This window comes from Saccopteryx bilineata, chromosome 9, assembly GCF_036850765.1.
Source record: "Saccopteryx bilineata isolate mSacBil1 chromosome 9, mSacBil1_pri_phased_curated, whole genome shotgun sequence".
Classification (NCBI taxonomy): Eukaryota; Metazoa; Chordata; class Mammalia; order Chiroptera; family Emballonuridae; genus Saccopteryx; species Saccopteryx bilineata.
The window spans coordinates 49,724,317-49,868,495 of record NC_089498.1 but is presented as its reverse complement, the minus strand read 5'-3'; the positions used below and the strand labels follow the sequence as shown (position 1 = coordinate 49,868,495).

General features: G+C 35.8%; 2 protein-coding genes and 1 pseudogene across 2 annotated transcripts; 1 reads left to right on the top strand and 2 right to left on the bottom strand.

Annotated features, from left to right (window-relative positions):
* Positions 1–3,774: 3,774 nt before the first annotated feature.
* Positions 3,775–4,436, bottom strand: LOC136313632 (glutathione S-transferase Mu 1 pseudogene; annotated as a pseudogene).
* Positions 4,437–36,176: 31,740 nt separating this feature from the next.
* KLLN (killin, p53 regulated DNA replication inhibitor) lies at positions 36,177–37,405 on the bottom strand. Its single transcript, XM_066244142.1, is given in 3 exon segments — positions 36,177–36,794; positions 36,797–36,893; positions 37,287–37,405. Coding segments are annotated over 3 exon segments (834 nt in total).
* A 750-nt stretch (positions 37,406–38,155) lies between these two features.
* Positions 38,156–126,681, top strand: PTEN (phosphatase and tensin homolog; the record flags this gene model as incomplete). Its single annotated transcript, XM_066244141.1, has 9 exons — positions 38,156–38,957; positions 66,226–66,310; positions 92,563–92,607; positions 97,899–97,942; positions 99,525–99,763; positions 112,117–112,258; positions 117,231–117,394; positions 119,871–120,095; positions 123,192–126,681. Coding segments are annotated over 9 exons (1,932 nt in total), but the record flags the coding sequence as incomplete, so codon positions are not given.
* Between the last annotated feature and the right edge of the window lie 17,498 nt (positions 126,682–144,179).

The following is a 144,179-nucleotide window of genomic DNA, read 5'->3' as shown; positions in this document are numbered from 1 at the left end:
CTCTCTCTTCCCCTCCCACAGCCGAGGCTCCATTGGAGCAAAGATGGCCCTGGCGCTGGGGATGGCTCCTTGGCCTCTGCCCCAGGCGCTAGAGTGGCTCTGGTCGGGGCAGAGCATAGCCCCCTGGTAGGCCGAGCATCGCCCCCTGGTGGGTGTGCTGGGTGGATCCCGGTTGGGCGCATGCGGGAGTCTGTCTGACTGTCTCTCCCCTTTTCTAGCTTCAGGAAAAAAAAAAAAAAATCTTTGGGCCTTTCTTGAAAATCAATTAGCCAGGCCATGGCCAGCTAGCTCTGTTGGTTAGACCATTGTCCTGATATGCGAAGATTGTGGGTTCAATCACTGGTCAGGGCACATACAGGAGCAGATCAATCTTTCTGTCTCTCTCTCACACCTTTCCTTTCTCTCTAAAAATCAATAATAAAATTTTTTTTAAGTTTTAAAAAAATCAATTGGCTATATTTGTATGAATCTTTCTGGGCTATCTGTTGTGTTCCACTGACCAAAGTGACTATGCCTTTACCAATACTACATGGTTTGGTTAATCTAGCTTTTATAGTACAACTTAAAAATCTGGTAGTATGATTCTTCCAATTTTATTCTTCTTTTTAAAACATTTTGGCTTTCCTAGTTCCTTTGAATTTCTATATTAATTTTAGAATCAGCTTGCCTATATCCACAAAAATTCTGCTGAAATAGTCAATGGATTGAGTTAAATCTATGTATCAGCTTAGCGAGTTGAGACTTTCCATTCCTAAACACAATATGTCTTTTCATTTATTTAGTTCTTCTTTGATTTCTTTCATTAGTATTTTGTGGTTTGCTGCATATATATATCTTATGCTTTGTTAAATTCATTCTTAAGTATTTTAATATTTTAGAGCTATTATAAATGATGTGTTTTTTATCAGTTTCTGTTGTTCATTGCTGGTGTACAGATATAAGATTATTTTTGTGTTTTTACCTTATGTCCTGTGACTTTACTTAATTCAGTTCTATGAGGAGTTTTTATTTTTCTCTCATTTCTTTTGGTTTCAATTAGGTCATCTGCAAATACAGACTGTTTTTCCTCCAAAATAATCTTTTTGCCCTGGCTGGTTGGCCCAGTGAACATAGTTTCAGCCAGCATATGGATGTCCCAAGTTCAATTCCCTATCAGGACACACAAGAGAAGTGACCATCTGCTTCTCTCCTCCTTCTCCCCCTTCTCTACCTCTTCCCTTCTTGCAATCAGAGACTTGATTGGTCAAAGCATTGGCCCTGGGCACTGAGGATATAGCTCAGTTGATTTAAGCATTGGCCCCAAATGGGGGTTACTGGGTGGATTCTGGTTTGGGCACATACAAGAGTCTGTCTCTGTATCTCCACTCTTCTCACTTAAAAAAAGAAGAAGAAAAGAAATAATCATTTTTTAAAATGTCTATTGTATTAATTTTAGAGATAGAGGAAGGGAAAGAAGGAAAGAGAGAGGGGAAACATCAACCTGCTCCTGAATGTGCCCTGACCGAAGATCTAACAGGCAACCTCTGTGCTTCAGGATGACGTTCTAACCAACTGAGCTATCCAGCTATGGCTGCTTTCTATTTCTTATTCTTGCTTTATTATACTGGCTAGGAATTCTAGTATAATGTCAAATAAGATTTAAAGAGGATACCCTTGCCTGTTCCTGATCTTAGGGGGAAAGCATTAAGTCATTCACTACTAAGTATGAATCTAGATGCTGGCATCTATGACCTTTATGAGATCTAGTTTCCTTCTATCTTAATTATCTGATAATTTTTTATTTTGAATAGGTGTTGAATTTTTTCAAATGCTGTTTCTCCATCAATTCATATAATTATGTAGTTTTTCTTCTTTTGTCTATCAATAGAGTAGATTACATTGATTGATTTTTCAAACACTGAAACAGTCTTGCTTTTTCAAGACAAGCGCCCCATTTGGTTATACTGTATAATGTTTTAAAAATATTTCCAGGTTTCCCTGGCCGGATAGCTCAGTTGGTTAGCGCATTGTCCCAATAAGCCAAGGTTATGGGTTCAGTCTCCGGTCAGGGCACATACAATAATCAACCAATGAATGCATAAATAAGTGAAACAACATATCAGTTTTTCTCTATCTCTCTCCCTTCCTCGCTCTCTCTGAAATCAATAAATAGCTCTGGCCAGGTAGCTCAGTTGGTTAGAGCATTGTTCCTAAGCACAGAAGTTGCTGGTTTGATTCCCAGTCAGGGAACATACAGGAACAGATCAATGTTCTCTTCTCTCTCTCTCTCTCTCTCTCTCTCTCTCTCTCCCCCCTCCCCTCCTCTCACTGAAATCAATAAATTTAAAACAATGTTTTAATTAAAAAATAATAAAATAAAATCAATAAATAAAAATATTGTAAACAGAAAGTAAAAGCAAAAAATATACAATATAAAAATAAAATAAAATACTTCTGGGTTCAATTTGTTAAGATTTTGTTTGATTTTTTACACCAATGTTTATGAGAGATATTAACCTATAGTTTTCTTATTCTGTCTTTTAATGACTTTGGTATCAGGGTTTTATAAAAATGAGTTGGTAAGCCTGACCTGTGGGGACACAGTGGATAAAGCATTAACCTGGAGTTCTGTGGTTGCCGGTTTGAGGCCTCAGGTTTGCCCGGTCAAAGCACATGGGAGAAGTAACTAAGAGTTGCTTCCCGTTCCATTCTCCTGATTTTCTCTCTCTCTCTCTCCTTTCTCAAAAAATCATTAAATAAAATCTCAAAAAAAAATTTTTGGTAAATGTTCCCTATTTTCTGGAAAAGTTTGTGTAGAATATTTAATTTCATCTTTAAGTTTTAATAGAATCATACAGTGTAACCATCTATGCCTGGGAAAAAATTTTTAAGTTTTTAACTATGAATTCAATTTTTTTTTACTGTTACAGGATTCTTCAGGTCATCTACTTTCTCCTTGATGAGTTCTGGTATTTTGTTCTCAAGGAATTAGTTGATTTCACCTAGGTTGTCATAGTTAAGCATATAGAGTTGTTTATAGTGTTCCCTTATTATCTTTATAATATCTAAGGAGTCTGTAGTGATATCCTCTCTTTCATTACTGATATTAACAATTTGCATCTTTTGTTAAGGTATGTGAAGTTCATTGAGGTTGAAGATTTTTTTTCAGGCATGATTAGACTTTACTGGGGATCAGGCAGGACTTGGCAAGGACCATGCTGGAGGAGCAGGGCTGAGCTCTCCAGGCCAGGGGTCCCGTCAGCACCTCGAGCAATCCCTGAAAGAAAGGTCTGTCTGGCTTTAGTTCAGTTCAGTAAGGACAATGTCAGGGGGAGACTTCACTGAGCAAGGGGGTGCTGGAGAGCTTTATATTCCAATCCACAACGAACTGGGACTGGGGAAGAGAAAGGCACCAAATATAACCTGAGTAGAGGAGAAGGAAAGAAAAGGAGAAAAGAACAAGACAGGCTTGACCTGTGGTGGCGCAGTGGATAAAGTGTCGACCTGGAAATGCTGAGGTCACCAGTTCGAAACCCTGGGCTTGCCTGGTCAAGGCACATATGGGAGTTGATGCTTCCTGCTCCTCCCCCCCCTCTCCTCTCTCTCTCTCTCTCTCTCTCTCTCTCTCTCTCTCTCTCTCCCTCTCCCTCTCTCTCTCCTCTCTAAAATGAATAAATAAAATTTTAAAAGATTTTAAAAAAAAGAAAAAAGAAAAGAACAAGACAGTTCTGTAGGCTCATTCAGGACCAGCTGATCTCCAGGCCCCTATGTGCTCCTTGCTTCCATCTCCGGACTTTACAAGTCCTGCTTGTTGCCCCACACAGCGATCTTCAAGTACACAGAAGTTTGGAGGAAGCGGCTAGACTTCATACAGGCGGAGATCTTGTTCAGGCCCTCAAAGCAGACCGAGAAATCTTTCAGGTTGGAGACGCATCCAGCCCTTGTGCTCGAACATACGCGGCACATCCAGGATGTCACAAAGCCAGGAAAGCCACACAGGTGAGCTTGTCCCCTGCAAACCGAGACCTCTTCCCCGGAAATGGTGAAAACAACTTCATCTTTTTAGGGAGCACCTTCAAAAACTCAGGCTTCAGTTTCCCAAAGTCAGGGCTGTAGCAAGTCTTGGTATTATGCATTCAGATGTCCATAACCTTGTTCTCCAAAATGTTCATGCACATCTTCTCTTCTCCTGTCTCCCAACAGAGGTTGTGCTTGTGAGCAATGTAGCGAAGGATGCTGTTGCTCTGGGTCCGCCTGTGAGCCTCATCAATTAAGGAGGGCAGATTGGGGAAGTCCAGGCCCAGCTTGAATTGTTCACTTAGCCACTGGCTTCTGTCATAGTCAGGAGCGTCCCCCATTGTGTACCTCTTCTCATAGTTTGAGTCTGTGTGCTGCAAGAGCAGGCAGATGGCGTGAGCCAGCCCACAGATGTCCCGGTAACATAAAGTCATGGTCATGGGGCTGGTTTTCCTGCTCTCAGTGATGTCTAGGTTTATGAATTTAACTGATCTCAAAGACCTAATATTTTATTTCATTGGTTTTTCTTTATTAATCTTATGTTTTCATTCATTTCTGCTCTTAACTTTTTAAAATTTATTCCTTCTGCTTGATTTGGGTTTATTTTGCTCTTTTTAAAAAGTTGTTTTAAAGATCAGTGATTTGAGACTTTTTCTTTTTTGATATAAACTTTTAATACTATGAATTTCCCTATAAGCACTACTTAAGCTGAATCTCACAAATTTTGATATGTTGTGTTTTCATTTTCATTCAGTTTAGAATATTTTTACATGTCCTTTTCAATGTATGTAATGTTGAACATGTCTCTTTCAATGTATGTAATATTGACTTCTTTTCTGACTCATGGTTATTTAGAAGTGTGTTGGTTACAAATCTTTGGAGATTTTATTTATTTTGTTATTTAATTTCATTATTTGATAATATACTTTGTATGGTTTTAATTCTTTCACACTTCTAAGATTGGTTTTATAATCCAGGATATTATCTATATTTGTGAATGTCCCATACATATTTTTTTTTAATAAATTTTTATTAATGGTAATGGGATGACATTAATAAATCAGGGTACATATATTCAAAGAAAACATGTCTAGGTTATTTTGTCATCAAATTATGTTGCAAACCCCTCGCCCAAAGTCAGATTGTCCTCCGTCACCCTCTATCTAGTTCTCTGTGCCCCTCCCCCTCCCCCTAACTCTCTCCCTCCCTCCCTCCCATGTCCTCCCTCCCCCCCACCCTTGGTAACCACCACACTCTTGTCCATGTCTCTTAGTCTCATTTTTATGTTCCACCAATGTATGGAATCATGTAGTTCTTGTTTTTTTCTGATTTGCTTATTTCACTCCTTATAATGTTATCAAGATCCCACCATTTTGCTGTAAATGATCTGATGTCATCATTTCTTATGGCTGAGTAGTATTCCATAGTGTATATGTGCCACATCTTCTTTATCCAGTCTTCTATTGAAGGGCTTTTTGGTTGTTTCCATGTCTTGGCCACTGTGAACAGTGCTGCAATGAACATGGGGCTACATGTGTCTTCACGTATCAATGTTTCTGAGGTTTTGGGGTATATACCCAGTAGAGGGATTGCTGGGTCATAAGGTAGTTCTATTTGCAGTTTTTTGAGGAACCACCATACTTTCCTCCATAATGGTTGTACTACTTTACAGTCCCACCAACAGTGAATGAGGGTTCCTTTTTCTCCACAGCCTCTCCAACATTTGCTATTACCCGTCTTGTTGATAATAGCTAATCTAACAGGAGTGAGGTGGTATCTCATTGTAGTTTTGATTTGCATTTCTCTAATAACTAATGAAGCTGAGCATCTTTTCATATATCTGTTGGCCATTTGTATCTCTTCCTGGGAGAAGTGTCTGTTCATGTCCTCTTCCCATTTTTTTATTGGATTGTTTGTTTGTTTGTTGTTGAGTTTTATGAGTTCTTTGTAAATTTTGGATATTAGGCCCTTATCTGAGCTGTCGTTTGAAAATATCAGTTCCCATATAGTTGGCTGTCTGTTTATTTTGATATCAGTTTCTCTTGCTGAGCAAAAACTTTTAATTCTGATGTAGTCCCATTCATTTATCTTTGCCTTCACTTCTCTTGCCATTGGAGTCAAGTTCATAAAATGTTCTTTAAAACCCAGGTCCATGATTTTAGTACCTATGTCTTCTTCTATGTACTTTATTGTTTCAGGTCTTATATTTAGGTCTTTGATCCATTTTGAATTAATTTTAGTACACGGGGACAGGCTGTAGTCGAGTTTCATTCTTTTGCATGTGGCTTTCCAGTTTTCCCAACACCATTTGTTGAAGAGGCTTTCTTTTCTCCATTGTGTGTTGTTGGCCCCTTTATCAAAGATTATTTGACCATATATATGTGGTTTTATTTCTGGGCTTTCTATTCTGTTCCATTGGTCTGAGTGTCTATTTTTTTGCCAATACCATGCTGTTTTGATTATCGTGGCCCTATAATATAGTTTAAAGTCAGGTATTGTAATGCCCCCAGCTTCATTCTTTTTCCTTAGGATTGTTTTGGCTATTCGGGGTTTTTTATAGTTCCATATAAATCTGATGATTTTTTGTTCCATTTCTTTAAAAAATCTCATAGGGATTTTGATGGGAATTGCATTAAATTTGTATATTGCTTTGGGTAATATGGCCATTTTGATTATATTTATTCTTCCTATTCAAGAACAAGGAATATTTTTCCATCTCATTGTATCTTTTTCGATTTCCCTTAACAATGCTTTGTAATTTTCATTATATAGGTCCTTTACGTTCTTTGTTATGTTTATTCCTAGGTATTTTATTTTTTTTTGTTGCAATCGTGAAGGGGATTATTTTTTTGAGTTCGTTTTCTAATATTTCATTGTTGGCATATAGAAAGGCTATGGACTTTTGTATGTTAATTTTGTATCCTGCGACCTTACTGTATTGGTTTATTGTTTCTAATAATCTTTTTGTGGAGTCCTTCGGGTTTTCAATGTATAGGATCATATCATCAGCAAAAAGTGATAGCTTTACTTCTTCTTTTCCGATATGGATGCCTTTTATTTCTTTGTCTTGTCTGATTGCTCTGGCCAGAACTTCTAGCACCACGTTGAATAAGAGTGGAGAGAGTGGACAACCCTGTCTTGTTCCTGATTTAAGGTAGAAAGTCCTCAGTTTTATGCCGTTTAATAGGATGTTGGCTGATGGTTTATCATATATGGCCTTTATCATGTTGAGATATTTTCCTTCTATACCCATTTTGTTGAGAGTCTTAAACATAAAATTGTGTTGTATTTTATCAAAAGCCTTTTCTGCATCTATTGATAAGATCATGTGGTTTTTGTTCTTTGTTTTGTTGATATGGTGTATTACGTTAACCGTTTTGCGTATGTTGAACCATCCTTGAGATTCTGGGATGAATCCCACTTGATCATGATGTATTATTTTTTTAATATGTTGTTGTATTCGGTTTGCCAGTATTTTGTTTAGTATTTTAGCATCTGTATTCATTAGAGATATTGGTCTGTAGTTTTCTTTCTTTGTGCCATCCTTGCCAGGTTTTGGTATGAGGGTTATGTTGGCCTCATAAAATGTGTTTGGAAGTATTGCTTCTTCTTCAATTTTTTGGAAGACTTTGAGTAGAATAGGAACCAAGTCTTCTTTGAATGTTTGATAGAATTCACTAGTATAACCGTCTGGGCCTGGACTTTTATTTTTGGGGAGATTTTTAATAGTTTTTTCTATTTCCTCCCTGCTGATTGGTCTGTTTAGGCTTTCTGCTTCTTCATGACTCAGTCTAGGAAGGTTGTATTGTTCTAGGAATTTATCCATTTCTTCTAGATTGTTGTATTTGGTGGCATATAATTTTTCATAGTATTCTACAATAATTCTTTGTATTTCTATGATGTCTGTGGTGATCTCTCCTCTTTCATTTTGGATTTTATTTATTTGAGTCCTGTGTCTTTTTTCCTTGGTGAGTCTTGCCAAGGGTTTGTCAATTTTGTTAACCTTTTCAAAGAACCAGCTCCTTGTTTTATTGATTTTTTCTATAGTTTTTCTGTTCTCTATTTCATTTATTTCTGCTCTGATTTTTATTATCTCCTTTCTTCGGCTGGTTTTGGGTTGTCTTTGTTCTTCTTTTTCTAGTTCCTTAAGGTATGAAGTTAAGTGGTTTACTTCGGCTCTCTCTTGTTTGTTCATATAGGCCTGAAGTGATATGAACTTTCCTCTTATTACTGCTTTTGCTGCATCCCAGAGATTCTGATATGTCGTATTTTCATTTTCATTAGTCTGTATATATCTTTTGATTTCTGCACTTATTTCTTCTTTGACCCATTCATTTTTTAGAAGTATGTTGTTTAGTTTCCACATTTTTGTGGGTTTTTCCCCCTCTTTTTTGCAGTTGAATTCTAGTTTCAAGGCTTTATGATCAGAAAATATGCTTGGTACAATTTCAATTTTTCTAAATTTGCTGATATTGTCTTTGTGGCCCAACATATGGTCAATTCTTGAGAATGTTCCATGTACACTAGAGAAAAATGTATACTCTGTCGCTTTGGGATGAAGTGTCCTGTAGATGTCTATCATATCCAGGTGTTCTAGTATTTCGTTTAAGGCCACTATATCTTTATTGATTCTCTGTTTGGATGACCGATCTAGAGCCGTCAGCGGTGTATTGAGGTCTCCAAGTATGATTGTATTTTTGTTAGTTTTTGTTTTAAGGTCAATAAGTAGCTGTCTTATATATTTTGGTGCTCCTTGGTTTGGTGCATATATATTAAGGATTGTTATGTCTTCTTGATTCAACTTCCCCTTAATCATTATGAAATGACCATTTTTGTCTCTGAGTACTTTTTCTGTCTTGTAGTCAGCATTATTAGATATAAGTATTGCTACACCTGCTTTTTTTTGGGTGTTGTTTGCTTGGAGTATTGTTTTCCAGCCTTTCACTTTGAATTTGTTTTTATCCTTGTTGCTTAGATGTGTTTCTTGTAGGCAGCATATAGTTGGATTTTCTTTTTTAATCCATTCTGCTACTCTGTGTCTTTTTATTGGTAAGTTTAATCCATTTACATTTAGTGTAATTATTGACACTTGTGGGTTCCCTACTGCCATTTTATAAATTGCTTTCTGTTAGTTTTGTATCTAGTTTGATTCTTCTCTTTTGTTTTTCTATCATTTGTTTTTGTTTGTTTGTGTTCCATACTTCTTTCCTCTGTTGCTACCTTTTTTAAGTCAAGTGTTTTTGTGGTGGTTTTTTTGGGAGTGGTTACCATTAAGTAATGAAAAGGGTACCTACCATATTCATTGTAGTACCCTATCTTATAAGTATTTCTGCACTTCATCATCCTTTGCTACTGTTAATCTCCATCCTCTCCCCCCTTTTTTTCCTTTGTTGTCACAGTTTAAGTTTGGTTTTATTGTGTTCTTGGTGGAGCTGTTACTTGTGGTGTTGTTTTCTTTTGTTCTTTGAATCTGGTTGGAAAACCCCCCTTAGTATTTCCTGGAGTGGGGGCTTTCTGTTGATAAATTCTCTCATCTTTTCTGTATTTGTGAATGTTTTTATATCTCCTTCATACTTGAAGGATAGCTTTGATGGGTATAGTATTCTTGGCTGAAAGTTCCTCTCTTTCAGGGCTTTAAATATTGGGGTCCACTCTCTTCTAGCTTGTAGAGTTTCTGCTGAGATATCTGATGATAATCTAATAGGCCTTCCTTTATATGTTGTACTCTTCTTTTCCCTGGCTGCCTTGAGAATTTTTTCTTTGTCATTGGTTTGTGTCATCTTTATTATGATGTGCCTTGGAGTGGGTTTGTTGGGGTTAAGAAAACTTGGTGTTCTGTTTGCTTCTTGAATTTGAGGCTTTAGTTCCTTCCACAGGCTTGGGAAGTTCTCGTCTATTATTTGTTTGAGTATATTCTCCATTCCATTTTCTTTCTCTTCTCCCTCTGATATACCTATTATTCTTATGTTATTCTTTCTGATGGAGTCAGACAATTCCTGTAGGGCTTTCTCATTTTTTATTATTTTTGAGTCTCTTTCTTCTTCTCTCTGTTGTGCCTCAAGTTGTTTGTCTTCTATTTCACTAATCCTATCTTCAATCTGGGCTGTTCTGTTAGCTAAGCTTGTTACCTCGTTTTTCAGCTCGTGAATTGAGTTTTTCATTTCTGTTTGATTTGTTTTTATAGTTTCAATTTCCTTGGTAATATATTCTTTGTGTTCATTGAGTTGTTTTCTGATCTCCCTATATTGCCTTTCTGTGTTTTCTTGTATATCTCTGAGTATTTTTAAGATTTCTATTTTAAATTCTCTGTCATTTAGCTCCAAGGCTTCCAATATGTTAAGTCTTTTCTCCATAGATTTTTCCACATCTATTTGTGTTACCTCTCTTTCTTTTGTATCCATAATATTCGATTTCCTCTTTCTTATCGGCATCTGAGGGTGGTCTTATTGATAGCACTAATTAGAATTAATAAAGAGTAAAAAGAAAAAAAAAAAAAAAAAGGGTAAAACACCCCACAAAAAAAAACAGTAATAATTTATTATTTCCCCCTTTTTTTCTCTCTTCTCTTTCCCTCCTCTCCCCTCCTCAGGGAAATATCGTGCCTATAATGGAGGGCCTGATTTGGGGTGAAGAGTTCAAGGGGCAAAAAAAGGGAGTAGGGACCTACTAAATGCAAAAAAAAAAAAAAAAAAAAAAAAAAGGAAGAAAATCTTAGACAAGCATAAGATGATTTGCTTGTATGTGATGGTCAACTAAGAGATATAATGAGAGGGATAAGAGGGAATCAGAAAAAAGGACCAAAAAAGAATAATAAAGAAGAAAAAATAAAAATAATAAGTAAAAATCTGTTGTATTAAATGGAGCGAAGACTAAATACAATGGAGACCTTGGGTTGGGAGGACCCAAAATGCCACAAAAATAAACAAACAAGAGAAAAAAAAATAAAAACAAAAGCAAAAAAGAGAAATAAAGCCAAAAAAAAGCCTTGAGTCCCAAATTAACTAATTTGTTCGTGATTGAGGATTATATGGGAGGAAAGTAAAATGAGAAAAGAAAAAACGAATAGAAAGGAAAAAATAAGAAAAAGAGAAAAACGAAGGAAGAAATAAAATAGGAGGAGAAAAAAACAAAATAAAGCAAGACAAAAAAAAACAAAAGAGGAGAGAGTGAGAGTTAAGTGTTTTGGAGTATAACCTTAAAGGAGGGTGAGGATGAAGAAGAAAAATAAAATGCAACACTCATGGGTAGTGTAGTTCAAGAAAGGGGAAGCATAAGATGGGCAGAGAATAGAAGGACCGAGGTGGAGGAAATAAAGGCAAAAAGATAGAAGAAACAAACAACAACAACAAAAAAAAATTAGTGGATCAAGTTGTAAAGTCTGTGGGTTTTTCTTGATTTTGAGAGGTTAACTTCTTCCTTTTTCTTTTCTCTCCCTCTTCCTAGTCGGTGACTCTGTACCCCAGGCTCTGCCCCTGTGTCACTCTTAGGTAGGGATTTGCAGTTGATGGGATTCTATGGCAATGTCATATAATTGGCTTTAGTCTTGCTGGAAGTAAAGGCTTGTTGGCGTTTGCAGGGTCCAACGATGAGAGAGTTTGCTTTCCTGGATTCTCTCTCCTAGTCCCCCCTTTCTGAATTAGCAGCCTGGTGATCCAGCTATAAGGCTGCAACTGCTTCTGCCTGGGGAGTAAGAGGCTCAAAGAGCTGGGAAATCCCCACTCTATCCCCACTCAGTGCAAGGCTTTGGGAAAGGCTCTGACAGTCAGGGCCTCCAGTGTAATCAGGCGGGGGTGGGAGTCAATTGTTGTCAAGGTGACTGTTCAGCGCCTATCATTTAGTTGGACCTCTCAACCCAGGCTTTCCACACTTTGTAGCCTGTTTTTGCAGGGAAGAAGAGGCACTAGTCTCTGCTTACGACTAGTGTAGTATAGACCTTATTATCTGCCAAGTCCTTCTTGTTAGCGTTTATCCCTGAATATGGAGGCTCTATCAATCAGAAGTTGCCCCCGCCCCTTTAGCGAGAGGCACTAAAAAATATCACGCCTCTTGTCTTGGATCGCTGAACTGAGAGAGATCTTATCAATTAGAACCGAGGGTGCGCAGATTTTATGGGTTAAGCTAATTTCAGTGATTGGGTCGCAGCTGTGTTTCTGAAGGAATTTTAGGCTGCCTGCGCGCGCCCCTCCCCCAACGCTTGATTGTTAGCTTGAATGGCTGGGTGAGGTGCCCCGCCCATGGAGAGAATCTCCCAAGCCTCTCCCGCTCGCCCCGCCGCTGGCGGCTGGACTGCACCAGGCGCAGGATAATGGAGCCCCCTGGGTGTGCGGGCCAGTAGGGTGCCCTGGGCGCGTGGAATGCCCAAGGCACGCGCGCGAATGGGGCGCTCCGGGCTCCAGTGGCCGGCGACCCCCACTCGCAGTGTGCGGGCCGCTGGGAACGTCAGCGGTGCTCAACTGGACCGGGCGCGCGCTCGGCGGCTCGTGGCGGCTCGCGGTGGCGGTTCGCGGTGGCGGTTCGCGGGGGTTCGCGGCAGCTCGCGGGGGGGGGCTCGCGGCGGCTTGCGGTTCCCAAGTATATGGGCTGACTCACCGCAGGCGCACTCCCTGGCGGCTTGAATGAGCGTCGCTGCGGTAGCTTCCTCCACACCCTCGTCTCTCAGATTCAAGTGATAACAGTCCTTTTGCTTTCAGTTTGTGTGGAACTCCGGAATGCTCCGAGGATAAATTTTTCTGTTTCTAGTTAATAAATTTGTTGTGATTTAGGGGAGAGCTGTCGGACTCGCTTCTCACGGCGCCATTTCCGTGACGTCACTCTTCACATATTTAAGATAATATATATTCTGCTATTGCTGGATGGATAAATTTAAATATATCTGTTTGGTCCAGTTTGGTTGATGTTATTATTTATTTCTTTTACATCTTGCTGATTTTCTGTTTACTAGTTATATCCATTACTGGCAGGAGGATTAATGTTTTTAAGTACAATTACAGATTTGTTGCTTTCTCTTTTCAGTTCTATCAGTTTTTGATTCATGTTGTTGTTTTTAGTGAGATGGGAGGTGGAGGGAGAGAGAGAGAGAGAGAGAGAGACAAGGAGACAGGACGGGAGAGAGGAGAAGCATCAACTCATAGTTGTGGCACTTGAGTTGTTCATTGATACTTCTCATATGTGCTTTGATGGGCAGGTGGGGGGTGGGCTCCAGCCGAGCCAGTGACCCCTTGCTCAAGCCAGCAACCATGGGATCAGTGGTGGGATTCAAGTAATTTACCAGTTGGTTCTCTACCCTAATAACTGTTTAAAGTATAAAAAAATGATATATGAAAAGGTAGTTTATTATTTAATACATTTAGTACTTAAATAAAAACAATAAGAGGTGCCCACCTTAAAGAGAATGCTGATTACAAATGCCATTTTAACAGCCAGTTTGATGAATTCAACAAAAATTAGGTATTGGTTCTACTGAACCAGTGTGAACCAGCTGAATCCCACCATTGTATGGAATCATGTTGATGATCCCACACTTAGGCTGGTGACCCCACGCTCAAGGCCAGTGACCTCTGGGTTTGTAACCTGGGACCTTAACATCCCAGGTCTATGATCTATCTACTGCACCACCACTGGTCAAGCGGTTTTTTATTCCTGTGTTTTGTAATGTCCTTCTTTATTTCTGGTGATTTTCTTTGCTCTGAAGTCTATTTTGTCTAATATAGCTACCCCAGCTTTGTTTTAATCAGTGTTCACATGATATATATTCTTTCATTTTTTTCAATTTTTAGCATACCTCTATCAATATGTTTGAACTGAGTTTTTTGTAGACAACACTAGCTGGTTCACATTCTTTGTATCCATTCTGCTAGTATGTGTATTCTAATTGGTATATTAAAGCCATTTCCAGGCCCTGGCCGGTTGGCTCAGTGGTAGAGCGTCGGCCTGGCGTGCAGAAGTCCCGGGTTTGATTCCCAGCCAGGGAACACAGGAGAGGCGCCCATCTGCTTCTCCACCCCTCCCCCTCTCCTTCCTCTCTGTCTCTCTCTTCCCCTCCCGCAGCCGAGGCTCCACTGGAGCAAGGATGGCCCGGGCGCTGGGGATGGCTCCTCGGCCTCTGCCCTAGGCGCTGGAGTGGCTCTGGTCGCAGCAGAGCGACGCCCCGGAGGGGCAGAGCATCACCCCCTGCTGGGCAGAGCGTCGCCCCCTGCTGGACGTGCTGGGGAGGATCTTGGTCAGGCGCATGCGGGGGTCTGTCTGACTGTCTCTCCCCGTTTCCGGCTTCAGAAAAATGCAGAAGAAAAAAAAAAAGAAAAGCCATTTCCATTCCATGTAATTATTAATGCAGTTGATTATAGGTCTACCATTTTATTTGTTTTCTGTTGGTTTCCTTTTAAATTCTTTTCTTTCATTTCTTTGTTTTCCCCTTTCTGACTTTATTTGGTTCATTTGAACATTTTATTAGAATTTCATTTTACCCATTGTATTTTTTACTATACATTTATGTAAAAGTGTTATAATTTTTGTTCTTGGAATTAAAATACATATACTTAACTTTTCATAATCTACTGAAAATAAATATATTTTACCACTTCAAGTCAAATATAGAAATATTCCCATTATTTAGATCCCTTTATCTCTCCTCTTTATGTTGTAGTTGTCTTATGACAACAATACATATATTGAAAACCCCAGACAATGTTATCATTTATGCTTTCAGACATGAAATATATTTTAAGGAACTCAAAAGAACAGTCTATTATATTTACCTAGTTATTTATAATCTCTGTTTTTCTTTCTTTATTCCTGATGTTCCAAGTTTCCTTATGGCATAAGTTCTTTTCTGTCTAAAGAACTTCCTTTAGTAATTTTTTAGAGTAGGTCTGTTGGTAATGAGTTTTCTTTGTTTTCCTTCCCTGAGAGCATGTTTATTTCAACTTCATCATGAAGGACATTTTTACTGAATTTAAAACTGTGGGCTGACAGAGTTGTTTTGTTTTTCTTTCTTTTTCTTTTTCTTTTCCAGCACTTTAAGTTGTCCTACTTCGTTCTACCTTCTACAACTTCTGATGAGAAATTTTAAATCATTTAAACTGTTGTTTTCTTGTAAGAAGTTTTATACTCAACTTTATCTCTTACTTTCCTGAGTTCCTCTCTCTCTCTCCATGATCTCTGATACTTTCTGCTTCCCTGGGCTTCCTCTTTTAGACTTATTAGCCAGAAAACTAGTGCTTTATTCATCTTCTTCTGCTCTGTGATTTCTGGAACTGTGCCAATTCCAGGGCCAACAAGTGGAAGGACAATGAGAAATAGTGCAACTGACATTCTGCCCACCCTCTTGGGACTCCAGCTTCTTCACCGGGGAAGGGTCCCCTGCAGCAGAGATTTTGGTGCCCAGTGGGTCCCCACTGCCATTGCTATCATTGCCACTGCTTGAGGGCCAAGATTTCTTAGGGCCTATGGCACTAGAAAACAAAGAAAAGAACAAAAACTGTTAAATTTTCTTGATACTCTCTGCTCTTTGAACCAGAACTGGAAGGCTTCTTTCGCTTGCAGCTTTCTCTGTCTGTGCCTTGGTGTTCATTCTGAGTTTCAGGGAAACCCGAGTTTCTGGGTATCCTGAGTCTAGACCAGGAGATTCTGGTAAAGAAAAAAAAAGCCCAGAAAAACTCACTGCTAATTCAGCAGTGTTTTGAATTCTGGTCTTCTTCCCTAGTTCACCTGCTACTATTAACCCTCCAGAGTCCTTGAATAGTTTATTCCATGTGTTTCATTCAAGTTTTATAGTTACATTCAGTGACAAAGACAAGATGGAGTGTACTTTTATCATCTTATTGGAACTGAAATAATATATCATATTCTTTTTGCTGTTATGGAAAAAAATCATATGTTGAAGCCCTTTTCATAGGATGGTATTTGGAGATGGAGCCTTTGGGGGGTAACTAGGGTTAAATGAGATCATGAAGATGGGCCCTTGGGGTGAAATTAATACCTCTCTCTCTCTTTATCTTCCTCTTTCTCTCTCCCTCCTGACCTCCCTCCTTGCCACAGGAGGACACAGTGAGAATGTGGCCCTCTGAAACCAGTAAGAGAAGAGAGCTGTTACAAGGAACTGAACAGGCCAGCACCTTGATCTTGGACTTCACACCCTCCAGAACTATGAGAAAGTAAATTACTGTTGTGTAAGCCACATAGTCTATGGTATGTTATGGAAGAAACTAAGACAATTGCTAAAACATTCATGAAAAAAGTTCATAGCTCTACATATTGTGTCACTCTTCCCAATTCAATCACCACTTTTCTCCATAGTTCTACCTGAGCATACTTTCCACAGGACTTATTAACAATTTATCCATGGCTGAATATCTAAACAGATTTTTAAAAATCCCCTAAAACTAGCCTGACCTGTGGTGGCGCAGTGGATAAAGCGTTGACCTGGAAATGCTGAGGTCACCGGTTCAAAACCCTGGGCTTGCCTGGTCAAGGCACATATGGGAGTTGATGCTTCCAGCTCCTCCCCCCTTCTCTCACTCCTCTCTCTCCCTCTCTGTCTCTCTCTCTCTCCCTCTCTCTGTCCTCTCTAAAAATGAATTAAAAAAAAAAATCCCCTAAAACTAGATTGGTATCTTTAGTGATCCAGATAATATTTTATTATTTAGTTATAACACCTCCAATTGATATATTGATATCTATGTTTTGAATTGATTTACTACTTGATTGATTGGTCCCTGGTCCTTTTGACTAAATTTAATGTTTTACTGTAAAAAATCTCAAGGCTAGTGACCTAAGTTCTATGTGGACCAATTCTTTTTATTTTATTTTTTTTATGTGTTTGAAAGGCTTACTTTGCAAAACATATGAAAAAAAGTTCACTATTCCTTTCACTAATAGCATGATAAATATAAGAAATCAGAGTAGTGCTGAATAAATATTATTGCCTAGAAGGAAAAAGAAAAGAGTTTGCTTATCCTGTACAGATAGTTTTAAATAAATTCATATATGCAAGTAAATATTAGTAATTCTTGACCATCAAAAATAAAGAACAAGTTCTCATAATTAGAGTAGAACTAGGTTAGAACCAGGCTACTGTCTCAAGTGAGACAAAGAATCTAGAATAGACCACTGAGTTTTCGTACCTAAGGCAATTTCATGTTACACTTACTCTATTGCTCCCCATCAAATGGACTTTTTCTCTTCCTACCCCAATAATCTTTTCCATCTCATTCATTTCATTTTCCTGTCTTCATTTTTTTTTTTTACATCTATAAACTTGGGTTAATCAGTACAGCATGATTTACAGAGGCCGCTGATCCTTGAGGGAAATGCCTTCCCGTTTTCCACCTCAGTCTCCCACTGTTTCCTAGTGTGATTGCTCCATTCTCTTTTCTACTCCATCTTCCCATGTCGTCCTCCTCAGAGCCATTCTTTAACTGTTGGCCAGAGGACATGGCTTAACGCCGCTTGGCTCAGTTAAGAATAAAAAGGTTATTAGTTATTCTAGAATAAGTAATTTCCCCTCCTGCACTGGAGTTTTATTAAAGCATCACCTTGTCCCAAAGTTAATAAGGATAATTTGTGAAATTAAAACTCAGTTGTGACTTGGCTACTTCCATCTTAGAATTAAAAGAGAAATGTTAGAAAATGATAATTTCATTAAAACCTGTTTGAAAGAGAAAAGTTCACCCCAACTAAATGTAGAAGTCCAATTTTGGTTGTTGGTGCTGCTACAGAGATAAAATACATTACTGTGCTTGCTTTGTTATTAAAAAGACCATGTAAACCTTCCTCCCTCCTCCGTCTCCTTCGGGGCACAAAATATTAACTAAGCCTGACATTTTCTCTGTTGATGTTTTCTTTGGGAAACAAAAGATGGAAATTGTGATTATTAAAGTCTTTCCAGAAAATACCATAACAAAGTATATGAAAAAAAGGATTATATAACATGATATGTTAATGTAATATAATATATGTATGATATTATCTAAGGATCATATTATATCCCACTGGTTAAGTTCTCCTTGTATATTTAAGAATGTATTTTAAAAAGTATGTAGTCTCTTAGTCATTGACTTTATAAATACTTAACTGAATGTCTATCTGATATGTCAAAATGTGCTTGGCATTGTTTGTTTGTTTGTTTTTAACCTCCAAGAAACTTCAGTGGGAAGTGAGAGTAGCTATACTGAAACAAAGACTGAGGTGTAGTTAGTTGTTCAGGGCTTAACCTAAAGAGTCTAGATGAAATTTTTATTCTAAATGTTACTGTACCTTCTGACAGCTATGAACGAGGCTGGTTCTTGGGAAAGCCACAGTGGTTTGCTCTTTGCACAGTTCAGCTGGAACTAGCATCCTTCTAGTTTGTGGTGGACAATATCCAGGAAGCTAACTAGTTGATGAAGGAGGTAATATTTCCTGAACCTGGCCTCCTCAGAGAACCTTGAAGAGGTGTAATAGGAAGATTGTGTGCCTTCTTGCCCATGTCACAATGTTGGACATGTGACTTAAGAAAGCAGTGGCATGACAACGTGATTGGACTTTTTCATTACCAAGTCTTGACTCTAGAGGGACTCAGAGGCTAATGCAGCTTACTTAAACTCAACAGAAACATTGGTATGACATAAGTTTATATCTGTAGAAGACATAAAATTACCGGTATTTAGAAAATACTGTTTATTGGGGAGACCTTGAAGGATGGGAGAATCTTTATTTTCCTATTAGCTCCTATCTTGCAGTTGTTGACAGTTCTTCAGCATTCTTTCAGCATTTACTAAAAGCTTACCATATGCCAAACAATAGGCAAGGTGTCAGAGATGGCAACAAGGAAGGTACAACTGAATAAGATTTAGTTACCTGCACTCAAAAACTACTAACAATAAGCACTTATATAGGTTTTACTGTATGCCAGGCTTGTTCTAAGTGATACAATCCTCACTTACTCCTCGTAACAACTCCATAGGAGGGCACTATTATTGTCCCCATTTTACAGATACAGAAAGATGAAATAACTTGCTAAAGATCTCATAAGTGGCAAGTGACAGAGCCAATTTTGGAAGCGAACAATCTGGCTTCAGAAATGGTGCTTTTAGCCTCCATGCTAAGTAGCTTTCCAGGAATTTATGATCTGAATATACATAGCTAAATACCTTTCTTTCAGGGTAAGGCAGTGGGGGAACGGTGTATAGAGAAGCCAAAAGTAACTCAGATTGTATCCTATAAACTAACTCCAAAAAGGCTGTACTCTATGCTCCAAGAGAAGAATGGAGTAACAGGAAAGTATTCAATGAAGCAAAAAGTTGGAAATATTTTTTAACAGATAGCAATCCAGTTTCATTTTATGTCCAGGGCCACCACCCTGCATCCTCCTTTGACATAAACATTATGAGGGTCAGTGAGTACAACCAGTTCAATACCATTTCCTTTTCCCCTTTGGTAGAGATACTTGTATGAAGGCTGCCTCACTAGGGAGGTTTGGACCTGTATGGGCATGTCCGGTGAACAGATGGGATGGGTCTGCTGGGAAAGTACTTGCAAAATACTGGGAACCTTATGAAGAAAACTTCTGAAGGTGGAAAATTGCAGAAATAATAATAATGCTTCAGCTGTTATAGGAAAGGGATGGTTTTAGTTCCTGTGGTAAGAAAGCAGTCTACGGTTAAATTGTAGGAAATACATGAGATGTATTTCTTAGGTCATTTTGTGGTAGTATGTAATCAATCAATAAATATTATTTTTGGGCCACAGTGATCACTCAGGTTGTCCTTATAGAAACATATTTGCACAGACCTAGGAGGAAAAATATAAATATGTCAAGGGCCTTCATAAGACCTTACATATGCCCTTTAATGATTATATTCATTTCTAAATGTTATCAGTAAATGTTAGTGATAATAAATGTCAGTAGTTTTCATTATTGCTCTTATTATCTCCCCATTTTATGTTATCACTAATTTTATATTGTAGTCAGTGCGAAAATAAGATTTGATATCTTTCTTCTTTTTTTAAGTGAGAGGAGGAGAGATAATGAGACAGACTATGTCATACACATCATGATCCACCCTGCAACCCTCATTTGGGGCTGATACTTGAATCAACCAAGGTATTTTTAGCACCTGAGGCTGATGCTTGGAACAACTGAGCTATCCTCAGTGCCTGAGGCTGACACTTGAACCAATCGAGCTACTGACTGTGAGAGAGGGAGGGAGAGAGGTGGAAAAGAGGGATGGGGAGAAAAGCAGATGGTCCTCTTGTGTGCCCTGACCGGGAATCAAACCCAGGATGTCCATACTCTGGGACAACATTCTATCCACTGGACCAGCCAGCCAGGTGCTGGATTTAGTTTTCAAAGTATTCAAATAGTTAAGTAGATTTCTCTAAACAGAGAAGAATGAAGTTTATATATATGGGCAAGAAACTTAATAGTCATTACTAGGCATTGTGGATTTTGCTTTCTTATAAAAATAAACTCCTGAACTCTGATTTTATTATCATAGGTTTAATTTCTTGCTGAGAGTCATTTTCTGCTTATCTCAGCATTGGTTATTTGCTAGATTACTATTTCCACTATCCATTATTCTTATAAAAGTAATTAAATACTTTCTTTCCTCTTTTTAGGCAAGTAGAAATTTCAAAAAGAGAATGAGGAAATTTTTTTCCTTCTTGTTGGTCCTTGGCCTTTTTAATCTCCCTTTCACTCCCAGCTGGGGTAGTCATTCAAATGTCTCTGCAACTTTGGAGTGTTCATGATCATTACCGTGATATGGTCATGTTACACACCCATTCAAAGTCCTCTGCTTCAGGGCCAAGGTTTGGTTGATGTCAGACAGCCTATGGACTTCCTGCTTCCTGGACTGGTTTTTTTGTTGAGAGAAGATAGACTACGAGAGAAAGATGAACCCACTGTAATTCTGAGGATCATTTTTAACTAGAGTCTGGTAAATCTTTATATGTTTTCATGTTGATAAATTGATTTAATTTATGCCCTTCAACCCGCTATATACTATTCCACCATATGAAAATATTACAATTTCTTTATTCATATGGGGGGACATTTAAATTCTTTCTAACAGCCTGACCTGTGGTGGCGCAGTGGATAAAGCGTCGACCTGGAAATGCTGAGGTCTCCGGTTCGAAACCCTGGGCTTGCCTGGTCAAGGCACATATGGGAGTTGATGCTTCCAGCTCCTCCTCACCTTCTCTCTCTCTGTCTCTACTCTCTCTCTCTCTCTCTCTCTCTCTCCTCTCTAAAAAAAAAAAAAGAATAAATAAATAAATTCTTTCTAACAATTTGCTGTTGCAAATAATGTTGCCTTAAACATTTATATACATGTTTTCTTATTATGCACATGCATGAAAATTCTGCTAGAGTAGGGTCTTTAAACTTTTTTGTTAGTGAACAATTTGGAAAAACTTTCCCTCACATATTTTAAAATAAGAATTAAACCTTTTCATCATAAATTTAAGTAGTTATCAAGGAAGTAATTTCCTTTCATGTAAATATTAACATTTAAAAGTAGAATTTTTGCCTGACCAGGTGGTGGCGCAGTGGATGGAGCATTAATCGGGCACACTGAGGACCTAGGTTTGAAATCCCGAGGCCCATCCAGCTTGAGCACAGGCTCACCAGCTTGAGAAGCAAGGTTGCCGGTTTGAGTGAAGGATCATAGACATAACCCCATGATCGCTGGCTTGAGTCTAAAGATTGCTGGGTTGAAGCCCACGATCACTAGCTTGAACTTAAGGTCACTGACTTAAGCAAGGGGTCATTGGCTTGGTTGGAGCCTCCCAGTCAAGGCACATCTGAGAAGCAATCCATGCTTCCCCCACCTGTCCGAATCTAATGGAACCTGCATTTGCCTGGACGTGATGGCCGCGACTACTGGCTTTACAGACATGCACAAGTTCTACTCTCAGTGCGAAATTCTACATCACTCTTCTTTTTTTTTTTGGATTTAAATTTTCTTCTCAGTACAGATGTGTGAATATATATATATATTTTTTTTAATTTTTTTAGCCTGCACATGAGAAAGAGGGACAGACAGGGACAGACATGAAGGGGGAGAGATGAGAAGCATCAACTCATAGTTGCAGCACTTTAGTCGTTCATTGATTGCTTTCTCACATGTGTCTTGACGGGGGTGGGAGGGTGGGGTTCTCCAGCTGAGCCAGTGACCCCTTGCTCAAGCCAGTGAGCCAGCAACCATAGGGTGATATCTCTGATGCCACACTTAAGCTGGTGACCTTGTACTCAAGCTGGCGACCTTGGGGTTTTGAACCTGGGTCCTCAATGTCCCAGGTCAACACTCTATCCACTGTGCCACAACCTGGACAAGTTAAAAAAAAATTTTTTTTTCTTCTTGTCCAAGTGAGAAGAGGGGAGATAGAGAGACAGACTCCCTCATGTGCCGGAACTGGGATCCACCTTACAACCCCTGTCTGGGGCCAATGCTTTGCCCATCTGAGGTCATGCTTGCAACTGAGCTATTTTTAGCACCTGAGGTAGAGGTTCCAGGAGGCCAACCTCAGTGCCTGGGATATGTTCTCGAACCAGTCGAGCCATGGCTGCAGTAGGGAAAGAGAGAGAGACAGAGAAAGAAGAGGAAGAGGGAGGGATGGAGAAGCAGATGGACACTTCTCCTGTGTGCCCTGACTGGGAATCGAACCCAGATCATTCACATGTAGGCTGATGTTCTACCAGTGAGCTGATCAGCCAAGGCCAAAATTTTTAATTTATTGATTTTTAGAAAGAAATAAAGGGAAAGATAGAGACAGAAACATCAATCCATTTCTGTATGTGCCCTAACCAGGGATTGAACCCACAACCGCTGCTATTGGGTTAGTGGTCTAAGCAACCAAGCAATCCAGTCAGGATGTATGAATGTTTTTTATCAATCACTCTGTCATATTTCTCTGCAACAAATTTTATATAGACATTTAAATCAAATTAAATTATGTAAAATTCCTTAAACCATACTACTTAAGTAATTTTTCTGAACTGAGATATCATTAATTACTCCTTGTTCATAACTGATCACTTAAATACTTTTTAGTATTGACAAGTATTTAATATAAAAAAGAAATCAATGGCATTTTTAAGAAATTGGTTTGTATATCATAAATGAACTTCTAGAAGATGGGCTCAGCATCAGTTTCTTTCTAGCTTTTGCATTATATGGAAAACACTGAGTCTGACCTGTGGGGGTATAGTGGCTAAAGTGTCCACCTGGAATGCTGAAGTTGCCAGTTTGAAACCCTGGCTTGCCTGGTCAAGGCACACATGGGAGTTGATGCTTCCTACTTCTCTCCTCTTCTCTCTCTCTCCCCACTCTCTAAAATAAATAAATAAATAAATAAACTTAAAAATGTTAAAGAAAACACTGAAAAATATTATCACATATGTAAGTTGATGACAATTGGAAGCAATTGTTTTAGTGATGTCACTCATATATTTGAAAGCTTTTCAAGTTATATGCTACACATCACTTATTGTATGTATAAGATTACATGTGGTCTTATTTTTAGTGATTTATCCATAGACTATTTGAAAAAATGTTTTTTAAAGGTGACTTTTTAAAAATTATTTATTGATTGATTGATTTTAGAAAGTGAGAAAAAAAAACCCATTAATTTGTTGTTCCACTTATTTATGCATTCATTGGTTGATTCTTGTATGTGCCCCAACCTAGGGATCAAACCCACACCTTAGACTTAGAGTATCAGGACGATGGTCTAACCAACTGAGCTTCCCAGCCAGGACCAATATTTCAATTTACTAGAAGACTAGTTAGAAATGTTAAACTTATTTTTAGTGACTTATCAGTGGGCCACTTGAATAGGTTTTCCTTCAATTTACTGGGAAACTAGTAATGTTAAACACTCTAACTTTCAAAAGGGTTTGTTACTCAGCTTTTCAACACCAACATCATTATTTGAGCTTGTTTCATTAAGTCCTTGCAGGTTTTTACACTTTGATAAGTACGTCATTTTAGCATTTAAATGTAGAGAGGTATGCCCTTATCTTTTAAAATGGGAGAAAGGGAAGGTGGGGACTAGGAACCATGAGAACCACCCAACTATGCTGGATCTCAGGTAAATCAAATTTAGGAGGAAGTATGTATACAAGTTAAAGACCTGGAATCGATCTCCATAACACTCTCTGAGTGCTTTTCTAGTTTGAAGACCACTACTCTGAGGTTTCTACTCAAGTAGAAGAATTGCTAGTGTTGAGTCTCTGTAAAGCCAGTAGCCACGGCCACCATCACAGCCACCTGGCTTTTGCAGGTTCGCATTTGATTCGGACAGATGGTGATGAAACAACAGGGCCAATAACTGGTGGGCAATTTTCCTTTATTCTAGACTCATACCGGACAATGAGTAAAAACAAACACACAGGCACCAAAACCAATTCTTTACAGTTTTTTCCTAGAATCAAAGGCTTCCACCTCTGTTTGCTTCCATTTTGGCTGCCTCCTTCCCTCCAACCATGTGGTCTCTCTCCCAAAATGGCCTCCTAGCTTCTCCTTTTAAAACTTTTTGCTATGTGACACAACACACACTTGCTCAAAGGTCTCAATAAAAAAAAAACAAAAAACTTTTTTGCTATGAAAATCCTCCCCCAGCACACATTAGCATAACCAAGCCCCTTCCCAAGCATGAAAGCAATCAGCTGTATCATGTGAGAGCATCATCATTTGAGCAGAGGCCATTTTTAACAATAAAAGTGAGCAAAACCAGAAAATACAGATTTTACAACTTATTTGCCCAACAGTCTCCTAAGCTGTGTGGCTGTTTCACTGAACCCAGATCACTGAGGACAGGCATTGCTATATCTCTCAAAGACTCAGGAGAAGTCCCTCTGTGTGTCCATCTATGTGAAGCATAGGAGTTTTCTAACTTTGGAAAAGACCATAGTCACTTTATTTAAATAACTGGCAACCAGTGAGTAGTAACCCACCAGAGTTCTGTGAGACACTTGATTTCTTTCTATAATGTGCTTTGTGAAAACCTCTGGAAGTATTTTTATTCATGATTTCCTTTCTGTAAAGGGCATCCTTTGTCTACATCAACCAAGTGGTACAAAGACAACACTATACATGGTATGCATTCTGTGACCTAAAGCAAAAATGCTTTTAAGGCCTCATTCCTATACCTTCTGTTAATTGTAAAATAAACAGATGTCTAGTGGAGAAGGTCATTAGAAATAGTATGTGCAGTTTGCGAGAATTAGAAGTCAGAAATGCTTGTCCTAGATCAGGGGTCCCCAAACTTTTTACACAGGGGGCCAGTTCACTGTCCCTCAGACCGTTGGAGGGCCGGACTATAAAAAAAACTATGAACAAATCCCTATGCACACTGCACATATCTTATTTTAAAGTAAAAAAACAAAATGGGAACAAATACAATATTGAAAATAAAGAATAAGTAAATTTAAATCAACAATCTGACCAGTATTTCAACGGGAACTATGCTCCTCTCACTGACCACCAATGAAAGAGGTGCCTCTTCTGGAAGTGCGGAGGGGGCCGGATAAATGGCCTCAGGGGGCCGCATGCGGCCCTTAGGCCGTAGTTTGGGGACCCCTGTCCTAGATTTTGATAGCAAACCCAAGCTAAGTAAGCAACCAAGGTAAGTAAAATACTAAAGTAGCTTACTGACTCTTAGGGCAAACATTTTCTGGTTTGCCAATTTCTGGATGTAGTTGAAAAGGACAGCACATTTCAAAACTATAATAATGACCATTCTCAGGCGAAAGAATTCTACTTTAAAGACTGAGAAGATTTAATGTGCTAATTTTTTTTTTCAAAAGGCAGTTCGTTTTTTCATTTTTTATTTATTTATTTTTTTTACAGAGACAGAGAGTGAGTCAGAGAGAGGGATAGACAGGGACAGTCAGACAGGAACAGAGAGAGATGAGAAGCATCAATCATTAGTTTTTCATTGCGCGTTGCAACACCTTAGTTGTTCATTGATTGCTTTTTCATACGTGCCTTGACTGTGGGCCTTCAGCAGACCGAGTAACCCCTTGCTAGAGCCAGTGACCTTGGGTTCAAGCTGGTAGGCTTTTGCTCAAACCAGATGAGCCTGCGCTCAAGCTGGCGACCTCGGGGTCAGGAACCTGGGTCCTCTGCATCCCAGTCCAACGCTCTATCCATTGCGCCACCACCTGGTCAGGCTAATATGCTAAATTTAAATAAGAAAAAGTTAACTGGTAAATAGACAAATGCCTCAACATTGTAAAATAAACAAAATCTGAAACATAGCCAATCTCATTTTATAGTTGCAAGTTATTTTTTAAATAATTACAAAAACTTAATAAAATATAATATCTGATAGCAAGACTGTAAGAACACATTAATAATAAAATGCACCTAAATTAAGGCCTTCCTCCAATTGCTTCAACAGGTGATACAGGAAAGGGCTGGTCCTATGAGCTGTTGCAGCCAATGAAAGTGTAAGGTATTTTCTCCACCGAGGAAGAAGGAAGGGCATAGTCTCAAAGTGTGTAATAGCAAAAGCTTTATTTCGTAGAGTTCTTCCCAGACGATGTTCTCTGGTCTGCGAAATGGGGGCCAGAGAAGTCACGTGTGGGGGAATCCACGTGGGGGTAATTTATAGGGTTGGGAGGGTGAAGCGAGTTGATATGATGTAGCGAAATTTCACAGGCTGACAGACGGTCGCTCTTTTCCAAAGGACTCCTGGGAAGTTTCTTTTGTCACACATGGGTGTGGGCGGTTCCAGCCAAAGTTCCCAGGTCTGGTTCCTCACGTGACCTTCCCCTGTTGCCCACAGACCTCACAGGAAGACCTGGTACTACACTGTGGGAGGCAGCCATGACAAAGGTACCATGCCCAGAAAAGAAATTTTAGATAAGACTACTAAATTACGGCTCTGCCCTGGCCAGACAGCTCGATTGGTTAGCATCATCCTGAAGCACAGAGGTTGCCCCAGTTCAATTCCTGGTTAGGGCATGTACAGGAACAGATCAATGTTCCTGTCTCTCTTCCTTTCAGTCTCACTAAAAAAAAAAAAAAGAGAGAGAGAGAGAGAGAGAGAGAGAGAGATAGATTACATATGGCTCAGATCAGAGCTGGGTAAATGAATGAGGTTGGTTTTTCCCTCTCAGAAAGTACACTGTTTATATTTATTAGCTTTCTACCAGTTCCCTCACTTAACAAATGCATGTCAAATATTTGACATATTAAAAAATAATAAAAGATTTGACATAATCCTAAATTAACTTTAAGTGCCCTGATCTTTGTTTACTGCCATCCTTTACAGGGTTTCCTGATATGTAAAACCTGTACATCTTGTAAGAAATAAAAAATATTTAAGTACAATTAAATAGCAAAAATCCACAAAAGAGAACTCTGCATTTATTGTATTTAGAAAAGATAAAATTTCTCTTCTAAGCTAGGTCTGACCATGTTAATCTTACTATGGTATTCTGTCTGATGTTCCTACAAGACAGAAAACCTAATTCACAATATGTTTTTTGAACTTATTTTATTAATCCTAAAACATTGTTAATAAAAAAAATTATAACTAGGCAGGATCTAGAACTGTTTTTCTGTATTATTAAGTGAAATCATGAAATTAAGCAGTGGCCCACCATTGGGCCACTAATGTTAACGTTTTAAAAATCCAATATAAATTAAAGATACTATATTCATGTGGTTGAAAACGTTTGAAAGCATGAAATAATAGCATCGCATACGATGTGAATTGTGTCCCTTGAAGCTGTGTCACTTGGCTGTCCTGTAACCCTTCCTTCTGGTCTCCTAGCCATATCAGTTTCTTGTATATTAAGGAGCATTTGAAACAGAGGTGTGGAGGAGGAAAATGGGGATAGGAAGAAAGAGAAGGGCAAGAAAGAGAACAGGAGAAAGGTGAATAGAAAGATAGAAAAGAAATGTCTTAAACAACTGGAACTTCTTTCTCACAGTTCTGGAAGCTGAAAACCTGAGCTCAGAGTGGCTGCATCTTAGGTTTCTGTGTATTGTGAGGGCCGCCTATGGCGTGGGGGAGGGGAAGGGAATGCCACTTGTCTCTGTTATAAGGACGCTAATCCCATTCATGAGTGCTCTGCCCTGATGACTTAATCACCTCCTAATGGCCCCATCTCCGAATTCCATCGTCACCTTGGGGGTTAAGTTTCAACATAAGAATTGGGAGAGGCGGGGAACATAGACATTCAGACCAGAGAGGAGGAGAGAGACTGAGGTTTTTACACAAAAGGACCAGCAGCTTTCTTCCAGCCCTTTCTTGCAATTGTCCTTTGTTTGTACGTATATTTGTATATGAATAGAAGAGGGAGAAATGGGAAGAAGAAAAAAAGATACTAATTTGGGAAAGGGTGGTGGTGAGCCTCTGGGAATTTTAAACCACATGTATGTATTACATGAATAAACTTCTTTGTGTTGCTTTTTCTTCTCATATCACTATTCTCTAGTTTTCACTAAGTATATTTTATTATTGTGAGATTTAGGTTTTGGGGGAAAAACTCAGAGCCAATAGGCACAACTAATCATGGAAGTAGAGATGTAAACCTCTTCCCCCCTCATAGGGCAGACTAACCTTTCCCCAGCACAAATTGTCCTGAAGGTTTCCAGAATTAAACTTTCTGCACTGACCTGCTCAGACTGCAAATAGGTTAACTGATTTTGAGCACTGCCAAAGATGTTCTGTCTATGCGTGGCACCATTTTTATTGACTTCAACTCTTCAGCAGGTGGCAGTGTTCCCCTCTATTCCCAGTGGCTTTGGCATTTCCTTCTTTTCAAAAGAGAATGGTCCTTTTTTTTTTTTTCAGCCCACATATAACAGCTGCCTCCTATACATCCTGGTTTGGGAGATACTCTCCAAATGATCGTAGGGACTGAAAAAGAGAAGAAAATTTGCAACATGCAGCAATTCATGTTTTCATTTTTGATCTTTGAGACCCTAAAAAGGATTAGAGCCACAAAGATCAAAATGAAACTGTCTAATTTCGGGACAGTTAAGGGCAGAGTTTGAGCACCAGTAAATGTACTGTTTATTTGTCCCAGCCGTACCCTACTCCAAACCCTATTTGTTGACTCTACTTAAGTAGACTTTTTGTCTTTTTAATCACTTCTGTCCGTGTCTTGAAAAGATCATTAAAAGCCATCTCTAGTCATTATTTTCTTTAATTAACTTGTTTAGGTTTCTATAAAAGTAATGTTTTCTTTCCATCTTTATTTACTGAAGGGATATCAGGAAACTTTCCAGACTTCAATCCAGGATCCCTTACGTACGGAGTAGCTGTGTAATCTGGGAACCCTTTGGGCTTCAGTTTCTTTATTGTGAAAAGGGACAGATGAACTAAGCGGTCTTTAAGGTTTCTTGGATGATAAAGTATTCTGCCACTGCTTGAGTGGTGGTGGGTCTGTATGGTCCTATATGGTTGTTTCTGGAGGAAATTTTCTTTAAGCAGCAGAAGTCACTAAATAGTACCAATAGTACTCTTGCGGATCTTGTGGAGACAGTTGATTTAGGGAGTGAGGGTACTCAGGGTAAAATACAGCCTATTACTCAGCATCTCTACTAACTGGCATTTAGGGCAAATATTTTTATGTGTTTCTTTGGTGCAGCAGACATTTAACGGATGATCTTTAGCTTTAAATGGAAATTCCTTAGTGTGCTCATTTATTTAAAAATGGTAGTAAAGTTGAGCTCTTGCCCTGGTTTACTTGATATTCTTCTGATAATGTCACTTGTTTATTTTTAGCATTAATTCTGTTGGATGAAATCAGTTTTTATTTTAAGAAAATAATAAAAAATATCATAGTAGAGAAATTTAAAACTATACAGAAAGCAATAAGTGAAAAGAGAATTTTCTCTTTCCGAAGCTCTCCCTTCCCATCCTGAGATAACCAGCTATCTTCTCTCTTGTTTATTTTTTCAGATATTTTCCATGTTTTTATGCAAAGACACACACATATATGTATTATCTGTTTTATTTCACTATTTTGATGAACCCTTTTGTGACATATACTACTAATCTTAGGATGGAATTATACATGTAAAATAGATGAGTAAGCAAATGAAGAAATTATAGGATTAAGGAGCAAAATAAATAATAAACTGAAAACATTTTGTTGCTAATCAAATTGTCAACTAATAGTGATGATTCTTAAATGTAGAGAGTCCAGATAGAATTGACCATGAAAAATTACCGTATTTTCCCACGTGTAAGATGCAACACACCTTTTTTGGGGTCTAACTGGGTGCGTCTTATACGGTAGTTGTAGATTTTTTTACTTGCATTTCCTGCTTTTCGCGCTTGTTTTTGCGCTCATTGTTGAAGACTGTGATTCGTCATCAGACACAGATGAGGACAAGCTAATGGATGGGAGTTTTGATAGTGATGAGGAGTTGCATGAATTTTATGATGAAGAAAACTTGAGTTCAATAACTTTATGTAATACATTTTTTTTTTTCAAATTTTGGGCCCCCAAATTAAGGTGCATCTTATACATGGGAACATCTTATACATGGGGAAATACGGTATGTTTTGAGCAGTCATTGATAGGGGAGAGGGCTAGGGTCATTGTGGTAGATAACTACCACTAATTCCTCTGCCTTTCTATTACTATCAAGATTTTCCCTCCCTTGAATCTTTTTTTTTAAACTTTTTTTTAAAATTAATTTCAGTGAGGGAGGAGGAAGGGAAAGAAAGAGAGACAGGAACATTGACGTGTTCCTGTATGTGCCCTGACTGGGGATCAACCTCTGCACTATGAGGACAACATTCTAACCAACCAATTAGGCAAAAATGATTCGATTCCAGTTCTTGGTTGGTATTGAAGAGAAAAGCCTAACAGGGCAGTGTGCACCTGGAAGAAAAGAGACTAAGGAAGGAGATAGACCTAGCCAGCCCCAAGTGATTGCCTTGACTCCAGCTGAGGCAACAGACATGTGATTGAAACCATCTTGGATCCTCCAGCCCAAGGTAAGCCACCTCAACCAACATTACATGAAGCAGAGACAAACTGTCACTTCTGTGTCCTGTCTATATTATAGAATGATGAGCAAGAAAATGGCCATTGTTGTTTTAACCTGCTAAATTTTGGGGTAGTGTGCTATGTATAATAGATAACAGAAATTGATGTCTAAAAGTTAGATGCTGGCATAACAAAAATCTATTTATTTTAGAAAGGAGACAGAGAGAGAAAGAAGGGGAGGAGAAGCAGGAAGCATCAGCTCCCATATGTGTCTTGTCCAGGCAAGCCCAGGGTTTTGAATTGGTGACCTCAGCATTCCAGGTTGATGCCCTATCCACTGCGCCACCACAGGCCAGACCACGAAAGTCTAAAATATGGGACACTGGCTTTGGGACTTGGCATTGGTTGGAAAGGTGACTAGGGAATTCTAACTTTTTTTTTTTTTGAGTGAGGGAAGGGGAGATAGTGAGACAGATTCCCACATTCGCCTGACAGGGATCCACCTGGCAGCCCCTATCTGGGGCTGATGCTCAACCAAGCTATTTTTAGTGCCTGAGGCTGACCCTCAGATCAACCAAGCTATTCTAAGTGCGGGGGTGTGTGTGTGTGTGTGGGGGGGGGGCTACGCTGAACCAGTTGAGCCACTGGCTGCAGGAGGGTAGAGGTAGGGAAGGGGGAGAGGAAGGGAAAGAGAAGCAGATGGTCACTTCTCTTGTGTGCTTGAACTGAGAATTGAACCCAGGATGTCCGCACGCCAGGTCCACGCTCTATCCACTGTGTCAACAGGCCAGGGCCTATAATGTTTTTCCTAAAAAAATTAAATTAGGTTAAAAATTTTTTTGAAACAATTTCAGAGTTACAGAAAATTAAAAAAAAAAAGTGATGCAGAGTCTTATCTCCATTAATTCTTCACCCAGTTGGCCTAATCTTTTATTTTTTAAAAATTATTTTAGAGAGAGAGGAAGGAGAAGTGAGAGAGAAAATAAAAAAGGAACATCAATTTGTTGTTCCATTTATTTATGCATTCACTGGTAAATACTTTTTTAATTGTTTTTTTAAACAAGAGCCACATTTTTATTTATTTATTTTTTAATTTATTCATTTTTAGAGAGACAGGAGAGAGAGAGAGAGAGAGAGAGAGAGAGAGAGAGACAAAGGGGGGAGGAGCAGAAAGCATTACCTCCCATATGTGCCTTGACCAGGCAAGTCCAGGGTTTCAAACTGGCGACCTCAGCATTCCAGGCCGACACCCCATCCACTGCACCACCACAGGTCAGGCCTACTGGTTGATTCTTATGGGTGTCCTGACCAGGGATGGAACCTGCAGCCTCGCTTTATCGAAATGATGCTTTATCAACTAAGCCTCCCAGCCAGGCCTGGCCTAATTTTAATAAATTACATAGCCCTAGGTAATTACCAAGACTAGGACATTAACATAAGGTACAGACCTTATATGAAATTTACCAGCTTTTCTAGTGCTGTTCTTTTTCTGTTCCAGGATCCAAATGGGATTCCACAGCCTGTGCATTAGTTGATATGTCTCCTCAGTTTGGGGAGGAGACTCTTAATGGAGGCTATAAGAATTGTGAAGAAATTGCTATTGGAGGCTTAGCACAATACCAGTATATACTAGATACCCAAATATTTGTTGATTGAATCATTGAATAAATAAATTAATTAATGGAGATAAAACTCCATACCATCAAGAAGACAGACAACAAAAAGATACACTAAACTAAGTTTGTCCCATGCACTTTATCTTTCAAAAAGGTCTTCTTTGTTATCAGAAAAAGTGATGTCTCAGAAGTCAAAAGGATGTTTTGGAAAAAAAAGATAAGGGTGAGGCAAGGTTCAACATTGACTCCTCAATGTGCCTCCTATTAGACAAATGAGAGCTACTCTGTAAGGCAACTGTTAAATGCCTCAAAACTTGCTGGAATAGCCTGACTAGGTGGTGGCGCAGTGGATAGAGCGTCGGACTGGGATGCCGAGGACCCAGGTTTGAGACTCCGAGCTCGCCAGCTTGAGCGCAGGCTCATCTGGTTTGAGCAAAAGCTCACCAGCTTGAACCCAAGGTCACTGGCTTGAGCAAGGGGTTACTCAGTCTGCTGAAGGCCCGCAGTCAAGGCACATATGAGAAAGCAATCAATGAACAACTAAGGTGTCGCAATGTGCAACGAAAAACTAATGATTGATGCTTCTCATCTCTTTGTTCCTGTCTGTCTATCCCTCTCTCTGACTCTCTCTCTCAGTCTCTGTAAAAAGCAAAAACAAAAAAAAAAAACTTGCTGGAATATTAAAATTATAATCTTTCTATTATTGGAAGAGCTAAAAAGCAAAATATGTGTTCCATAGAGCTAGCGTTAGAGCTAATATTAAGGGGACCAAAGTAGAAAATGCAATAGTCTGTGTTAGATTGGAGATGAAAACAGTCAAAGCTGTCTTGTCACGTTAGGTCTTTTCTATCACTCTCTAGTCCAACTCACATTTTCTGAATGCCACATGGACATAGTGAATGTTTGGTCTGCTCTGTGGTTCTCTTAGGAGCATACAATCCAACCCTTATTTCTCAGAGTGATAATTTCATACAGCATACCTCTCTACGGAGATGTGAAAGGAAACATAAGTGTCATCTGAAATAGCTTCAGGAGAGATTTAGTACATGAAGAGCTCATAGACAATAATGGAAACTTCTCCTTTAGGAGATAGTTACTTGTATGATCCAGAGACATGTTTTCTGGTGAAATGCCGTGGGCAAAATATCTGTATTAAAAGAACAGCAGTATTTGTAATCAAGATAAATGGAATAAGGGGAAAGCCTCTGGACCATCAGCAGAATGGGGTGATTTAGATTCAAACCTATAATTATTATATATTTCTATTCTGAATTAAAAAACAGTGGTTAAAGAGAATAAAAATAGAGAATATTGCTTTAAAACTAAAGCCATTGATTTAGATCTCTATTTGAAAGGTCAGTGTGTGGGAGATGAGAAAGGCACTATATAGCTTGCAGAGTTCAACAGAAGACATGTTAGCAGTAGGACCTACAAAGATCACATCAGCTATTTATATCACCCACATCAAGTTGCTGCTGGTCATTTCACTTATCAAAAGATATCTTCCTTGAACATTCTTTGGGTGTACTAACAATACAGGTTTGGAATTAATTGTTTGAAACTATAATTAAAGCTCATTTGTCATGGTCACTAATTATTTTATATAGTTAGTCTCCCTGATGATTTATATAATTCTCCTTTTGTTACAAGCTTCTATTCCTGCCTAGGGTGTTCTGAATCCAGACAGGTAAAGGACTGAATCAGTGCTTGCACCCTAGTGAGTATTGTAATATCTGTACAGCAAAGCAGATATTTGCCAATGAATTTTTTATGTTTATTTTATTGATTTTAGAGAGAGAGGAAGGGAGAGAGAGAGAGAGAGAGAGAGGAACAACAATCTTTTCCTGAATGTACTCTGACCAGGGATCCAACTGGCAACCTCTGTATTTTGGGATGATGCTCTAACCAACTGAACTGTCTGGCCAGGGCACCACTGAATTTTTACAATTATTAAAAAAAATGTTTTTTCTGTATATTAGATAGGTTAAGCTATTTAGAGGTTTCAGTTCTACCACTTGAGTAAGGGGATTTCTTTGAGAGAAGGAAAAGTGAAGAAAAACAAAAAATTGAAAAAGGATACATCAGTATTTCCTTCAGGAATTTGCTTAACAGTAAGAAGCGGAGGAGGTTTTTATTCAGCAACTTCTAATAACCACCCGTCAGGCTGGCAAATATCTGCCAACATTGGTGATCCTTTCATTCACAGTAGCGAAAGGTCGAGGGCCCTGATGTTTAGAGTAGCAGCAGAACTCTTTCCTATTTTCTCCCTTTAGCTGATGGAAGTGCTGTGGGCCAGTCTCACATCCCGGCAGTTCAGTGCTGGTGATGCACACCCTCTTGGCTCCAGAATAAGTCTGTGCCATGGAAAATGAAAAGAATCCCCTCTCCTCATGCTTAACTCCAACAGGGTAGAAATGAATCCATTTTCTTCCCAGGAGTGGATTTCAGACTTCCTCAAGATTCTAGAAGAATCATCCTCTCAATGGGTAGGCTTCAGGGACTCTGGGGACAAGCTCAGCAATCTGAGACACAAACATGGAACATTTTACCCCTCCCCAATCTATTTCCCTTCATTTAACTTCATCTGCACTTTCTCTCTGCCCATCAAGCAGTAGCTGACACTCAATTGAGCACTGCTTAGGTTCTTACCATGCAGCCTAATGAAATATCGAGAATTCAGGGACTCCTTATCCTTGGTTATTCGTAAAATAAAGAAATTTCTAGTTCACACTAGGCTATGTGGACAGGGTCTTCATCTTTGGAAACCAAAGTAGGAGTAGGCCTTTCTCCTACTCCTTCCAGGCTGCCCTCTATTTCCTTTTCCACTTATGGCCCCTGTCTTCCCCAAGCTGACCAGGCCCATGCACAGAATCAGCTTCCTGTAAATATTGGCATTGCAGGTTCAGCAGCATGCTAACTATTGTAGACCTATCTTAAAAGGACATCGTATATAAACGCCAAGATTTATGGCGCCTAAGAGATGGCAAAGAACAGTGTAAGCACCCTTGGTTTAATTAGTAGTCTTGGAGTTAGGCTGTGGCTTCTAAGCCAGGTCTCCTGGGGTTTCTAGTCTTCAGGGGCTGCCTGCAACTATGATGTGCTCATATACAATCTTCTTTTTCACATACTGAATAAATTATCTTTAGACCTTTTTAGGCATCCACTCCCAATTACTGCAATAGGCATACAAATGGATCTCTATTCTCTCAGTGCCTAAAAATACAACTGCCTCTCAGGCTAGGTCTCAACACAGATACTTCGGGACTCCAATTGTCTCATGAGTTCTACTTCCCAGGGGAAAGAAAAGGAAGAAATTCCTACGTTGGGGTTGATTGATGCCTATTTTCTCCTAGCAGAGAAGGTGGACAACTTGATTTGCAGCTGATCAATGTACAGGTAAAGGTGCTCCAGTTCTCGCCATTTCTGAACCAGCTTCCTCACAGGGATAGGTCAACTAATGGGGCTGTAAGCACACTTGACAAGTTTGTTCTGGGCTGACGGCCATTGACTAGTTTCTCGGACCAGATAAGTAACTTGGCCGAGTTTACAGTAGGTGGGGCGCGCTCACCAGCTCTGGCCAGCTTAGGGTTAGTGACTGGAAGTTTGTTGCAACATCAGAGTATTCAAACGGCAGGCTGCTGCAAAAGATAACGCTCTTGCCCCGCAAGCACAGCACCAGAAAGGCTGGCCCTAAGGGTCAGGGCACTAGCGAGGGGGAGACATAGTGCCCCCCGGGCACAGTCCCTTCTACGGTAGAGAACGCGCAGTGTCAGCCGATACAGAAATAGACGTCTCAGGTCTTGGCCATTTAGCTTGCTCTGTGAGTAGCAGGCGACGGGTGGGACGAGCTTGGGGACTTTCATTCTGAGGTCTGTAAGAAGGAGCGGCCGCAGCCAGCGGTGCGGGAAGGCGGGGAGGCACGTGCTTGGATGGGGGTGCTTGTGTAACCAGCTTCCCAGGCGTCAGCCCCGACAGCGCTCGGGTGGGTGACTCTTCTGAACCAGCTTTTCCGCCGTGAACCGAGAGGCTCCGGGGTCCCGCTGCCTGCACAAGGAGGGCACATCCCCAGCAAAGGTAGCGAACCACTAGCCTCTCCAGCTATCACAGGGCAGTGGGAATTTGGAAAGTTCCCCAACTAGGAACACACGTGACCTCCTCCTGAAAGTAGTTCCGACTGTGGCCCCTGTATCCCTCCACCTCCTTTTGAACACTCCTCGGCCTCCTCGGCCCCGCCCACTCGCCGAGGTTGCAGTTTCCTACCGTCGCGTACTTCACATTCCGGGCCAGCAGCCCCGGCCTCCAGCGCGCACCGCCCGGCTAGGGGAGCGCGGAACCCAGCCCTAGGGCGATCCACCCCTCCGCGTTTTCACGGAGGCCCGAGAGGGGCGGGGCAATGTGGCGCCGAGGCTCGGGCTGGAGCTCGGCGCGGTGAACCGAATCCGAGTCCCGCCGGGAGGAAATGCTCGGCCCTTCGGGGGGCAATGCGCTGCGGGGTGCACCCACCCTGGGGATTCGCTTTCAGTCCACCTAGCTAGACAGTTGTCCTTTGGGACCTAGAAATTCAGGGACGATGTTCTCACACTTCGCTTCCTGGACTGGGAGCTTTAATTTTCAGGGCAAAAGAGGCCGAGTTGCCGGGGAAGCGGGAGGTGGGGCGGTGAGAGGGGGCCGGATGAGGTGATGCACTCTGGAGCAACACAATGGGGGGTTATTCTTTGTGCTCAGACTGACACCTTGAGGACCCGGTGGGGTGGGGGAGGGAGGTGGGATTTCTAGGCAAAGGCTGCTGCAGTCCAATCTCTGCGGAGGATGGTGACCCGACAAGGGTGTAAAAAGTGAGGCTGCAGGCCATGCCCGGGAAACCGAGCGGCGCAGGCGGGGTGGGGGTTCTCGCTGCAGGGACCGTCCCTGCATCTCCCTGTACACTGACCAGTGCAAGTCACTCGGGCCTTTGCACCTGTACACAGGTAACCCTCAGGCCCGAGGCTGACACCACTCAACGCACTCGCCTCTCAGCTGTCACCTTTGCATCCCGCAACAGCCGACTGCGTTTCTGGGCACAGGACGAGGCTTAGCACCCCCCACCCCCACCCCACCCCCGGGTTGCTGTAGAAGAAGCCGCGGCAAGTGCAGCTACCTACTGGCGGGCGCCTCGGAACAAGCCCGAGCGAGCCCCGGACGGTCACACTGGGCATGCTCAGTGGCACTTGCAGGTTGGGGCTCGGCGTTCACACCCGGAGCGGCCGCTCCTGCCCCCTCCTATCGCCCCGGCCCTACCCCGTCCTGTCCTCCCCTCCCCTCCCCGAGCGCGATCCTGCCCACCCCCCGCCCTCCCTCGGGTTCCCGAGGCGCTCGGGCTCTCCGCGCGGCGGCGGAGGGGGCGGGCCCACCGGCGGACGGTGATGTGGCGGAACTCTTTGTGCACTGCGGCAGGATACACGTTCGGTCGCTGGGACGCGACTGCGCTCAGTTCTCTCCTCTCGGAAGCTGCAGCCATGATGGAAGTTTGAGAGTTGAACCGCTGTGAGGCGAGGCCGGGCTCAGGCGAGGGAGATGAGAGACGGCGGCGGCCGCGGCCCAGAGCCCCTCTCAGCGCCTGTGAGCAGCCGCGGGGGCAGCGCCCTCGGGGAGCCGGCCGGCCGCCGGCGGCGGCAGCGGCGGCGTTCCTCGCCTCCTCTCCGTCTTCTCTTCTAACCGTGCAGCAGCAGCCTGTTCCTCGGCTTCTGCAAGGGAAGGTGGAAGCCGCGGGCTCGGGCGAGAGCCGGCTCGGGCTCGGGCGCGGCGGCGGCACCTCCCGCTCCTGGAGCGGGGGGGAGAAGCGGCGGCAGCGGCGGCGGCCGCAGCGACTGCAGCTCCGGGGAGGGGGTCGGAGTCGCCTGTCACCATTTCCAGGGCTGGGAACGCCGGAGAGTTGGTCTCTCCCCTTCTCCTGCCTCCAACACGGCGGCGGCGGCGGCGGCGGCACAGCCAGGGACCCGGGCCGGTTCTGAACCTCCCCTCCGCCGCCGCCGCATCCCCCCTGGCCCGGGCTCCGGAGGCCGCCGGAGGAGGCAGCCGTCTCGAGGATTATTCGTCTTCTGTCCATTCCGCTGCCGCCGCTGCCAGGCCTCTGGCTGCTGAGGAGAAGCAGGCCCAGTCGCTGCAACCATCCAGCAGCCGCCGCAGCAGCCATTACCCGGCTGCGGTCCAGAGCCCGGCGGCAGCAGAGCGAGGGGCATCGGCGACCGCCAAGTCCAAAGCCATTTCCATCCTGCAGAAGAAGCCTCGCCACCAGCAGCTTCTGCCATCTCTCTCCTCCTTTTTCTTCAGCCACAGGCTTCCAGACATGACAGCCATCATCAAAGAGATCGTTAGCAGAAACAAAAGGAGATACCAAGAGGATGGATTCGACTTAGACTTGACCTGTATCCATTTCTGCGGCTGCTCCTCTTTGCCTTTCTGTCACTCTCTCTTAGAACGGGAGAGTAGACGGATGCGAAATATTTCTATAGTTTGGGTGACTATAACGTTTAATCCTGGTCGAATTTCTAGATTATATATATATGTATTTTTTTTGTGTGTGTGTGTGTGTGTGTCCCTTTTGAATGCATTCAACCTGGGGTGTGTTCGGTTAGACGGAACTCTTGCCTGGGTGCAAGTGTCAAGGCACCGATTGGTTTCTTAGTCTGTCAGTGAGGTCCCTTCCTAAAGGCTATTGTCCGTTAATGCCGAGTACAGGACGCTATTGGGGATTAGTGAGTTTGGTAATCCGGCCTACTAAGTGATCAGAAAAGCAGACGCTTGGAGATTGAGCATATTTCGATTAAATCTTGGCTTTAGGCCCTAGATCAAGGGTATAGATCAGATTAAAATAAAAATTAGTGTTGCACGTACACATATTGCATCAGAATCTTGCAGTGATTGTTCTTAGTTTCCTGGGTTGCATTGATAGATCCTTTTAAAATGTGAGTTGTGAGCTGATTTGCATAATTTTAGAAGTAGAGTCATTTTTAGCTTCTATGGCGCTCGTTTGAGGGCAAAAGTAGGGTTTGTATGTTTAAGTTAATTACAACTTTGACCTGCATTTAGAAGTTTTGTCGTTTGACATGAATAGTGCCAGAATATGCCTCGTGGGTGGACTTATGCGTACTTGTTAGATCTTTGTTAAATTTGCCTTTTTTCCTCTCCTGATGGGGTGATGTAGGATAGGGCATGAAATTTGCAGTTCAAGTAGCATTTTATATTCAATGCTCTTGTTACACCTAATAGAATGGAGATTGAGTGGTTTTTGATCCCCGATAATAATGTTGTGTAGGTTCAAGGGATTGTGTATAGCAAATGGTGATTGCAAAGGTTAAACTTCAGTTCTTACTTGAAATTTAAGTATTGTGATGCCAGAATTGCTACTCAACCTTATTTAGGTTTCAGGTCTTCTGACACTTGGGTGTCCCTTAAATTTACCCTGACTCGTGTAGAATGTCACGTATGGTTTACTAGCTAATAACCAGAAAGGCTGGCAATAGTGGATTACCCCAGCTTCAGATAGTAGTAGGTATGCTAGCTTTCTTCATACAGTGTTGTATTTAGCTAGTCAGCTTGTATAATACAAGACAGAAATTTTAATGGTGTATAGTTTTGGTTGTCTAAAAGTTAGGCCTTTGTCTTTCAAAAGATAGTGATTATCAAAAGGCATTAATTTTTGACGTTTGAGATAATACTAAACTGGTTTTGATGAAGGATGTGGACAGAGCCCCTCCTTTTTGCAGAGTGGAAAGTATCACAAGAAGTGAAGGTTACTGGTAAGCTAGTGTATAAGGTATGAAAAACAGAATGAAGTTACTGGTCAGAGGTGACTGAAGAATTCTATTAAGGCCTCTATTAAGACCAAAAATTTGGTGGTATGAATTGTAGCAGTGGACAGTGTTGAGTTAAAATTATGTAATTGCATAAGTGCTAATAGAGTAGTATTAGTAAAAATTATTTTAGCAAATATCAATAAACGTTTTGCTTAAAGGTAGAGTGACACTAACATGTATATGTCCTGCTAAATATTGTGGGGGTTTTTTTTAGGAATACATTTTATATCTGAGTAAGTTATATTTCTTTTGATGTGTAGCTTCACATAAATGTGCACAGCTAGTCTGTCCAAGTTTTGTTTTAAATGATAAAAGTTCTTGAAGAAATAGCTTTACAACACACAAAATGTTGACAGTTTTCTAAGTTAGAACTAGTATTGAAATAATTGGAAATTGTGGAGATTGAATTAACTGAAAAACTTGACTAAGGCTGAACTTGACTTGCTTACCTAGAAGATAATTAATTATGGGAAAACTCTTCTGATATGTAATATTTCAGAAGTATTGTACTAATTATTGACAGTCATGCAGATACATAAGAACAAATTAATTTAATGTTTATTTAACTTTTTTTAGAAAGCCCTCATTTAACAAAATTTCTAGAATGCCGTTCAGTATACACATTGCTTTTAGTAATCAAGTTTATTTTTGCTATTTTTAATTTACCCATTTGATTTAAAATTATCAGGGCTATAAAATGAAAACTATTCTACCAGATGCTTTTTATGTGAGTAGTGAGGTGATTGGCTATTTCTTCTTTCATTTCAGAGTATGTGAAATTTATGTGGCTTAAAACTTTCTCTCAAACTGTATTTTTAGTTATAGTATGCATAGAAAGCAGTATCAAGTGTTGCATCAAATGACTAATAACACTTAATTTCTAGAGTTGTGGTTTTATTGAGCCAAATGTTGATATGAAAAAAATTACTTAGGAAAAAGTCAGTGAAGGGCTGACTTTTTTTTTTTTGATACTTACACTTCCAGTGATTTTGATATACCAAAGCACTTTGGTTTGCTTGGTTTCACTTTGGTGTTTTTGTTTGTTGTAGGGGGAAAAATTAAAATGGTCATTGAAGCCTTTTTCTGGCAGCTTGTAGGATCTGTTTTAACAGCCTGTTAAAAGTTAAATTCCTTTATGAAAGTAGTGATTGGGAGTCTTTTACCTGAATAAAGGTTAATAATGAAGTGATTTCTCAAAGGAAAATTGAAGACCATAATTCAGTTGTAAAAGATTTTTGCAAAATTGAATTATTCTAAAAAGTAATTTGTTGATAGGATTTTTTCCTTAGTCTGGAAAGTAGTGTTAACATGAGTCTAAACTATTTAGTGTCTTTAGATTTCATGGAAACTTTAGGCTTCTCGTATTTTTATTGCTTGATAAATTTGTGTCATTTCAAATACTAACTTTCATGGGGACTATTTTTAACTTGCAGAGAGTACAGTTACTATTGAAATTAGCAATATTATCTCTTAAGATTAGTGATTACTGAAATGACCATATTGTGAGGCTTTTTTAAATAAAAAGATTCTATTCATAATTTTTATTTTACAGTTTTTATTGAGATTATATATCTGCTAAGTTGCATTTCTTTCCTGAACAACATAACCAGGCCAACTAATTGCTATATGATCATTTACAAACTTCCATTTTTATAAAGCTTATTCAAGAATAAAGTGCATCTGAAGGAAGAGTAATTTACAGTTTATGTGACTCAATATAAGGAAAAGGAATTTTATTGCTGTCCATTGTAAATGTTTACACAGTAGTACAGTCACCAAGGCAGATTTACATTGCTTGTAATATACTAGAATACTAAATGAATAAATATCATAAAATGTGAGATATAACCACCTTTGTTTTATTATTAATTTAATTCTAAAATTGATTTTACTTGTGCAGTTTTGTAGTGCAAGAAACATGAAATGATTTTAATTTCTGGAGAAATAGTACTGGTTTTTGCAAAATGAATATGAGTTTGAAGACAAGGATTCATTTTGTTTATTTCTGGGTCCCTAACACATAAAAGTTTCTGGCACTTACGAAGTGCTTAGTAGATATTTGTGGAATATGAAATTAATTGAATTTATTAGGTGTGCAGATCCGTAATACATCATCTGTATATTATATTGTGTGTTCACCACCCCAACCGTAATCTTAATTTTAAATTTAGTTTTAGATAGTACAGAAAGATGCATTTGTATGTATTATTTTTTAGAATTTTAACAGCATAAGAATGGTAGCTGGTGATACCACTTTAATTTTTGTGTTTAACAATTTACCTGGTTTTTCCTAATAACTATACACAATATACAAAAATATTAATGTTACAAAACTCCTTACTTTTTGGAAGTGAAGTCTCCTATTATTATTTTCAAGTGTTTTTATTTTGAGATTTGCCCCATTTGCTATTTGTTCAGTGGGTGATAGCTTAATACTTTTTAATCATTTTTAAGGCACATAAGAAGTAATTGCTTCAAGTTACTTTTCATGGAGGAGTATTTATTAGGGATAATCAATTCACAAAGTTTCAACACTAACTGATACTCAGTAAACATTCTGTTTTTGACTTTTTACCTCAGCCTTTTTAGTAAGACAGAAGTATAGGAAATGTTTTTATATTAATATCATCAAATCCGAGTTTGTAAAGAGATAATTAGAAATGTACATACATTCACTTAACTTTAAATGTTAGACCTTGACTGTACTATAAGGATTTAACGTCAGAATATATGTTATTAATGTAGTATAAGAAACTTATTTGGTATCCTATTTTTCCTGTAGAGACCATTAGTTCTGAATTTTTATTATGTAGAACCCTCTTTTTAATTTTTTTTTAATTTTTTTAAAGTAAGAAGCAGAGAGTCAGAGACACAGAATCCTACTTGTGCCCTGACTGCTGTCCACCCTGTGGATGAGCTCTGCTCATCTAGGGCCATTGCTCCATTGCTTCACAACTGAGCTATTTTAGTGCCTGAGGTAAGACCATGGAACCATTCTCAGCACTTGGGGCCAACTTGCTCAAATGAGCCATGGCTATAGGAAGGGAAGAGAGAGAGAGAGAAGAGGGGGAGGGATGAGAAGCAAATGGTCTCTTCTCTTATGTGCCATGACAGGGAATCGAACCTGGGACATCCACAAGCTGGGTGGACACTCTACTACTGAGCCAACCGGCCAGGATGAGCCCTCATTTTTATACACCTCCCCCTTCCCCATTAGATAAACTGGATTTTAAGTATAGTTAGTGTTGGAGAATTCTTTTGTGACCTGAATTCATTAAGAAAAGGTATTAGGTAGAACTAGTCAATGCTTTTCTCTGTCTCCCCCTCTCCTTTTTTCCTTCTCCCCTTCCCCTCTTCTCCTTTTCCTCCCCTCTTCTCCTCTTCCTGTCTTCCCTTTTCCTCTCCCTCTTCCTCACTCCTTTCCCTTCTCCCTCCCTCCTTTCCCCTCTGTCTTCCTTCCTCTCAAATCAATGGAAAAAATTTAAAAAATGGTGTTAGGATTTGTTCTAAGGATAGTGATTTAAGACATTTGTATCTACTTGTGAGATTGGGGTCAGGAGTGATTTCAGTAAATATCCTGTTCTTTTGTACAGTTGCTCTCTATCTGGTAGCACTTGCTGTCAGAGAGAGATACCAGTAATGTTAAGGTTAGACTGACTGAATAACCTTAAGCTGGTAAGGATTTATTGAGAAAACTGATATCCTAATTCTTTTATATACTCAGTACATGCTCCACATGCATTCTTTGCTAGGCGATCAAAAGCATTTTGGTCTGTGAATAATGAGTCTCTTTGGAAGTATTAAATATACACACTTGCTGATGTAAAATACTTTCATTTGTCAGGAAAGGTGAAATTAGTATATTGGATTTGACTGTTCACTATCCTCTAATTATATATTGTTTTCATTAGTTACAGATACTAGCAGTTTGTTTTTTTAATATAATATGCACTGGAATAAAAAAGGCTGTTGCAAAAATTAATATAAGAGGAATAAATGTAATTTAGGGGTGAATTGATTTTGAAAGGGAAGTTTTAATTTAGTTCAAGTATGTTAAGGCAGATACTCTTCATTTGCCTCAGTTGGCATTTCATAGATGGGTGGATATCATTAGATTATTAGGTATACACTTTTTGGTAGTGGTAAGAATATTGAGAGATGGGTACTGTGGCTGAACCTGCCAGCAAAAGAATATTCTTAATCTGTACATAGTGTGAAAAAGAAGACTGTCTGCATAGACTGTTCGAACACATTTAAGTTAGATTCACTCTCCATAAGTATGAACAATGAATTTATATGGACAGAGAATCTGACTGTAAGTGTGAATATTCTGTGTATACAGGTAAATAAATATAGTTAGCAAACTACCCTAATATTTCTTAAAAATGAACTATTTTCTCTTTAAAGAAGAGATTACCTAGGTGGATATTGTTTCAGAATTTTCAAATAAGGTTATATCTTTTTTAGATTACAATAAACTATTGAGTATTAGTTTTATTTACACATTGTGTGTGCATTGTTTTATTTTGCATTTTATTTTATTTATTTTTAAAGTATTTTTTTAAAGTCTTTATTCATTTTCTAGAGAGGAGAGAGCGAGAGAGAAGGGGAGAGGAGCAGGAAGCATCAACTCCCATTTGTGCCTTGACCAGGCAAGCCCAGGGTTTTGAACCAGCAACCTCAGCGTTCCAGGTTGACGCTTTATCCACTGCGCCACCACAGGCCAGGCATTATTTTGCATTTTAGATTTTAGAGTGGCAGTGTATGCTCTGTAGCCAGCCTGCCTTGTGTTGGAATACTGGCTCTGCCCTTTAGTAGCTGGATAACTTAACTCTCTTAATCAGTTTTATTTGTAAAATGGGGATAATGGTGCTACCCACATGAAGTTTTCCTTGGAGAATAAATGAGATAATACAAGTAATTCAGTGAGCATATACCTGCAACATTGCAAATACTTAGGTGATAGCTGCTTCTCTTAAAAATCATAATTTCCTATTACCCATGTATGAGAAATTACTTGTATTTTCATTTATGGGAGTAGCAGTGATTATAACTGAATTTCCTCAGTTTTGGATACATTAGAATATTAATTGGTTTAAGCTCTGAGTTTTGTTTTTTTTTTTTTTAAAGATTTTATTTATTGATTTTACAGAGAGGAGAGGGGTGTAGCAAGAGTTGCAACTTGTAGTTGTTTCACTTTAGTTGTTCATTGGTTGCTTATCATACGTACCTTGACCCGGCAAACCTGGGGTTTTGAACCAGTGACCTCAGTAGTTTAGGTCAATACTTTATCCACTGTGCCACCGCAGGCCAGGCAAGCTCTGAGTATTTTTTAAAATAGGGAGTATTCCATTAGGAGCTCTGAGTATATATAAATGTAACATGTCTGTGATTTTGTTGTTTCATCATAAAAATAATAATAAAGCTCCGCTTACTCATACTGTTGATCAAGCAAGTTAATTATGCTAATCAAAAAGTATTTGCTTTAAAATACTAAGGTAAGATAAAAAACTTCCTAATATTAAGGCATGCTAAAGCAGAAGTTTCAGGATAAAAATTTGTTGTAATATATTTTCTTTAGTGTTAAAGTTAGGTCAACTTAAGTATGATATTTTTATTCACAAAGAGTAATCTCTGCCTCACATGAAAAAACTTTTAATGTATGAATCAAGAGTTATGTAAACTATCAAAAAGTTTATTTCTTAGCATTTTTCTTTAAGTTCAGATTTTGTGGGACTCATGCAGTTTGGAATACCAGTTACATTTATTACAATACAATTTATACTTAATCTGGCAGTGTATTAATATAATATAGGAATTTAAATTTAGTGTGAAACCATTGTATTGTTGTGTAACATTTTCACATTTAATCAAGTTTCTCAGTATAATTTTAGGCCTTAGAAATGATAAGAAAGAGTTAAAGGGTTTTTTTCTTAATTTATTCTCATCAGGTATGGAAAAGTATGAAAGAAGTTTGAGACCTGCCTAGTAAAGACTATTACGTGTGCATAGGGATCATTTTCCTCCTATTCTGGTCTCCCAGCTGCATCACAGTACCCTCAGTACGAAGCGTTTGATTCCCAGGCTTTTTTGCTTATTTGTTTGGCATTGCCGAATGAACAGTCCTGTCTAATTATATACGTGACTTTCTGATTATGGGTTTTTAAACATATTCTGTGTATTGTAAAAATAAGGCTATATTTAGTCCAAATTTAGGTTGTAGAATTGAAGTGTGCATTTTGACATCTTCTGGGAAAATTGAGTTGTCTTTGAACACTTTCTCACGTCTCTCTCTCTAATGCTATATGGACCGAGCTGTGTTTTGCTTTATATCACTGCCAAAACTTAGTTAATTTGGTGTTAAAACCCTTCAGAATAGTTTTAAATTTCTTTTAGTTTTTGTAGATTTTCAGGCTATAATACAATAAAGTTCTTTCATTCTGCTATTTTTATATGTTTATATGTTTTGATCTTTTAAAGAGAATGTAATTAAGGTATGAAATGCATTGTGATTTGAATTAGATATTCTTCAAATCATATATTCGTAAAGTTATTTATAAATATAACGTACATGTTCAAGGTTGAAAACAACTCTGCTTTAGCCTGACCTGTGGTGGCGCAGTGGATAAAGCGTCGACCTGGAAATGCTGAGGTCGCCGGTTCGAAACCCTGGGCTTGCCTAGTCAAGGCACATATGGGAGTTGATGCTTCCAGCTCCTCCCCCCTGTCTCTCTCTCCTCTCTAAAGTGAATAAATAAAAGTAAAAAAAAAAAAAAAAAAAAGAAAACAACTCTGCTTTAAAATTTATGCAGTTTTTTTCCATTTAAAATTCTTTTGCTCATGAAAAATTACTCTTTTTTTGGAGTATTCTAACCACTCTGAACTAACGAGATTAAATAAGTACAATTGAAAGCCTTTTTCTACTTTTAAAATGAAATTTGGGGGATACGTCTAAGCTTGATATTTTTTTAAGGTATTTATTTTTAAAATGCATATTTATAAATTACTCTAGACTCTTTCAGAAACAAAAAGGGATGTCTGGACTTTTCAGTTTGTTTGTCCTTTTCCTCCTGTAATATAAAAACATTGCTTTGCCAGGCTTAATTTAGCCATGTTGTGAAATTTGCTTAACATTTTTATTTAATTATGGAAAATGAAAAAATGAGGAATTGAGTCAGAAGATTTTTTTCATTTTAATTAAAGTAATAAAGAAATAGAAAAAGCTAGCATGTACCCTGTCTTGTATTTGTTTAATTATTTTCTTTTTAATTAAAGCCTTAATTATTGTTTGATTTGGTAAAGAAAAAGGCAACCTAAATGATAGGGCAAGCATTACTTTTCTCTTTTCTTTGGTAGTATAGGAATTGTAATTCCAGTGGAATCAGTAACTTGTTAAAAACTGGTAGACGACTGAGTCCAAACAAGGATGGAAGGTTTGGGGGCACCTCTTGCAGTAATATTTGCAGTTCTGTTGTATCAGTGGTTCTCAAGCCTTAGCGGTATCAGAATAACCTGGAGGGCTAAACCATAGATTACTTGCTTTACCTCCAGAGTTTGATTCATAAAGTCTGGGTTGGGTCCTGAGAATTTGTTTCTAACAGGTTCCCAAATGATACTGATGCTGGTGGTCTGGGAATCACACTTTGTGAATCTACTGTATTACATGATCTCCCATCAAGCAAATCCTTAACGTGTTATCTCAGTTAGTTTAACAAGATTTACACACACATTATCTCATTAAATCTCTAAAGCCTAAATAGTTCAGCATGGCAAATAATATTCTGACTTTTGTAGATGAGCCATTGAGTTTAAGAAAGGCAGTGTAGTAGTGGAATGGAAGACTAGATTTGGGAATCAGCTGGATGTCAAATCTAACTTAATTCCTTGCTAGCCACTTTGTCAGTTGTGTAATAAAAGATACACTAAGCTTTACTGAACCCTAGATCCCACATCTCTAAACATGGCTTTAAAAATCCTTAATATATGAGGTGGATTTTAGATTCGTTAGATGTATAGTTTAGACATTTTTGTTGGTCACAGCTTGGGAGGGAGGGCAAGGTGTAAGGGTGTTTATTGGGTAGAGGCCAGGGATGCTGCTCAACATTGTACAATGCACAGGACAGCCCATCCCTCAACAAAGATTATCTGGCCCAAATTGGTAATACCGCTGTGGTCGAAAAACCCTGATTTAGAGGCATAAAGTGTTTGGTATATCTTAAGTATAATATTCAGTAAAAGTATTTGTCCTTAGGTTGTGGTATTTAAGGTCAAATTGCTAATAAATGACGGAGCTAGGCTTTTAACATTTAGGTTTTCTGACTGTTGCTGGGCCAGTATTCTTTTTAAGATAAGAACTTTGTCCACAAAAGCTATTTCTGCTAACAAAAAAGGTTTATTTGAAGAAGATTCATGTGTTAGTAGGCTGATTGTGAAATTTTTACTTTCAAATTCTGTTAGAAACGGCTGAAGATATTTTCAATAAACATGTTAAGTGTATGTAATGCATTGCGTGAGATATTCCGAAGGATGTTACATACAGAAACATACAGAACTGCTTTAATGGGATGGGTATGCTTTATGAAAGAAAGCCTTTAAATTTTTTTTTATATTGCTAATAGTTTTTAAAGTAATTCTTAGCTTGTTTCCTTTAATTATGTAGTTGTTGAGAAATATTTTGCTTCCAGTATACTTGTTTTTTGTTGTTCATTTATCTTCAACTTTTTTTAGTTGAAAGCTGCTTTTGTTATAGTCAGATATGGTGAAGTTAAATGCACTGATGTAAAAGGGCAAATTTCAACAATTTAAAAAACTTCATATCTTTCTAGATAGTGAAAGTAAAGCTGACGCTAAGGCTCTCTGATGCATGTATTACATTCTTTTCTAAACCCTAAATTTGCTATGTTAGCCTATTGAATTAAAGTGCTTTATCTAAATTAAAAATTTGCATTAATGTGAAATTTTTAGAAGAGTTTGGGGACAGAGTCTTAGATTAGTTTAGATATGAGAAGATGCCAGGGGAATAGCGTAGTAAATTTTGAATTTATTTTGCTTTGTTTTGCTTTTAGGGCAAACATAATTACAAAAGTGTTCTAGTAATAGACTGTTTGCAATGATTTATTTCTGTTTGCTTCATTTTACAGTTTATTTTGCATCTCACTTTGCACAAGCAGAGTAAAATGTCAAGGCCTATTTTAAAAATTTTTAAGAAATTTAAATTGTGACTGAATGTTATTCTTTTTGAAATTACAAGAGATCTTCAGAGATACTGATACATATTTTTAAATTATTTCTTTGATGCATGATTGGTTATATTGTATTATGTGCCCACCACCCAAAGTCAAATCATCTTCCATCACTATATATTTGGTCCCCTTTACTACCCTCCCACCACCTTCCCTCTGGTAACCACCATACTGTTGTCTGTGTCTATGAGTTTCAGTTTTCTATTCCACACATGAGTGAAATGAGCCTTTTCTGACTTATTTCACTGAGCATAATGTTCTCAGGGTCCATCCATGTTGTCATAAATGACAGTATTTCATCTTTTCTTAGGACTGAGTTGTTATCCATTGTACATATGTACCACATCTTGAATATTTTAAATATTAAAAAAATTTAAATATAAATATTTAAAAACCAGGACTGCTAATCATGAAACCTTCAAATTTGTTAAGAAAAACAGCATTTATTGCTATAATTTAATTGAATAAGGCTTATGGTGTTTGTTTCAGTTTAAGAATAAAAACTCCATTTGCTTCCTGTTCTTAAGAAAATTTCTTTTATAAAAACATGATTAATTAAAGAGAATTTAGAAAGAATTTACCCATTGTCCTACTTTTCTAAAATTTCATGTTTCCCTATTAGCTTCTTGTTTGTTCATATGCATCCAGTTTTTGTTTTGTTGTTGTTTATTGTATTGATTTTTAGAGAGAGGAAGGGAGAGAGTTAGAGAGAGAGAGGAACATCTGTTCCTGTATGTGCCCTGACCGGGTGATCAAACTGGTAACCTCTGTGCTCTGAGATGATGCTCTCTAACCAAGCTATGTGGCTAGGGCTTTTTTCTTCTTCCCTTTGTTTATTCGTATGCATCTGTTTTAAAATGTAATTTATCAGAGGGAGCTTAAAGGGGTGTGTGTACTTGAACAATTTTCAAAGCACCTCATAATTGCCTAAAGTAATGATTTTTAAATGGTGAAGTCATTAAAAATATTTATTTCCCTATAGTTACACTTTAAACATTTTTCCAGTATTTGACATGCATATATATGTATAGATATTTTCTAGTTTTTCTGTAGAGTAGATCTAAGATGGCCTAAGTTTAGAAAATATTTTCATGACTTTGATTCACAAAATCATAATCTGTTACACCAGAAATAGCTGAAGTGTTGTAGTCTTGACACTTCTTATTTTTACTTATAGGGAAGTTATTCCATATTTAACATTTTGAGCATATTTTACTTATATGAGAGAAATAATATTTGAACACTTTTGATCTGTCAAATTTCTTTTTCCTATTGTAGAAATACTATATTGAAATTAAAGTGGATAGAGAAGTAATAATTTGAAAAAAACATCATTTTATCCTAAAGTAATAGGAATCTTATTGCTTTCCTGTCTTTAATGAGAAAACAGTATGGCTTGTCATGATTTTACTGTTCCCTGGAGCATATTTTAAGTGATTTAATTTATATTTGAATAGTTCCCTCAGTAATTGGTGATTAATTGATAAGGTTTGCTGTATATTTGCATTTATGATCAAAATTAATTTTGTGGTAAAAAATTGCATGTTTATGTCATACCTTTTTTTAAGTGTCAGATACTTAAAAGGTGTAATATAAAACATTCGTTAAATGATAATTATGTAGTTAGTATTAAAAACATTAAGGAAGAAACACATTTTCTCTTTTAAACAAAATTAATTTTAAGAGTAACATTTTTCCAAGTAAGGAAAAGTTTTAGTTCTTAAGGAAATTTTGATCTACTTGTGGTATATATTGTACATTCTTGGGTGATAATGAAAACATAATGAAGGCAAAAATATTTTGTTTGATAGTGTATGCATGTATGTGTTTTCAAAACTCGAGAATCAATCTAACATCTGAATAATTTTTGTAGAGTAGTTGTGGGAAATCCATATAAAAAATAATTTAGTTCATTGAAACTAATTTTACATATCTAGGTTTTGTCCCAGGTGATCAAAATTATATATGATACTGTGAAATAGCTAAGGTACTAATTATTAAGGCTATTTTGGAATCTTTTTTAATACTGAAAAGGTCACACCGATTGTGATTATTGTGTATTGTCCAAGAACTAAGGCTTGCTGTTACTTAAACATAGGAAAAAGTTAAGGAAATCTAGTGATATAAATGATTTTGACACTTTTGTTTTTGGGATTATCTGTTATTTATGACTTTTAAAGACATGTCAAAATTTTAAGCTTTTATGAAAATGAAACAGTGGTTATGCTGCAGTTTTTTATTTTTCTACTAAAATGCAGAGATACCGCTTGAGAACTAATGATCGTGTAATGAAAGTCTGGCTTTTATTCATTTACTTATGTAAGATTGTTTGGATATTTAAATAGAAACATGTTTTAACTTGATATTATGTTATAGAAGATTTTGAAAGCTTTAAACTGTAGTTTTCCTAACAGTTGATATATAGCAATTCATTATTATAAAACTTAATTGGACAACTGACAAATATTCCTTAAAAATTTGCTTTAAATATATTCCAAGTTTTCTTTTTTCTTCTCCTACAACTCAGCTAGTAAATGAGTTTCCCGGTTTAAGATTTTAGTGTTGCGTTTTGAGCCACTACAAAAGTTTCTATAACTTAATTTCTTTTTATCTCTAGGCATTTGGTCTTGCCAAGTTGCATGGAAGTCTTTAAAATTGCATATTGGGCTATAGGACTTGATTAATTTTTATGTATTTATTATGTTAACATTGCTTTTTATTGAGAAGTTTGTTTTCATGCTAAATGATTAATGTAATGAGATACAATATTTCAGTTTAGATACGATTTTGAATTTATGTTCTCAAATGCAACTTTGTGTCTAGGGTCTCTATTCCTTTAATAACAAACATCTTGCCAATTTCAAATTAATATCTGATGAAAGTGGATTGTTTTACTAAGTCAGTTTGTAGAATTTGTTCAGACCTGAATTGAGGCCATAGAAAGAATGATACCTTTTTAGATAGATAATGTGTGCATAAATTATCTCTTACATTAAATGAGGCACACATATAGCTGAGCTTTTTATCCAAATATTAAAAGTTTAAAATCTTTAACTGTTTTGTTTACTTAATAGTATTTAAAGGGTATGATGTTAAAGAGCCCCCTTTCCTTGTTTTAGTTTCTGTTCTTCTCATCTAACTATTGGTTGTTTTGTCTTTTTGTATATTAAACTTTGTTTTTTAAGTTTGTTTACTGGTTGAAAAAGTTGACTCAATTTTTTTCCTTTTACATTTCAGCTTAATTATTTTCCAAGATTTTGAGTATGTTCTCTTTACAAAGATTCCACAGCTAACCATGATTAGTACTGTAATTGTGCTTCTCCCCCTCCCCCAAATTGTAATAATTAGAGTCATACTAAAATGGTATCTTTTCAGGAACAAGCATTTATAGGTAGCTAAAACTAAGAGTGTTATCTTTTCAAACCAAGCAGTTTAGACTTATTCTCCTATCAGCATATTTTAAGATTGTATATTATTAAATTTTAAAATAGGAATTTTTTTTTTTTTTTTGCATTTTTCTGAAGCTGGAAACCGGGAGGCAATCAGACAGACTCCCACATGCGCCCGACCGGGATCCACCCAGCACGCCCACCAGGGGGCGATGCTCTGCCCAGCTGGGGCATCGCTCTGTCGCATCCAGAGCCATTCTGGCGCCTGAGGCAGAGGCCACAGAGCCATCCTCAGCGCCTGGGCCATCTTTGCTCCAATGGAGCCCTGGCTGCGGGAGGGGAAGAGAGAGAGAGGAAGGAGAAAGGGAGGGGTGGAGAAGCAGATGGGCACTTCTCTTGTGTGCCCTGGCCGGGAATCGAACCCGAGACTCCTGCACGCCAGGCCGACGCTCTACCACTGAGCCAACCTGCCAGGACCTAAAATAGGAATTTTAACTAGCATTTTAGTATATGTTATTTCAAATTCTTTGATAAACCACTTATTCAAGTGATTATAAAGTTGATATAATGATTAAAATGATATCAACTTCAGTGAGAATATGAATCAGATTTTGCAATATTCATATTCCTATAGAACAAGGTGGTTATAAAATCATTACTTTGATTTTACCAAAATAATAATGAATGCCATTATGTGTGCCTTCATATTTTTAAATCCACATGTATTTCTAGTTCATATTTTTCTTACTCAGATTAAAGTACTGCATGCACTTAGGCAAAACTACACTGCTCACAAAAATTAGGGGATATTTCAAAATGAATGTTAAGCCGTAAAAATCCACTAATTTTTGTGAGCAGTATATTTTTACCCAAGAGGGGGATGGGGAAAGCAAGTCCTTTCCAAATGAGTTTCTGGCTTAAGGTATAGAATGAAGAGACTTGATTTTATTATATTAAAGCTAGATACAAAAGGAAGCTGTGTAACACATATTTGGAGCTTTTCTCCTTTAAAATGGTTCAAATTAACAGCTTTCCTTGAAATATAAATTTGATGGTTAGAAGTAAATTTAAAAATTATGCAGTTTGGGCCTGACCTGTGGTGGCGCAGTGGATAAAGCGTCGACCTGGAAATGCTGAGGTCGCCGGTTCGAAACCCTGGGCTTGCCTAGTCAAGGCACATATGGGAGTTGATGCTTCCGGTTCCTCCCCCCCTTCTCTCTCTCTGTCTCTCCCTCTCCTCTCTAAAATGAATAAATAAAAATAAAAAAACCCCCAAAAAACAAAAAACGAACATTCGCTCCATAAGACACACGGGCATTTCCCCCTCCACTTAAAAAAAAAAAATTACGCAGTTTTGACTTAATAGGAAAAAGAAAACCAACTTGCCAGAGACACATTTGGATTAGAACTTGTTTTCTTAGTACTTTGTGTGTGGTAGTTTTTGAGGATTAGGTAGATAGTTCATGGTTGCATGTTAAAAGACCAATACAGTTGGAAATCTTGGAATCTTTTTCCCCCCCCAGAATGCTGTTTGCTAACATTGAGTGAATTTGGCATTAAATATTACTAGGTCTTTGTTCTCAAATTACTGAGATATCCCTTAGCATTTTCTGTACCGTAGCTGTTTGAATGTCTTTTTTCTGTAAAAGTTAATGCTTTTTCATTTTGCTTTGTAGACTAGCTAAAACCTATTGCTTTAGGTAGTCACTTCTGTAAAGTAAATCATAAAAGCGTAGCTTTTATAATAGAATATTACAGAAGTAACTTATAAGTCTAACATTGAATATAAAGATTAGAGTATAAAAATGCCTCATATACTTTATGGTAATGCTGGATCAATATTGTAATTTTAACTGATAATCTTTCATATGCTTTATTCTGATTTTGCTGTAGAAAATTAGAATATTCGGCTTAATTCAAGTTATAATGTTAGCATCTATGTCTAATGCATGTTGAACTGATAATATTTAACTTGTTATGTAAGTTATGGCCATATTTTTTATTTTTATTGGTAGTCAATCTTAGATGTTTTTTAATGGTAGCAAAACAGTAGACATAGGGTGTGTGTGTGTGTGTGTGTGTATGTGTATTTTAACAGCAGCAGAGTTCTGAAACAGGAAATCAGTCTTATCATATTCATCCAGAGACCTAGGAATAAAGTAATTGGTATACTCGTTAAAACCAGTTGGTTGAGTAACCTAAATTTTTAGAGGTTCTGAGATGTAGGCTGTGAGAGTTGTGGATATATTATTTCAGAATTAAAAGCTACTCTCAAAAATGGATTAGATTAGTTGAGGGAACCAATACATAAAAAACTGTACTTTGGATTATAGAGTATTGTTAGCATTATTAGTGACTTGATAGGGTATTTTTTTTGCGATTGTAATTTTCTTAAATTTAAATAATTAAAATTTAAAGTGCCTTAATTTTTCCTTTAAAATAACTTTTTAAAATGCAGTGTAATTTTACTATATCTTTCTGAAATGTTTTTCAAAATGATCTTAAACAGTTCAGTAGAAAAACGTTAATTATATTTCAGATGTTTTTCATTGGAAATGATCTTTCCCTGATCATTAATGTACATATGCATATAATTACATACTTGTAATAAGTGTTTTCCTACTGTTCTGTGAGCTCCTTTTTTTTCATAAATTTTCATCTGCCAGTAGGTACTTGTCATTTTTAAAGCTATACGGGTAATATTTCATCAGGCTAACCACTGTGCTTTGTTTAAGTCACTGTGTTAGGGTTCTTTCTATTTTTTTCTTTTATAAGCAGCACTATTGTGAATATCTTTGTATAGTTTACTTTTTTTTCCTTAGAGTACATTATTAGAGTGGGATTCCTGGAATAAAAGGTACAACATTTTCATAGCTCTTTGTTAAGATTGTAGATTTCTTGTCAAATGAACCAATTTATAGTGTTGCTAAGTAGAATTAGTAGAAATTCTTAATGTTACCATTGAAGAATGTGATTTTTTATTTAAAAAGTGAGATCTAAACTTCTATTTCAAAGCAAAACGTATAAACTTTTTAGTCAGGACGATTGGCATATTATAAAAATGTGAGAGTTGTGACTTTTGAAATGTTTGGGGAAGTAAAAATTTCAGTCGAGTTAATTTGGCAGTTAGTTTTCCTTTCTGGTTTGACAGTGCTAGCAGATAATTAAAAAGTGTTCTAAAGAAACTTAAATTTATGCTAAAGTGAATTTACGTTAATATATTGGAATTCTTTCATACTTTTTTTCTTTAATAATTTGTTTATAAAAACATTGTATTGAGTTGCCTTGTAATGGGACATTTAATATCACAGGACATTTGTAACCCATGCAATGCCAAGTAGTAACCCCTTATTTAAAGTTATAGGGCCCTTAAGTTTTATAAATTTAAAAGTATTTCCAGATATTTCATTTGATTCATGAAGCAGCCAATGAAAAAGTTACAGCAATTGTTACTGTCATTATTTTACAGAAAAACAAAACAAAAATCTTTGAGGCCCCAAGATTCTGAGTAATTTAACCTGAAGTCATATGCTTTTAAGTTACAGACTGAGGATGAAACTCTTGTCTTCTGTGTTAATGATGGTATGCATTAAGTGCTTAATACAGGGCCTGACACTTAGTAAATATTTGAATACTCCTGTGTTGCATCTGGTCATCTTTCTTTATTCTTAAATCCTTGTTTTGGGAGCATTCTTCTTCTAATATTTCTGTAGTTCAAGCTTTTGTACCTATTCACTCTTTGAATTTAGAAGTAAGATTTTAGGCTGCATTAATTTGGTTTGTACAGAAATAATTATATGCCTTGTAAGGATAAACTGTTTTTAAATAATGAACAATTAGCACTTTATCAACTGGAAAATTAAAGGAACTTCTACTCTTCTCCTAGTGTGCACCTTCAGTTTAGAAACCAGATCCAAACATTTAGCACACTTAATAGGAAAAAATAAAATCTGATAAGAAGTAAAATTTTCCATTAAATGAAAAAAGTCATACAAGTTTATGAGAGTGGCTAGTATTTAAAGCATAATTTGATTAGAAGAAAAAATATGGATATAACTGTGACATACTTGGAAAGTATTTGTTGAATTTAAACAACATTTTTTAAAATTTTATTTATTTTTTTATTTTTTTCTTTACAGGGACAGAGAGAGAGAGAGAGTCAGAGAGAGGGATAGAGAGCGACAGACAGGAACAGAGAGAGATGAGAAGCATCAATCATCATAAACAACATTTTTTGAGAGAAAATAAACCTAATGCAGCATATGAATCGGTGACTTAATTTCATTCTTTTCACCCGGCCTTAAGTATCTGTTGGTTGAAAGCACTGACAGAAAGTAGGGGAAAAGGTCTAGAATTTCCTGGAAAATAAAATTAAATGAAGTATTGGTGTTTGCTAACTTGCTTCATTCAATTCTTGCTTTATCTTATTAGTCTGAGTTGATTCTTTCACTGTTGCTGCTGGTTTAATTCAGTATTATTCTTGTGAACCGGGCAACTTCAGATTTGCTTTTGATGCTTTTTTTTCTTTTTTTTGGAGAGAAAGAAAGACAAGACAGGATGGGAGAGAGATTAGAAGCATCAGTCCGTAGTTGTTGCACTTTAGTTCAGCTTCTCATATGTGCCTTGACTGGGATCTCTAGCTGAGCCAGTAACCCCTTACTCAAACCAGCAACCTTTGGGCTCAAGCCAGGGACCATGGGATCATATCAGTGAACCCACGCTCAAGCCGGTGCCCCCCCCTTCATGCTGGTGAGCCTGTGCTGGAGGCAGATGAACCCACGTTCAAGTCGGTGACCTCAGGGTTTCGAACTTGGGACCTCAGTGTCTCAGGTTTATGCTCTGCTCACTGCGCAACACTGGTCAGGTACTTTTGATGCTTTTTGACCATTAACGTCTGTAAATCTGTTTATCACTTTATATTTGTTCAGTCATATTTCATATATGTTACAGCTTCATGTTACTAGAACTTTCAGTTAACTAGAATTTAAAAATAGCTTGTTATGTGCTCTATGGAAATAATTTTCCTTAAAATAATTATAGCAGGGAAGAAAAGTAGTTACTGGTTTGTATAGCAGCACTGCATTTTAGTTTATAACTTATTTAGGGTTAAGCATATCTATATTATATAATATGACAAAGAAAAATTTCAGAACTGCTTTACTTTTTTTTTTTTTTTTTACAGAGACAAAGAGTCAGATAGTTAGGGACAGACAGGTACGGAGAGGGATGAGAAGCATCAATCATCAGTTTTTTGTTGCTATACCTTAGTTGTTCATTGATTGCTTTTTCATAAGTGTCTTGACCGTGTACCTTCAGCAGACCGAGTAACCCCTTGATCAAGCCAGATGAGCCCGCGCTTAAGCTGGCGACCCTGGGGTCTCAAACCTGGGTCCTCTGCATCCCAGTCCGACACTCTACTCACTGCGCCACCTCCTGGTCAGGCACTTTACTTTCAGTAATTATTATTTTTTTAACTTTTAAAAAAGATTTTATTTATTTATTTTAGAGAGGGAGGATGCAGAGAGAGTGAGAGGGAGAGAGAAAAGGGAGGAGGAGCTGGAAGCATCAACTCCCATATGTGCCTTGACCAGGCAAGCCCAGGGTTTTGCACTGGCAACCTCAGGGTTTCCTGGTTGATGCCTTATCCACTGTGCCACCACAGGTCAGGCTACTTTTAGTAATTATTAAAATAAGATTCAGTCTATGTGTCAGGAACACATGTGTGTAAAATAAGGTTAGGGAGCTGTTTTTTTATTATTTTCTACTTGAAAATTCTAGTTAAATTTATATAGTATAAACCCCCTTAATTTCGGTTTAAATAAAATTTTGAGATAAGGTAAACTCATTAGATCTCAACTCAGTTTTCTAAAAGATTATGTTAATTAGATGTAATTTGGAACTTTTTAGTGGTTTATTTTATGATTAGATGCTTAGAATATCCAATAAAATTTTATTTAGCTAATATGGTAGCCATGTTATTATATATTAGGTCAGTCGCATTATGATTATATTGATTCCTGTGGACAGACTTTAGAATTAACTTTTGTTATTTTGGGAGGCGTAAGGAGAACAGTGTTCTGTGTTGTGAGAAGGGATTGTGTAGCACTCGAATGGAGTGTCCAAATGATATATAATTATCAAATCTTATTAACTAATCACTTAAGATCTGTGTATTTTGGCTGACCAAACGGTGGCACAGTGGATAGATAGAGCATGGGACCGGGACACGTAAGACCCAGGTTCGAAACCCTGAGGTTGCCAGCTTGCACGTGGGCTCATCTGGTTTGAGAAAGGCTCACCAGCTTGAGCCCAAGGTCACTGTCTTGAGCAAGGGGTCACTCGGTCTGCTGTAGGCCCCCAGTCAAGGCACATATGAGAAAGCAATCAATGAACAACTAGGGTGCCACCACTGTAAGTTGATGTTTCTCATCTCTCTCCCTTCCTGTCTGTCTCTTTCTGTCTTTGTCACACACACACACAATCTGTATTTTATTGTATGTAAATTATACCTCAGTTAAAACAAACACATTGAACATGTTTGCCCAGAGGTAGGGGAATAAAGACTGTCTAGTGTATTGCAGATCTATAGCTGTGGTGGTCATCCAACCTAGACAAATATGTGTAAGGTACCATGTATGCATTTCTTTCCACTCTTCTAGTGTGTGTAGTAACCATTGATATAGGGAAAGAAGGCTTTTCCCCCCTTTCGGAGTAATTTATATATGTTTATAAGTTAAGTATTTGAAAGGCATGTCTGGCACAGTGGATAAAGCGTTAACCTGGAATGCTGATGTACTCTATTTGAAACCTGAGGTTGCAGGCTTGAGCACAGGATCATTGACATGATCCCAAGATCACTGGTTTGAGCCCAGAGGTCTCTGGCTTGAAGCCCAAGGTTGTTGGCTTGAGCAAGGGATCACTGGCTTGGCTTGAGCCCCCCAGCCAGTGCACATATGAGAAGCAGTCAATGAACAACTCAAATGAAGCAACTATGAGTTGATGCTTCTTACCCTATCTCACCTGTCTTCCTTCCTCCCTCTTTAAAATCAGTTTAAAAAATATTTAAATGGCAACTTGATACAATAAAGATTTCAGAGAAGGTTTCTGTTAGGCTTTGATGCTTTTTAGGAAGATTAGGTTATTTAACAAGTCACTGTCAATGTAACAAAGCTAAATAGGTATGGTGGGTTCTTAGGCTGTACCATTTATTCAATTAAGAGATAACTATCACTATGTTTTAGGCATTGTTTATATATTAACTCACTTAAGCCGTATAACAACTCTGTATGATAGGTATGTTTATTAGCTGCCTTTTACATAGGAAACTGAGGCACAGAGACAGTATGTAACTTGTCCAAGGTTATAACAGTAAGGGAAGCTGGGGTTCAAGTCCAGGAATAATATTCTTAACCATGGTGTCCCATGGCCTGCAAGTAGATCGCTGGATGGCAAAAATATAAGGCTTCCTTCAGTGACCTATTTAGTATAATTATGCTTAGTACTTAAAAATCATTAGGTGAAAAATTCATATAATGCTCTACTGACGTACAGAAGCTCAGTGGATCAAGCGTTGACCTGGAATGCTGAGGTCACCAGTTCAAAACCCTGGACTTACCTGATCAAGGCTCGTATGAGTGTTGATGCTTCCTGCTCCTCCCTCCTTCTCTCTCCCCACCCCCAAAATGAATGAATAAATAAATAAATAAAAAGAAAAGGTTATATATTAAAAAACAAACGCTCTACTACTCATTCAAAAATATATCCAGTAAGTGCAGGTTAAGGCTATTCGGTATTAGAATATGTATAGTATCTTTATCTAATGTTTGTATGTATGTATGGTATTTTTATTAGTCTTACTTGGTGTAAAATGTCTAAAAAGTCAAAAATTTAACATGGAAAGGCAAAACAGCTATATTAGAGATTTTGTTTATTGGTATAATACTTGGTGTGAGAAATATTTGCTTCAAAATTTGGTACTCTAGTTGCTGATATCAGTTTTGGAAATGCCAGTAGATACTTGTATTGTCTTTTAAAGATTTTAAGCTTTAACATTTGATTAGTAAATCACTTTCATTTGGACCTGCTTTCTTGAAAATTTATATTTTCATAAATGGCTTGGAAATATAAAAAATTATTTTTTGTGAGGAATCGTGGTATAAAACATTTGGGCTTGGGAGTTATGTACGTAAGGGGTTTGAATCATAACTTATTAGTTATTAGCTTTGGGACCTTGGGCAAATTACCCAATCTTTTTGACTCTCAATTCTTGTCATCAATGAAATAGTAGTATTACTTCATAGGATTATTAGGACTAAAGGTGAATGCATTTGACATACTGTCTGTCACATGTTCTTTATATTATAATTTATGATGGATACCGAAGTCGGGTAAAATCTTAAACTCTATGAATAAGGAAGGTGAGAATCTGGGAAAAATGAAACCTTAAGATGACTGAATTCCTAGATTCTATTTAAAGTGAGGTTAATAGTTACTCTGCAAGAGATTGCAGGGCAATGGGTTGTTGTTCTGCAATAGACTACTATGCTGTTGATTCTTGGCCTTTGATTTCTTGTTTGATTAAATTGAACTCTGCGCCCTGGTGGAGGTAGTTCAGTTGGTTAGAGCATCGTCTCCCTACACCAAAGTTGTGAGTTTGATTCCCAGTTGGTTCACATACAAGAGTCAGCCAAGGAATGCATAATAAGAGGAACAATAAATCAATGTTTTTCCTCCACCCTCCAATCAAGAAATAAAAATTAAAAAAAAACTGAACTTCTGCCATGACATCCTTAAAACTAGACCTAGTTTTCTGCTAGTCCTGTTCCTTCATCATAAAGATTTTTGTATGAGCTGCACTGGACTGCTCACTTTTTAAATTTTATGTATTTACATATCTCTGCTCTTTGCTCAGCTTGAAATGTAATTGCTCCTGTTCTGTTTACTGATGTCTTGACTTTTTAAGGATTTTCTCACATGTTACCTACTTTATGAAGCTTTATCTCTGCCCAGATATAATTAATCCCTCTTTTCTCTAGCTCTTAAAGCATCTTGATACATACATAATAGAGCCTTTGGCACAGTTGTAGGTCTGTGTGTCTATCTTCCCTGATATAATAAGTAACTTCTTGAGTGCAGTACTCTTGAACTTAGCCTTAGATTCTCAGTGTGCCGTCCACAGAATGTTTCATATATATTTGAGTGGTTGAGTGAGTGAAGGAGGATAATGATTGAGTTTATTTTATTTTTTTAAAATCATTTTTATTTTTCAGTTACAGTTGACATACTTTATTATATTAGTTTCAGGTGTATACCCCAGTTATTAGACATTACATAACTTACTAAGTGATCATCCCAATAAATCTAGCAACCATCTGACACACAGTAGATACATAGTTATTAGAATATTATAGACTATTCCCTATGCTGTGCTTTATGTCCCCATGACTATTCTGTAACAACCAATTTGTATTTCTTAATTCCTTCACCTTTTTCACACATCCCCAACTCCAGTATTGTCTGGCAACCCTTAAAATGTTCTCTGTATCTGTTTATGTTCTGCTTGTTTACTTTGTTTTTTAGATTCAATTGTGATAGATACATTTATTGCATTTTATTGTTCATATTAATTTTTTTCTAAAAGAAATTTTAAGATTACATATAATACTGGTCTAGTGATGATAAACTCTACTTTAGCTTTTTCTTGTCTGGGAAGCTATTTATCTGTCCTTCAATGATAGCTCTGCTGGGTAGAGTAATCTTGGTTGTAGGTCCTTGCTTTTCATCACTTTGAATGTTTGTTGTCAGTGGGAGCTCCCATAGGACTGTCAGTTGATTTCTCGAGATACTTTGTAGGCCAGAAGTGATTGGCAGTTGAGTTTAATGAATACTTAACATTCCCATTTATGTGTGTTACAGACAAATAGTTTTAAGTTAACTGAGTTTTTTGCAAACTTATTTACTTTATTAGTATTCATAGTGCGAGGGTAAATTTGAGTTTAGTCCTGTTTAAAATGACTGCCTTTAAAGGGTTTTTATACTTCTGTGCTTTTCTATAAAGCTAAAATTTTAACTAGCATTTTCACTGAAATTAATGGTTATATTAGGTAGTTTGTTAGTAGTAATTATTTAATAAAAAATAGTTGTCTTACATCGCTCAGGGAAACTTGGATGATTTGAATTGACTTTTTTTTTTTGCATTTTTCTAAAGCTGGAAACAGGGAAAGACAGTCAGACAGACTCCCGCATGCGCCCGACCGGGATCCACCTGGCACGCCCACCAGGGGCGATGCTCTGCCCATCCTGGGCGTCACCATGTTGTGACCAGAGCCACTCTAGTGCCTGAGGCAGAGGCCACAGAGCCATCCCCAGCGCTCGGGCCAACTTTGCTCCAATGGAGCCTTGGCTGCGGGAGGGGAAGAGAGAGACAGAGAGGAAAGCGCGGTGGAGGAGTGGAGAAGCAAATGGGCGCTTCTCCTGTGTGCCCTGTCCGGGAATCGAACCCGGGTCCTCCGCACGCTAGGCCGACGCTCTACCGCTGAGCCAACCGGCCAGGGCTTGAATTGACATTTTTGACTAAAATGTATTTATAATTTTTAAATAGGAGTTCCACATCGGTGGTAGCTGCTACTCCTTTGAGTTCCCTACTGCTGCCTCATTTTTTTTTCTGACCACATTGTCTTATGTTTGTGTTCCAAGACAGAGTTAAAAAGTAAAGGTTATTAATTTTCAGGAATTGTACTGCTGTTGGCTTGATTTGAGCCTCTGTTCTATTCTGCTTTTTTCCTTATGAATGGAATAATACCCTAAAACATTTCAATACATGACAAAGAGCTACATTTTTAGGTGGTTGTACTTTCTTATATGAAAAAAATAGATGATAGCTAATATTTCTGATGTTAAAAAATGATCATTTTATTAGTTTTCTTTTGGAATTCTTATTATAGGAAAAAAACCATTGAGATTTGGGGTAAATTTATATATCTTAAAGTGACAAGAATTGTTTCTGGCCCATAGTAAGTGTGATTTAAATCTTGATATTGTTATAATAATTTTTTAAGAGGGGTAGAAGTTTAGCATTTTTAAAAGCTACACACAGCTGTTTTCTAGTCATACAGGACAAGACAATATTTTCACATGATACTTAGTAAATAGACTTGGAGATAAATATAAAACAAACATAATTTTAAAAATCTGTTATAGAAACAGTGGAAATGTATTGTGCCAAAAACAAAATCGAAAACAAGTAAAAATGAGAAAATAAAAGTGTTCCCACTACCTAGAGATGATTACTTTTAGTACCTTGGATTGTAATCTTTTTGTCTATATATGAGTACTTGAATATATTCTGTTACCAGAATAGTATCACACTGTATATTCTCTTTAGCAAAGTTTTTTTTTTTAGTCGTTAATGTCTACTTACCTGTTTTAGTAAATTTTCATCTCATCCAATACTCAGAACATATTAAATTTATCTAGTTGGCTTAAAAATGTCCTTTATGGCTGGTTTATTTAAAACAGTATCCAGCCTCACCAGGCGGTGGCGCAGTGGCTAGAGCATTGGACTGGGATGCGGAGGACCCAGGTTCGAGATTCCGAGGTTGCCAGCTTGAGCGTGGGCTCATCTGGTTAGATCAAAGCTCACCAGCTTGGGCCCAAGGGTTGCTGGCTTGAGCAAGGAGTCACTCGATCTGCTGTAGACCCCCAGTTAAGGCACATATGAGAAAGCAATCAATGAACAACTAAGGTGCCACAACCAAAAATTGACGCTTGTCATCTCTCTCCCTTCCTGTCTGTCCCTGTCTATCCCTCTCTCTGACTCTCTGTCTCTGTCAGAAAAAAAACAACGAACAAAAAACAGTGTCCAGAATAGCATTGTACCTGTGAACTTGTCTATTAGACCCTTTAAGTCTTTTTAAATATATGTGTAAATATTTCTTTTATCCAAAAGGAAAATATTCTTTTATCCAAAAATGAAATGTTTCTTTTGTAAAATATTTCTTTTATTCAAAAGTTAGCATCATATATCATTGCGCACATTTTCTTTCTTAAAATAATTTGGTAATTCTGTTCAATCAGTACATAGTAATCTTAGATTATACATATAACCTTTTCTTAAATTATTAAAATAAAAGCTTTCAGTAATTTGATAATTATTTTTGGATTGAAAATAATAGTGAAATCAGCTCAATAATGTGAATACATTAGAAAGTAAAAGAAAAAGATCTATAAAAGGTCATTGGATTTGGTGAATTTTTAATTGGATTTGGAAGATGAATGGGTCCAGAGGAAGGTGGGGCAGAGAACTTTAGAGATTGTCTTGAAGGGAGAATTTGGGCAGATGAGCTCGGCTCATTTGAAAGATTCCAACCAGAAAATCTTGCGATTATATAGGATTGATGGAGCCCAAGAAGGAATGAGAGCTGGTATGATGGAAACAATGCATAGAAATGTAGATTGTTGGTAGTTTTTTATAGTTTGATATAAATTCTTAATTGTAGACACTTTGTTTTTATGCCAACTATAGTGTGTAACAAGAAAATAGAATGGGCATGCTAAATATTGATTCCCTTGATAGGAAATGCGAATAAATTTCTGCCTCAGTTCAGTATTGTCAAGTCATAATTACTAAGGGTAAGAAGAGATCTTAATGTTGTCTCAGTGTAATCATGTGGAATAAGAAATTAAAATCTGAAAAGGTTAAGTGACTTGTCCAAATTATGCAACTGATTAGAGGTATAGTCAGCTCTTAAATCTGATGTCCTAACTCTTGTATCTACTTTTCTCTATAATGTGTCTTTTATAACCAGGAAAATTAGAAGTTGTGCAGCTTTTTTATGTTTTTAATTTGATGTTTTGTCTTAAGATACTTAGTATTTGTGATTTATAAAGTATTAAGTTTTAATATATACCTAAATACTATAAATATGGAAGCTACCTTTTACCTTCTGTGCATTTTTAATGTACTAAGTAGAGGGATTTGAAAATTATTTTCCCAAATAGCCATTTTGAGGATTTTTAAAAAGAATTATGTAATGTATTTACCTATATTTCTTAATTATACATGATGGTTTATAGCTTTGACAGTGTTTATTAGCATAGTTACAGTGTGGAAAGCTTTTTGTTTAATAATGAGCTAATGTTTTAAAACATGTACGTGTAGTTTGCATTGTTGCATATTTCAGATATTTTCTTAACTTAAGTACTCAGATATTTATCCAAACATTATTGCTATGGGGTTTCCAGCAGAAAGACTTGAAGGTGTATACAGGAACAATATTGATGATGTAGTAAGGTAAGAACTCCTAATTTTCTATTTTGAGTATTGATATTTTCTTATATTTTTATTTAGAAACGACTTCTAAACCACTGAAAAAGATGTATTTGTCATGTAAACATGTCTTTTATTATGTTGGTGTTCTACAACTGTTTTTATTGTTCTTTTTTTTTAATGTACCTAACAGGCCTTAATAGGATACAACTCGTTTGATAAGAACGAAATTTTTACATAATCCAGTATATGTGATATGCTTTCATGGACTCTATACAAAGTGCTCCTCAGCAGATTAATGCCTGGATTTTGTTACACAATGATTTTATTTTTTATTTCACAATTGGAGATTAGGTTTAAAATCCTTGAGTGCAGTTTTTCCTTAAATGTATCTTAAGGTATAGATAATTGATACCATGTATTTTTACATAGAGCTGTTTATAATAGGTCATAAGTGTAGCAAACTCCTAAGGAGGTATTTGGTACAAGGATCTAGGAATAAATTGCTGGGCATACCAAAGTCTAACTTTGTCCATTTTATAATTTTGCATAATTTTCTTAGTGTAATTATCATTCAATCAGAACAAGGCCCATTGAAAAGGTCCATTTAAAGAATTTTTAATGCATTTATATCCTAACAGTACATGATGTATTTATGAGAGGAGGAATTTGTGTCAGCTTTGTAAAAAGTCTTAATATATTTTCAGATTTCAGAGCAAAAATCTATTATGTGTGAATAAATTAACTGTAAAACATTAGTAGGAACTTTAATGGTTTTTAAAAGTTAAAATTTTGGATTCTTTCTTGATGACTTTCAATTTAAATATTTGATAGTTATGAGAATTATTATTATTTTTTTATTTATTCATTTTAGAGAAGAGAGACAGAGAGAGAGAAAGAGAGAGAGAGAGAGAAGGGGGGGGAGGAGCAGAAAGCATCAACTCCCATACGTGACCTTCAACAGGCAAGCCCAGGGTTTTGAACCGGCAACCTCAGCATTCCAGGTCTATGCTTTATTCACTACGCCACCACAGGTCAGGCCAGTTATGAGAATTAAATGTTATAAAGAGTGGTAAAGCACTTTTTAAGCATTATGCATTGAGGAATTCTTTTTATAATAGTTATCTAAGTACACGGTGGGGCAAAAGTAGGTTTACAGTTGTGAGTATACAAAAGTTTATTTTTGTATAATTTATTGCATTATTTTCCACATGAGAGACTATAAACCTCCTTTTGCCTCACCCTGTATATAAGCCTACCTTATATGTTAGCCATAAGTTGTTAAAGTTTTAGCAATTTGCTTTAAATCAGTGTATTTATATTTTTGCAGCATTGATTGTGTCCAGTTGGATTATTGTGGTGTTCACATTGTTTCAGAATTAAATTTCAGTTTGTACAGAAACTACAAAAGAACCCAAAACTACTTCTTCGTGGTTTCTATTGCAATTATAGGTAGAGCACACGAGGCTGTAGGAAGTATTATTTAAGAAACTGAAAACAGGGAAATGAATTTGCCCTTCTCATGGACAGGACAGAGTGGAAGGATACTTAACCTTGAAGAGCCATGAGAATAACAGTTTGATACGACTTAATAAGTGATAATACACATCAACAGAAAATGAAATGGGTGATAGTAAACAAAAGTGAGCGAAGTAAATTTTGACTGTAGAGGTGGAGAATTTTGGAAGTGAGCAGTCCAGTCACCAGACATGTGTAGTCTCTGTGGTGCAGGAGTTTTTATCAGGCCTCTGTATGGCCTAGAGTCAGATGAACTATCACATAGGATGATATACTTCACATTACTATAATTTTCTACTCAGCCAAATACTCATTCAACCGAGTTAGATTAGTACTTATAGTAGGAAAGAGTAAGGGTAAAGTTTGTGATTATTGTAAGGATATTTTATTGGTAAATTAATCTGGTGTGCTAAATTTTATTCTTTTTTGGATATGAATTAGTCTTAGTCTCTTTTGACTGTGAGTTAGTTTTGAGGCTGAATGATTATCTTTTAGGTTACTGATAAAGTCCAGTTTCTGGAGCTGTACATTTGATTATCACTCCTTAAATTGTAATAACTTGACCAAGGAAGTACTACTATGCTGGGAAGTATTTTGATCTGTCATCTGATTTTCATAACCACTTTTTTTATGCTTCTGAATTAAGATTCACACATTTAGTTTATAATCAGTAACCAAAGTTGAAATTTATTCTGACTGCTTTAATGTACCTAGTTTATTTTATCTAGCTTTTAACTTTTTCAAATCTGTTATTCCTAAAGTTTTTATATATGGTTTGTTATGTAGCCAATGGTTGCTTTAGCTGACTGATCTTGTCACCCTATTATAATGGCAATAGTAATAGCATATAAAAAATGAATTGTCAACTGAATGTTATAGCTGTGCTATGCTTGTTTTTATTTTGTCTTTTATTTTTTTTAATTGAGGAGATAAATGGTCAGAGGGGCTTTATGGTCTTCAGTTGCTTATTCACCTCCCCATTTTGTTTTTTTTTATGAGAGAAAGGCTGACCAGAGACTGGGAAGGAAGATGTAGCTTTTTCTGTGAGCTAAAATGAAAATAAATAATTCCTAAATAATTTGTTAGGATTAACCATGATTTTCTTGATTATTTCACACTATATTGGAGACAGTAGTTATAATCAGTAGTGGTTTCTTCCTGGTCTAAAGATGATATTGTCTCAGTGAAAATGTCTATTTTTCTACATATTTTCTGTTAATGAAACTATTTTCAGTTGTTTTGTGCTTTACCCTCTCTGCATTGGATTGTCTAAAGAATATTATCTTTTTTTTCCTAATTCAATATTTTTCCTATTCTTTTCCCGAAACAGGAAATATTATACAGAGTTCAGACTTTGTTGTAAATCAGTGTCTTGAGTGAAAGAAACTCCAATTGCAAATATGTTTGTGCTTAAATTGTCCAGTATTATTTAACTGTTTTGGGGTATGATATGAATTTTATACCTGAGGTACTCAAAGTACATTTGTGATAAATATTTAATTTCTTATTAGGTTACCCCCTTGATTCAGGAATTAATGTAAAAAATAAGCAAAAAGAGAGAGGAGGGGAGAATTTTCACCAAGGTGAAATTTTTTTAATATCCTCATTGCAAATGTGTTGTTTAAGCAATTGACAGGGCAGGACAAGGACAGCTCATAGAAGGGAAGCTGAAGAGCTCTTTCCAGATTGTTTTTCTTCTTTTCCTCTATTGCCACCTTGTCTCCTCCTCCTTTCTTGTCACTGAACTCCTGTTTTCTGACTAGCTAGTAATATGAAACAGTATTTTATTCAGATAATTGATTATTCTTTGATCTGTATGTTAGTTTTATCCCTCAAGCTAATTATTGAAGTTATCTAATTTATGTGTTACCTGGTATAAATCTAAACAGTATTTAACAAATTGATAACAAATATGTTATCTGGTATATATCTCAGCAGTGTTTAACAAATTGATGCTTCATGTGTGTAACAGACATAGCCTGAGAACTGTTCTGTACCTAATAAATCAGGGAAATGTATGTTTAATAGAGGTGAACTGGCTTTCTTACTGCTGCTACACACTAAATCTCCCAAGAGTGAAATTCTAATGCGCTGCTTTCCCCCCCACCTTTCTTTTTTTCTCCTTTCCTTCCCCCTTGTGTCTTTTTTTTTCTTTTGTGTATTAAATAACATCTTTCTAAACAGTGTTTCATGGCACACAATTGGGAAATGTTGAAAATGAAAAAAGATGCCTATAACAATATTTTCCCTTGGTCTGAATTAGTAGGAAATAATTTACTTCCTCTTCTTATATTGGAAAAATTTTAGATGTGGAAAGATTCCCATATTTATTGTAATGAAATGCTTAGAGCTCAGTCTTCTGATGCACAGTGATTTTAAAAAAAGAAATAATTCATTATTTTATATGTTATCAGTTTTGGCCCATATTATAAGCAGCTGTATTACAGATTCAAGAGTCCACCTTTTGGCCCTGGCCGGTTTGCTCAGTGGTAGAGCGTCCGCTTGGCGTGCGGAAGTCCCGGGTTCAATTCCCGGCCAGGGCATACAGGAGAGGCGCCCATCTGCTTCTCCACCCCTCCCCCTCTCCTTCCTCTCTGTCTCTCTCTTCTTCAGCCGCAGTCAAAGCTCCATTGGAGCAAAAGATGGCCCGGGCGCTGGGGATGGCTCCTTGGCCTCTGCCCCAGGCGCTAGAGTGGCTCTGGTCGCGACAGAGCGACGCCCTAGATGGGCAGAGCATCGCTCCCTGGTGGGCATGCGGGGTGGATCCCAGTCGGGCGCATGCGGGAGTCTGTCTGACTGTCTCTCCCCGTTTCCAGCTTCAGAAAAGTACAAAAAAAAAAAAAGAGTCCACCTTTTTTCCATTTTATGCCTTTTCTTATTGAAGAAATTTTTCAAACATCTTTTTCTTAATTGTATGTTGATCTTTTAATTGTATGTTGATTTTCAATAAAAAGGAAGTGTTTGTTATTCCAAAATTATCATTATTGGTTATTCAGTTAAAAAGAATTGAGATTGTTTAGAGCAGTGGTCGGCAAACTCATTAGTCAACAGAGCCAAATATCAACAGTTCAATGATTGAAATTAATTTTGAAAGCCAAATTTTTTAAACTTAAACTATATAGGTGGGTTCATTCCTTATCGAGGTAGCGCCTGCATGTGGTATTTTGTGGAAGAGCCACACTCAAGGGGCCAAAGAGACGCATGTGGCTGCGAGCTGCAGTTTGCTGACCAGGGGTTTAGAGGATTTAATGTTTAGAGGTTTTATATGGAGATTATTTATTCAAAATTATTTAGAGGAAAGGATCAATTCTATTCTCTTTCTCTAACAGCTTTTGACCTTTTCCCTCATTACCTATTTCCTGTGCTTTTTAAAAATTGAGGTGAAAATCACATAACAAAATTAACCATTTTAAATTGTCCAATTCAGTGACATTTAGAGTCTTCACAGTGTTTTGCCACTACCACCTCTATTAGATTCCAATACATTTTTATCATCCCAAAAGAAAATCCTATACCCATTGGCTGCCTCCCACTTCTGTTAGTCTTGTTTCCTTACAAATAGAAGAGGTTTGATGGATTTGGCAATGTTTATATTATCCACACCATTCAACTTTTGATATTTTAGTAATAGGTAACATTTATTGTACACTTATTTACATATATATGTTACTGTTGCATAAGCAGTTGACTCCTATCATCTTATTAAATCTCTGCAGTAAATCTATCCCCATCTTATAGATGGTTAAAAAGAAGTTAACTTTCCAAATGCCACAACTGGCCAAGTAGTAAGGTTGAGGGTAGAGCCCAGGTCTGTCAGATTTCATAGTTCATTTCCCTAATAACCATAGTATCCTGTATTTGAGAGGACAAAAACTGAAAACTCTTGGGCTAATATAGCCTGTTGGGGTTTTTTTTGGTAGGACAGTGTTGGTCCACTCAATGTGGAAAATCATCAAAGAAGGTCTTTTCTGGTATTGTTATATCAGAAAATTTCTTTAGGATATGAGTTTCCAGATTGAAAAGGCCTATATAGTGACAAACCCAATAAATGAAAATAGGCCAATGTCAGGCAAATTATTGTGAAATTTCTTTAAGAACACCAGAGATAAGGAGAATGTTTCAAAGTGTTCAGGATCAATTAGGAAGGATTAGAAACATGAATAGCATCTAACTTCTCAGCAGTATAACTAAAGATAGAAGATGGATTATCTCTAGATTTTGAAACCAAAAACTGAACTGAAATACCTAAAGAGTTAAAATTTCAGTGATCTGCAATTTATTGCATTGTGGAAGATTTCTTTTTATCTTGTAAAGACATTTTTTTGTTTATCTATTTTTAAACATTTCATTAGTGATTGAATTCTACTTTTGCCATCTGAATTGACTTGAATCTCTCACAACACGTAAATATTGTAAAGTACACATTCTCGATTTCTGCTGGCTCACATGAACAGAAATGTACAGGGAGAATTAAATTATTAAAAAAAAACGATGGAACGGCACTCAAAATTTGTACATTCAGTCTAGTATTCTGTATTTATCCAGAGTATCAATCAAGTGCAAAAGTAGGAAAACAAGATACTCAAGGACTAAAAAAAAAATCTATCCATGTAACATTTCTTAGGCAATTACTAGGAGATGTGCCCCAGAAAAACAAGGGAATGAACTATGAAAGAAAAGGGCATCAGTAAAGAGAAGATGCAATGAAGGAAAAAAAATCCCAAAAAAACAACTGTGCTATAAGCTGAAGAACCACCTTTTTTTTTTTTTTTTTTTTAAAGCCTGGGAAAGTGACAGGGACAGATAGGAAGGGAGAGAGATGAGAAGCATCAACTTATTGTGACACTTTAGTTGTTCATTGATTGCTTTCTCATATGTACCTTGACCCAGGCCGGGACGGGCTCTAGCTTAAGTCAGTGACCCCTTGCTTGAGCCAGTGACCTTGGGCTTTAAGCCAGTGACCTTTGGGCTCAAGCCAGCAGCCATGCGGTCATGTCTATGATCTCACGCTCAAGCTGGTGAGCCTGCACTCAAGCTGGCAACCTCCGAGTTTTGAACTTGTGTCCTCAGTGTCCCAGGTTGAGGCTCTATCCACTAAGCCACCTCCTGGCCAGGCAAGCAACCAGTTCTGATTGGAGCAGTAGGAAATAGGAATTTAGGCAGGAAAATAAGAACTGAAAGGTGGATATTGAAATATTTGGGGAAAAGATGCAAAGAGTCTTAGGAAAATAAGTGAATTAGAAACAAGAATTGGGCACCTGAAATCTGTATAATTATGTTATCCAGTGTCAGCCCAATAAATTCAATAAAAAAAAACAAGAAGCAATTATTAATACCTGTTGATGATTTAACCCTGTATTGTGATTTTACCATTTAAAGGTGATTAAGAGAAGTGAAATGTGTGTGGGTACTACTGGTTTACTAAGCCTTCTCTATGATGGCAAAAAATATGTAGATGATTAACAAATCTACAGGAAGCACTATTATAGTATATTATATGGAAATGCTGAATTAAATGCCAGGAAAAAGAATCCTTAGTACAGGGGGTCCTCAGGTTCCGACAGTCTTGACATACAGCGTTTCAAGTTTACAATGCTCACTCCCATAAAAACCTAAAAATGGTGAAATGTGTTTGTTCATACTTTCAGACTATGTGGGAGAACTAGTTAGATTGTGCGCCGTGGAAGAATACGCAGTAACGTGGCCTATGAGTGAGGGAGTTGGTGTCTCCTCAGTACGCTCACCTCTGCCATTTTGGACTGTTAAACGCACAAGTGTTCTGTTTGTGTTAGGCTAAGGTGTGTTTTGACTTACACCAAAGTTTGGGTTATGTCACTTGTCCTAGGAACTGAACTGTGTTGTAACCCGAGGACCCCCTGTACTTGAATGCAGTTGCTTTTAGGAGTGAAGCAGGAATATGATTTTGAAGGTGAATAGAGCTGGAGATGAATAATTTCTTCTTACTTGTTAAAATGTATGTGATTAAAATTTATAATTTTAACCATTTTTAAGTGACACCAGTTGCAGTAAGCACATTCATATTGTTGTGCAACCATCACCACTATGCATCTATAAAACTTTTTTTTCTCATCTCATACCTGAAACATTTTACCCATTAAACAGTAACTGCCCTTTCACCTAATCCCAGCCCTGGTAACCACTGTTCTGTTTTCTGTCACTATGTATGTGACTATTTTATGATCCATAAATAAGTGGAATCATACAATATTATGTCTTTTTGTAATTGACTTATTTTACTTGTCTTAAAGGTTCATTCATGCTGTGGTATGTGTCAGGATTTCTTTCCATTTTATGTATAAACTATATTCTGTTTATCCATTCATATGCCCATGGACGCTTGGGTTGCTTCCACCTTTAGACAATTAAAGGTGTAACAGTATCTGTTCGAGTCCCTCTCTGCTTTTATTTTGTGTCATATATCTGGAGCAGTGGAAATTGCTGGACCAAATGATAGTTCTGTTTAAATTTTTCAGGAACTACCATATTGTTTTCTGTAGTGGTTATACTATTTTACATTTCCACCAGAAGTACACAGTGTTATAGTTTCTCCACATGCTAATCAACATTTGTTATTTTCTGGGCTTTTATTTTGATAGCCTTGCTAATAAGTGTAAAGTGGTATCTCATTGTGGTTTTGGTTTTTATTTCCCTAATGATAAATCATGTCAAGCATCTTTTCATGTATTTATTGTCTATCTTTGAAGAAATGTCTATTGAAGTGCCGTGCCTGTTTGTAATTTGGATGGTTTGGTATTTTGTTGTTGAGTTTTAGGAATTGCTTATATATTCTGGATATAAATTTGTGATTTACAAGTATTTTTCCCATCCTATGTTTGCTTTTTTACTGTATTGGTAGTGTTGTTTGATACACAAATGTTTAAAATTTTGATGCAGTTCTTTTTATCTATTTTTATATTGCCTGTACCTTTGCTGTCATGTCCAAGAAATCATTGCTAAATCCAGTGTCATGAAGCTTTTTCCCTGTTTTTTTTTTTTTTAGAGTTTTATTTTAGGTCTTTCATCCATTCTGAGTAAATTTTTGTATATGGTGTATAATAAGATTGTCCTTTCCCCATTGAATGGTTTTGGCACCTTTGTCAAAAATTATTGACCATATATAAAAGGGTTTATTTCTAGGCTCTGTGTTCTGTTCCATTGATGTATGTCTGTCTGTATGCCAGTACCACACTTTGTAGCTTTGTAGCAAATTTTGAAATCAAGACTTTTGAGTCCTTCAACTTTGTTCGTATATTTTAAGATTGGTTTTGGCCATTTAGGATCCTTTGATAATCCATATCAATTTTAAGATGGAGTTTTTATTTCTAGGGGAAAAAAGTCTTTGGGACTTTGATAAAGGAATTCATTGATCTGTAGATTCTGTTTCATGGTATTGAAACATTTTTAAAATTAATTAATTAATTAATTAATTTTTTACAGAGACAGAGAGTGAGTCAGAGAGGGATAGACAGGGACAGACAGACAGGAACGGAGAGAGATGAGAAGCATCAATCATTAGTTTTTCATTGCGCATTGCAACACCTTAGTTGTTCATTGATTACTTTCTCATACATGCCTTGACAACAGGCCTTCAGCAGACCGAGTAACCCCTTGCTGGAGCCAGTGACCTTGGGTTCAAGCTGGTGGGCTTTTGCTCAAACCAGATGAGCCCATGCTCAAGCTGGCGACCTCGGGGTCTCGAACCTGGGTCCTCTGCATCCCAGTCTTACGCTCTAACCACTGCACCACCGCCTGGTCAGGCGGTATTGAAATCTTAACAATAGTAACTCTTCCAATCCATGAACTTGGCATGTTTTTCCATTTATTTCGGTCTTTAGTTTTTTTCAACAATTTTGTAGTTTTCTGTGTACAAGTATTTTATGCCCTTGGTTAAGGTAATTCCTGGATATTTTTCTTTTGATGCTAAATATGAATGTTTTAATAATTTTTTTATTTTGATCTTTGTTAGTGTATAGAAAAGCAACTGATTTTTGCATGGTAATATTGAATACTCCACTTTGCTGAATTTGTTTATTCTAATGTGTGTGTGTGTGTGTGTGTGCGCGCTTGTGGAATCCCCAGGGTTTTCTGCATATGAAATCATGTCATCTGCAAATAGATCATTTAACTTCTTCCTTTGCAATTTGGATGTCTTTTTCTTGCCTAAATGCTTTGGCTTGAATGTTTAGTACTGGATTGATTAGAAATGATGAAAGTAGGTCTTCTCCTGTCGTGCTATTGACATTAGAGGAAAATTTTTGTCTTTTACTATTGTATATTATATAGGCTGTGAAGTGCTTTTGAAAAAAATTTTTTTTAAAAAATAGACTTTTTAAAGCCATTTTGCGTTCACAACTATATTGAGTAGAAGATAGAGATTTCTCATGTACCCCCTGCCCTCACACATGCATAGCTTCCCTTACTCATGTGTCCTCCACCAGAGAAGTATGTTTGTTATAATAGATGAGCCTTCATTATATAGGATTATCATTCAAAGTCCATAGTTTATATTAGGGTTCACTTTTGGTGTTGTAAGTTCTGTGAAATTTGGACACATTTATAATGATGTGTATCCACCATTATAGTTTACAGAGTACTACTGATACTGTCCTCTCTCTATAGTTTTGACTTTTCTAAGAATGTCTTATAGAAATCACCCAGTGTGTAGCATACAAAAAGTCTGCTCCTATACAATACGGCATTAGATAAAAAACCCACAGCTTGTAAAATGATACAGTCACTTTGGAAGACAGTTGGTGGTTTCTTACAAAACTAAACGGACTTCATATACACAAGAAATTGTATCCTTTTGGGTATTTACTCAAAGGAGTTGAAAACTTATGTTCAAATAAACACCTCTACATGGACGTCATACTTCTTACGTGTCTGTCTTCCAAAAGAGGAAGAGGGGAAAAAATTAAGAAAAAAATAGGCTGCGGATTTAAAATCCCCTGGAAGCTGTTCCAGTCAGTGGGGATTAGTATAATGATAGTTGGCTTCTGTGACTGCACATCTGCAGTCAGAAGCAGAGGCAAGGATAGAAACACAGATCCCTGGAATTTGAGGGACAAAGTCCCACAAGCTGCTGCCGGCTGCTCTAGGAAAACTGCATGGGTACCTGCTGCGTGGGGAAGAGGGGTGGATTAGGGCTGTTCAGGTGGGGAGTTGAAACCATCCTAGGGGTTTAAATGGACTGAAATTAGCTATGATTTACAATCTAACCCTTCCCCTGGAAGCTACAAGCTTTGAAACAGACTCCAGAGTTCTAAAATAGTTAATGAGATACCAGTACAGTTTTTGTCTGGGTGGAAAGATGAATTTCCTGATACTTCTTGCTCTGCCATCTTTTGGCTGATTTTATATTACAGACTTTTTTTATATATCATTTGAAATATATATGTTTATATATTATTTTTACAATAGGTAGCTTATTTAGAACTATTTCATAGAAATTCTTTGATGAAAGTAAAGATTATAAAAATGAAGGCAGTGTTTATTCTGTTTTTTAACAAATCAAGATTTTAATACATTGAAATTACTTAAGTAAGGAATAATTGTATAAGGAAGATTTGTATTGATTTTCCCAGTTTTGTGGGTATTACCTCTCTGCTCTTGTCTTCATTTTCGTCTCTATTTTCCAAATATTTACAGTTAACTTTTCCCATTTCCCTTTGGAAATGCTGTTTTCTTGCTTTTTTCCGCCTTTCTATTGTGTCAAACTTACACGGCAGTGAGCCAGTTGTGGGTATGAAATCCTTGGGAGGAGAGAGGAGGAAGTGGGAGGGGCAGGTATAGTTAATGTTTCCCTAAGCAATATTCAAGTTTACACTCCTTCCTTTTAAAAAATGCTGTGATATTTTCTTTTAAATAGATTGTTTATTCTCCTGCTAGGCTCACTGTTGCCCAGAGTGCTAGATAAGAAATCGTAAGGTTCCGATATTAAAGGGAACCCATAAAAAGTCTGATTTCACTCACTTACTAAAAGAAAACGAAAACAAAGCAACACACATACACACAAAACCTATAGACAAATACTGTAAAAGGAAAGTCAGGTTCTTGGTTGCACATGATGGAAAGTAATTCTTGATCAGCAAAGAATTTTTAAAAAAATATTAGGTAGCACATAACTAGGGAATCAGACTGAAGGTTTTAGAAGCTGAGGGACGTAAGACATGGTCAAGAGGTTACACAGTAAGAGCAGTGTTTGCTTAGGACACTGCTGCTTGGATACATACTATCCCAGGTATTGCTGCCAGGACTAGATATTGGTGATTGCTCATAAATTTTCAGCTCCTCTGGATAACTGAATAATCTGACTCCTCTACCTTATTCTCACTATTTAGGATTCAGTGTGCAGAGCAGGAAGAAGTAATTGATCTAGGCCAGCACACTTGAGAAAAAGGTGGGGAAGGGAATATTTGCTTCTCAGCTCTTGAAATTTTCTTCAAATTGGAATTTTAATGCTAGCAGCCTAAAGAGGACAATATCCCTTACAAATTTTTCCTTTTGGAAACCTAGCCTCAGACTCCGTTCCCAAAGATATCTGTTGTATAAAGTTTTGTATATTCTTAAAAAATTGTTTTCTTATTATATCTACTTTTTAAGGAAAACAAATGAGAACAAACATACTGTATACTCTTCTGCATCTTGTTTTTTCTTTTTAATTTAACATACTTAGAAATTTTCCATATTATCAAGGAGATATAATTGATTCTTTCGTTGTCTCTCTTTTCTATTTCATTTAATGATCATAAAATAATAAATCCCCTCTGATAATGTATTTAGTAGGTTGGTTCCAGTTTATGGCTATTGAAAACAGTACTCTAATAAGCATTTTCACATGTGTATGTTGGAGTCCTTTTGCAAGTATATCTTTAAGGTAAATGCTTAGCATTGGAGTTCCTGGGACCAGTGGATCCATGGTTTAAACTTTTTGTCTCAAAAATGGTTATTATTTTATATTTTCACCAATATGTAGAGTATTATTCCTTTCTTACAACCTTGGCAAACTGGATATTAATCACAGTTAAACTTTTTGCAGTTTGTTATAATTTTATTTTTGATTACATTTCTTTAATTGAGGGGTTAGCAACTTTGTGTTTATAGTCCTTACCTACCATATTTTATCCTTCGCTTTACAGGTGTGTACTGACCCTGTCTTTAACTAATAATTATTTTTGAGTTTTTATTTAATGGTTTTTATGAACTTGAAAAATAAGAAAAGTAGTGGTACTTTTTTCAGACAATTTTATAATGCCCTGCCTCTCTTTCCATTTTAATTTTATAAGATTCAGATGAAGCGGTGATGAAGAGCTTGGTGGATTATCTCTGTTTTGAATTATTATTTACCATCTGCTTCAAAAATATGTTTAATCACAGAATATCAAAGATTTTTCTGTTGATAGATGTTTGTTAAGAAATATTCTTGGCCCTGGCTGGTTGGCTCAGTGGTAGAGCGTCGGCCTGGTGTGCAGGAGTCCCGGGTTTGATTCCTGTCCAGGGCACACAGGGGAAGCGCCCATCTGCTTCTCCACCCCTCCCCCTCTCTTTCCTCTCTGTCTCTCTCTTCCCCTCCGGCAGCCGAGGCTCCATTGGAGCAAAGTTTGCCTGGGCACTGGGGATGGCTCCCTGGCCTCTGCTTCAGGTGCTAGAATGGCTCTGGTTGCAACAGAGCGACGCCCTAAATGGGCAGAGCATCGCCCCCTGGTGGGCATGCCGGGTGGATCCCGGTCGGGCACATGCGGGGGTCTGTCTGACTGCCTCCCCATTTCCAACTTAAAAAAAAAAAAAGAAATATTCTTAAGAAATATCCTTGCTTAAGTAGTAAATTAGAAAATGCTTTTAATCTAGAGAACTCTCTCGTGCTCTTGCCACTCTTGATTTAGTAAATCAGAGCAGTGTTCTGGACAGCAAAGATGGAAGTAAAGAGGGAATATAGGAGTTCCTGCTTTTTCTTTGCATGTAGCATCATACAACTTTCTAACTTGTGTTCTACCTAAGTTTTTGGTTTTTTGTTGTAAATATTTTCTCCACTCCAAGCCCCCCCCCCTTTTTTATGTTCCTTTCATCTGTGATTATTTCCTTTTTTCCCTCGCATTGTTATATATACCTTTTAAAATGTGAACTTTGTGGGTAAATTCTCTGCAGTTAGGTTGATTGGTCTAAGATAATTTTTGTTTTTTTTTCTTTTGTGGATCATTTGTAATTGTTTATATGGAATTTTAGTTATAGTTTTTCCGTTTTGATTTTTGAGTTATGAATTCAAATGAAGCTTTTGAAATCTGTTTTACTGATCTGTATCATATCTAACTATGCCAGTATTTCCTCCCTTCTCTGACGTGAACGCTAAAATTATATGAGTACTTTCTCCATTTCCTGGCATTTCCACTCAAACTTGTTCTTCATTCTTAGTTAGAAATATATCGAGTTGTAGTTTCCTTCTTTATTAATCTACTGATAAAATAAAATTAAGCATATTAAAAATTTAAAAAACTGCATATAGTTAAAAAATATTTTTAAGTAGATATTTTGACAGTTGTGCTCAGTTATTACCGTATTTTCTCTGTATTCAGTTTAATGCTCTTTTCTAGGAATACACCCATTTCTGCTACCTTACTAAGAGGCATGCATTGCCTTCCATGGATTTTTTACACATACATATTTTTTAGACTTATGCATTCCAAGTTATCAGCCTCTGGCCACATGGAGCTATTTGTGTTTAAGTTTAATTAATTAAAACAGAATAAATTTATTCAGTTTTATTTGTACTAGGCCACATTTCAGATACTCAATAGCCACGTTTGGCTAGTGGCTCCTGTGTTGGACAGCCCTGATATACAACATTTTCATAATTGTGGAAAGTTCTGTTGGACAGGGGTATTCTAGACAGTGCTGTTTTGCTTTTTATTCTAAAAAGTTATAATTCCCAAAGATGATGTGCTCCTCCTGCCATATCTAGTATTAATCAAAAAGAAATTTTGAGATTTTTGCGGTGAATTTCATTTTACAAATTGAGTTATAATCAAATTGTTCTTAAAATGACTGAGTTATAATTTTTTTTTAGATTAGATTTTATTTATTCATTTTAGAGAGGAGAGAGAGAGAGAGAGAGAGAGAAAGAGAGAAGGGTGGGGAAAGAGCAGGAAGCATCAACTCTCATATGTGCCTTGATCGGACAAGCCCAGAGATTTGAACCGGCAACCTCAGCATTCTAGGTTGACTCTTTATCCACTGCACCACCACAGGCCAGGCTTACTATGTTATAATTTATATGCAATGAAATGTACTCATTTTAAATGTACAGTTCAGTGTGTTTTGACACACATACACACACACACACACACACACACACACACACACACACCCATGTAAACTTCATCACAATCAAGATTTAGAACATTTCTATTACGGTAGAGTTTCCTTTTGACCCTTTGTAATCAAGCCCGAACCTTGGTTTGAGGCAATATCTAAATCTGCTTCCTTTCACTGTGGATAAGTTTCCCTGTACTAGAATTTTATATAAATGCAGTCATATAGTATTTACTATTTTGTGTCTGGCTTCTTTCTCTTAGCATTATATTTTTGAAATTCATCCCTGTTGTTACTTGTATCAGTAATTTTTTCTATTGCTAAGTAGTATTCAGTTGTATGGCTTTGATAAAATTTATCCATTCACTTCTGATGGACATATGGGCTGTTTTCAGTTTGGATCTATACAAACAAAGCTGTTATGAGCATGCATGTACAAAACTTTGGTGAACATGTATTTTTCATTTCTGTAGGTTAAATACCTATGAGTAGAATTGCTTTATCATATGATATAGGTTAGTAGAAAATAATAGAGATTGCAGAAAAACTCATATAATACGTTTTTTGGTGAAAGGGATACTCTTATTAACACTTGATACAGCCTGACCAGGTGGTGGTGCAGTGGATAGAGCAATGGACTGGTTCGCAGTGGACCTAGGTTCGAAACCCCGAGGTCACTAACTTGAGCCTGGACTCATCCAGCTTGAGCATGGAGTTACCAGCTTAGTGCGGGGTCTCTGACTTGAGCCCAAGGGACTGGCTTGAGCCCAAGGTCGCTGGCTTGAGCAAGGGGTCACTCACTCTGCTGTAGCCCCCTGGTCAAGGCACATAAGAGAAAGCAATCAATGAACAACTAATGTGCTGCAACGAGGAATTGATGCTTCTCATCTCTCTCCCTTCCTGTCTTCTGTCTCGCTATCTTTGTGTCATTGTCACAAAACAAAACAAAACAAACCACTTGAAGCTGAAACGACTGGATGTCATTATGAAAAATAAAGTGACCCTTTACTTATACTTCTCATAATAGATGAAAATTAACCTTAAATGGATTATAGATAGAGACATAAAAATAAAATGTGAAACTATAAAATTTGATAAAAACAGAAGAAAACCTTTATGACCTTTAGGTCATAGATTTAGTCAGAGATTTCTTAGTACATACAAAATTAAGCATATAAGAAAAAATGGACAAATTGGACTTTATCAACACCATTAGTAAATAAAAAGGCAAACACAGCATGGGAAAATTATTCACAATTTATATCTGACAATGGACTTGAATTTCACACAGTATAAAGATGCTTTTAGAATTCACAGGGATTTCCTCATAAAGAAATGGGCAAAAGATATGAACAGAAACATTACAAAAAAAGGTATATATAATAAGTGATCAATAAACATGAAAAGATTTAAAATAAGTCATTAAATAAATTAAAATTGGAGCACAATGAGATGCTGTACTTATTTACTGGGATGGCTAACACTTAAAGGTTTAATGGGTTGGCAAGAATGTAGATCAGTTGGAACTTTCACTTATGTTTGCAAAAGCAGAAAATGATACAACTTTGGAGAAATGTTTTGCAGTTTCTTATTCATATTATTTTTAATAGCCTTCTGCATTTTTTTCAGTGGTTATATGTTACTCCCTTTACTGTTTATTTCTTTTTCCTCAAGTTTTATACCTCTTTAAAGAGCATAGATTTTATTATTTTTAGCACTGGGGATCACTATCTAAAAGCAGAATTTAATATGCACCTCTTATTTTAGTTTTTCTGTTTAACTCAAGGTCATGTAGAAGAAAACAGTACTATGCAGACAAGAGTTAAAAGTACATTTTTAATAAGATATTTTACTTGTTTTAGATATACTTAATTTTAATTCTGAAAATCTGAAGTTGACTAGGAGGAAGTAGTTAAGGACTAAAGTGTACAGAGCTTATCTTTGCTAATGGGATTAAGACAGATTGAGTTTTGAAAAATTTTATGTTTTAGTAGTAGTAGCAGTAGCAACTATAGGTATGGTAGGGTTCTAAGAGCGAATGTTGATTTAACATGAATACGGTAAAGAAAATAAATATGGTTACCAAATAGTGAATTAGCATTGAAAAATGTAGCAGGTAAGTGATTATTTTGCTTTTTTCTTTTCAGATGATAATTTTTATTTTGTTTTTTTTAAAACCTATTTTTGTATTACTAGGAGCTGTCCAATGTTCTTAGGCTGTTTTCTGAATTGGATATAGAGGGTTTCTACTGAGTTTCTGTCAAGTTGCGAGGAGCATTTGTTGTTAGAGTTGGGGCTGACAGTACTTGAAGTTTTGTTACCACTCTGCAGTAGTGCTTATCACATAGCATGTGCTCTATAAGTATTTGTTAATGAGTTTTTATCAATTCCCTAAGTACTTGAAAATGATATAATGCTCTAATTATATGAACTTTAGTATCAATATGTACTGATGCCAGGCAAAGATATACCAGTTGACCTTTAAGAAACAGAATGACTCTTGGGCCTTACAGTAACACTTGAATTTAATCCAGTGAAATATATCTAGTTTGTCTACATAAAGACTTTCAGTGGAAAGAAGGCTTGATTAGCTATTATTGAAACATGGAAAAAGCAAGTCCAAGGGAAAGGAAGTCTTAGCCAATGGACTTCAGATATTTTTGGCAAGCCATTCCTGTTGTGGAGGTGAAAACATCAGAATGTTTTATTCTGTTAAAAATGGCTTCATTTAACTACTCATGTTTGATTCCATTCTCATGTTTGATTCCACATTTAATTAGCAGCATTCTGTTTCATTTTCAAAGGTCTGTTGTGGTAAGATATTGAACTGGTCATAAAGATATGAATAATTTAGTTCTTGGGGCAGTTGAGTTTTTTAAGTAAATTAATATATTTCCATTATGGTCATTATGATATTTATAAATCAGTCATATGACACAAGTTTGAATTTGTTTCTGAAAAAAAGCACCACTCAATATGCTGACAGTATTGTATCTAAAGAGGTAGAGGATTAGACCCTGAACCACCACAGTAACTTTACTAAAATAATAACTGAATTTCTGAGGCCTTTTCAGAGTCAGTAAAAAGCTTATCTTGCAACCCAGTCTCTTTTTCCTCTATTGGAGTTAGTTTAGTAGCATGGTATTGATATAGAGAGAGCCAGCATTTGATTTATGTAATCTTGCTTCTTCAGAGGTGAACATTGCATAGTATGAGAGTTTGCTTGTAGAATGTTCCAACTTGCATAACAAGTATATGTAAACTTAAAGAAATATTAAGAAGGTCAATTTTGAAGTTGCCTCTATACTTGGAGTATTTTGTCCATTTATATTTAATATAATTATTGGTATGTTTTGTTTAAGTCTACTGTTTTTCTATTTGTTTAGTTGTCTGATACTCATTTACTCTCATTCTATCTTATTCTACCTTTCTAGGAGTTTATAGAATATTTTTACATATTCCATTTTAATTCTTCTATTGAATTTTTACCTGTACCTCTGTGTTTTGTGCGTGCATGTGTATGTATTTTAGAGGCTACATATACATATATTTAGTCAGTGAGTCAGGAATTCAGGTAAGGCATGGTGGAGATGGCTAGTCTGTGCTTTACAGTGTCTAGGGCTTTAGTTGGGAACACTCGGTGACTGGAGATGACTTGGCAAGGTGGGGACTGAATCATCTAAAGGTGTTTTCACTTACATGTTTGGTAAATGCTGGCTGTTGTCTGTGTCTTCGTTTGAGCTATTGGCCAGAACCCTGGTACTTGGCCTTTCTGAGTGATCTCTTCACATGGTCTAGTTTAGGCTCTCTCATAGCGTGGCAACCTGGTGCCAAGAGTAAAGATCCAGAGTTCAAGGTGGAAAGTGCATGGCATTTATATGACCTAGCCTTAGTTATCACTTAATGTCGCTTCTGGTATACTCTGTTGGTTGAGGCAATCACAAAGGTGTGCCCAAGTTTAAGAGGGAGGAACCGTAGACTCACTCTATGGGAGAAGTATTAAGACTATGTTGTTTGAAGAGCATGTGAGATGGGAGATGCAGTCATTCTTGGATAGTATATCTGCCACATCTTTCTTCTTCAGTCTCCAGTGTTCTTTTAAGACCATGCAGTCAGTAGATTTTTCTCTTTAGATATTGTACTTTTGAGTACAAAGAGAATTTCTGTCTTTTATAGTTTCTACATCTTTGCTGAGACTTTCCAGTTTTTTACTTACTATAACTATTTTCCTTTTTATTCTTGTATTTATTTATAGTAGCTGCTTTAAAGTCCGTGTCTGCTAATTCTAAGATCTGGTTTGCCTTGAAATTAGTTTCTGTTGACTGCTTTGGTTTTTTTCCTTGGTCATTGGTCATGTTTTTCTGCTTTGCATGTGTAGTAAATTTTAATTGTATGTTGACTATTGTGGATGATATGTTGTAGGAAGTCTGGATTGTTACTTTTGTTAATACCTGAGTTTTATTTCAGCAGGCATCTAAATTAATGATTAATCTTCTGGTATTGCTGGGCTTGGTTTTCTTTTGTTAAGGCAGGTTTTCTTTTGTTAAGGCAGGTCTACTTCAGTTTTGTCTTTTGTTTTAGGGTGTGGTCCTTACTCGTAAGGCATTGTCTTTCTGGGGTCCCACTGAATACCTGGGGTTTTCAGTGAAATCTCTCCAGTCTGGCTAGGCCAGAACTCCTCCCAGCACTGTCTGTGCTATCTGTAGTGTCAACTCCACTATTCTTTCAGATCCTGCAGATATATAGCTCAACCCTTATCCAAGGTCCTGAGATGAATTTCCATACAGACTTTTGATAGCCTCTTTGTTAATTCCCTTTTTTTCTGCAACCCTGTTCTACAAACTCTGTCTGTCTTAGCACCTCAGAACGCCAGTCTCTGCCTCTTTACCTCAGAGAAACCTTTGTTCCATTTCCTTCTGCTGTATCAGAAAAGAGCCTCCAAGCTGAGAGCAAGGCAGTCATGGGTGTTACCTCTTGTTTCTCTTTTCTTAAGGATCATAAGCCTGTGCTGCCTTTTGTTCAGTGCCTAAAAATAGTTGCCCCATCCATTTGCTCAGTTTTGCAATTGTTTATAGTAAGAGAATTCTTGTACCAAGAGATACTATATAATTGATAAGATTGTGTAAATGCTACTGTCAGAAAATTTTTTTAAGAGATGAGTTTTAGATTGAATACCAAAATGTAAAAAGATTCTTAGAATAAAATTATTTAAGGCTTATTTAAAATAGAATTTTACTTTAACTTGGCTACTATAAAATAATTTATAATGTTCAAATTTTACTTTTTATTGAATTTGTAAATTTGTATTGATTTTCTCTGTAAATGGCAAATAGAGTTAAAATCCCCCCCCCCCCAAAAGCTGGAAACGGGGAGAGACAGACAGACTCCCGCATGCGCCCGACCGGGATCCACCCGGCACGACCACCAGGGGGCGATGCTCTGCCCCTCCGGGGCGTCGCTTTGCCGCAACCAGAGCCACTCTAGCACCTGGGGCAGAGGCTAAGGAGCCATCCCCAGCGCCGAGCCATCTTTGCTCCAATGGAGCCTTGGCTGCGGGAGGGGAAGAGAGAGACAGAGAGGAAGGAAGGTGGGGGGGGGTGGAGAAGCAAATGGGCGCTTCTCCTATGTGCCCTGGCCGGGAATCGAACCTGGGTCCCCCGCACGCCAGGCCAACGCTCTACCGCTGAGCCAACAGGGCCTAGAGTTAAAATTTCTATATTAGTCTCTCTTTTGCTCATTAATGACAGATACTGCTAATCAATCATGATATTCTTTCCCAGTCTGCACCCTGGATGTTTTAATAACCTGAATATTGCATCCCAATAAGCCACCACCTATTTTATGCCTATTTGCCATCTGTAGTGTATTTCCGTTTACTAGTTCAATCACTGTTATTTTGTAGAATATTTAACATGATGAAAGGTTATCCCAAGAGATAATTATTTTTCTAGAACTGAAGTGACTTTTTACAATATGCACATTATAAGGAGTTAAATGACTATTTAGTAAGTCCTTAGTACTTCTTAAATGGAACATAAGTAAAACATTGAGGAGCAGAAATTCTTAGCAGTTATGCATATAATAATACGTAAATTTAAAAGAGAATAAGGAGTTTGTTTGAATATAAATTGTAGACACCTACCTAAACATAAGTGTCTTGAAATTAAAGAATGGAATTTCTATGGCTAGAGTCTCTAGGAGAGATTTAAAGCGATAGCACATTTCCAGTGTTTTAACGCATTGTTTTTTTGGTTATCATTTCTCACCAAGGTTAGATTTGTGATTTAGTGATACTGTGTGCCAATAATTAAAAAAAAAATCCTCTGGATAGGCTTGGTATGAATGAAGATGTAAGATATACCTCATAAGTATTTATAAACAGGAATATCATTAATGAATTTTATAAGATTAATAAGGACTGTTGCTACATAAAGAACTTTATTTTTTCTAATTTAAAATAGTATATGAAAATGTTAATTTTATGTAAACTCTAAAAATATGTTCAAAAGTTAGACAACTATTTTAAACTGTTCAAACTTATTTTTTAGACATAAAACTGATATATATATAACTTCATCAATTTGTACTCTTGGAAAATGAAATAGGACAGAAATGTTTTTCTCTCGAATGTAGCATATGCTTGTTTTAACAACACAGTGGTAGAAGTATTGAAAGTGAATAGTGAAAACCTGCATCTTTATCTCTGAAAACTCATGATAACCAGTATGACCACTTTAATATGGATCTTACCCGCTAGACTCCACTTGAATGTGTATACATGTGAATAGTGTTCCTTGGAACTAGGCAGTGGTATGTGTATATCCTTGTTAATATAGTGTTGGTTTATATATATGGATTCAAAACTGAAAATTACCATACTTAGAATGAACTAAAAGGAACTGCTGATCTTCCAAAATAACTTTATTTTTCCTGCTCTCATTTACATTGTAGGCTTTCTGTGAGAAAGTTGTATTTTGCAGATCATTGCTTGTTCATTTTCTCTCACAAGAAACCCGTGGAGGTAGATATGGCAGGTAGCAATGAATTGTTTTATAAATTTTATAATCACTGTCCTTCAAATCATTTGTACTTGTTTTGGTTATTTCAATTACCCTTGGCATTTCTCTAAATTTCCAACCATGTTAAAATACAAATTGAGAAAAGACTAAGAGTATAAAGTTTCTTGAAGACAATGTAGAAGATATTTTTACAAACTCTAGAGGTAAGTAAAGACTTCTCAGAGAGGATATAAAATTCTAAACAAAAATTGATATGTTGGAATTTAATAAAATTTAAAATTGTTGATTATCAAAAAATCATTTAGAAAATGAAAAGACAAATTATAGACAGGAGCAAATATTTAAAATACATATATGTGACCAAGGACTTGTACACAGAGTAAATAAGAGACTTTTATAATATATAAGTCATTAATAAAGACATTCATTTAAGGAAAATAATAAACCATTGATTTAAACAGACATTTTACAAAAGCTATAAAAATGGCTAACAAGCCAATGGAAATATGCTTAATTAACATTATTAGTGATTTTGGAAATAAAAATTAAAGCCACAACAAAATACCATTTGATACCCATTAGAAGGGCTAACCACAACAACAAAAACTCCCAGAAAATTAGTACCAAATGTTGATATGACAATGGAGCAACTGGAATGCTTTTAAAATGTTGGCAGTACTATAAAATGGTAAATTGCTTTGGAAAACTGTTCAGTAGTTTTTTAATAAAGTTGAACATTATCTATCTACCCTGTCTACTCTATCACCCAGCACTTCTACTCCTAGCTATTAATTAAGGGAAATGAAAGCAAATGTTCCCCACAAGACTTGCATAAGAATGTTTATGTACTTTATTCATAGTAACCCCAAACTGTAAACATCCCAAATAGCCATTAAAGGATAATGGAAAAACAAATGGTGTTATATTTGTCAAATGAAATAATACAATAAAAAGAATGAACTATTGATATCTTAATAAATGGAAAAATGTGAAAACATCAGATTAAGTGAAAGAAGCCAGTTACAAAAGAATATGTATTATTATATGATTACATCTATATGAAATTCAAGGCCAGACTAATCTGTGGTAACATTGGTACCTACCTGGGAGCTTGCTGCAAAGGGACTTCTTTAAGAAGAAGTTAAAAAAATATTAATAATAAAATAGCAGTAACTACATACCTAGCAATAATTACGTTAAATGTAAATAAATTAAATGCTCCAATTAAAAGACATAGGGTGGCTTAATGGGTCAGAAAACCAGACCTGTACATATGCTGTCTACAAGAGACCTACTTCAGATCAAAAGACACAGACTGAAAGTAAAAGAGGTGGAAAAAAGATATTTTATGCAAATGGAAACAAAAGAAAAGCTGAGGTAGCAACAGTTATATTAGAGAAAATAGACTTTAAAACAAGGGCTATAATAAGAGACAAAGAAGGACCCAGCATTTTCACTTCTGGGTATTTAGCTGAAGAATTCCAAAACACTAATTTAAAAACTTATTTTTATAGTCACTGCAGCTTTATTTACAATAGGCAAGATATAGATGCAACCTAAGTGTTCATTGATAGAAAAGTAGATAAAGGAGTGGTACAGAATATTACTCAGTCATAAAAAAAGCATGGAATCTTGCCATTTGCAACAACATGGAGGGACACAGAGGGTATTGTGATGAGTGAAACAAGTAAGATAAAGACAAATACAGTATCATTTATATGTGGAATCTTAAAAATAAATGAATAAACAAAACAAACTTATAGGTACAGAGAACATTTTGATGGTTGCCAGATGGGAGCAGGACTCGGGAAGAAGGGTGAAAACAGGGAAGTGAGTAAGGTACAAATTGCCATTTATAAAAATAGGGAAATGTAAAGTACAGCATAAGGAATACAGTCAGTAAGTAATATTGTAGTAACCGTGTGTGGTGTTGGATGTGCACTACATTTATTGGGGTAATCACTTTGTAAGTTACAAATGCCTAATCCTAATGTTGCACACCTGAAACTAGTATAAAATATAATATTGTATGCCAACTGTAATTGAAAATAAAAAACATTATTTAAAAAATAAAATAAAGAATATGGAAAGTAACACATACTTTAAATATTGACCTTAAAAAAGAGTTGAACACATGATATATTAGAACCAAAGAGTTCCACAGGGTTTATTCACCACCACCACCACAACAAAGAAGGTTGATACTTTTCTTTGTTTCTTTCTACCCTTTGGCAAGGGTTCTTAAAAAATTTTTTAATGCCATGTGTCTTTTTGGCAGTCTGCTGAGGTTTATGGACCCCTTCTTAAAGTGACTTTAAATCCATAAAATAAAATTCATAGGATTATAGTAGTTAGGAAAATATTTAAAAACCAAATAATCTGATTTAATAATATAGTTATTAACAAATTAAATTTAAAAGTCTATAAAAAAAATTTAAAAGTCTATTGCCAGGTCTAATGACTTAATTTTGAAGTGTTGATGATAAATAATATTTTGATCTTTGCAACAACTGTAGTATAATATCAAAATGTATAATTTCAGTTAGTGATCAAGTTATAAGTACAGCTTTTATTATTACTGTGTAGCGTAATTGTTCACATCCAAGTTTATGGACTCTTTTTCCTCCTGCCCCAACAACACACATATTTTCTGACTTCCCGATTTCCCTTCTTCCAATAGTTATATTATAATTTATTACATCAGTATTGGAGTTTTAATGTCATCATGACTAGATAAATGCCAGTCACAATTAAGTGATAATAGTATATTATTGACTGATTTTTTTTCTGTACATTTTGTTTTCCCTGGAGTTAATTAATTTTCCTCATTACTTCCCTTCTTTTAACTTTAGTTTTTATATTTTTAACTGTAATTCATCTTAAACTTGCCTTCAGTTGTATAAATCAACATGTTTGAGCACATTTGGTTTTATATCAATTTTATTTTCTGAGTCTTCTGGTCTGCTCTAACCTGAATTAGTTCTCTAGGCTTGCTGTAGTGCATTCTGCTTAAAATGTTCCTTCACCATCATTCTTTTCTTTTTTCATGAGTTTGACTCTTCAATTCCTGGAATTTGTCATCTTCTCTCATGGTTTCCCACCCTTGTTTTGGTGGAGCACATCTAGTAACTCCCTGAGAAAGAATATATTGGAAGCAAAATTATTTGAGACTGCTTATTTAAAAATGCCTTCATTATATAGTCTTGCTTGGTATGGAATAATTTTCCATCAGAGTCAGAAAATTTTGCCCATTTTTTTTCTAGTTGCTAGTGTTGCCATTAAAAAAAGGTAAAGTCATTATGATTTCAGATTGTTTTTATGAAATCTGTTTCCTCTCAGGGAGCTTTAGGGTCTTATTTATCTCTTCAATATTCAGAAATGCCAAAAAGATGGTTGCAATTTTTTGGGTCTATTTTTATCATTTTTTGCTGGATACTCTGTACTTTGGAAACTCATGTCTTACGTTTTGGCCATTTTTTAAAATTTTCTTCTGTGTTTTCTATTCTTTCTCTAGGACGCCTATTCATATGTTGAACCTCCTGGATTTTAAATTTTTAGAAATCTTTTCTTCTGGTTCTTATTTGACTTACTCGTTTATTTCTTCTGATATTTCCCCAGCCCTGGACTTCTCTAACTCCTCGTAGGATTAAACAAGTTTATATATGTATATAAAGTACTCCAGTAGCATAGTGCCTACCATATATAGTAAGTTCTTGTGTTGGTTGTAGTAGTTGTTAGTTTCTGAACTAATTGTTTTGAGGGAGAGGTTTTTGGTCTTGATTCTTTGACTTATTAGCTATATGATCTTGGGCAAGTCCTGTAATTTCTTTGATACTAACTTCCCTCATTTATAAAATGTGATTAAGCTCTACCTCAGATGTTTGTGAGCATCAGATGAAAATATATATGTGAAAATGCTTTAAAAATTCTATATAGAGTTAATAGTTACTATATACATCTTTCAAATATCAAAAGTTTTTAGTTTGGAAGAAAATGATGGCATTCCGGGTTACTTTTAAGATTATTCTATTGTATGTGACTATTTCTCACAAATCTATATAAGCTAGATGACTTTGGCTAAATGCTAATCCTACTCTTTAAAGAAGTTATTTCTTTAATATTCAACTTTACTATGTTAGGCTGAAGGGAGAAGATTATGAAAATATTCATCCTGTGAAAAGCTCTGGCTTTACTTCAGATTGTATAAATCTATGTAATGTAAGAATGACCTGAATACTAGTTTTAACCCATGGAAAGAATATATATTGGAGTTTATTTATTTTTCTTGAATGGTATTTGAGATTAGGAAAAATAGAATCTGTCTTTTGGTCTTTCTTAATAGTATTAATGCAATTTCAAATGTTAGCTCATTTTTGTTAATGGTGGCTTTTTGTTTGTTTGTTTTGTTTTAAGGTTTTTGGATTCAAAGCATAAAAACCATTACAAGATATACAATCTGTAAGTATGTTTTCATATTTGTATGCTTCCAAATACTTCTAAAATAACTATTAAGTAAAAGTTATTTCTTTGTTAGAATGAGGTAAAGATGTATTTGAACAGAACTGTATTCCTAAAACACTTAGTTCAAGAAGTCTGATCGAGAGCACTGTTAGGTCATTTAGAAAGTGTAGTGATGAGGTAAAAAAATGTTGGCACAGATTTATGTTACTTGATCTGCATTAAGTGACTTGGCATCTATCCCATCTTTGAGCCCATAACCATGTGGTAACTTAAAGTGTAAGAGATAGCAGAGCTTTTGTTAAAGCATTGATATCTTCCATGGAGGTATACTCCACAGTGAATATAATTTTGTTTATTCTATGTCTCTAGGTCAATTGATTAAAACAACTCTTAGCATATTCTCTAGATGTAAATAACATAAATAAGTCATCTAAAATTATTGAATTGGGTAATTTCCTCTCTTTGGGGCAGGGATGTAAGGATTGCCCAATTGATATAGCCAGCTGACCTTATCTATAACCTTTTGGTTTTTTCTTTTGACTTTGTGACTAGGGATTTGAAAAGGAAAAAAGCAACAAAAGAAAAATGGGTAGAAAATATTTAACCATTTTTGCCGTTGAAGACTATTTTTCTTTCCCTAAATATTGACCATGTACTACTTTTTAAACAGTGTTATATAAAACGTGGGTTTTTTATCCTGGCTTTTATTTTTCCTATGTGATATATATATAAATTATACAACAGGAAATTTTTAAATCTAAATTTGTTTACACTAATTCACTGTTGCAGTTTCTGTGGAGTTTGTTTATCCAATGTAAGAACAAGATTCTTTCCTACCTTCATTGGGCATTTACATCTTTCCTATGGAAAGATTCTCTGTCTTCTGAGATGTTGCTTTTTTAGCTTTAATTTAATGATCTTTCTATTCTGATAAGACATGAGAGTGAAGTAGACACCGATATTGTTTCTCCTAGTGAATTTTCATTAATCTCTTCAGATTCACAAAGAAGCAGACATTTATTGTGTATTTGCAACATTAGCCATTATAGAACATGTTGCTGGTCCAGAGGTGATTAAGATATAGTTCCAGTCCTCAGGTAATTTTATAGAGTAATATGAGAAGTGAACAAAGTATTATAGAAGAGATAACTCTTGTATAGAAGAGAGTAGTGGAAATAGTAATTGTATTCCAAAATGAAGATGTCACTAGAGAAGGATATTTGAGCTGTGATGAAGAGAATCAGTAGAGATTGACCTGCTGGCCTAGCAGGAGGGGAAATGGCATTGCAAGCAAAGAGAAGAGGATGTAAGAAACTTGTTGGAATAATGTGGCAGATAATTGATTATGGTCAGATTATGGGGATTGTGTGTGTGTATGTATGTATGTAGGCTGTGGTGGAAATAGATGACAAAATGAAAGGAAGCAAAAGTTGCTGTAGAAACAAGTGTAGGTGTGCCCTAGCTTACAATCGATCCGTATGCGTGTCATACTCTTTTCTTGATTAACTTCTACAACAAGCCTTGTTTCAGATGCCAGAGTATTTCTATGGAGGAAAATAAAAACCACAATACTTTGTACTTTTGAACAACTGGATTTAAAAGTTAAATTAATAAAAAAAAGACAAAACAGGACAAGAACTGTCAAAAACTGGAGTCCATTAAATATGAGTGACTTCAGGTTTATAATCTCAGGATTTGGCAATTAGAGTGTCCCAGAAGGAAAGTAGAAAGACATACAAGACAAATTCTGCCTTTTTCAAAATTTTATTCAAGTAACATATTCAGATATAGGGAAGGAACTCTCTTCATTTCTGAAAGCAGCGGCATCCTGCTTTTAGGATTTAGGACTTAGCATGTCAGTATTGTGGGTCACTTTCATTATCATGGTTAAAGTTGGCATAAAGTAGCCTGGGAACTTGACTGCCTACTTGTTTTTGTGTGTCCAAACATTAGACTACCAAGTTAATGAACTGTCTTGTTATTAGTTGAGAATAGTTTTTGATACACATATTTTAACTCCCTTTCTCCACGCCATTTAATGAAATCATATAGGCTTTCAGAACTAGAAAATACCTGAAAGAGACCATTTAGTCCAACCGTCTCACTTTACAGATGGGGAATCTGAGGGCTAGAGAAGTTAAGTGAGTTGAACAGGTCATACAGGTACATATGGTAGTACACCATTCACTGTTCATGCCAGTATTGAGTTTGTTTGCTAATTTGTCTTTTTTTTTTTTTAACCTCCCCAGATTTTCCTTACTTGAGAAGTTTGTACTACTACCCAGTTGTAGCATGTTTTGATTTCTGATGTCACTGTTAATCTTCTTCGCTTTCTTTCTACCCGTTTATATTTCTGGCTCTGGATAATTGAGTCTGGCAAGCATAGATATTTCTATTTCATTTCTTTAATTTTTAGGATATGAATGACATGTTATACAGTATATCTTTGCAAACATATAAATTGAAAAATGAAATATTTATATTAGACATACCTGTATTTAATAGTATATTAAACCTTTTATGGCATTTATGACATATGTGGATTAGAAGAGTTCTTAATGTAGAATTGAGAGTTCTGAATGTATAAGCAGACTGTATTTGTTTATATCTCTGTTAGGTGTTCAATAAGTTACTTTAAGATAAAAGACAAAATTAACCTGTCATTAACAAATTCAAGTATACTGATACTTAATAAATTAGTTTTTTTTGTGTAAGTGAATATTTTATTTTGTTATGTTCCTCCCTCTAATCTGTACTCTGGTGAGAGTGAGAGGAATGAGAGAGATAAGGGAATGAAGGCATGACAGAGTTCTTGTGAGAGTTCTTGCCTTTGAGGAACTTAACTGTTCACTGGATACTATATTCTGTAGTATATTTTATATGACATATAACTTTCTATTATTTTGTGGTAAACATTTAGCTGTTAATTTTTATCGATTAAGTGTTCTTTTGTAAGATAGGGATAGCTTCGTTGAAGAGAGTAGAGACCCTACATGCTAAGCTGATTCTCTGGCAAGTGTCACTTCATTGAAAGCTTTGCCTGTTAACCTTGTCCCTTTCTTCTTCACTTTCTGTCTACTACAGTTACTTCATAAAACCTTTCTCCTTCAGTGCCTCTTCATTTCTCTTGTATCATATAAGCCAGTATGAGGTAATGATAAGAAAATATCTTTTTAGTTGAGTTTTAATTATAAAGAAGTATAAATGATTAGTTGTAACACTTGTTTTAGTTAAAGCTCACTAGCTTTATTTATGTATCTTTAGTTTTGGTTTGAGAAGCTTAGTATACTGCAAAAAATTTACAGGAAACTTTGTGTGTGTTTTTGTGTGTGTTTGTGCATGCAGTTATCAAAGAAGGTTTTAATTAAGAAGAAACTATTCTTACCCTACCAGCCTCTACCCAGATCGGTTTCATCACTACCAGTCCCAGTATGTGTTCTCACATACTTCTTAGCCGTACCTTTAGAGATTACATAGTTTGTTTATGTTTTCAATATCACTATTTATTGGTTCTTTTGTGCCAAATACTGCTCTTGTAGGAAGGTTGGCTTTGACTAAATTTTGTTACTGCTTTTGTTTTAAAAATTATATTCAATTTTTAAATTATAAGCGGCAGTATGGAGCAGTACTGGAAAGAGATTGACTTTTTTAATCAGAGGAGCTGAATTTGATTGAGCCTTGTCTCTTCTATTTACATATTGTGGTTTAGGGCAAGATTTTTAGTGTGCTAAATCTTAGCCCTTTCATGTATGAAATGGAGATAATATTAACTGTTTTATGGTTGTGAGGATGAGTCAGAAAAACATGGAAAGTCCTTTGTAAGGTGTTTGCATCTAGTAGACATTTAGTAGCTCATTTGTACATATTTATGTATATGTGCTCATGTCATTACTGAATACATTTTATTTCTGGCAAAACACAATATACTAAATTGTAGTATGGTAAAACGGAAGAGCTTTGTTTTGCATTGTATTATGAAAGTTTATTTCAGTTCTGACAATTTAGAAACTAGTGAATTGTAGTTTGTTTATAATTAGTTTAACCTTCGTGTGGATTTGGGTTTCAAATTGAGGAGCTATGCAGATATTTTCAGGATTTCTAAAAGTAAACTATAGATGCACAGTTGCTTAGTTGAAACTCTTGGGGCCAGTTTGTTTCAGCATTCATAAGTTTTTCAGTTTTCAGAAAGGTATCATGGAAGCATGTATTTTATTATAGCACCTCACTGGTGCTTGGGTCAGTACCTAGAATAAAATATTTGATTATTCACTGTAAGTGTCTTAATTAAGGACTACATACAATCTTATAAATTCAAAATCTCATAAGTTTTGCTGTAATTGAGTTTGCCATAAATTTTTAAAAAAATGTTAGATGTTTCGCACTTTGAGGATTTTGGAATTCTGGATTAAGGGTCTGTAAACCTTGATATATTTTAAAATACTAAGTTTTTATTTTAAATAATTTTTTAATGATCTGGTTTGTTTAATATTTGATGTTACCAGGATACTGTTGAACAACCTAATACAATATATGGAATTTCTTTCTGAGCCTATTAATGTTTATAAACATGAGCTATTAATTATGAATAAGCCAGTTTATGATAACAAACGTGTCACAACTAATAAAAAGATGAATTTTAGCTGCCCTAAAGTAGTGCTAAGTTAACATTTTACTATTCTGTATTGATTTTACTTGTTACTCTTTCATTACTCTAAGACTTCAATTAAAATTTGTAACGAGAAGATATTGAAAAAGATCTCTGGGTTATATAAAGAGAAAGGTCTAGTTTTAAAAAGTTTATTAAAGTGTTGTGTTTGAGTAGATTAGCATCATTTAGTTTCTTTCTTTTCCTTTGCACTTAAAATTTCACAGTTTTTAACATGTATCTTTTAAAATAAGTTTAAGAAAACTGTGTATGCTCAACTGTGAAGTAAAGATGATTCTAAAACTAGGTGTTAAACTCCATTAGCATGCAGAATTTCCATAAAAGAAATTTGAAGGTATAGATGCAGCTGAATTTGCAGTATTGTTATTAGTGACATTGCAAGTTTTGTAAGCAAATGTGTCAAGTCTAATTGCATACACTTAGCGTTTTAGGCATCAGTTTCCTTAATTGTAAAATGGGGTTAGTAACAGAACCTATATCACAGAATTAAAAGAAATACTTAATATAAAACACTTAACATAATGCTTGGTATATTCTAAAGCTTCAGAAAATGTTTGTTACTATTTACTTTTTTCTCAATTATAAAAGATAACTTTATATCACATTTAAACTTCTCTTTTAGATGTGCTGAAAGACATTATGATACCGCCAAATTTAACTGCAGAGGTAGGTATTATGTTAAATAACTTAAAACCAATAAATCTTACTGTCATTGCAATAATAAACTCATTATTAAGTGAGAAATATTTGTCTTAAACATGGCCTTAGAAAATTTGAAAAATATAATTTTGCTGTTGTGTTTTAGGAAACAAGTGTAATATAAACCTGCCAGAAATATTAGAAAAACTAAATTGCAGAATGGACTAAAAATTAGAAATTTTCTAGCTAGCAATAAAATAAAGAGGGGGTCATAACAACTTTGTGAGGCATTTGGTGTAATCATAAGATGGTTTAGAGAAAGCAGAACAAACTTAACTCTGTCAAAGAACATGACCGAAAAGGTGGAAAAGGGTAAAATATGGATAAGGGGAACCTGGTCGGTGAGAGCAGGGCACTGTTTTAAATGAGTTCTTCTTCAGGTACAGTCAGTTCTATCTTGGAGCTCACAGAAACTTTCATTTGTGTTTGTGGAACTTCTTGAGCCATGAGAGAACTTGAAAATTGAGAAGTTTGGTAGATGTTGTTAAGAGAAAGTGAGGGCCATAACTTGAGATTTATCTAGCTTTATATAAACATTTACCAAGTTTTCCCAGATGTTTTTTGTGTGCCACTGGGGAAATGAAGATATTATGATAGTAGTGAGGTAGATGACTAAGTGAAAGCTATCCTGATGACCCTGTAATCATAGTCATTGTCTACCAGAAGAGCTTTCCTGCCACAACAAAGGACTTAATTAACTTTATCCTGTGCCACATTAGGATTTGGTTGAAGATACAAGACATGCTCTTTACATATTTAGATGACACAGGATAATTAGGTACCTTAGGGAGTCAGGATTTTTAAGGATCTTAATAGTGGACCCCAGGCAGAAACCAGTAAGATAAAATTTACTGGGGATATATTTAAAGTCCTGTTGGTGGGCAAATTTTAAAAAACTCTTATTTTCACTATGGGATACAAAGAAGTTTTAGGTTCTTAATAAGTCATGTAAAAAGACTTGAAATTTTATTTGATAAACTTCACTACAGTTGTATACTGACTATAAGTAATTTTTTAGTTTCTTTTGTAAATGCCTTTAAAATCAATTGTACAACACACTTAGCATTTCTATTATATGAAGTTTAAAATGCAGTCCTGTATGCAATCCTTCCTATTGTTGATTTATTATAATCATTCTTTTGAGTATGTTTTGTGGTGATGCAATGTTACAAGTATTATTGCTCCTTTTATTGGAAAATTAATTCAAAGTCCTAATAAGATGTTTATATGACATTTCATTTTGAGTTCATCCCTACCTCTGATATGTTTGACCTGTGCTACCTGTCCATAGCAAAGTTTCCTCCTTCATAAAATGGGGGAAATAATACTTGGCTTTCCTGTTTATTAGGTAAGTTAAGAGTTAATGAGAGACTATTTTTATTCAAAAATTTAAAAATTATCAGACAATAAATTATTTTTTTTCTGGCATTCAGCTTTTCTTTTAAACATCTATTGAGCTTCTATGTAGCATTTCTAAAGTTAAACTTACCTTTAATAAACAATTCAGGAAAGATTTTTCACTTATTCTGAGTTTATCTTTTTAACACAGTTGCACAGTATCCTTTTGAAGACCATAATCCACCACAGCTAGAACTTATCAAACCCTTTTGTGAAGATCTTGACCAATGGCTAAGTGAAGATGACAATCATGTTGCAGCAATTCACTGTAAAGCTGGAAAGGGACGAACTGGTGTAATGATTTGCGCATATTTGTTACATCGGGGCAAATTTTTAAAGGCACAAGAGGCCCTAGATTTCTATGGGGAAGTAAGGACCAGAGACAAAAAGGTAAGTTGTATTTGAGGTTTTTCTTTCCTTTTCCCAGATCTAAGAATTTATTAGAAAACAGATTTTTAAAAAGAAAGTTGGTAACCTTGTGTATTTCTTTTAAACATTTAAATCAATTACTACCTTAACTTCTATGTGAGCAAATATTGATTGAATTTTTCTGTTCAAGCTCTCATTTTTGTGTTTTGCTACTAGCAAGTCTTACCCATTATAACTGTATTGCATATTTAGTCTCAAATACTCACAAAGCATTTTAAAAAGCAGCATGTTGATCAAAAATAAGCTTGATATTTTTGAAGCTTGATTGAGAATAAAATGTACTTGATTAATAATAACTTGGATGCCATTATCTAGTAAAGTATGATCTTTGCTTTATAACATATATTATTCTTTGATATGAATATTTATATAAGTAAAGATTAGTCAGAAGTTCTCATTGAGAAGACTAATAAATGTGTTGAAAATCAGTGATTAATTAGTGTAGTTCATTTGAAAGCAAAAATGAACTCTTGGAAGAACTCTTACATTGATTTTCAAGAGATTTATTTCTTCAGATAGTAAGTATGGAAAAATATGTTTACATTTTTTACAAAGAAATTTTGTACATTTCTCTGTCTCTGAGAAGGAAATAACCTAAACCATTCCAGGTAGATGGGAAAACTCGTTTAAAGAGCTTTATTGAGGGAGACATCATAACTTATGTGAAAGATTTATTTCAGTTTTATATATAAGGATGCCAAAGTACTGTTTATTGGTGGTAGTTTAAGAAATTGAGTCTTATGATAGATTGACTTACATTTCTGTACATGGTGTGTACTCTGGTTTGATAGCACTGGAATGAACTCTAGAGTGGGGGACCTGAGATGTTTACTTTGGTTCATCCTTTCATCATCTAGAGGGAAACAATTGCTTTTGCTGATTAAAACTATGGAAGGTAATTTGCTTTACACTGAAGTGAATAAATGCAGAGCACAGGAAAAGACTTAATGGAGGAAAACTAAGAAGCAGATCAAATTATAATAACAGTTGCAGAAGCAATGGGAGAAATTTAAAACAGGGTTGAAGAGTAGCAGACATTTTGGTAGTGGGAAAAAAATCAGCCAAAAAGAATTTAAAGTAAAAAATAGAAAAGTTATGTAATGTGGAGCCAGAACACTAGATTTAAGCTAGGGCCTCTTAAACTGTTAATGTTGTTGTACACCTTTTAAAAATATAAAGAACACTATAAATATTCTCTCAAAAATGTGCATGGTGTACATGAACATAAAATTGTTCTTAAGTTTTTAGTTGCATTGAAAACTATTTTTTTATCATAGAAAAATAAAAGAAATCTTCATTAAAATTATGTCTCTTTTTAATGCAAAAATCAGTGGCCACTCGTTGAGACTGATGACTAAATCTAATTGGTACAGGTTAACCAAAATTAAGCTTTAGTTTAGTAAATTTTAATGAAAGGGCTACTATTCTTTAGCTTTTAAATAATGTGCAAGCTACTCCATTGTCTTTGACTTTGCAACCTTTGTGTCATCTTTGATATGCAGTCGATATTGATTTTGTTTTTGGTCAGAACAAGTGCTAAAAACAGAATCTATAGATTCTTTTTGCTAGATGAGAAAGTGATATTGTGTCAAGAACTGCGAATTCTCTAAGACTCTTCAGATAAATTAGTGTTGAATAATTAACTTTACCTTCTAGTTAATAAGATCATTTTTGGCCAGATCCTGACATAATGCTATTAGGAAAGAAAGGATTATGACTACACATTTTAGTTTTAAGAATGAAGGTTTAACCTGTAATCAAGTTTATATTTTACCCAGTTAATGGCAGTTAAATTTCTGACTATAGATTTGTCTTCTAAAGCCAGTGAGCTTATATAGCAAACATTTCATAGTTACTCCCACTTCTTGACAAAACCACTTGAGAAACCCTTGATGGAAAGTCTTGGTTTTGCACCCTGGCCGGATAGCTTGGTTGGTTGGAGCATTGTCCTGGAGCATATAGGTTGCCAGTTTGATTTCCTGTGTCTAGGCACATACAGGAAGCATCTTGATGTTCCTGTCTCTCTTTCCTTGCTGTAGGGCCAGTAGTCGCGGCTGTCCTGGCCAAGCACATGCAGGTTCAGGTTGTCATTGGATTCGGGCAGATGGTAAAGAAACAGTGGAGCCAAAAAATGGTGGGCCATTCCTTTATTAAAGTCTCACACTGGCTGACGAGCAACACACAGGAAAAACACTTCCCTTTCACTCATTCAGAGCTCCCAGAGCCCTGACACATTCTCCAGTTTCACACCAGGAGAATCTTCAGTTTCTCCTAGAATTAAAGGCCCCGCTAGTCTAAGCAGAGCTTGCAAAGCCCCTCACCTTTGGTTCCCATCTGCACACTTCCTCTTTTTCTGCACAAACTGGCAGCACTCTGCAGTCTCTTTGATCTCACTCTGCTAACATGGCTTCTTTTCTCTTTCTCCTTCTGCTCTCTTTTCCAAAACTTTCTGGCTGGAGAACCTCTCCTCCAGCAGACATTAGCAAAACAATGGCCCTTCCCAACAGGAAGGTAATTTGCAAATTTCACAGACCACATATACCTGGCTCTGCTCAGCCTCCAATGCAAACTATAAGGGAGCAAACATAAAAATCATATTTTACAAACTTATTTGACCAAAATTTGTCTCTCTCAAGACAAAAAAAATAAAATAAAATAAAAATCTTGGCTTTTATGATTTTGGCAATTTTCACAACAGGTTTTTCATAACAAATCCTCTTGCATAGGCTGTGATTCAAAGCCTGGCACTCATGAAGCAGTAGTACACTTCACAGCAATATTACCTATTTCCCTCAAGAATGATGGTAGAATCTTGCACCCCAGTGCATACTGATGAACAACACAGTGAATCATAGTGACATGCAGAACTCCTGTCTTTACCAAAGCAGCAAAACCAGTTATTTTGTCAGGCATTAAGGCAGGGGTCCCCAAACTTTTTACACAGGGGGCCAGTTCACTGTCCCTCAGACCATTGGAGGGCCGGACTATAAAAAAAAACTATGAACAAATCCCTATGCACACTGCACATATCTTATTTTAAAGTAAAAAAACAAAATGGGAACAAATACAATATTTAAAATAAAGAACAAGTAAATTTAAATCAACAAACTGACCAGTATTTCAATGGAAACTATGGGCTTGCTTTGGGCTAATGAGATGGTCAATGTCTGGTTCCATATTTGTCACTGCTAGCCGTAACAAGTGATATGACACGCTTCCAGAGCCGTGAGGCGACGCCACATACAGTACTCCAGGAGTACAAGATGCGGATACATCCTGTGCTCCTCTCACTGACCACCAATGAAAGAGGTGCCCCTTCTGGAAGAGTGGTGGGGGCTGGATAAATGGCCTCAGGGGGCCACAGTTTGGGGACCCCTGCATTAAGGTATACTATCTGCCTACAGCAGTGGTAGCATTTCCAGGCATGCCCTAGGGTATTCCAGAGAAATATGTGCCTGTTGGGGACCAAAAAACCAACAGGGTCTTTGGAGTTTAGATTTTTGGGGGATAGAGTTGTGGGGAATTGGCTGTAAACTGACAGTCTGCCCCAACCCCCTCCCTCACTTGCTTGGTTAGGTTGCAAAAGGCTGTTAAGCTGTGGTGCTGGATTGTTTACACTACTCCCCATGTTCCCCGGAAAGACTGGAGGCAAGTTTCTTCTATACTTTGTTTGGTGTAAAGTTAAGACGATATGTATGGTGGGGGTTTTGGTTTGATGATTAAATATTAGGAATTGTCTCTTGAAGCCTTTTGGATTTCTTTAAAAGAAGAATATGTGGCAATATCTAAAAAAGCTTTGAACATTTTACTACAATTTTCAACATCCTATTTATGTGAATTAGGATTTTCTACCCTCAACACAATTAAAAGTAAAAAGAGAGGAATTCTTCAATGTATTGACGAGGAAATGAGAGTTTGCCTTTCAAATATATGCCCAAACATTGAAGAAATCGCTAGGACACATCAGGCTCATGTTTCTCATAAACACAAGAATGAAAAAACTTAACACATTTGTGCCAGGACCTGCCGAATATAATAAGTCTTACTAAGAATGTATCTATATATATAAAAAGATAACTTTTTTGTCATTTATTTTTTAACCCCTATATTTTACAAATTCTAAAAAGCATAACTCAAAAAATGTAACATAAAAATATTTTTTAATGTCAGAATAAATTTAATTTTGTCATTTATTTCATTTAATTAACATCAAAACATACTTGGACTTTATATTTTTTCTTTAATATTTCACTTAATTATTATAACATATTTCTCAGAAATTTGTATATAGTGCGCCTATAATTATTTGTAGGATTTTAAATGCGCCCCTACTTCAAAAAGTTTGAGAACCACTGGCCTACAGTATACTGAGGTTTCTACAGAAGAAGATTTTTTAGTGCGTGAGGCTGACACTCTGGGACCAACTGCACCATTTTTAGTGCCAGGTGGAAGAGAGAGAGAAGGGGTAGAGGGAGGGAGGGAGAAGCAGATGGTCGCTTCTCTTGTCTTTGCTGACAGGGAAAAGTCTACCCACTGAGCAAACTCGTTAGGGCCCAGAAGAAGGGTTTTTTGTTTGTTTTTTGGGGGGCGGGCATGAGCAAAGGAACTTCACCATTTTAAAAATATTGATGTCTCCTGAAGTTTCCAGAAAGGACTCAAATAGGAATTATTCTTTGATTGTATTACCCTGCATGTATATGATGAAAACGAGTAGTGGGCTAAGTTGAGAAGTCATATACTGAAGGAAGGTGGTATTTCCATTCCTTTCACAGCTTGTTTCATAGTTTTAGGAGTGGGGGATGTCTTTTTAAAAACTTTTTTTTGAAATGGATAAAATTGTTAGATAGCAATACTGCAACTATCTTATATATTACAGGGTACAAATATGAATGACCATTTCTGAAGTATTAGCCTTCACATTCAACTGTGTTCCTTTTTTGTTTGTTTGGCATTATAACCAACCGCCTGGTAGGGCAAAGATTTTGAGTTGGGAGCAAATAAAAATTATGTAATTGTCTATCTAGCCTTTTCTAACTCAGATCATATATTCAATCTTGCTCCCTTCTTCCTTCCCTCTCACACCCACCCTCCCCACACATATGCTTATAGACCCTTTCTGATGTAAGTGCTTCTGTTGAATAATTGCCCTGAATGCTTCTTGATAGTGAGAACTAGCCATAGTGAGAAGCACTTGGGATATTGCATCTCATCATGTTCTGGGATACAAGTAAAACTGAAATTTACTTCAACTTTATTATACTTTATTTTCTCTGATTCCAGTATAACTTAGATATAAAAATCTCAATAGTCAAAAAGGGAGCTCATATTTTAATTTGTGAATTGGAAGATGCTTTTTGTCATCATACTCTGGTACAGTTGTCAGTTCTGTTTCTCCATAGAGGTGAAGAGAGATTTGATGACATAGGAAGGCCCACGGGACATCGTTATGAAGTCAGGCCAGAGTGAAAGATGGCAGAGAAATATTTATGAAACGAAAATGTAAAATTTTTAGTGTCATGTGGAATAATGGGGTAGTACAGTATCATCCGCAGAACTGCCCTAGGCACAGGGTATTCTTCATCCTCTTAGAGATTGGACTCTTAAGAGGAGTCCAAGTGAAAGGTGAGGCTTATAAAATTGGAATTTGTACATACTCTTAAGGGTGGATACAGTAAAACTGTTATGTTTAGCTGTTTGTTACATGATAGTAAGATTCAGGGTTGAGTAATTTAGTCAAAATTTATCACTTTTAGCACCTTAGGATCAAATCATTGAGATCTGCTGTGCTTAGCTTATAATTAATTGATATACCTAGACTTTTTTTTATGAATTTCAGATTCTGAAAGAATATCCTAATGTGCTCCTACCTTTATCCCTGTGTATATTTTAAAAGGCAAAGAGAAATTTATGAGTAGATGTTGACAAAGCTGTATTTTACTAAATGGTGCTATTTGCGTTTTAGGTTGAAACAGTATTAGAAAGCTAGATATAGTGGATAAAAGTCATAGGATTTTTATTTTTTGCAGGAATGTTTCTTATTTTATTGGTGATAAAACTGAGACCCAGAAAGATGAAGTGCTTTTAGATTATCCAGTTAAGGACAGCCTTCAGAGTGAAGTTTGAGTTCCTGGGCATACTGTTTATCTTTATTAAGTCCACAAATCCTGGAACTAACTGCAAGAGAATTTTGAGACTATTCAGAATTAATCTCTGTACAGGGTCATGCTCTCCTGAAAGGTCATGTAATGCTGATAAAATTGACCTGTTTTGAAAGAGTCTTCAGTTGACGGGTGCTAGGACATTTAATGACCTTTGATTTAAGTAGTTAAAAACATTCAAATATAGTATATTATATGTTTACCTAATGTTGGAATACTAGTGAAATAATATATTTTTAAACTGTAACTAATTTCATTATAAGAAAATTTAGCTGAGCATATATACAACTATGGAATTATTCCAGAGAAGTATTTTATAATGAATATAATTGATCATCCAAAGTAGTTTTATTCTTGAAATATGTGCTAATAGATGTATCCTCTTGCCAATGTTTCCTTTTAGGTTGAGTCTATAGGTTTGCATTTTTGTAATTGTGAACCCTGTGTTATAGGCAGTACATACGTTTTACCTACTTTTAGTTTGTATTTGATTAATTTTATTAGAACTTTTTTAAAGTTGTTTTGCTTATATCCTTAATTTTAATTATAGAGAAACATTAGGAAGCTGAAGAAAATTTATATTCTGGTGACATTTATATAGGACCAGAAAGTTTCTTCTCTTCCTCCTTCTCTTCTCTCATTCTCCTTCCCCTCTCCCTCTCCCTTTTTCTCTGTCTTCTCCCTCACCCCCTCTTCCCACCCCTTGTTTTGAAGAAAGACGAGCCTGTTGTCATGTTTTTGTGAAGAATTCGTAGACTTTGCAGAGACTCTCCTCAAAATAATTGGGTGCAGAGTCTTGACATTTCCTCAGCAGACCAGATGTAAGTTAGATGGCAGAGCGGTGGGTTCCAGCTTACCATAAATGTGCCATTGTATTAGTAATGCCCAATTAATATTTCAGGTTTTGAATGTTTGGTAGAAGTCAAAGTTCAACTGATAGCTCCTATAAGAAAAATGTTTTCTGAGAGTCAGGCAACTTCTTGAGGAAGGGAGACACTATCTTTCATTCAGTGATTCATAAGAAGGAAACGTGACACTTCCATAGAACAACTGGGGTTGTTTCTATCTAGTTCTGTACCTCTCACACTGTCTGCATTTGCACCTCTGTTTCCAGAATTGTCATCAGTACTCACAATTTTTATGGTCAACTATGAATAAAGAGTTAAAACATCCTACAAGTGCTGATAAGTATGTATTTTGGAAAGATTTCCAAATTCCAAAAAGATAAACTTTTATTATATGACAGACTTACCCGGAATTTCTGCTGTTCCTCTCTCTTTCCCTTGCTTTCCCCTTTTCAGGTGGTAGTAGGTAAAGAAAGCATTAACATTTATTTTGTTTGATTAAACTTTTAGGAAAAATATTTCAGCTTTTGATTTATTTCCAAAGCAGTTATGAGAAATAAAGTTCCTATCTGTTATGCTCTCTGTGAGCTTATTAGCTTATCTTTAATGAAGACTTAAGTTTTCTAGTAATAATAAACACTAACTTTATTCTAAGTGATCCCAAGAAGATAGAATTCTGAGCTATGAATTTTTATGTCCTATCATATTTAACCAGGTTATTATTATTATTATTATTGAGAGAGAAAGAGAGGAAGGGAGAGAGATAAGAAGAATCAACTTATAATTGTGGCACTTTAGTTGTTCATTGATTGCCTCTCATATGTGCCTTGACTGGGGGCTCCAGCTGAGACAATGACCCCTTGCTCAAGCCAGCGATCTTGGGGCTTCAAGCCATCAACCATGGGATCAGATTGATGATCTCATGCTCAAGCTGGATGATCATTTGCTCAGGCTGGCAATCTCAGGGTTTCGAACCTGGGACCTCATTGTCCAAGATTGATGCTCTATCTACTGTGCTACCACTTGTCAGGCAGGTTATTTTTTTCTAGTTTATTTACTAAATTTCCCCATATAGTAACTTAATGAAATTTTATAATTTTCTCTTTGTTTAAAACTAAATAAACTATAATTATTCTCTTTTTCAGCTTTAAAAAACTCAGTATAGTATTTTAATTTTTTCTAATGTATTCTCTTAGACTAAATTGTGTTCTTCTAATACATGGTATATAAATCTGTTATCTAGCCTATGTTTAGTATTCATAAAATTATAAGATTTTTTATACCTTGAAAGACCTTAGTAATTATTTAATTCAGTCCCATTCTAATGTAAATAGAAACAGGTCTGCAAAAATCAGTCTGTCCTGAGTCATTTAATCTGTTTGTATAATAACTCTAAATCAGACTTCCTAAACTCAAATCCAGTATCCTTTATATTGTATTATGTTCTCTTGTTTATTATTTTTCCTTCTTATTTTGATCCCCAAAGTAGAAATAGAAACTGAAAAAGGGAGGGAAGCAGTTGTATTATTATGTAGTAGAACTCTTTCAATTTCAAGTCAATGCAAAATAGCTTAAATAAAAGGAGATGCTTATTGGCTTGTATAACCCTAAAGAGGCTCTGGCCTGTATCTAGGCACTTAACAGATGTCAGGAATCTCTTTCAACTCTCTCCTTTCCTCTGTATATATGTACTTTATTTTTGGGCAGGCTCTCTCTAATATAATGGCAAGGTATGACTCCCAGTAGCTCCAGTTTTATATTCTGCCTGCTTTAGCAACTGCAGCGGGAAGAGAATTACAGTTTGAGCAAAAATTCCTGGATTAGGTTCTAATTTAACTGGATTAGGGCATGTACTCATTCTTAACCAAACATTCAGCCAGAGGCTTGGTGCATATATCTGACCCTGAAGAATAGGGCCCACCTCCCATGCCCTTAAACCCCAGGGAGCTTGATAGCTTCCCAGAGGGGAAAGGATGCTGCGCAGAGAGAAGAATGCCAGTTGTCTGCTTCATATTAGTCTCCAGGATTCTGTGGTTCATGCACCACTATTTAATACATTATACTTTAATTAGTTGCATAGAATTGAAACACTATGTATGATATTCTAAACTTTGGAGATTCTTCACGAATAGAATAAATAACAGCTCAAAGAGATCTTATTTTTGATCACATAGTTAGTAGGTGTGCTATTATTAGTAAAACCTAGGAACTTGGAGTAAAAAGTTTTAGAATCAAGATTCACATTAAGGTTCAGATGCAGATTTTGAACAAGATATTTAATGTGTACCGGAACTGTTTTCTTATCCTTAAAATAAGAGGTAGTAGAATCTATCTTGTGAAGTTGTAGTATTGTTAGAATATATGCAAAATGTTTGGCACATAGTCTGATACGCAATAACTTGTTATATATTGTCATTGTAATAATCGCTGTTCCTAAGAACTACATTTCTTCCTTTGTTGAATTACTTTCCTATAATAATCTTATTCTGATCATTCTGACATGTAGCTTTTCAAGCTACTAGCAAACACTATATGTTAAAATATCTACATTATTTCTGAGTTTAGGAGTGCCAGGGGAAAATTTACTGAAGTAGAAAATTACTTTTTTAAATGAGGACTCTAGATTGTGAATTCATCGTAGAGAATAAAACATTACATATCTTGTGTTGTGGTATCTAAGTGATATTCTGGTTTGGTAGTATTCTAGGTTTGAAACATGTATATAACCTATACTTTTAAGTCTCTTTTTTAAGAGATCAATCATATACAGAGATTTACATAAAATAACTCAGGCTAAAAAAATTAATAGTTTATCATTATTGTTTATTTATTTATTTATTAATATTTTTCTGAAGTGAGAAGCAGGGAGGCAAAGAGACAGACTCCTGCATGCGCCCAACCAGGATCCACCCCAGTGGGCTCACTGGGGCAATGCTCCATTGCGGCTGGATGCATTCTCTAGCACCTGAGGTGGAGGCCATGGAGCCATTCTCAGCACCTGGGCCAACTTTGCTCTAGTGGAGCCTTGGCTGTGGGAGGGGAAGAGAGAGATAGAGAGGAAGGAGAGGTGGAAGGGTAGAGAAGCAGATGTGCACTTCTCCTGTGTGTCCTGGCTGAGAATGGAACCCAAAACTTCCACATGCTGGACCGATGTTCTACCACTGAGCCAAGCAGCCAGAGCAATAAATAGTTTATTAAAGATGCATCAAGCAAATGGAAATTTTAAAAGCTGATGATAGAATATCAATATCAGTACATTTACAGCCAATATGCATAAACCTGGATCTGGAATGTCTTTTTTTATTAACACAGGGTACATTATACAATGAAGACTTAGAAGTTAAAAACTCTTATGTGTTAAACATAACAGCAAAATATATTAAGCAAAAAGTAGCCTAAATGAAGAAACTGATAGAAAAGCAACTACAGTAGGAATCTTCAGGGTACTGAAGAAGAAGGTACAAAATAAGAAATATCTTCTACAAGAAGGTACAAAATAATATATATAAATAGATTGATAGCTATAGTAAAAAATAGCCATAAAATGCATTTTTTGTTATCCTTAAAAATGACCAAGATTAATAATTTATTATGCCAACAGCAGAAAAATCTCACCTCCAAGTAGAAATATATAAATCCCATTCCTTAATGCATGTCAATAGAATTAAAGATTTTTAGAGAAATGTTCAATCCAACAAAATCATTTGAAATTTAAAACCACTTAAATAATTTTGGGTCAGTGAGGAAATACATAATCTTTTAAAGATTATTATAATAACAAGTAGGAGAGGAACTAAAGCTGAATATATAAACGTTTGTTAATAAATAATGAATCACTTCAAATAATAAATCTAAACACATTGTATCTTTACCAATAAAAAATATATCTTTCAAAGCCAATCAAAGGAAAAAGTAGAGGAAGAAAACAAAAATTAGATGTTAAATTTAGGAAAGGAGATATAACTATAGTATAGGGGTGAAATTAAAAAGTACATTCAAGTCTATGCTAATGAATTTGAAAATCTCAATGAGAAATGGGCAATTTTCAATGAAAATGTTTTCATAAAGACTTCAAGATGAAATACAAAGTCTGAATAGATCATCCAAGAATGAAAGTGTATAGAGGCCCTCAAGTACCTGGTCTGAATTTTATTTCTGTTTGCTGCTATCACATCTGGAAGCATCAAATAATTATATTATCTTAACTTGGTCAAGGTATTAGAAAATATAGTATGTAAAACTTCCCAGGTGACTGCTTACATAGTCCCTCTACCTTAATCCAATAGAGTTAGCATATTACAAAGGCCAGAAAGTACAATATGGGGGAAATTAAAATACCTCAGTTTGGCCAAAAGTAAGAGTACATTCAAGGGAGTGGTGAGAGGTATTTTCACTGAAGTTTCCTCTTGCTGTCATCACTTTCTACACAACTGTACTTAAAACACAGTTAAGCCTCCAGCATTCTCACTGACACAGTAATAAATTTTTCTGAAGTCACATTGTGTAATAGGAAAAGAAACCTTAGATAAATCCCCTAATACCTCATTTATTCAACATCATCAGTGAATGCATTACTGCACACATAAGATTTTTTTCTTTAGATAAATCAGTCGTTTTAAAAATAACACATGAATTGAATATATATATATTTAAGTATTTGTTAATTTTTTAAAACGTTGCGTGTTTCCTGGTTTCTTCAACAAAGAGATGTATGTAGATCAGGGATATCTCTGAGTAGCGGTGTTATCAGATTATTGCATACATTTATGTCAGTTACATACTCCTGTTTCTGTTGGGCTCTAAGGCCAGCATCACTCTTTGCTGCTGCTGTTTTTGCCTTCTTAAGGCTGTATGCCTTGATCTAGTTTGCTAATTCCAATATGCTTTTGCATGGAAAATGAGTAACCAAGTTTGTGAGGAATTGTGTGTTTAATGAGTCCATTAATCCTTGAGAGGAGCCCTGTGTGTAAAAAACATAGCTTCAGTGCAGAAGCCTTTGACATTTTGGATATGTAGTAGCCTTTGCATATTGGCTTTACAGGCCAGAGCATTGTTGTGACCTTTGAGTAGATGGGGGTATTATAGTGTTAAGATATGTGTATTTTAAGGGAGAAAAATTATTCTGAAGATTATCCTTTGTATTAATATTGCTCTGATTCATTCTGTTACTGAGCTGCATTTAAATATTAATCATTTAAGGTCAAATTTCTAATGTATATAACAATAACCCAGTTACCAATTTAACAATTTAAGTGGAATAACTATAATGGAACTTTTCTTTTGAATTTGGCTTCTCTCTTCTGTCCACCAGGGAGTAACTATTCCCAGTCAGAGGCGCTATGTGTATTATTATAGCTACCTGTTAAAGAATCATCTGGATTATAGACCAGTGGCACTGTTGTTTCACAAGATGATGTTTGAAACTATTCCAATGTTCAGTGGCGGAACTTGCAGTAAGTGCTCTAAATTCTCATTCTTCCATGATTTGGAACACTTTTCTTAACATATGTAGAAATTTATATAAAAATCGAGAAAGAAATTTATTACACTTAAAATTTATGCAGGAGTATATACATTTCTGAAGCATCCATACTGATTGATTAACTCAGTTATTTAGTGCATTGGGCTAAGGAAGCCAAGAGCAGTATGTTTTAATATCTTTGAAGCCAAATTATATTTATAAAAGAAATATTCTGTGTTGCATTTACCAAGTGCAGCCTAAATTCTGATTAGATGACTGAAAAATCTGTCCCATCACATCCAGCATCAGAGTAGCAGGTGGGATTCATCATTTTACTGAGTTGAAGCAAGAACCAATTTCTTTATAGCTTAGGGAAGACTAGATATTAATAATAATGGTGACAGGGTCAATAAAGACTAAGAGAAAAAAAATGAGAAGATATAGTGGCAGGCTAACGTATTGTGAATGAATAGGGTTGAGTCAAAGTGTGTAGAGTATTAGAGAAAATCTGAATTTAGAATCAAGTATTTAGAAGACAATTCTGTAATTTCTAGATAAGATACCACCACATTATTTCTTCTAATACTAATAATTTCAGTGATACTTTGTAATTCACTAGTGATTTTAGTTTTTAGCTTTAAGTTTTGCTTTTTAAAAATATTTATGTAATTTAAAACAGATCTATCCCTAAATAAGTTTATACCTAGGAAATTAATTTTTTTCCTCCTGTTTAAAAAAACTTTGAGTGTGACATCTGTTAATAAAAGTATAGGTTTCAGGTGTACAATTCTATAATGCATCATCTATATATTGTGTTGTGTGTTCACCACCCAAAAAATTAATTTCTTGATGTGTTTATCTTTGTCATATAGGTGTGATCACCTTCATCAGATATTTTCTGTATTCTTAGAGCAAGGCAACTGTATCAAAGACCACAGTTTTATTAATATAGCATGTTAAAGGCTTCTAAGCTTTTGTCATCTAAGTAGAATTTAAAAAGCTGCTGGGTGCAAGGCACTAAGCTATCAGAGGTGATTGACATAGGAACTTAACAGATTCATAGAGAAGAAGGAAAAGGAAAAAAAAAACTCATGCTTTTCCTACAGTATAGATATCAGTATAAGATCCAAAAGAAAGGTATAAGAAATATTAAAGAAATAAAGAGGGAGAGAGAACATGCAGTTCAGTAATTTTTTTTTCACTTTGGCCTCTTAAAAATCTTATCCATTCTATTCTGCCTGCCTGCATTTAAATATTGTGTCATTTTGTTTGCTCTCAGTATTACATTTATACTGACTACTGAAATGTTTTTAATATTTACTAATCTTCTATGCACTCTGATTTAATACTATGTAATAAAATTGTATGCAAGTAATATATAATTAAATGGGAGGGTGTATGTATAAATTATAAATGGTATATTCAGAAAAAAAGTTTGGGGAGTTGTCAGATAGTTTCATGAAGAAAGTCCAGCTCTTTATTGAACACTGGGGACAGCTTACAGTTTAGATTGGCATTAAATCTGAAGGAAGTATTACAGGCAATAGGAAATAGCTTGAATTGAAGCACAGCAGAAGGAAATGAGCTGGACAAGAAATGTAGAGACAGAATAGACTAGGAATGGAATGTGTGGCTGACTGTTGGAAGACCCCAAATGAGGATATCAGACTTGATATGATAAATACTACCATCTCTGTGATAATATTGGAGGCTTAAACTGTGTTGTACAGTTGTGTAGAAAGTGATGATAGCAAGAGGGGAAAAAATGGTGGTAAGGAAACTAGTTATGTGACTTGCTCTAAGTCAGATGTGCTTTGTTGGGGTAATCAAATAGAATTAGATTAGTTTTTCTTTTGTCATTTATATTTGAAGATCTTGTCGGAGTTTTGATCCTAGTCACTTGAATAATTCACAGAAAAGGGAGGAAAGAAAAGTAGAACTGAGACTTGGAGACATGAATGTTGGTATTTTAGTTTAAACATGTTTTTAATTCAGGTAAAGGTAAGCTGGCCACACATGAAGAGAGAGATGCAGTGAGTACTTGAAAAGTGTGAGTTTGCATCTTTAGATGAAAGCTATGTCAGAATTTTGGGAAGCACCAGGAAAGAGACAGAGTGGTTAATTATGCCTTCATGTAAATGTAGTTTGGGGTTGTAGATGGAAAGGCTCAGTGGGAACCCGTGAGGCCAAGACAAGGAGAGATGCCTTCAGGAAGGAATAACAGAAATCAGTTAAGAAAACAAAACTTGTGGTTAAAATAAATTGTCTTCTGCAAAGTTGTCAGGGATTAACAATTTTTGTTTATTTGATTATTGTCTTAATATTTCTAAATAAAGGACAAGTTGCTATAGTTTTTATATTTTAAAGGGTTAAATATGTTAATAAAAGATGAACACTGATTTTTTTCTCTCAATACTATTTCAGTATGTATGTACCTGAGGAAATTTAATTCAGATGTTTTTTACTGGATATCTAATCTTTAGAACACAATCATATCTAAGGATATAAATCAGAATTGTGTCTTAGAAGCCAGCAGAAACATACCAATGTTAGACTGTCTTATCTATTTAAAATGTGAAATTCATATAGTAAAGAAAATTATTTTCTTTAGTGATTTGAGGAAATCTTTTCCACTTACTTTTATTGCACTTTTTTAGCTTGATTTTTGAGGGAAATTTTAAGGAACACTGATTTGTAATTAGCTTATGGATTATAATTCTGAAATTTTTGAAAGTACACATTTTAGATGAAATCTGACATGTTAGTTAAATTGCTTTTCAAAGTTCTAAAATCAGGATTATCAGTTTCTGAATTAGTAGAGTTTAAATTAATAGGTTACAAGGCATTTTCATTCTGGTTAATTTTATTCACAGCTTTGAAATTATACCTTGTTTGTTTCTTCAAGCTAAATTTCCAGTAAAATTTATCTTGTAAAATGGCTCATTGTACTTTGAATCTTTAGTCACAGAAGTGAAAGTTATTGACAGATTATTAGTGTAACATTTCCCCTTTTTAGAGAGCCTTTTTCTCAAGATAAATATCTCCTACTATGAATTACGTGATTGATGATACTGCTCTATATACTGTATAGAAGAGCCAATAAATGTTTATTAAACTGGAAAATTCATTTAGCTTAGATAAGGTTTTTGACTGATTCTTAGTTATTGGTCATATTGATAAGGAATATGATAGGCTTTTTTTTTTAAATCTTTAAGGATAATGCCTTTTGGTGCTGAGAATATTATGTATATATGTATGTATATACACACATACACACATATATATATTTCTCGTGCACTTTAGGCAAGCTTGCTTTTATTTCTTGATCATCATGGCATGTTTCCTTCAAAAATCCACTTCTAACCCTCCTAAGGTCAATAACTTGTTTTGTTTTTCTTTTCTTCCTTTTCCATTTCCTTTCCCTTTCCCTTCCCCCTTTTCTCTTGATTTGAGAGGTGGGGGTGGAAGAGACAGAATTGTCGACTCATTGTTTTACTTACAATCATTGGTTGCTTCTCATATCTGCCTTCACTAGGGATTGGCCCACGACCTTGGTGCATGGAGATGATGCTCTATCCACTGAGCAACCTGGCCAGGGCCAATCGTTTTCTTTTTAATGAACTTGTTTTTGAACTCAGTATAGTACAAATGAATTATACTTTGTCAGATTATTTAGATAATTTAAAGTTTTTAAAGTCCTAGGATCTTAATATTTATGACTTGAGAATTTCTATCATTAATAGAATTAGTATAAGTGTATTTCTGAGTAGATTTAAAAAATAAAACATAATTCTTCACTTTCGAAACTTTTTAGTTGCATTGATAATCCATAAGTGTGATACATTTTGAGAGGTCGTTTTTTACCAGTTATTTTAAAACAGACATGGGCCAAAGCCAAAATACTTGTTAATGAATAGGGAATGTGTTTTAGACCTAGAGGGTGTATTATATAAAATTTGTGCTTGATGTCTGTTGCATTTCTTTGCAAACACTTCTAATCGCTTTTTCCTGTTTCTAATCATGGTGGCTTTATACACCTTTAAAAATATAATATGAGCTTTAGGTAAAATGAATGGAAGTTAATATTTTTATAATTATTGAGACCTGTTTGTGAAGTTTACTATAACTTTGTTTTACAGCAGGGGTCCCCGAACTTTTTACACAGGGGGCCAGTTCACTGTCCCTCAGACCGTTGGAGGGCCGGACTATAAAAAAAACTATGAACAAATTCCTATGCACACTGCACATATCTTATTTTAAAGTAAAAACACAAAACGGGAACAAATACAATATTTAAAAAAGAACAAGTAAATTTAAATCAACAAACTGACCAATATTTCAATGGGAACTATGCTCTCACTGACCACCAATGAAAGAGGTGCCCTTTCAGAAGTGCAGCGGGGGCCGCATAAATGGCCTCAGGGGCCGCATGTGGCCCGCGGGCCATAGTTTGGGGACCCCTGTTTTACAGTATATATTTTCCTCTTATGAACATGTAGTGATTTGTATTTTGTGGATTTTGTTACATGGTAAAGACTTTAAAATACTGCAACAAAATATCTTTCAAAAGTTACCTTTTATGTAGTTGATAAATGTGCCAGAAAGTTATTTTAATGTTTTTATTCTTAAAATATAATTTGTACTAGATTTATAATAATTTTAATGTTAAAGTTTGTATATTATAGTGCTAGAAATCTAATCCTGGGACTTAGTATTTATGAAATTGAGTTGTCTTTCGTAACAATGATAGAACCTAATGTTTTAGGTTTAGATCAGGAAAATCTTGTATTGATTACATTTTTTACCTAATTTATTTTCATTGATTTGTTTTAGATGAGGATTACAAAAGTAAAGAATTGCTATTTTGTATTTTTTGCTAATATTAATTATTAAAATAGTTTTTGACAGTTTTATAATTAAAGGCATTTCCTGTGAATGATACTTACATGTATTTAACCATGCAGATCCTCATTTTGTGGTCTGCCAGCTAAAGGTGAAGATATATTCCTCCAATTCAGGACCGACACGACGGGAAGACAAGTTCATGTACTTTGAGTTCCCTCAGCCGTTGCCTGTGTGTGGTGACATCAAAGTAGAGTTCTTCCACAAACAGAATAAGCTAAAAAAGGTTTGCACTTTACTTTTATTGGGAAATATATTCAAAATAACCATACCTTGAATAGTAATCTCAGATCTTTTGCCTGAAGTATTTGATTAGGTTGAAATCAATCTATAAGAAGAAATTAAAAGGTACTTTATGATTGATTTTTAATAAATTATAATTGGTTTTCTATTAGATTTGCACACGCATTGCTTATTATTGCATTGATGAGCCATTATAATGGTAAATAATTCTGTTAGAAGGGGAAGGTCTTATGGCATGTAATTTGAAATGAATTTTCTTTAAGTTGGGTTATGTAAAGAAATTTTGTAAAAATATTAAAGATTGTATACATACTCCTTTAAATCTGTTATAATCCTCTTAGAAAGGGTAATTACCTGAAAAGAAGTTAGCATGGGATCATGAGTTTAAAAAAACTTTGGTTTATATGTATACATAAGATCTGTTTCATGTTCTTGTGTAATGACACAAAGCACTGTTTCCCCATTTTAATTTATGTTTCTTACAACTAGGTCATTCTCTATATTTAGCTTCCTTATTTTTACTGAGTATTTAGATTTTTAGCTAGGAGAGAAATAGTTATGAAGGAGAAGTAATAAAACATGAAAAAATGTGGTATTTAATGATGCAGGTTTAGAAGGTGAGGTTTGCATCTTAATTGAGCTATATTTGGAAAATGTAAGAGCTCACTTTAAAATAAACTATCTTGTTTTAAAATATGATAAGTGAACATTTAAGATGAACCTAAGGTACAAAATAATTAGATGGTTAAGAATAAAAACACAAGCTTTGTTACTGCCTCATTGAACCTACTAAATAGCATATTGCCAATTTTTACATATTCTCAGTAATAGGGTTGATTTAGTTTTCCTGATTTTTAGCTTTTTTAAAAAGAAAATAAAGAGGAAGATTTGTTTACTGCAAAAATTTTAAAATCTACTTTGACCTATTCGAAGAAATATAATTTTTATTTAGAATACAAGTAGTTAGAAAATCACAAAATGTTAAACTAATTTTTTCACCAGAAAAAAAATTACCTGTTATATATAAATAAGTTTCAATAACTTTAAACATTTATTTTTTAATAATCCCAGAATGGTTAGCAAATGTTCTAAAATTAATGTAGTTTTTTCTCTTCTATTCATTTTAAGAAAAGTACACTTAAAATTTTATATTTTGCTTTTAAAGGCTGGCACCTGACTTACTATATTCCTATATCTTTAGGAATGTGCTCATTCTTATCATTTGAGTTATTACTACTTGTACATTGCATTAACACATGTAAAATTGAAGATTAGATTAAATATTTCTGATATATGTGTATCTTGGATTACTTTATGTACATTTTCATTTTATGTGATTTTCCTTTGTTAAAAGTACTTGCAGATTTAAACAGAAACAGGTGTAAATAATCAGTGTATACCATGGAATCCACATTTTTTATTACTAGTTTAAATATTTTTTAAATTTAAATATTTAAATTTAAATATTACTAGTTTATTTCCTTCTGACTCCTAAGTAAAATATGTATGTAGTTATTAATTCAGTGACTTTGCTAAAATAAATTAAATATTTTTAAAAATGCATATAAGATTGCTTTGCTTAGGTACTGTTAAAAGATACAAAGACATTTAAGATATGAGATACTTAAGGTCTTACCATCTTCTGGGGGGGAGGAAGGAATAACTTGAAGATAAATTAAAATAAAATATTTAAATGGAAATAGAGGCACCAAATAAGGTATCACAAGGTGATGCATCATTAATTGTCAAATGATCCATGCAAGCCAAATTCTGGTAATTAAGATAGAGAGACGTTTTCTTTGTTGATAAAAGTCTGAAGTGATGGACTTTTGATGTTGTTTTTGATTGATAAAACCTCATATTAGTAAGAAATGATTCCTTAAAAATAAGCATTTCATAACATAAAAAATATCAGGTTATTTACCTTCTCCTTTCCCACTCCATATTTTATTATGAAAATTTTTTAAACATTCATTGTCATTTAAGAAACTTGAGCTACTTAATGTTTGTATTGCTGTAGCAGTAAGAATGTATCAAGACTGTTGCTTTATTGGGAAGTTGTAAAACCTTTCAAGAAAAAGTAAATTTTGTTATGAACAGCTTGTTGAAACAAAAAAAAAATTAAATCCATTTCTGAATTTTTAAATACATAGAAGCTAAAACATTTTTAACCTAATCTTAGAAAGAAAATATTTTATTTAAGGTTTTAAAGCAAAAGTAAGTTATCTTAGAACTTGTAGAATTGTATTTTTGGTTTAAAATTTGAATGAAAGAAAAATCATATGTGAATTAAAGATAGCAGGATAACCCACAAATTGCTAAGTATTAGTCTTTGTGTTTACCTTTATTCAAAATATCAAATGACACATTGCTTATATTGTTGATTTCTTGTGGCAAATGTTGAATGTAGGTAACATACTTTTTAAAAAAAATTTTTAAATGTCATTTTTATTTTTTAGGACAAAATGTTTCATTTTTGGGTAAATACATTCTTCATACCAGGACCAGAGGAAACCTCAGAAAAAGTAGAAAATGGAAGTCTATGTGATCAAGAAATTGATAGTATTTGCAGTATAGAGCGAGCAGATAATGACAAGGAATATCTAGTACTCACTTTAACAAAAAATGATCTCGACAAAGCAAATAAAGACAAAGCTAACCGATATTTTTCTCCAAATTTTAAGGTCAGTTAGAAACATTTCTAAAGTTGGTGTGTGTGTGTGTGTGTGTGTGTGCGCGCGCGCTTCATTTTAGGTATATAGCTAGTAAAGGACTTGCTTGACTAATTTTTAAATTAAATATTATTTAGAAGTAGTAATTTGTAGCAGTAATCTGGTAGTTTCTAATGAAATTCAGGATATACAAAACAACGTGAAAGATGCACTTTCCTCATTTTATTTTTTGTTTGTTGAAATTTGGGGCAGATGTTGGGGAAGGGAGTTAATTGGGATATGAAGGAGAAATTGGGGAAGAGGTAGAAGAGAACGCTAAGTCATTTGGGAATAATTCATATGGAATGTTCTCATTGGTTTTACTCTTGTACCCCTCCAGTTCATTCTCAGTCCCTCAGAGTGATTTTAAATATAGACTTGTCTATTTTAAAAAGTGTAAACTTCTGTTTACATTTTAAAAAGATGTTGTGGTCTTGGATGTGCCCTACATGGATCTGCATAGTAATTTAGCACAGGCCTACCTCCTATATCAGCTCTACATAAATTCTTTCCTTGTTTTCTGATACTCACCCATATTGGTCTGTCTTCATTTCTCTAAAATGCTAATCTCTTCTGCCTATGGTCTTTCCAATTCTTTTTTTATTTCCTTTCTGTCTCTCTGCCACCAGCCTTTCCCCCCCACCCTTCACATGGATAACCTTCTAGTATTCTTAGCTTTAATATCATGTGGCCTGAAAGGCATTCTCTGATCATGCTCTCCTGTTAATGGCTTTCTAAAACTATTTCCTCTAAAGGAATTATTTGGTTTGTTTTCATTTCATTTCTGTGTGATTTTGGATGTGTGTCTGTGTATATGCATGTTTCTATGTATAGGTAACAGTCCTCCAGGTTTCCAAATGGAGGTTTGATGTTTTTAAAACTTTCTTTTCCTATTTCATACTGTACTTGACTTTTTCCCCTTTCACCATACCTTCCTCCTTTCTCTTTTTAAAAATTCTTTTTTTCTTCATTCTATTTTTATAATATAACAAACCTAACCATAGCTTATAAATATAACAGTATTGCTAGTGATATTTAAGTATATTTACATTTTATATCTCTTTTAAGTGTTTTGAAGTGTCTTAGAATTCATAGTTTTCCATTTCCTTTCTTTTCTCTAAGTCTGCATTTTTCTCAATCACTAGCTTCTAAAGTATGATTTTCCCTAGTTTTATTGTTTTCTGTTTTAATATTACAAGAGATTTTATATTTGTGATTACAAATAAAACTTTTAATTATCAGTAAACATATATCATACAATGGTAAGTGCTATGTAAAAATAAAGCAAAGATAGGATAGAGAAAAAACTCAGTGTGTTTTTTAGCTGGACGGTTAGGTTAGAGAAGGCCTCCCCAAGCAGGTGACATTTAATTAGAGGCCTAAATGAAATGAGTAAGCTATATCGATATCTGAGAAAAGAGGGAGGAGCTAGTACAAAAGCCCTGAGACAGGAATGAGCTTGGTGTATTTGAGGATTGACAGATAAGTCATTTTGACTAAAACACATTAGTACAAGAGTGAAGACATTAGAGTGTTATCAGCGCAGGAAAGATGTGATTTGAATGTTTTCTTTAAAAGTTCACTCTGTCCACTTCTTTTAATATATAGAGTGGAGATGAAAGTAGGGAGAGGAGATGGGAATGGAAGCTAAGAGATTAGTTACAAGGCTGTTACAGTGGTTTAGTTCAGATGAGAAATGGTGAAATGGTGCTTGCCTGAACAAAAGTAGTGGCAGCAAAAGGTAATGAGAAACTGCCAGGTGTGCAGTGGACTCCTGAGTTTTCAGTAAACATACACCTGGCTCTTTGAATCCCTCAGTTTCACATCCACAGATTTCAAGCAACAGAGGACCAACTGAATGCATTGTTTTATGCCATTTTATATAAGGGACTTAGCATTCACAGATTTTGGTATCCATTTGTGAGTGGCGGAGGGTGGTTCTGGAACCAGTGCCCCATGAGTATGGTGGACAGTTGTAGTTAAAGTTTTGAGGGAGTTAAAAGTTATACATAGGTTTTCAGTTACAACTCCCACATGGCTCCAGGTTCAGTTGTTTATGGTACAGTATTTTGAAGATAGAACTAAAAATATTACTGATGGAATGAATGTTGGGTATAAGATAAGAAGAAGAATTAATAATGACTCTTGGATAACTGGGATAGGAGTGCTGTAGGTATAATAGAAGGAGCAAGGGATTCTAAGTCAGATCTAATTTAAGTTCCACATCTACTTCCTACTAGGTATGCAGTCTTCATCAAGTTACCTAACCTTTCTGGCTCTTAGCTTCCCTTCCTTTAAGATGGAATTGCCTGGCCCTGGCCAGGTTGCTCAGTTCATTAGAGCATCATCCCAATACACCAAGGTTGTGGGTTCAGTCCCCGGTCAGGGCACATACAAGAATGAACCAATTAATCTTAAGCAAGTGGAACAATAAATTGATGTTTCTTTCTCTTTTTGCCTTTCTTTCTCTCTTCCAACCTAAATCATAAACACACAAACAGACATAAATAATTAAATAAAATAGAGCTACATGTCTTGTAAGGCTGTTTTGACAATTACTTTAGCTAAACCTATAAGGGTCCTTGGTTTTCTGTTTAGACAACTGTGTGATGTTTACTTTCTTTTCCTTACTTTCAGGTGAAGTTTTTTTTTTAGGGCTATTTGGATTCTAGACATCATTATGTAATATTTGTATTTGTTTGTATCAGGAAATACATTGAATTTCAGATAGGTAGTTGGTGAAACATTCTTTTGGAACTCAACTGTTAGTGAATAAACTGAGCTATCTGGCTTGGGGCTATTATGTGAACTTCAGTCTCAGTGTATTTCTTTTATATATTTAGTTAGTGCTGGTAGCTTATGCTATTACATCCCAGTTTATCTTTTCAACATATAACAAGAAAGACAATGGTGGGAATTTTAAGAAGGTGGTCATTTAAAAGGCAGCTGCCTTTATTGATTATTAGTACTTAAAAATGAATCTGCTAAATATATATATATCTATACTAAGAAATTTAGAGTTAGTCAAATTTATGGATTTTCCATTTAAACTGTCTCTTTTTTCTCTAGGTGAAGCTCTACTTTACAAAAACAGTAGAGGAGCCTTCAAATCCAGAGGCTAGCAGTTCAACTTCTGTAACACCAGATGTTAGTGATAATGAACCTGATCATTATAGGTATTCTGACACCACTGACTCTGATCCAGAGAATGAACCTTTTGATGAAGATCAGCATACACAGATTACAAAAGTTTGAATTTTTTTATCTAGAGGGATAAAATACCATGAAAACAAACTTGAATAAACTGAAAATGGACCTTTTTTTTTTTTTTTTTTAATGGCAATAGGACATTGTGTCAGATTACCAATTATAGGAACAATTCTCTTTTCCTTGACCAATCTTGTTTTACCCTATACATCCACAGGGTTTTGACACTTGTTGTCCAGATGAAAAAAGGTTGTGTAGCTGTGTCATGTATATACCTTTTTGTGTCAAAAGGACATTTAAAATTCAATTAGGATAAATAAAGATGGCACTTTCCCATTTTATTCCAGTTTTATAAAAAGTGGAGAGACAGACTGATATGTATACGTAGGAATTTCTCATTTTGTGTTCTGTCACCAACTGAAGTGGCTAAAGAGCTTTGTGATATATACAGGTTCACGTCCTACCCCTTTGCACTTGTGGCAACAGATACGTTTGCAGTTGGCTGGAGGAGTTTCTAAAGGGTTTTGCTACATTCTAATGCATGTATTCGGGTTAGGGGAGTGGAGAGAATGCTCAGAAAGGAATATATTTTATGCTGGACTCCAGACCATATACCATCTCCAGCTCTTTACATGCACCTTTCTTTAGCATGCTACAGTTATTAATCTGGATATTTGAGGAATTGGCCGCTGTCACTGCTTGTTGTTTGTGCATTTTATTTTTTTAAGCATACTGGTGCTAGAAAAGGCAGCTAGACGGAGTGACTCTGTATTGGGGTACAGGAATGAACCTTCCACAACATCTTAAGAGTCCACAAATGAAGGGATATAAAAACGATATGGTTGTAGATAAGAAACACAGCAACAGTGACTTAACCATATGAATGTGGAGGCTATCAACCAAGAATGGGCTTGAAACATTATAAAAATTGACAATGATTTATTAAATATGTTTTCTCAATTGTAATGACTTATCCATCTCCTGTGTAATCAAGGCCAGTGCTAAAAGTCAGATGCTATTACCTACATCAGTCAACAACTTACACATATTGTATTAGTTTTCAATCATATACCTGCTGTGGATGCTTCATGTGCTGCCTGCAAGCTTCTTTTTTCTCATTAATATAAAATATTTTGTAATGCTGCACAGGAAATTTCAATTTGAGATTCTACAGTAAGCAGTTTTTTTTCTTTAAAGATTTATGATGCACTTATTCAATCCAATAACTGTCAGCCGTTCCACCCTTTTGACCTTACACATTCTATTACAATGAGTTTTGCAGTTTTGCACATTTTTTAAATGTCATTAACTGTTAGGGAATTTTACTTGAATACTGAATACATATAATGTTTATATTTAAAAGGACATTATTTGTGTTAAAAAGGAAATTAGAGTTGCAGTAAATCTTCAACACTGTACAAATAATAAGGCATTTACTTTTTCAGTAGAAATTATCCCACATAATGCTTTTAACGATTTGCTATTGAAAGAATAGATTTTTTTTTAATGTGCAGTGTTGAATTATTTCTTCATAGTGCTAGAAGTTAGGACTAGGGCTTCGTTTTCACTTCTTAAATATCATATATTTGATATGCCCAGACTGCATATGATTTTAAGCAGAGTACAACTACTATTGTAAAGCTAATGTGAAGATATTATTAAAAAGAATTTTTTCCCAGGAATTTGGTGTCTTTCAAATTATACCTTGACCTTGAAACATTTGAATATCCAGCCAATTTATTTCTTAATGGTGTAAAATCTCATTTTCAATAACTTATTGGTGCTGAAATTGTTCACTAGCTGTGGTCTGACCTAGTTAATTTACAAATACAGAACGCATAGGACCTATTAAAGCAGCATTTATAGAGTTTGATGGTAAATAGATTAGGCAAAACTTCATCTAAAATATTCTTAGTAAAGTAATATTGACATGTTTTCCATACCTCATCAGTTTCATTCAACAAATAAAATTTTTAAATTTCTAACAAAGCTCTTAATTAGGATTTACACATTTATATTTAAACAATATATAGAGAGAATTGATTGACTGCTCATAAATTAAATTGCTAAGGTTGGAGACAACTATTCCTAAGATCTCACCATTGAAATTTATATGCCACCTTGTCTTTCATAAAAGCTGAAAATTGGTGACTATGAAAATCAACCATTGATGTTTTAAAGATAGTTATTAAAGACTGTTATTAGTTACAGTTTTGGGCACAGTATATTAAAAAATAACTGTATTGTTCTGATATGTAACATGGAGGGCCAGGTCATTTATAATGACATTATAATGGGCTTTTGCACTGTTATTATTTTTCCTTTGGAATGTGAAGGTCTGAATGAGGGTTTTGATTTTGAATGTTTCAATGTTTTTGAGAAGCCTTGCTTACATTTTTATGGTGTAGTCATTGGAAATGGAAAAATGGCATTTTATATATATATTATATATATAAATATATATTATACATACTACTCTCCTTTATTTCAGTTACCATCCCATAGAATTTGACAAGAATTGCTATGACTGAAAGTTTTTGAGTCCTGATTAAAACTTTATTTATGACAGTATTCATCATTAGCCTGAAATGCATTCTGTAGGTGATCTCTGAGTTTCTGGAATGTTTTCATAGACTTTTTGGATGTGCAGCCGCTTACATGTCTGAAGTTACTTGAAGGCATCACTTTTAAGAAAGCTTACAATTGGACCCTGTACCATCCTAAGTCCTCTGTAGCTCCTCTTGAACATTTTTTTGCCATAATTATTAAAGGGTAGTTGAATAAATAGCATCACCATTCTTTGCTGTGGCACAGGTTATAAACTTAAGTGGAGTTTACTGGCAGCATCAAATGTTTCAGCTTTAAAAAAATTAAAGTAGGGTACAAGTTACATGTTTAGTTCTAGAAAATTTGTGCAATATGCTCATAACGATGGCTGTGGTTGCCACAAAGTGCCTCGTTTACCTTTAAATACTGTTAACGTGTCATGCATGCAGATGGAAGGGGTGGAACTGTGCACTAAAAGTGGGGGCTTTAAGTGCAGTGTTTGGCAGAGTTGCCTTCTACCCTGCCAGTTCAAAAGTTCAATCTGTTTTCATATAGAATATATATACTAAAAAATTTCAGTCTGTTAAAACAGCCTTACTCTGATTCAGCCTCTTCAGATACTCTTGTGCTGTGCAGCAGTGGCTCTGTGTGTAAATGCTATGCACTGAGGATACACAAAAACTATGTGTATAGGATAATGCCTCATACCAATCAGATGTCCATTTGTTATTGTGTTTGTTAACAACCCTTTATCTCTTAGTGTTATAAACTCCACTTAAAACTGATTAAAGTCTCATTCTTGTCATTGTGTGGGTGTTTTATTAAATCAGAGTATTTATCATTTAAATTGCTTAAATTTGTTGAAAATTTAAATACTGGGCAGCCAAATGTGATGTTTTGTATAGTGTTTTTTCCTGCTGTCCTCACAGTCTATAATTATTAAAACATGGGCTTTGTCAGCTTGGGAATAAATGATCAGTTTACTTATGTTTGAGAAACGCACTTTTTAGGGTTTTAGTCAACACTTAATAAATTGTTCGAGCACATTACATAACATTCTAATCTTGAAAAACTTCAAGATTCTTGAAAAATTGTGCATTTCTTTAAAGGAAGCCAGATGTCTGCAGATAATTCCCCAGAACGGATTTGATACTTCAGATTTCAATTTGTGACTTTTTCATTCTTTATGATTCTGTAGTCTGCCATCAACATATGGGAAAGCTTCACTACTCATTGTAACTAGTGAAATTTAAAAATTAGAATTCTAGGAGAGTTTAAAGAACTTAGTGTACCCGAATTCAATCTTGTTATTTCTAATATTCTTAAAAGCTTAAAGACTAAGGCATATCCATTCAACAAAGCATAGTAAGGTTATAATATAACCATAGTAAGCAAAAAGTGTGGCTGTACAAAAGTTTTGAAAATAAAGCAGACCATTTATGTAACAGTGCAATTTAATGTTATCTGAAGTTTACACTTGTGACTTTTTAAAAGTGTGAAAATGGGTAATGTAAAGAAGTATGAAAAGTGTGTAGACATTTTACTTTTAAGTATGGTTGAAAACTATACTAGAATCTAAAATTCTAATTTGTAAGACCTTGGTGATTTCTGAAAACAGAATTTACTGAAAATTTTGTTTTTATTTATATTCTTCACTATAATTTGAGCTAGTTTAATAATACTAAGTGAATGAATGCCATCACCATTTCCATTGAGAATTAAAAAATCACCAGTGTTTAACACGCAGGCTTCCAAAGGCTTACCAAAAATCAAGACCCTTAACTCTAGTTGATTTGCTGCTAACATGAAACATTTTTTTCTTTTATTCTTGCCAACTACCCACACATCTAAAACTTAGTCTTAAATAGCTTAAGTGTAAGTTTTGATTAGTAGTGCTGTTACTAGGGCAGAGAGAAATGTTTGTGAATGGAAACAATAATAAATATTTGGTCTAAACCTGGTATAAGGACAATACCTAAAAATTAACAAAAGTTAATAGAGAAAAATATTTTAAGACATTTAAAGATGAAATGTTAACGACCTGTTTTCCTATGGAATTCTATAACTAGGAAGCCTAATGATAGAGTTGCTTGTCAATTGTTTTCAATTTTAGAGCTTATTTGTTCCTTTATGGCCATGATGTTCCTTTTTGTCCATCTTTCAATAAACCTTACAAGTATAAGAATGTAGGTAGCCACTCTGACAAATTCATATTGGTTGGTAGCTTTAAAAGTGTATAATGTGAAAACAAGAAAGGACAAAATACTTCCATGGGTGGTAAAACCTTTGGTCCTTAAATTAGTTATTTTGAGAATACTTTCCCATGAGAACAAAATAATCACACCACCTGGAGAATAGCCATTATTAATACGTTAGTGACTATACAATCATTTTTCTCTGTGATTCATGTATATTTTCTTTAAAAATGAAATTTGTACTGTGCATACTCTCATAGCCCTTAAGCTTAGTATTTCTGTCATGGATTTGTAGAATGCTCAATTACATCAGGAAATGGACAGTGGCTTGATGTTTTTCTAATGTTGCAGGTGGAGACTGTATACAGTTACTGAGAGCCCTTTCCAATTAAGTGGTTAATCATGAGTTTAAAATATTGACATCAGGATGATACATGTCTAAGTAAATTAAACATTTACTTAGCATACATAAGCTTAACACTGTAGATTCTTTAAACAGCATTTTAAATATTTAAATTTTGGAATTATGTTAAACAGATAAACAAGAATATTAGTAGTTATATTCCATCACCTTTCTATTTACCTTACAGGTGGGAAAAGGATGAGATTTTCAGTTTTTATAATTCCCAAACAGTTGCTTAATTTAGAGTGAGTTATTTTAACACCTAAAAAAAAAAGCTACTGTTGGTTTATCACTTCTTTGTCTTTCAATCTGTATGTTCATGTGACTTCCATCACATCAAAAACTATATAGTTCATGAATGTTGCACCTTTAGCTCTGGAACTTACCATGTTCAGTAAAATGGGTTTATAACAGAACATAAAACTCTTTGACAGTTGTTTGAGAATTTTGGTGAAAAACAATTTAGCTGGAGGACAGACCATAACTTAGAAGCCAACGTCTTGATATTTTAAGAACATTTTTACATACATGAGTGAAACCAACTGCCATCTTTGAGCATTATCACATTTTAAAATAAAGCTGCATATTGTTAAATGAAGTGTTTAACAAGGATTTATATTTTTCATTTTTAAATTAAAAATAATTTATATCTCTTGTTGCATGTGGATTTTTATTTTTAAAATGGTCCGAGATTTGATTTGTGTGAAATGGAGCAAGATTTGAATTCATGGCTCTAGGGTTTCAGTTTGGGGAATTCGTTTACTCTAGTGAAATTCTTAAAATGTTTAGGTGTGACTTTCTGTAGTCTATCATTTATTGGCTTTTATATCTGTGCATCTTTAGAATTTTCTATTCAGTTATCCACATTACTTCCCACATTTACAAATCTCCTGTCAGTTCCTATTTTCCTTTGCTATTTCAATTGTCCTATGCCCTAATGGGCAGTTTGTAAGTGTGTGTGTGGGTGGGTGAATGCACATGTGCATGTGTATGTGTCTGGTAGAGTACTAGACTAACTTTAAAAATTAAAATAGTTTGATTCAAGCAAACAGTTATCACTGGAAATTCACTGTTCATATAATGAAAATGTTAACCCTGAATGACCACTGACATACAGTAAGTAATGAATTTTGGATATTATGTGTTTGTTAGTAAGATCTTGATGTGTGCATTAATGAGTTATTTTAAAGCTGTGCATTTAACCAAAGTTGGTGTATTGGAAATGTTTATATTGTTCCATTTGGCTACCAACGGACATAAAAAATAGAAATGCTTTCCTATGGAGAGTATTATTTCTTTAAAAAAGTAAAAGGATAATTATTTTTGAATAATTGGTTTTAAACTTTATTCAGCAAGTATTTATTAAGTCCCTGTTATATGTAACAGATGCTTGGACTATATTAGTGATCAAACAGACACCCTCTCTTGCCCTTGAGTTTACACTCTAATAGAGGAAATAGATTTTATTCAAATAATTATGAATTATGATACATGATGTGAAATATAAAATGCATATCTTACAGTGATTATCACCAAATATTCCATTCGCTTTCTTAAATTTTCACCCCTTTAAGGTTAAATGGGGCCATAATAACTTTATTCCAATGAACAGCAGCAAAAGTTACATGACATTTCTGAGGCAGAAAAATAAAATCTCTTGTACAACCCTCTAGCTTTTCTCTCCTTAATTTAGTGACCAGAGAAGACATGTTCTGGTCGGCGTGGGTGTTGAGTGACCATTTGGAGAAGAATTCCTTCAAATCTTTCCCATTCATTGAATATGTTAAACATTAGCATGAACAAGAAATAATTATATTAATTTCCACTGATATCTGGAATAATTTGTTACCATAGTTTTTTTGTGTGTTTGAACTAATGCTTTTGAAGGATCTGGAATGGATTTCTTGAGCAACCAACAGGGGAGTAAAAATGAAACAAAACCCAAAGTGACATCTGTAAACAGCATGATGCAACAAAGAAGCTAAATTACAAGTCATTCACTGGTGGTTGAGGACCCTGAGATACCAGGGGGTGAACAGCAGATCCCTGCCCTCATGGAGTTTACATTCTCTACAAGATAATAGGTGGTAATTAACATACCATACACAAACAAGGTAATAACTGCTATGGGGGGGAAATATGGAAGAGGGTTTGTAGAGGTGGAGAGAGGGCAGGGAATAGGCCTCACTGGAAAAGTGAAAACTGAACAGACCCATCAAACAGTGGTGTAAGAAAGTTTTCATTCTTTCAACAGGAAACACTCAGTAAAATTTTATTTTTACCTTTTACAATCATAAATTCCTGATTTACAAGATTATTATTGATATATCTAGGGAGAGTTTTTTAAAGTATCCAAAGTAGTCACAATGTTCTAAATCACTTTTTCTAAATTGGTTTGTCAAAACCTATAAAAGCCATCTATTTCTCCTCATTCCCAGAGTTCATTTAAAAATTTTTCTTACAATCTTACTAAATAAGCACTTAGGTTTTGAAAATACTTGATACTACTTTTCAGTAGAAGTTAAAATTCTATTATGGCCTTAAACATTTCTGTAAAGCTGAAAGAAAATGTCATTTATGATTTATTAATGGGGAACACGTTATAAATTTTGAGTTTCTTGAAAAACAAGAGGAGTAGAATTTATGGCATATATATATATATATATATATATATATATATATAGTTTTTAGTGTATTGATTTTAGAGAAAGGGATAGAGAAACTGATCTGTTTCACTTATTTATGCATTCATTGGTTGATTCTTGTATATGGCTTGATCAGAAATTGAACCCACAACCTTGATGTATCTGGGACAATGCCAACTGAGCTCCCCAGCTTGGGCTTTAGGCCTATATAATTCTAGCTCATAAGCAGAAACCTCTGGAAAGGTATCAGTATCTAAATAGTAAAAGAAATATTTTTCACAAAGAACACCTCTTTTCTCCTTTATTTTAAGATCCAACGAGTTTAACTTTGTGGTCAAGGGAAAATAGTATAATTGAATTAATGTGATATAATACAAATTTATAATTATTTATCAGGACATTATTAACTGATATTAGTACTATAATCAGTTTCTTCCTCTCCTCAGGGAAGGCACTTATAATTGGGCATGATATATTAAAATAAAATGTTAACTATTAGCTTTTAATTCTTAATTTTTACATAGAATTCTAAATAGTTTTAAAGACATTTTCATTTTTCTTAGCAATTTTGCATCTTGTTTTTACTCTGAGTCTAATAAAGCCTTTTTTTTTTCATTTTGCTTTAGAAAGAATTTAAGGTATAACTCAATTTTCCTACTGTGACAATTTGTCATGTAAATTTGGAATAAAATACTGCATATATTCTTTGGTCTTGGCCTAAAGGTTAAACTTCACTTACTGGGAATGTCTCTTGAATCTACCTCAGTGGTAGTCAACCTGGTCCCTACTGCCCACTAGTGGGCGTTCCAGCTTTCATGGTGGGTGGTAGCAGAGCAACCAAAGTATAAATAAAAAGATAGATTTAACTATAGTAAGTTGTTTTATACAGATTTATTCTGCCAAACATAGGGAAAATCCGACATAAAGTACTTGGTAAGTAATTATTATTATACGCTTTAACTTGCTGTAACTCTGCTTTATAAATTTTATAAAGTAAAGTTACTTCCCTACTTTATAAATCACCATTACTGTGGAACCGGTGGGTGGTTAGAAAATTTTAGTACTAACAGAGATACAAAAGTGGGCAGTAGGTATAAAAAGGGTGACTACCCCTGATCTACCTCATTGAATTTGAGAGTATTTTCCAATAGTGTAATTGCTTCTTTAAACATTAATAAGCTCTCAAACCTAATTTATAGGGAAATGTGCCCTGTTTTCACAGTAGTGTTTTCTTAAAATTTATAACTTCTTTCCTGAGACTTGAAAAAATTAAGTTAATTATGTTTTTGTATTTTGATAATTTTCACAGTTAAATGTGACCTGCAGGTATTGTGAAACTTATCAAAAATGTAATCTGTAAAAATACTCAAGTATGACAATGTTTATGTGTAAAACTTTTAGAGAGCTAAAGTAATTCAATTAACTGACATTAAAATACTTCATGATGTGCAAATCAGGAGGAAATCTAGCAAATTAGTTACATTTATGCTGCTCTTTTTTATATTAATCATATTTTTAAAGATCCCCAAATTTTCCAATCCTTATCATCTATAAGGAAGAGTATGTATTCAAATTTCATAAGTAGATGTGAAAAATTAGTGAACTTCTTAATTTTCAGTAGTTCCATGAAGATGTCATTGTCAAGAAAGCTCAACATTTTACATTGTTAATTCTCAACAAGGTTTAATTGGTTAATTATTAACCAGTGAAGTCTACCTTATTCCTACTGCCCACTAGTGGGCATTCCAGCTTTCATGGTGGGTGGTAGCGGAGCAACCAAAGTATAAATAAAAAGATAGATTTAACTATAGTAAGTTGTTTTATAAAGATTTATTCTGCCAAACTTAGTGAAAATCCGACATAAAGTACTTGGTAAGTAATTATTATTATATGCTTTAACTTGCTGTAACTCTGCTTTATAAATTTTATAAAGTTACTTCCCTACTTTATAAATCACCATTACCGTGGAACCAGTGGGCGGTTAGAAAACTTGACTACTAACAGAGATACAAAAGTGGGCAGTAGGTATAAAAAGGTTGACTTCCCCTGGGTTAATACTTTGTTTACTGTGTACAGTCTTCACAATTTATATGAATAATACATAAGGTTCTTACAATTACTAGTACTATATATTAAATAAATCTTTGAAAGGAATAATAACATTTAGTCTTCAGTAGAAGAGTAGGCATAAAGTAAAAGTCCCTTTGCCAGACTCAGTAGACTAGCTGTCATCCTTGGAGAAGACTTTGCCATTGTATCTATTTTAAAAATCCAATAAGGTTAAAGCAAAAATATCACTATGAACATGATTTACTGAGGTGACATCTTGGCTAGGAGGTGCTTGAAAACCTCAAGCTACTTGAATCTTTCTCAAGAAACTTAAAACACAGTTCTACCTCAGAAAATCTGAAGATGCTATTTAAAATTCATAGGTCGCCTGACCTCTGGTGGCGCAGTGGATAAAGCATCGACCTGGAACACTGAAGTCGCCAGTTTGAAACCCCAGACTTACCTGCTTGAGGTGCATATGGGAATTGATGCTTCCTACTCTTCCCCCACCTTCTTTCTATCCACTCTAAAATGAATAAATTTTAAGAAATTTAAAATTTATAGGAATTTTGTGATAAGTCTGCTACCTCAGTGCTGGTACAGGGATAGGAAAATAATAAATACCATTCTTTTGATCCTGCAATTTTTGTGAGACACTGGTGGACATTTCACATGCTTTATCTGCCCTGCAAGGTAGGTGGTTTTATCTCAAAGATTACTTAAATTACCCAGATCTCACAGCTAGTAAGTAGGGAACTGGATTTGAACCCAAGGCAGTCTTAATCAAATTTACAAAGCAAACAAACCTAAAACCATTAATGGATAATGAAGTCCTGCCAGTATTCTTTATTATTGACAGAAGAAAAGCCAACTTGACTACAAGGTGTAAAGTCCTGCAAAATAAAAATGCAAAGAGAAGTAGTTAATTGAGCCATAAAAGAAACAACTGTATCTTACAAAGTTCTTGACAGGTAAGATGGTAAGATGTTGGCACATATTTTTAAACTAGCTTTTTTTATTTGCTAGTTTAGTGTTAAATCAATTGAATAAACTTGGGCTTTATTTTTGCTTGAACTAGAGTACCCAGTTTTAAGTCATTGGTTCTCAGTTAAGCAGGCCAACCAGCCACCCAAGTTACGTTCTTGCCTATTGTGTCCAGTTGAACACAGTACTTTTACACAGTAGTGTAAAAGTCAGAAAAGGTCATAGTGCTTACATTTTAGGTTAGGGAATCAGATTTTATACAGAAGAGTGAGCAAGTGCAACAGCTTGGTGTAGAAACAGTTGTGGCCATTTAGGAAACCAGAAGAAGGAAAGACTAGAGCAGAGTAAGTGACAGGGGAGAGTGGTGGAAGGTAAAATTTGCGGTAGGCAGGAGAACTCTGATTCCAGCCAATGTGGAATTAAACTAACTCAAGCCCATCTCTTTTGCTGATGCAATTAAAAATCTCTGGACCAGATACAAAATGCAAGTACCTAAGAACTCTGAAAAGTAAACAAAAGCAGACATTGTAAAGGAGAGTTAAGACTTGGAAAAGCAACCTGTATAAAAGTGTTCCTCATTTTTTTCCCCCCTTTTCTCTAATGGCTTTTCCCCAAGGTGGCCCTACTTGTGAAGTCACACAACAGGGGAGAACACGAGTGGTTGAAACTAAGAGAAATCCAGCTTTCTGGCTAGAAGAACCAGGAAAGTTTTCTGTGGGCCAGAGAACAAGGAGTTAGGGGAAGTGGGGAAAATTCTAAAGAGGAATGAGCTGGAAAGGGGGTCCTGTTATGCTGTGTCTGAACTCCCACATGTCCTGGGCTCACTCTGGAACAAGCATACTCAGAACAGACCCAAGGAACCATAGCAAACCCTAGAAAATTAAACAGGTAAGAACCACCACCCACAGAAGATGACACAGAGCTTATAGTCGGAGCCTAACTGGGTTGATGATTGTCTGCTTAAACAAAAACCCAAAATATTTCCCAGAAATATTTTAACAACACCCCAAATCAATACAACATAGTATCTAAAATCACTTAAGTAGGAAGAACCAGGAAGATGTGACCATTTTAATAAAAGTACCATTTTAATAAAAGTATTCAAAACAAAAATTTTAGTGATAAGGGATTCTCATATATGATTTTGCATTTTAATCTGTTGTGACATGTTGTTTTGGTTGCAGTAGGTGAAGAAAATATGGCCTTGCACAGATACCGTATGTAGTTAGAAAAGAGAGAGATTTTTTTTTTAATTTTTTAAAATTTTTTTAGAGAGAGAGGAGAGAGGAAGAAAGAGAAAGGGGTAAGAGCAGAAAGCACCAACTCCCATATGTGCCTTGACCAAGCAAACCCAGGGCTTCAAATCGGTAACCTCAGCATTCCAGGTTGACGCTTTATCCAGTGCGCCACCATAAATCAGGCTTAAGGGAGAAGTATTTTAACAGCCCTTTCAGGTAATTGTAGATAATTTTGATACTACCTAACTCATCAAGTTACACTTTCTTAAAGGTTAGTTGCAATATGGAATTGGAAACCTTCAATGAATTTTGTACTGTTTAATTAAAATCCATTGTTTTATCTTGTTTTTGAATGGATTTTTACCCATCATGATTTTGTAACATCATGTATGGGTTATTTGGAAAATATTGGTTGACTCTCTTCACAGGTCTTCCAAATGTTGACATACTTCATTACACTATGCAAAAAAAAAAGTCACATTTGTTAATATCCTGAGCTCAGTAGAAAAGTCTTTAACTATATATTAGGAAGCTATCAAGTTCATGGTGGCAGATACAAGTTTTAAAACATTAATTTTAATTAAAAGCAAGAATTTTTTCACTAACAACAAATACTATTAGTTGTTTTCTTTAAAGGGTCTCATTTTGAGGATCACTAACATAAAGAACTTTGATGGGGAAGAAGCAAGTAAGAGAACTTTACCAAATAGGCTCAAACAAATTAATTTTTAGGGTATTGAAGGAACTTAAGAATGAGGTCTCAGAATGACTAGCAGTAATCTATGATAAATTAGAGGAAATGGGAGAGAGTTCAGACACATAGAAATGAGAAAAGATTGCCTTAATTCTCCAGAGGGATGGATTATGGGTAACAAAGGCCAGTATGTTTAATCCTGATTCCCAGAAAAATACTATTTTATGTTCTGTAGAAGGTAGTTTAAGAACATTAGAAAATAATTTAGCATTTACCAGATGTCATGAGAGCCAGATAGGTTATCTCAAAGTTCTTTTTTCCTTTATGATTGTGTGACACAGTGCTTTACATGGTGTAGGTACTAAAATGTTTGAATAACTATAGAAAGACAAGTGAATAATAATTTGTATAGGTACTATTTATAGAAACTGCACAAATCTAATTTGACTAAAAACCATTTATAGAGTCCCTACCATATGCAAAACGCTGTGTTAGGCAAATGGCAGGTCTGAGAAACACATATGAGGAAAACTAAAAGGATTGGCTTTGAAAACAGAAGCCCAAGAATATTTTTCAATGTAAGAAATCGGCCTTGTGAGAGAAAGAAACATGGCGTTATGGGAGAAACACCTGAGTGCTCATCCCGGCTTTACCACTGACTCAGTGGATGACCTTGGGCATTTATTTCAATTCTAGACCTCTATTTCATTACATGTGATATTAAAAGAGGCCAAGCCCCAGAAATGGATGGAGTTGTACTTTCTCGCTTGATGGAACATAACCAGAGTTATGAGTGGAATTTTGGGGAAGCCAAGTTTGCCTCACAGTGAGTAAATTTCCAGCCCTTTGCTGTCCAGTACTATAGCTACTAGCCCTATATGGCTACTGAGCACTTGAAATGAGGCTAGGCCAAATTGAGATCTGCTGAAAGTACAAATTACACTCCAGATTTTGAAGACTTCATATAAAAAAATGTGAAATACCTCATCAATAATTTTTTATATTAATTATATGTTAAAATAATAATTTGGGGGTATATTGAGTTAACTTACTAAATTAATTAATCCTGTGTCTTTGTACTTTTTAAAACATATGGCTACTGAACAATTTAGAATTACATGCATGGCCTGAATTATATTTCTACTGGAAAGTGCTGTTATAGCTAACAGTTTCCAATAAAGAATGATAACTTGAATAAAAATCTAATTTTACCTTCTCGTGTATATAAACAGAGGTACCTAAGTCACAGTTCTGACAAGAGAGGCTTACAGAAGCTTCGTTTGCTATGCATTTGGTCTGTACTGTGTTCTCAGTCTGTGTTCAGATGAATGCCAGGGTTCCACCTGCTCTGCTCCAAGGATTTGTCAGGGTTGGCTTCTGGAAAGGACCAAGAAGGATATCTGATATGGGACATGGGGGGCTTTCTCCTCCCCTTCCTTTATCAAGCAGAGAATTGTTCAATATGTATTAAATGAATGATGAGTGTACCAAATGTATGTGAGTGCTTCAAGTAAAATGAATGATGGTTTAAGGTTTAGGCTTTACACTAGGTCAAGCCACCAGTTTGAATCTCAATGCTTCTGTTCACTAGTGCTATGACTTCAGGTATCTACTCTGTGACTCGGTTTCTCCATATGTAAAATACAGGGTTTGCATGTGTAGTTTGAATAGAGAATAGTAGATTTCCCTGAAAGCATGGCATGTTACTAAATGTATTTGGCAATGCTATTTATAAATCACAACTTGCAGGAGAAAACTACACAATAAGAAAAACCCTTTAAAAAATACCTTGCTTGTAAACAAGTTGGTAAGCATGTTCTCACCTCCTTGCCTCTGTCTGCACCTATACAGCATGTTTTGAATTAATTCCACACTGCTAGTGATTAGATCAGGTGTGTTCATGGCCTGGATACCCTTAGGAACTTGATCTTTTGGTGGGAGGGCCATTTGTAGGGAAGTGGAAACATCATATTCAGTAAGAACTGGTTAGGTGCAAAGTGACCCAAGGTACTCTCTATTTCTGCATTTCGTCTCCAAACCCAACCCTGACCATCCTGGCAGCGTGGAAAGAGGAAGTCAGTGTTTATCTCATATGTCTGCTATTTGACTCTTAGGATTCTAAAATTTAGGGCTGGATTATTCTTGCAATCCAGAACTTCTTGGTAATCCTATTATACTCCTCTGTCTAGCTCTCTCCCATTCCCCACAACTCGACTGCCCTGCTGGCTTCATCCCTTCTACCTCCTCTCTTCTCTCTCTCTCAGAACCTACCCTTGCCTTCTACTGAAAAGAGAAAATACAGGTTATCATACTGCCTTTCTCAGCTTCCTGTCCTTTTTATCTCTATTATCAACCAACCGTCTACCTCCTTCAATCTACCTTGCTTTAATTTTGAGAAAAAAATATTACCCCTCTTATATAAGGCTAACTCTTCTACTATACTCTCATTCTCTTTTTGAGAGGGAGGGAGACCAAGATCATGTTTAATTGGATTATCTCTTATTATTATTTTCAACATTTAATCTCTTTTGGATCATTTCTTGAAGTCTATAAATATTCTGAATCCCTCCTTTTTATTTTTCTTTTTAGTAAAGGAAGAAAATAAAGAAAGCCTTCTGTATCTTACATTCTCTATTTAGTTATCTCTCTTCTTTCCTTTTCTTTCTCTTTCTTTCTTCCTTTGTGTATATGTGAGAGAGAGAGAGACAGAGAGACAGAGAGACAGAGAGATAGAGACAGAAAGGGAGAGAGATGAGAAGCATCAACTCATAGTTGCAGCACGTTAATTGTTCATTGATTGCTTCTCATACGTGCCCTGAGTGGAATGCTCAAGCTGAGCCAGTGACCCCTTGCTTAAGCCAGCGACCTTGGGCTCAAGCCAACGACATTTGGGCTCAATCCAGTGACCATGGGCTCATGTTTATTATCCCATGCTCAAGCTGGCGACCTCACACTCAAACTGGTGAGCCTGTGCTTAAGCCAGGTGAGCTCACACTCAAGCTGGCAACCTTAGGGTTTCAAACCTGGGATCTCAGAGCCCAAGGTCAATGCTCTGTTCATTGTGCCACCACCAGTTAGGTGCTCCCCTTTTATTTCCAAAATCAAATTCAAAAAGAGAATCTGCTCTTGTCTCTACTTCCTCACATCTCATTCTCTCATTTTTCTATTACTATTTACTATATTTAGTTATAAATGCACATTCAAAAATCACATATGTAAAATAATATATCAACTTTAAAATATTCTAGACTTCAGCAAATTATCAATCAAATATAAAGGTAGAATATACAAACTTTAAAATATATTTAGGAATGCAGAAGCTTTATCTCCTCTGCAACCTTTCTTTGGGAAGGTATGGGAGAATATGTTTTACCAAAATGCAGAAGTCAACTAAGAAAGAGGAAGACATGGGATCTGGGAAAGGGGAGGGAGAGCAGCAAAGGGAAGTCCTAAAAATAAAAGCTGTGTAACAAAGCTAAAGAAACACCATTCCAAATTGAAGCAGAAACATGGAGTCATCAGGAAGAAAGGTCTCTAGGGGCTGAAACTGGAACCAGTATGTTTGAATGTATTCAAAAGTTATCAGTTGACAGGTGCCAAAGATGTTGGGGCATTTTGGAAAAACAGTATGTTAGAATGTTAGAGGTACACTGAGAATCAAACAAATGAAAGGATGGGGTAATTATCAAGTCTAGAGAAAATGAAGCATTGAACAAGACAGGAGGTATGATTACAAAGGACTATTTGGTTCCTCAGAAGCATTATCATGCATTCCTATAATGCAGTGACTAATGGATTTACCAAAAATTATTGAGCCGTTGGCTATAGTGGGCGGTTGAGTGAAGAGCAGTATGATGTGGAAGAACTAAGTCCTCATCCACCATAAGAAGAAGTCAGTAGCTAACACCTAAAACTAAAATTGAATAAAAAGCTAAAAGCATAAGGTTCAGTTAAATATTCAAGGCAAAAACCAAAGAGAACAAGGATTGTTGAAAATGAATTTGACACATTGCCTTTGGAGTGTAGGGCCAGAGCAGGGAGGGGGGGAGAGGTAGAAAACTGTTCTTTGTCATTATGAACCTTTTAGTATTATATGAAGTTGAAAATTAGGTACATGTTTTAATATAAGATAATTGTAAATTTACCATAAGATTTTTTTTTAATTTATTTATTCATGTTAGAGAGGGGAGGAAGAGACAGAGAGAGACAGAGAGAGAGGAGAGACAGAGAGAGAGAAGGGGGGAGGAGCTGGAAGCACCAACTCCCATATGTGCCTTGACCAGGCAAGCCCAGGGTTTTGAACCAGCGACCTCAGCATTTCCAGGTCGACGCTTTATCCACTGTGCCACCACAGGTCAGGCCTACCATAAGATTTTGATGTCAATATTTTCCAGGATTCTAATCTTCTTTCTCTTCCCTTCTTTTGTACCAACAACTTGCTGGGGTGATTTCTTCTATTTTATAATAAAATATTATTAGTACTGATATCTGGCTGCCCCCAAAGGCACTGCTTCACCTTTAGCTCTTTCTAGTGGAAGCTGATTATACTTTTATGTTTCAGATAACTCAAATTTGGTAGAGGTGGAATAATGGAATAAGTATAAATCTTGTTGCTCATTGTTACCTTTTTTGTTCAACAAACAAAAACAAAACACAGGCCCTGGCTGAGTAGCATCGCTGGTTATAGCATGGTCCTGACATGCTCAGATTGTAGGTTCGATCCCCATCAGGGCACATATAAGAATCACCCAATGACAGCATAAGTGGAACAACAAATCATTGTTTCTCTCTCTCTCACCCTTCCTCTCTCTCTAAAAATCAATTAAAAAAACACACATCCATAAAAACAAGCAAAAATAACCCCATCTCCATTTCCTCTGAGGTTTATGCCATTAGACAAGATAATCTAATACTCCTCTTGTTGCAGTGTTGTGGTCATCTGTACTTTCCTGACAACCTCAGTGTCTGGCTTACTGTTTTCCTACTCACTTCTTAATTCTGATGGTATTCCTGAATCAATACAGGACCAGGTGGTATGACCTAGTATGCATTAAAACGTAAACTCTTCAGGTTGTGAATTTGAAAAGGTCTATTTTTAATACATTTTACAAGATTATGCCTTGAACCAGCATGACTAGTAATTTCAGGTCATGAGTGGGAACTGCACGGAATTAAGAAAATAAGCTTAAAGAAATAAAGGATGGGGTCAGGAGAGCTCTGCAATTGCTGCTAGCAAGAAGAGAGCACGCTCCATGCTTGTTTCTTGCTTTATTTATAGGGCAAAGTGAGGCCATTAGCAAAGCAGAGATCTCTGATCACATTTCCAAGGCAACCCAAGAATTTTACCAAGTGCAGAAAACCCCCACCATACATAACATCTTAACTTTACACAGAACAAAGCATAGAAAAAACTTGTTTTCAGTCTTTCCAGAAGACATGCGGGGTTGGATGAGTGCAAACAATCCAGCACCACAGCTTAACAACCTTTATCCACAGAACAAGTGAGGTGCGGTGCTGGGCAGACTGTCAGTTTACAGCCAGTTCCCCGCACCTCTGTCCCCCCAAAATCCAAACTGCAAAAACCCTGTTGGCTTTTCACTTCCCAAAAAGAATATTTAGATATGAATTAAGCACATTTAGGAGAATCAAAAAATCTTGCCAGTTGCTACAGACTTCTGGGAAAGATGGCAGCTTAATGTGTAAGTTTCTGAAGTTTTTCTCAGAATTGGAAATAGCCAAGAGACATTAAAGAAACAAAAACAAAATATCCCCCAACTCATTTGTTTTGAAACCAGAGTATAGTGCCAACCACATTCCACAAAATTCAAAGAATTTCTATTAGGTGTGGTGTAATGGGTCAGACTGAAGTCTGAAGTCACAAAAAAGAAAAGAAATCCTGGCAATCCTATTGGCACCCCTTAAGTTAAAGTGATCAAAATTAAGGGAGAGGTGGAAGATGTAGCTATAAGAACACGATGCAGAGCTTCTAGCAATGAAAAACAAGTTGAGAATTTTCTTTGACCTATCTTCTCAGTAACTTAGGTCTTTGTATCAAGGCAGATAAGTACTTTCCTGAACAGGAATGGTATCAATGCCTACTTTCTCAGCAAAAGCATGGGAGACTATTCCAGATGATGTACCAAGAGTGGCAATCAAGCTAAACAGTAAACTAGACAAGAAAATTGCCTTCCTATGACAGAGAATGAAATATGCAGGTCAAGCTTGATCGTTGGTGGATAGAGTGTTGACCTGGAATGCTAAGGTTGCCGGTTTGAAACTCGGGTTTGCCTGGTCAAGGCATATGTGAGAAGCAACTACCATGTTTTCCCGAAAATAAGACGGTGTCTTATATTAATTTTTGCTCCTAAAGATGCGCTACGTCTTATTTTCAGGGGAGGCCTTATATCTCTAAGCTTGAAAACAATTGCACTAGGTCTTATTTTCGGGGAAACGGTATGAGTTGATGCTTCCCACTCTTTCCCCCTATTTTCCCACTGCCTTTCTCTCTATCTTCTCTCTAAAATCAATAACTAAAAGGAAAGAAATATGAGAATCAAACAACAAAGACAAATTCCCTCACACCAACCTGACCACAGGACAGGCTCTGGACTCAGTTCTCTCCAGCCTTCTGTATGCTTCTTATGAAATGGTTATGAGAACACATGCCATCAGCCTCCTAGCTGGACCTAAGAGGAAGTTTAAGGAGTGCCCAGGATCAGTGAGAAGACTCAAAGAGAAATCGGGAACATTATTTGGGATAAATATCTGGTCTGATATTACCTCCTTGTTTCTGGACAATATGTCAATATTCAATCTATTTTTTAATTTTGAGGTTATATCAATGTCTTATTTTGGTAAATGCCATTTAGTGCACATGTCCCCCAACCCCTCCCCCCAATTCTCATCCTTTTCAAGTCTTCCTGGTACAATTATATCACAGACTGTAGTTAAATTACTATTAAGTATTTGCATCACTGGATTAAATAGATATTGCTCTTTGCTTTGCCAGCTCTGTACTAATTGTTTCTTATAGAACTTTTGGTTTTCCTTGTCGTTAGTAATTGTTTGATTTATTTTCACTTGTCCATTTCCCTGTACCTTGTAACCTTTTCTAATTTTTCTCTTTCCTTTCAATATAACGTTCTGCATAGACAGACCTGGTGTTAAACTATCCATTCCACTTATTTTCCTGGAGGAATTCCTTTGATCTTCACTGCTGCCCTCTCGGCTTGCAATACTGCTCTGGTCCTGGGACTTTTCTCTTACATTAGACTCACTATTTCCTGGCTACTGTACCTTCCTCTTTTTTAGTTTAAATCCTGATTTAGTGATGCTCGTAATTTTGGAGCTTTCCAAGAAAAAGGTATAGAGGAAGTAATTTTTTTTTGAGATTTTGTGTGTCTGAAAAGATTTTTTTTTCTATTCTCATAGTTAAGAGTTGTAGTTAGATATTGATTTTTAGGTTTCAACTAATTTTTCCTTAATTTTTAAAACTTTTCTTAATTTATTCATTTTAGAGAGAAGAGAGAGATAGAGAGAATAGGGGAGGGGAGGAGCAGAAAGCATCAACTCTCATAATGTGCCCTGGTCAAGCCCAGAGTTTTGAACCTGCGACTCCAGCATTCTAGGTCAACAGTTTATTCACTGCACCACCACAGGTCAGGCCTCATTTTCCCTTGAAATTTTGAAAGCAATTAAATTTAACAGGGTGATATTTGTCAACCAGAGAACATAGATTTAGAGAAAACATCTCCACATCATTTGGACAATTGATGATGTTGTATACCCATCAATCACCTTGTTAAATTTAATTGTCTAAATTAAAATAAATAAATAGAAAAAATTTTGAAGGCTTTTTAATTTGTCTTCTTTAAATTTATTTAGGATTTCCTTAAATAGCAAATACTAGGTGCAAGATACTATTCTGAATGCTTTTCCAAACGTAACTTATTTAGTCCTCATCACGACCATATGCGATACATACTGTTATTCATGCCATTTTTCAGATGAAGAAACCGAAGCACAGAGAGATTAATTAACTGTGCAAGGTCACATTGCTGATAGAGAATAGAGTCAGGATTCAACCCCAGATACC